The 144179-nt window shown below is 40.5% G+C and overlaps 1 protein-coding gene across 2 annotated transcripts; it reads right to left on the bottom strand.

The window, feature by feature from the left end:
• Positions 1–42326: 42326 nt before the first annotated feature.
• On the bottom strand, positions 42327–131289 carry AHR (aryl hydrocarbon receptor). 2 transcript variants are annotated; one of them, XM_034760564.1, is made up of 11 exons: positions 130846–131289; positions 120369–120556; positions 75265–75380; positions 65440–65529; positions 63317–63440; positions 57941–58071; positions 57316–57518; positions 54975–55084; positions 52041–52182; positions 49968–51234; positions 42327–44219 (listed from the first exon to the last, which is right to left on the bottom strand). In XM_034760564.1, exons 1-11 carry the CDS (start codon positions 130899–130901, stop codon positions 44064–44066), a joined length of 2583 nt encoding a protein of 860 aa, XP_034616455.1. In that variant the 5' UTR covers positions 130902–131289; the 3' UTR covers positions 42327–44063. The 2 variants fall into 2 exon arrangements, with proteins under 2 accessions (XP_034616455.1, XP_034616456.1); XM_034760565.1 differs by lacking the exon at positions 65440–65529.
• Positions 131290–144179: the final 12890 nt, after the last annotated feature.

Below are 144179 nucleotides of genomic sequence, written 5' to 3'. Positions count from 1 at the left end.
CAAGCTGTTTAAAAGACCATAAATTTTATTAGAACCATGTTTATTTTTGTTTTTAAAACCAACATTTTGGCCTGTAAACTCTGTCTTTATGGGAAATAAATGAGTACTGCTCATAGTTGGATTCAATTTCTAAGAAGCTACAGTAGTTGGAAACTATCTTCTGATGAACAACTAAAGATCAGTTGTGAATTTATCATGCAGCATTGGTTCAAGTTTGTGCAGGCTCAGTAATGCCTTCCACTACGTTACTGAAAGATCATTCAAGAATTATGTGCATAATTAGTTGCAATGAGTATTTGTATTTTTTAGTTCTTCTTCGAGTGCTTGTTCACGTCCATTCCACATTAGGTGTGCGCGCGCCGCATGCACGAGCGTCGGAAACTTTTCCCTTAGCAGCACCCCTCGGGTCGGCGGGGCCCCCGCCTGAGTGGTGCCACTGCGCTGTGCATATATATCCCTGCTGGCCCGACCCCCTCCAGTTCTTTCTTACCATCCGTGGCGGCGTTGGAACAACCTCTTGCTCTCCTATGAGAAGCAATCCCTTAGCTTTAGAGTACTTAGCTGCTATCAGTTCATTAGCATTCCCTTGTTGTGGACACTTAATAGATTAGGTGCTTAGAGGCTTCCAGCACCCGCCCCGGGCCACAGGGCATGCCGCAGGCCCACGGGTTTAAAGCTTGCGCCACGTGCCGCAAGCCTATGCCGGTTAGTGACCCCCACGACTCCTGCCTACGTTGCCTGGGGGAAGCACACCAAATAGAGAGGTGTAAGATTTGCAAGGCGTTTAAGCCTAGAACAAAGAAAGAGAGAGACTTTTGTTTGAAGCAGCTGTTGATGGAGGCCGTGCTGCAGCCATCGGGGCCGGAGCGCCCGACGCCGGCTCCAGCCTCCTCAGTGCGGAGTGCCCCGGAGTCGGCAAGAGACCCGGTGCCGGATAAGCACCGCAAGCCGTTGGCCTCGGAGCGAAGTAGGTCCCAGCACCGCTCATCCTCCCCGGTGCGGCCCAAGACTAAACCAAAGGAAGGATGTGGATGTTCCCCACAAAGGAAACCGGCGCCATCTAAGGACCCGGGCACCGGGAAGAGTGTGATGGAGGCTGTACCAGCACTGGCACTGGTGGCACCGGCGCCACAAGTCCCACTGAGTCCAGCCCTAAGTGAACTCAGTGAGGACGACGGGCTTGAGGGAGTAATAGATCAGCCCTCCACGCCTGACACCTTTGAGGCGGCGAAGGACCTCATTGGGTTGTCAGTGGTGAGCCCCCTCCCAACCAGGGAGAAGCCTGGGGTGCCATTGAGGGGAAAGCCGGCAGTGGTGCGCTGTTCGAGGACACCGTTCCGGCATCGCTCCTGGCATTGGTCCCGGTCAAGCTTCGAGTCTGTGGACTCTCAGTTACCCCTGACGCAGAGGGAAGTCTTGGTACCAGAGGTGAGTCAGCACACAGGTTTAATGCAAGGAACCCAATGCTCTTCATCACCCCCCAGAGACCGGCACCAGGAGAAGGTGAACGGGTCATCGCCGAAGGCTTCCAGAAGTCACCAGTCCTGGTCCAGGTCTCGGGAGCACCGATACTGGTCCTGGTCCTGTGAGCAGTGGTACCATTCCCGTTCCCAATCAGTAAGAAGCCGCTCATCGACCTCCCGCCAGTGCAGATCGACAGCACTGCCACGGCCTTCGCACTCGGTGTTGCCGGAGTCCGGCGCTGACTCAGGCCAATACAGTTACCCGCACCGGGCACCAGACAACAGAGAACACCAGGCTGGGTGGCAACCCCAGTGAGGACCGCCAGGACACTCGCCTTTCTGGACCCCTTGGGCCTACCACCAGAGGCAAGGGACTCCCTCCAGGGCCAGCTGCTTGGTGCATCGGTCCCGGTCCCCGCACCGACGCTCCTCCGTGCGGGAAGCTACGGTGTCCAGACCACCTGTGCCTTCACTGAGCAAGAGAAACCGGCACCAAGTGGCCAAGTCCGGTGCCGCACCAAGGTCAGCTGTCCCGGCCCAAGCCGGAAGTGCCACCCTCGGGGCAGGGGGACCAAGGGGACCAGCAGGAGGAAGCTGAGCAGCTGCTGACCTCGTCATTTCCGGATGGAGCGGTTGCAGGCACAGCAGTATCAGGGCCTCTGCCAATAGACCACAGAGCCCACCAAGAGCTACTGCGTAAGGTTGCTCATAAGTTGAGGTTGCAGGCTGAGGAAATGGTTGAGCAGGAGAACCCTATGGTGGACATTCTGAGCCCAGAAGCTCCATCCAGAATAGTGCTTCCACTCATTAAGACCATACAGTCAAACTATAAGACTATATGGCAGATCCCGGCCTCCAGCGCTCCAACAGCCAAAGATGTGGAGCGCAAGTACTTCGCCCCATCAAAGGGGTATGACTTCTTGTTTTGCCACCCAAGCCCATGTTCCCTGGCAGTCTCGGCGGTAAACGAGAAAGAGCGCCATGGGCAGCAGGCCCCGGCCCCCAAGGCCAAGGAAGTGAAGCACCTGGACCTGTTTGGCAGGAAGATGTATTCCTCAGGGGGCCTCCAGTTGAGGATTGCTAACCAGCAGGCCATCCTCAACAGGCATAACTTCAACTCCTGGGCAGCAGTGGGGAAGTTTAAGGACAACCTCCCACAGGGTTCCCAGCAGGAGTTCACGGCACTGGTAGACTAAGGCAAAGCCGTAGCGAAGACCTCTCTCCAGGCGTCCTTGGATTCGGTGGATGTGGCGGCCAAGACAATCGCGTCTGGCGTGGTCATGCGACACTTGGCATGGCTTCAGGAGTCAGGTCTGCCGCCTGAGGTCCAGAACTCACTCCAGGACCTCCCCTTCGAAGGGTCCGGGCTCTTTTCGGACCAGACAGACGCAAAGCTACATAGCCTCAAGGATTCGAGGGCTACACTCAAGTCGCTGGGTATGCACACCCCGGTGACTCAAAGGAAGCCCTTCAAGCTGCAGCCTCCTCCTCAGCGTCATTACCAGCCTCGTCCTAGGCATGAGCCCTACCACAGGCGAAGCGGGGATAACAGGAGGCAACATAATAATAACAATAACAATGGCTCCAATAGCCTGGGCCAGAGCCAAGGCCAACATAAGTCCCAGCCGGGCCCTAAACCAGGCTTTTGAATGTGCGCTCGAGGACAGCGTACCAGACCAACGACCGGATCCACCCCTTGTTTCCTGAACCGCCTGTCCTCTCCCGTGCGTGGTCCAGCATTACGTCAGACCGTTGGGTGTTACGCACGGTGCAAAATAGATACATGCTGCAGTTCTCCTCCCTGCCTACACCCCAACCCTCTTCCCCATCCCTCTTCAAGGACGCCTCTCACAAGCACCTCCTGGAAAAGGAGGTTCACACGCTCTTAAAGGCGAGGGCGGTAGAGATGGTACCGAAAGATCTAGGGGGGAAAGGGTTCTACTCCTGATACTTCCTCATTCCCAAGGCCAAAGGAGGCCTTCGACCCATTCTAGACCTACATAGGCTCAACAAGTTCCTGGTCAAGGCCTGGTTCTGCATGGTCACTCTGGGCACCATCATCCTTTCCCTGGATCCGGGGGACTGGTATGCTGCCCTCGACATGAAGGACGCGTACTTTCATATTGCCATCCACCCAGCGCATCACCGATTCCTGCGTTTCACCATGAAACAGGAACATTACCAGTTCACGGTTCTCCCGTTTGGCCTATCTGCGGCCCCACTGTTCACAAAATGCATGGCGGTAGTGGTGGCCTTCTTACGGAGGCAGAGGATTTGAGTTTACCTGTACCTCGATGACTGGTTCCTGGTCGGCCAGTCCGAAGAGGAGGCTCATTCCCACGTACAGGTGGCCTGGAGACTATTCCGCAAACTGGGGCTCCTGGTCAATGTCCCGAAATCCACCCTCATTCCAATGCAGAGAGTGGAATTCATAGAGGCGGTCCTAGATAGGGTACAGGCAAAGGCGAGCCTTCCAGTATCACGATTCCTGGCCATCCAGCAAGCAGTGAACTCCCTGTGCCAGTTTCCTACTACAACGGCCAGATGCTGCCTGAGGCTGCTGGGCCACATAGCAGCATGCACGCATGTGGTCAAGCATGCCAGACTAAACCTCAGGACACTGCAGGCTTGGCTCGCCCCTGTATACCGCCCAGGCAGGGAGCCCCTGGACTTGGTAGTGACAGCCCCAGGGGACATGCTAGACTCCTTGCAGTGGTGGCAGTCCCAGACCATGGTTTGCAAAGGCATCCCCTTTGCCGCGCAACAGCCGGACCTGATGCTTGTGACGGACACGTCAGACCTTGGATGGGGTGCTCACCTAGGGGACCTCAGGACTCAGGGCTTGTGGTTGGGAGCAGAGCGGTCGCTCCATATCAGTGTGAAGGAGCTCAGGGCAGTTCATTTAGCCTGCCAGACCTTTCACGCCACTTTGAGTGGTCACAGCATGACAGTTCTGATGGACAACACGATTGCCATGTTTTATATAAACAAGAGCCCGTTCCTCGCTGCTCTGCCATGAGGCTCTCCTTCTCTGGAACTTTTGCATAGCCCACGCCATTCACCTCAAGGCGTCATATCTCCCGAGGGTGCAGAACGAACTGGCGGACCACTTCAGCGGGTCGTACCACATGCACGAGTGGACACTCAGAGCGGATGTCGTGTTTTTGCTCTTCCGCAAGTGGGGGTTTCTCCGGGTAGACCTGTTTGCCACCAGGGGCAACGCCCAATGCCCACAGTTCTGCTCGTTCCAGGGCCGCAGCCCAGGCTCAATAGCAGACACGTTCGCGATCCTGTGGGGGAGGGGAATTGAAATACGCCTTTCCTCCGCTTCCTCTGGTGCACAAAGTCCTGCTCAAGGTGCGCGGGGACAGGGCGGCGGTCATCCTCATTGCCCCGGCCTGGCCCCGCCAGCACTGGTTCACCACGCTCCTGGAGCTGTCAGTGGAAGCCCCAATAACCCTGCCCCTACTTATGACCTATCCTCCATGAATTTATCTAGTTCTTTTTTGAACCCTGTTATAGTCTTGGCTTTCACAACATCCTCTGGCAGGGAGTTCCATAGGTTGTGTGAAGAAATACTGCGCGCTGTGTGAAGAAATACCTCCTTTTATTTGTTTTAAACCTGCTGCCTATTAATTTCATTTGGTGACCCCTCGTTCTTGTATTATGAGAAGTAGTAAACAACACTTCCTTATCTACTTTCTCTACACCAGTCATGATTTTATAGAACTCAATCATATCTCCCCTTAGCCGTCTCTTTTCCAAGCTGAAAAGTCCCAGTCTTACTAATCTCTCCTCATACGGAAGCCATTCCATACCCCTAATCATTTTTGTTGCCCTTTTCTGAGCCTTTCCAATTCCAATATATCTTCTTTGAGATGGGGCAACCACAACTGCACACAGTATTCAAGATGTGGGCGTACTATGGATTTATAGAGAGGCAACATGATATTTTCTGTCCTATTATCTCTCCCTTTCTTAATTATTCCCAGCATTCTGTTCACTTTTTTGACTGCCGCTGCACACTGAGTGGATGTTTTCAGGTATGATTGCTGTCTATAGACACATCAGAAGGATAAACACCAGAGAAGCAGAGGAATTATTTAAGATAGGTCACAAGAACAAATTGATAAAAACTGGCCATCAACAAGTTCAGACTTGAAATTTCTACAAATTTGTAGCCATCAGAGGAGTGAAGTTCTGGAACAGCTTTCCAAGGGGAGAAGTGGGGGCAAATAACCTAACTGGTTTCAAGGTGGAGCTTAATAAGTTTATGGAGGGGATTGTATGATGGGACTGCCTACAATGGCATGTGGCCCATCTGTGACCGCTAGTAGCAAATATCTCCAAGTACTCATGATGGGACACTAGATGGGGAGGGCTTTGAGTTACAACAGTGAATTCTTTCCTAGGTGCCTGGCTAGAGGGGCTTGCAGGCATGCTCAGGGTCTAACTGATCATTACATTAGAGGTAGGGAAAGAACCCTCCCCCCCCCATCAGATTGGCAGAGACTATGGTGGTTTCCCACCTTCCTCTGCAGCATACAGAACAGGCCACTTGCCGGCTTTAATTAGAGTAAAAGGTGGACTCTCTGTGACTTGTCTTTAAATCATGATTTGAGGACTTCAGTAACTCAGCCAGAGGTGAGGAGTCTATTACAGGAGTGTGTGGGTGAGGTTCTGTAGTCTGTGATATGCAGGAAGTCAGACTAGATGATCATGATGGTCCTTTATTCACTCTGATGTGGATCTGAGTACCCACAAAGAGAAAATTTTGTAACAGACCTGGATGCAGACCAGTAATTCCAATTGGGAATGTAAACAAAAACTTTCCAAATTCTCTGCAAATCAGAAATTCAAATTCTAATCCAAAAATTGGTGATCCTGGGAGCCCCAAGGGAGCCAGGAGCACCCCAGGGCTTCCAGGATCCCAGCTACTTTTCAGCCTATCTGGCGGGCTGCCCCAGAGCCACGACCCCTGACTGTGAGGTAATCCACTTGGCAGGCTGCCCTGGAGCCATAGACCATGGAAGCCCTGGTAGCTCAGGCTGCTGAATAGCTGAGTTTAGGAGTCAGGACTCCCAGGTGTCCAGGCTCCCAGCTCCTTGTCAGCCCACCCAGTGGGCTGCTTAGGAACCGAGCGGGTGAGCTGGCAGGAAACCAGGCAGGTTTCCAAAGGACCACTTCTAATATGTTCATCCCATTTTTGAGTAGTGCCACACTTTAATCCACCATAGAGAGACAAAGACAACCACGATCTCTTGGCCAGAAACTCACACGCATATTTGAATGGCCCAAGGTGCAGAGTAGTATTGGGCATTAACACAGGACTTTTCATTGTTCCTGGTATTAACTGTGAGCATGTTACAAAGTTCAGGCCAAGGCCTATATTGATACAATATATTCCATTTATGTAGAAATAACATCACGTGACCTATCCTGTTCTGAATTACTGACCTGAAAAATCAGGTAGCACTGGTATATTGTCCTTTCAAAACCAAAAATGGCTAATAGAGAGCACACGCTCTCATTTCAGATGACTTTCCATGTACATTTTTTCACCGCTCCCATTACGTTCCCTTTAACAATAAAAAATAAAACATTGACGTGTCTTGACTAGGCAGCTGTGAATATTATTGCCCCTGAGTTTAAAAAACAACAACCCTACCTCAGTTGTGAAATAATAGATTTGTTTTTTGGCTTTAGTCCTTACTTTATTTATTGTATTACAATTAAGTAACTTTTCGACCTGAAGGGTAACAGAAAAATTAGTTTTGTTGTTCTAAGGTATTCACATTTTGTAAAAGATGATTATTCAGTTTGGCTGTTTTTGTGCTTATCTAACAAAAATGACTGGTTAAAAATATTTTGGCACATTAGTGCATAATATAATTGATTGCTTTTGGAGTTTTGGAAAATAAACACTGTTAAGATATTGTGGTTTGAAAATTGGCTATAGTAAGTTTTGCATATACGTATACTTTCATAAGAATTTTGTTATAATGGACCACAGCCAGCCTGCACTTGTAATGATGTGATAGTTTGCCTTTTAGCTATATAATATGTCTTAAAAATTATGGGGCAGCTTTTCAGCGGGTGTAAATTGAGTAGGTCCATTTATACATCCTCAGGATCTGGCCCCATATTGCTATTAACACTACAAAACTTCTGAAATCAAAATGATGAATCAGCTATTTAGGCAAGAGACCAAAATAGTATTTGCAGTTTATAAACTTTCTGTAAAGAATATGCTGTCTCCCAAAAGTTATGTTTCTCTGAAAATATTAAGTATAAGAAAAAGAGAAATTTCACATGGGGCCATCTTTTTGTAAAGTGTCTAGCAAAACTGAGTCCTGGTCCATAGCTGGGGTTCCAAGGTGCTATCATTAGTCAAATAGTAAAGGATGGTGCCCTATTTTATAACCTCCTGTGACAGATTAAAATATCCTTAACAAATCTAATGGGATTAAGATAAAGTTTATTGAATTAAGGTAAATCTTATTGAATTAGGGTTCAATCCTTTGTGGTACATGAATGAAAAATGCAATTGTGTATGCATTGTTGTGGCTTTGTATGTGCCGTCTCTAGTTGGGAAGAGGGAATGCTAATGAACTTCCTCCATTCTCAGGCTATGAAGCCCTCCCTGAGGAGATACGTATACACTAGTTCAAAACTGGGGTCTCCAGAGATCAACAGACAAAGAGAAGGCTTTTGGATAAAAAGCCTGGGTATTAAACTGACTCAGGGCCTTCTTCCTGATCCAACCAATAGAGAGGACCCCTTGTCCATGGAGGGCTCCAGTCCTTATGGGAGGATTGGAAGGACTTGGCCTACTGAGGCTTCATAAGACTGTGTTTGTTCTGAGTTGAAGCTGTGATGAACTTGTAACCTCAAAAAAAAAAAAAAACCACCTTAGCGTGGGGTGGTAGCTGGTAGGTTTATTAGCATAACAGTGACCAGATGTTCTGTTTTTAAAGGGAAAGTCCTATATTTAAATCCTCCTTCTGGTGTCCCAACTTCTTCTTAAAAACGGGCCAGGTCATCCCTTCCCTCACCTCCTGCTCCCCTGCGGCTGACATCTGCTCCCATTCCTTCCCTCTCCCACAGTGCCGAAAGGTTGCTGCTGGCCACATACTTGTGTGAACGCTGGCAGAAATCTGAGGGGGCAGGGGAGCTGCATGTGACCCTGTGTGCCCCCCACACATGTGTTGTCTTGGGAAGACGTGGCACCAGGTACCATGTGAGGCGGGTCTGTCCCAGGGGCCCAGCCAGGCATGGACAGAGAGCACTGGGCAGGGAGGGGAGTGTTGGTCAGTCACCCCCACCCGACCCATGTCAGAGAGGTGTACGGGACTGTGTGTGTGTCTGTCTATCTGTCTGTCAATCACCTCTCCCCATGTGTGTGTATGTGGAGGTTGTTAGGGGTGTGTGTCACCTCTCCCCATGTCAATGCTAAAGCCTTAAAGATAAGAAGGTAAATAAAAAGAATCCAACTACACAGTATTTCTTTTTAACAGTGACTCAGTCAACTTGATGTTAATTGGAATGTTTGCCACTGAACTGGCTTGAATACAAGTAATTTTACCAGGTGTCCTGTATTCAGTATAGGGAAATATGGTCACCCTAATTAGCATGCACATAGGTTCTTTTATTGTTTATCATGTGCTTTCTCTGTAATGCTTTTTACCTTAAGAATAAAGAAGATTTGCTTAGACAAAACTGTCTAACAACTTATATCTGTAGCAATCACTGTTGTCAGTCTCTAAAAAGAAAGCAAGTGGGTCTGTTTAGGCAGACTGTCTGCTTGGAAATACATAGTGAAGGCAGGGAACTAGACAGCCTGGTAATACTCTGGTCAGAAGGGAGAAAGACATGGGTCTCCACTCAGAAAGACAACAACGGAGGAGTTGGAGGCGGTTCAGCCAGGGCACCTGGCTCAACCCCGGAGGGGAAATACAGATGCAGTTGTCCTTTAGGCCGATTATCCTGATTCCCCGCCTTAGGCACCTTTTTAATTCACCCAGCGGCGGTCTGCTCCGGGTCTTCGGCGGCACTTTGGTGGTGGGGGGTCCGCTCCAGGTCTTCGGCGGCATTTCGGCGGCAGGGGGTCCTTCAGTGCCGCGGAAGACGCGGAGCGGAACCCCCGCTGCCGAAGTGCTACCGAAGACCCGGACCGCCGCCAGGTATTCGAATTGGCCCTGCAGGTCCTAAAGCCGGCCCTGATACTATGTGCCTTCTTCCCTCTGTGATCCTGCAGTGACCTGAACTGATGGGCCGAGCATAGCCCCAGTGTATTTGCAGAGTTCCCTTTGTCATTAGTGGGAATTTCTTGCACCCATCACAGAAAAATAGCTTAACAAAGATAGAGGATGCCTGTTAGCAGTGTACAGAGAAGATAGAAGTTATGTTCCAGAGTGAGTGATTCTAATCGCATTATAGAAACACCACCACATTCTGGATTTCTAGTGGTGACTGACTGAAAATTTATTTGACTCTGGTGATCTTTGCAAGTCATGGAGTGCCTGATAAAGTGTTTTGAAATACTGGTCCAAAATATATTTGTGCATAATTGAAAGCACTGGGATTTTAACTGGTTATATATGGTCCTAGTCCCAGGTGCTAAGTAAGTTAGCAGAACAAACTTTTCACATTGTCAAAAACACACTCAAGAAAAAAGAAAATAAAGACAACCTGGAGCCTTTGTTTTTGTATCTCAAGTATATTGAGATAGGCAGAAATACATCCCAATACATCTAAAATCAAAGATTGCTAATTCCAATTAATATGCTTCTCAAAAGGAACAGTATATCTATTAAGCACTAGTTGGCAGCTCATAAAACAGATAGAGGTAAATTATGGAAGGACAGCAATGCTCCTCTTCTCTTTGAATACTGGTGACCAAGTAAGAATACCGCAAGGAAACATGAAGAACTTGTTAAAGTGCTGGTCAAAGACAATGCTCCCAGATCCTATGTAGTTCAACTGCCTAATGGATGCAAGTTCAGAAGAAAGCAGAAAACCTGTACAGTATTAATTATTATTTTATAATTTATTTTATGTATGTGTATTACCATAGGGTCTAAAAGCCCCAGTCATGGATCAGGATCCCATTGTGCTACACACTGTACAAATACAGAACAAGCAGATGGTCCCAGCCCCAAGGAACATGCAGTATAAGATGAAGGTTCCAGTAGACTCTAAGATATATAGCAGAAAAATCACCATCTGCAACTACAATGGAATCTCCACCATCTACAGTGGAATGTAGTGCTATAGATACGGTAACACACAGAGAAACGAGACAGCTGATGTTAAAAGTCACACGGTAAATCAGGGACTTAGTTATACATGGAAAAAGCTATTGCAGCTACTGTACCCAGAGCAACTGAATAATTAGACCTTCTAAAATTCAATTATTAGTATTAGTGGGTGTAAGTGGATGGCTGCCAGAATATAATTGTTTGTTACTGCTTTGTCACACTGTATGTAGAGCTGAGGTGTGATATAGATATAGTGGGTGTAACTGGAAACTACTGTAATGATTCTTATAAGTGGAATGTCGCATTGGGGGAATACAATCGAGAAAGAAGAGGTGAGGAGAATGAACCTGTATATCAAACGTATGTACAGTGCCAGTCAGGTATAATTTGACAATCATATTAGAATAATTATGCTATCCTTTGACACTGGGTCTCTTTTTGTGTTGCCACAGCCCCAGCATCTGGAGTCTTGCTCTTTCCCTCCAGCTCTGACCAAGTTGTGTCTGCCCTGATTCACCTGTTAACTCACAGCACAATTAACTGAATGGCCTATTAGGCTGTTGGTTACTCTGTTGTTTGATGAACTGCACTGTTGGTTTACTGCTAGTTGATATTTCCTGCCATTATTTTTCCACCAGGGATACCTCATTCACTGCCTCATTGTCCCCTCTCCTCTCCTTCTGGTCAGGTCCCTTCCCTTGTTCCCTATCAACTCCATCTCCCTATCCCTTTTACTATCTCCCTTTCCTACTCACACCACCTCTACACCCTCCCATCCATATTCTCAAACCCCTTCTCATCCTAACAAATTCTAATCTCACTTCTGCATTTTCTGGCAGCACCTGCTCCTAACCCAGCTCTTCTTGTCTCCCCTTTCTTTCCATTTCCCCTACCTTTCTCTGACACCAGCTGTGCCCTGCTGGACCCTCCCTTGACACATATCTCCATCATTGCAGGCCTGATAAAAATATACTAAAGCCATCTTTTGCTTTAGGGTTTCAGTTACAATTCCACAAGGATTTGCAGGCTGCAGAACCAATTCAGGCTCTGTTCCCCAGACTTTTGGCAGGGCCACTGGCCCCCAGCAGAAATGAGGGATGTCACACGGCAACTGCAGATTCAAAACTCCTGTGCAGCTTTTCTATGACGTGTTTCCCTCCTGAAAGTGTTTAGGTTTGAGGGGATCACAGGCACCTGTGTCACTGTACACTATGTCAAGTAATTTCATAGCATTATGTATTTTTTTCCAATATTTACAATAAACAAATTTAGATTAGATCTTAACCAATTCCCAATTGTAAAATACTTTCACTACAGAGCATTCACTTTTAACATGATATGTTTTTGCAATAGTTCAAAGTGCTCATAATCAGGAGCGGCTCTATTTTTTGCTGCCCCAAGCACGGCAGTCAGGCGGCCTTCGGCAGCGCGCCTGCGGGCGATCAGCTGGTTACGCGGATTTGGCGGCGTTTCTGCGGGTGATCTGCCACACCTGGACCTCCCACAGGCATGCCGCCTGACTGCTGCCCTCACAGCGACCGGCAGGCTGCCCCCCACAGCTTGCCGCCCCAGGCTGCACTGGTGCCTGGAGCCGCCCCTGCTCATAATTGACATCTGTTGTTTTTTTTAGATTTACCCTTTTTTCATGAATATTGAAGCCACCATGACTAAGCTGTGTTGTAATTCTGAAACATAGTTGCCGACAGTATAAAACACTAAAAAGAACATTTATACAAAAGGTAAATTAACTTACCACTAAACCACAGCATATTTTCTAATGAAACATGACTGTCCCTCAAGCCACTCATTTACCACCCTGCGAAATAAAATAAAAATGAACTTAATTAAAACAGGGCTCAAAACAATCTACAAAATAATATGCTGATAAATTCAGAAGAATTGACCTGATTTTCTTGGGGTTTCGCTCATATAATTCTATTTACTTCAGTGGAGTTACTCCTCCTTTATACCAGTGTGGCCTAGAGGCTGTACATAAAACACTGGCCTGGGACTCTGGAAACCTGGATTCTGTTCCCAGCTCTGCTACTGCCCTGCAAGGTGACTTTGAGGAAGTCACTGCCTCTTTGTGTGCCTCAGTTTCTTCATCTGTAAAATAGCGATGATGACACTGAAGTGCTTTGAGATCTATGGATGGACTTCACTAGAGAAGAGCTGGTTATTACTATTATATTTCTGTAGTTGGTGTGGAATCATCTCAAAGATTAGCTTCTGTAAACCATATACAGATGCCTTCCCACCATATACAAAACAGTGTATTTCTAAAAAAAAAAAAAGTATATTAGGGATATGTGGAGAAAGGAGGGAAGACAAATCAATGTATTAGGCTGTTAAGGATTTCCAGAAGAACTGAAAGGGCTGTGTCATTCTCAGACTAATAGAAAAAAATGTATTTAGACTATATGCTAATGAAAAAGACCAATAATATCTTTAACTATTTTCACTGCTGACTTGTTTGAAAAGAATGTGTATACATGCCAGTAAAGGTGTAGCATATCCAAGAGCATAACATAAAACCCTTAATTAAATCTGAGATCCTTTCAAGACAAACTTTGGAAAACAAATGGAATTTTCCTTACTCTTAGTATAATAAAATGAACCTCCACACTAGGAGCCTGACACTTTCCTAACTAAAATTGTGATGGTTTTTGTAACCTGACTTGGTATGAATTACTACAGACAGACGTCAGGCATTTGGTCTGTTTATTCACCACCTCACTAAAGCAAAAAATCAGAGGATTCAACTTCTTGCCAGTAACCGAATGTTGCGCCAGTACAAGGAATAATCACTTTCAAAATAGATTGATATGGCAATATTGAATAGTGGGTTATACAAAACACGGAGTCTCCTGCAATGCACTAATTTAATATACACTAGTTAAAATGAAGTAAAAAGTTAAAAAGTTAGGTCAAACAGTTTGCTGACCTGATGACACGTCTTACACCTACCACAGTTAATGCAGTATGATCTGTAACAATATTGTGATTAAATAGTGTATTTTAAATCCACAGTTGAGCAAGATTGGGAGGGTCAGAGGGCAGGTAATGGGAGATGGAATCTTTCATCTCTATGTAGCTGATCTGAATCAGGCCAGGTCAGTAATAACCAAAGGTTTTTATGATCTTTGATAAAGATCTTCTGGAGTCTGTTTTCTGAGTAAGTGAAATGAGCTAGTGGTTTCAAGACAGATCCACATAACAAAATAAATCTCTCACTAACCATAGAGCCCTTCATTGGCTGTCTCAGCAAAGGGGCTGAGGGTTCACCTTTCATGCATATATACTTACCTCTCACTCCTAGAAATAACCCCTTGAGGACTAATTTTGCACTGGCAGTGTAGGGAAGCGTACTGTGGCAGAGTTCAGCAGTGAGAAATTTTACGTTTCCAGCACTATCAAGCTGGGCACGTTTCACACTCAATAAATCCACTTTGAAACGAACAAATTACTTCAGATGAAATATTCCTTATTTTACCTAATCTGTGCTGACCCTGGATGAAATTTAGTAGAGCTAATGGGCTGAATTCAGAGGTGATAGAAAGGTTGTAAATTAGATGTTGATAAGTGAATGTACCATGCAGAAGAGGAAGCAAACAGTAGGGTGTAGGAAGACTCTCCCCTGCATGTTGGTTATTTTTCTGCCAGTCCCTCTATACCCTAGCTTGTAAATTACACGCACTAATTGATCCATATATGTCACTTACCTCTGATTTTGGTCTAGTCAGAGCAAAGGCCAGCATGATAATTTTGAATGAAAGATACATTTTCTTCCCTCACGGAGAGACAAGTTTTTTATGCTCTGATCTTCCTGTAAGAAGGTTTATGGGGAAAGCTCTCTGAGAAAGAGTTACAAATAGCTCTGGCAGGCTTAATTTACATGAATTGTAATATTGCCCCAATGCATTGTTGTACAGTGTTTTATGTTGTATTGTTGGGCGTTTTTGTTCTGTTTTTGGAAATGCTATTATATGGTGCATGTATATAGAGTTATGAAAGTGGGGAGAAATTCATAGATTCACATATTCTAAACCCAGAAGGGACCATTATGATTGTCTAGCCTGACCTCCTGTGTAACACAGGCCATAGAACTTCCCAAAAAATAATTCCTAGGAGCAGATCTCTTCGGAATCTCAATTTACAAATTGTCAGTGGTGAAGAATTCACTGTTGTCCCAAAGGTAATTACTCGTATCACTAAAAATGTATACCTTATTTTCAATCTGAATTTGTCTAGCCTCAACTTCCAGCCATTGGATCATTTGATATCTTTTTCTGCTAGATTGAAGAGCCCATTATTAAATATTTGTTCTCCGTGTAGATACTTATAGACTGTCATGCAGTCACCCCTTTACCTTGTCTTTGTTAAGCTAAATAAGAAATTAAGAATCATATATCCTAGGAGAAGTGAGTGACACCCTAAGCTTAGAGCTAGTGGATTCTGGTTGGTTAAGAAACCCAGCTTAAACAAGGGAAGTTGAGACACTCTTTTTAAGAGATCAGGGGTTTTTCCGGAGTTCTTGCTTTGCTCTAGGTTTCCCTCTCTAAATCATGCATAAAGTTTGCTGCTGCCATCACCACAGGACTACAATGGTGGTAGCTGGCTCAGTGGGTCTGACTGTGTGAAACTGGACTGCATATTTGAAAGTCATGATTCTGAACCAGTGGGTCTCCTTTGGTGGACTGTAGCAACCAGTTGAAAGAGAGCTGCCTCCTGATGCTCACTTGTCCATGACTGAATCGACTTGGATAGGTAAGTCAGGTTATAGATGGGTGGGGATTGCCTTGTGAATAAGAGTTCTTGAGACTCAACTAGCCAGGCAAATAATTGTAGGAACTGTGGGATTGGCCATACCCCAATACACTGTGTTTAAGCTTTCAAGTTTTATTTTTATGTAGCTATATAAAGTAGTATTTGTGGTTTCTTAAACCCAAAGATTCCAGAGTGCTTGTGAGTAGAGAAGAAAAATGTCTGAAAAGATTACTTGGGGGCAGCGGGGGGCACACAACAAAGGAGGGAGGTTGTTGGGAGCTGGTTACAGATTCCTTTTTTCTCTACCCCAGACCAAGCTCAGCTTGAGTATGATCCTCTAGGAATTTTTTACACCAGTTGAGGATAGTCAGCACATAACATACTATGGCTGCTTTCCCTCCCTTTCCATGCCATGTTCCCTGAACTGGGGACTGAGGAGAGGAAAGCATATGAACCAGCTCTATGCCTGTTGGGGATGACTTCATGCTGGAAGCAGTCCTTAGCAGACGACATAGGGGAGGTTTCTGCTTCTCTGAACCACCTGCGCAGTGGAAAGGGCGAGCACTGGAGCACACAATCTGTTCACCTGCTTTCATAAGGTGCATAGGATGATCTCAATTTAGGATTCAGGCACCTTAGGTTTTCAGAATATGAGCAAAGCCAGCAAGGCCTTGAAAAATAAAGTAGTTTAAGAAATTAAGCCAAGTACATAAACAAGTATTTCTGGAAAGCTACGGCTGAAGAAGAAGAGGAGGAGGAGATTAAAGGGTCATTCTTAAATAGAGAACAACATCAAATCACATTTTAAAAATGCTATTATATGAAGCTATACTCTTTTTAAAATGAAGGCTAGAGTCTGCAGCTATGCCCTTTGGTGTTTGTGGCTAAACTCTAAGTTTGTAAAAGAATAAATCTGATTACAACAAAGCTGACTCCAAGCCAAGCAGGGAAATGAAAAGAACACACATTAAAAGTATTATTTAGATCACCCTGAACATGAACCCCATTGTGAACTGTAATGGACTCTGCTTTGGCTATGGTGTTGTGCAAGAACTCATTTGATGTTATATGTTGTATGTATCTGTAATGGTTGGTTAAAGTTACATGTTTATTAAAAGAAGAGCTACAGGACTTAGCCAGTATATGATCATTCTAGATAAAAGCTGATTCATTTTGGCCCCAGGGCAGAATCGCTGAAATAAATCTTGCTAAGTGCTAAAATCAGAGAGAATCAAAGCTTCAAATCTGGCATGCAAGAGCTTTAATCTAGAAGCACTATATACAATGTATTATAGTTTGGATTTTAATGTACTCATTGCTTGGAAAAACATCTGCTTTACATTATGACTGCAGTGAAGATTACATTGATTTCATTGCATTTCTATGCAGAATAAAAATTACTGGACTCTATGCCATTTTTAAAATAACTTTCGATAAGAGTAGAACAACTGCTCTAATGTTGGCATGGTATAAGATCCTAAAACCATATTTTGAAACCATAGTTCAGAACTGTTCTAGTCAGTTTAAATTTAAGTTAGCCTGTAGTCTGACCGCTGGTTATCTGCAATGCCCACTGAGTGATTTGACTGGAACATTGCTCTCCATTGTATTGACAATTCCCTAAAGTAAGAGGAAGAGAGACTGACCTTGAATAGACAGGTTTTTCAAGCTGTGGGCTATGAACCTATTCTTCCCCTTCCTGGATGTAAATTATAGAAGAATTCAGCACTGTTTTTGGATTTCCAAGAACTTTAAACAGTGAGTATTTGTGGGTTTTAGACTTACGTAAAATTAGATGTCAGACTGCTGATTGTAACAGGGCTTCTGAAACCAACTTTAATAAGAAGCAGCTTCTGCCATAGAGACAACCATAACTTGCTGGAATTTTCAGCAAGAGTGAGAAAGACTCAATGATGGTGATACTTTGATTATACATGTTACTGTACATGTAGTGAATGACTATAGCACTGTAGCAAAGTGATGACTCACTGGTGCAGCATCTCCTGCTGGTGATCCTTGGAATTAGCTCAACTTCAGCTCAGAGAGCCCTCTGCAGGCCAGTAGCTCACCTGCCTCAGGCACCGTGTCCCACCCAGACCCCGGTGCCCTTTACCTCAGGGTTCTACCTCTGCAATACACCTGCTCTGCTCCAGGTCTCCCTCCCAGGGGAACCCCCAACCCTCTAAACTCACCTTGCCTCAGTTGCTACTGCCAGTCATCATCTAGCCCCTGCTCACTGGGGCAGACCGCAGTCTGTAAACCATTCATCACTGGCAAGAGAGGTTTGGACCTGCTGCCTTTACCTAACCCCAGGCTGCCCCTCTGCAACCCCAGAACCTACTTTGGGCCTTTAACAAGGCCTGCAGCCTAGGGAGTTGCCAGGCTGGAGCTCCCCAGCTCTTTTCCCAGAACTGCTCTGCCTTAGGTACCCTGCTCAACTCCTAGGCAGCCAGGTCCTTCTCTCTCCACAGCTAGAGAGAGAAAGATTTAGCTCCTGGATGAGCCCTTATAACAGGGCCAGGTGTGGCCTGATTGGGGCATGGCCCAACTGTGGCTGCCTTCCCAATCAGCCTTTTCTTCTCAGCTTTCAGCCCCAGCCCTCTCAAGGGCTGTCTTTTACCCTTTCACAGGAGGAGGGTTACTGCCCCGCTACAAGCACACAGTCCTATAACAGGTGAAGAATATTTTTATTATGTCACTGGCCAGCATAGAGGGGGAAAGTAGCATAGAACAATGGTGCCAGTAAATTCTCCACTGCTCTGATGGAGAACAGACAAGTTGCTCTGTGGAGTTAAAGTTAATGCACCATACAGAATAATTTGGAGGATTGAAGCCTTGAAGTGTGGTTAGAGTCAAAACTCAAATCTTGAACTATTTCTCCTGTCAGGGGTCAATACAGAGCAGAGGGTAGGATCCCGTCTACCAACACTTGATAATCATTAGGCCAACAACTATCAGCACCCGATCCACCTGTTAGAAAGTCTAATATAGACATAAGCCAATTTCATGACATAAAAGCATTCATTAGCATTATCAAGTCATGGTGTCAGACAAACATGCCATAAAGATGGCAAAAATGGCCCAGAACAAGGCTGAAACCTTGGGCAAAGGTCACACCCAGACACCACATCACAATAGCTGTACAGGTAAAAAATTGGATCTTATGTATGTTAAGTTGTTTACTGAAGAAGCCCTAGTTTTGATGGACCTTTTGGCTAATACATTTGATTGTTTTAACCAGTATCTGGTATTATACCAGCTTCTGGTGGATCATGTTTAAAACAGCTGTTCAGTGTTAGGTGAACATTTTATAGTACATAAAATGCATAAGTGAGTTTCTTTAAGAAAAGAAGTAATTGGAAAACACTTTGAAAAATGAAGAGTTCCTACCTGGAATGTAAGGAGGAGACATGAAAGCATTTGTTGTGAGTTTACTTAAAGAGGTTTTGGATCTAAGTCCAGAGAGGAATGTACAACTAAATTAATCTTAGTAACATGACAAGAAATGTTTTTACAACTAAAATCTCTGAAGATGGGAGATGTAATTATATTAAATATTATCTTATGTCTTATTGATAGAATGGGTCATGAGACAACACTAAAATTGAACATTTATATTAGATTGGTTGGCACAGACAAGGCTGATTCATCCACTAATCTGTAAATCATAAGGAGCCTTCAGGCATTCAAAAATATTAGTCCTAGATTCTAGGATCTGAAGACATCCCATAAAAGGAATATAAAAATGATTCTTCTCCTCATTCCAGATAAAATAAACGGTTTCTGCGTCACTTTAAATTGGGAATGCCAGTTGCTACATTCTGGTGTTGGAGACTGGCTCAGTTGGGTGTCTGTGTGTAGTATTCAGAGTAGCAGCCGTGTTAGTCTGTATCCGCAAAAAGAACAGGAGTACTTGTGGCACCTTAGAGACTAACAAATTTATTAGAGCATAAGCTTTCGTGGACTACAGCCCACTTCTTCGGATGCATAGAGTGGAACATATATTGAGGAGATATATATACACACATATAGAGAGCATGAACAGGTGGGAGTTGTCTTACCAACTCAAACTGTCTGTACTGGGCTATCTTGATTATCACTTCAAAAGTTTTTTCTCTTACTTAATTGGCCTTTCAGAGTTGGTAAGACAACTCCCACCTGTTCATGCTCTCTGTATGTGTGTATATATATCTCCTCAATATATGTTCCACTCTATATGCATCCGAAGAAGTGGGCTGTAGTCCACGAAAGCTTATGCTCTAATAAATTGGTTAGTCTCTAAGGTGCCACAAGTACTCCTGTACTTTTTGTGTGTAGTATGTTTAAGTGCTTCAACTATGAGTAACAAATATATTCAAAAAATTAGTCCATGTCCACATTTTTTATTTATTTGCTTTTTATTTAGTTTTTACAAAATTTTATGTGAATTTAGTGCTGTTCATTGGTAGTGAATTGACAGCATGGGAATTATGTCTTCTAGCCACTGATCAGATTCAGTAGAAGTACAAGTTTCCCGCTTCACTACCCAGCCATTGTACTGAAACTTGATCTGAAGAATCCATCTCTAGCAGAGGAAGAGAGCAGTTCAATCTCCATTCCATTTTAGGCCTTTGAGCCTTTTCCCATCTGCAAGTTCTGGTGGCTGTGTTCATGATGTGGTATTAGATGGAGACTCAATCCATTTTACATAGCTCACTGAACAGCTATCTGATGATAATTACTTTACATCATGACTGACCTGGGTTCCATAATATTATTATTAAAAATAGTAGAATTATTACCATAGCCCATTACAGTGATCCAGCCCATACTTTCAAACATTCATGAAACATTTTTTCTTTCTCCTCAGAGTTGAAGGCCTGTAATCTGGTGAGTTCTAACTCAGCACATATATGCAGTAGCTGGCCCAACTCTAATAGATCTTATTTTTATGCTGGGATTGGAGATGAGGTCGACGGATGGATAGTACATCCCTCTCACTATTTCCTCCATTTTGCAAACAAGGCACAACTCTTGCATTGCACAGGCGGTAAGCCCTACTTTACTAGTCCACCTATGGACCCTAGTGGAATATAGCAACAAAGAGTCCTGTGGCACCTTACAGACTAACAGATGTATTGGAGCATAAGCTTTCGTGGGTGAATACCCACTTCGTCAGACGCATGTGTCTGACGAAGTGGGTATTCATCCACCATGCGTCTGACGAAGTGGGTATTCACCCACAAAAGCTTATGCTCCAATACATCTGATAGTCTATAAGGTGCCACAGGACTCTTTGTCGCTTTTTACAGAACCAGACTAACAGGGCTACCCCTCTGATAGTAGAATATAGTGTTTGGTGGCCCTAAGGAAGACTTACATGCAACCAATGGACCATTCCAGTGTTGGCATGATGTGACATTATGCCCATCTTTATTTGCTACAGAGGCTCCAAATGCCCACTTTTTTTGCACTGTCTTCACAGGCCACTGTGTTATATAGGTGACCTGCGACATATGAATCAGGATGGATGTAGGCCTGCGCACTGGTGACAGAGTGCAAACTCTGACTTTCACTAAATGTGACGAATAGCAGTAAAATGCGAAACAGGAAAGGGGAGCTCTCACAGCATCAGTTGAGGAGGATGGGGCATGGTGGGGAGGGACACACTGCTTACCTAAGCCAGGGAGAGGAAGGGGAAATGTTATGTCATGTCTATGTTAATCACGAAGGATGAGTCTCCTGCTACACACACCAATAGCTTCTGTCATGCCCCAGTCAGCATAACAGATCTGCTATGTGACCAGCTTGGGGACTATGATGTCACTTATGAGCAAATCATTAAGTGTAGAACTTGCAGGTAACTGCAGCATACAGACTTAAAATAAATGAGCTTTCTGGCACGTAGCACATCAGAGTTTAAAGCAAACCTTGTTTTAAATTTAAAAAACAATGCACTAGAACCTTTAATGAATTGTGCCTTTGTGTCAGGCTTCAAGCCAGAGAAAATGCTGAACCACTGGCTTTTCAGGGAAAGAACAAAGTTATTATTCATGGGTGTGGGGCAGCTATTATATTCTGCTTTGAAGTAAAACCTTTCAAAGTCAGTTTAAAGCTTCAGGTAAGCCACATTTATGTTTTAATATAAAATGTTCTCAGCCAGTAAAACTATGTGTAGTGGGTGAGTAGGAAACCTTTAAAAGGAACAGTTTTACCAGAGGCAGGGAGAGGTGGCTTTCCTGGGAGATTAGTGCTGAATGAAAGAGAACACTTCTTCCCATGATCATTAGTATGGGACTATTCTTGTTAGGTGCTCAGTACTTCCGTGACGGGTTCACTTATGTGGGAGCTGAGGGTAGCCTCAACACCTTGCAGAATCAGGCTCTGTGTCTAACTTTTCCATATGTATTTGTGTTTATCTAGAGTGAAATGCACCCCTGAGCAAAGGGCCAGCCCAAAGTCTATGCCCATGGGCCATGGTGGAAATATGTATGGAGCTCAACATTCCATTCCAGGGATAGTGTCTTTGGCCACAGAAACACGCTCCAGGAACCTGCTGAAATAAGTCTCTGTGATGATCAGATCTGCTTGGGGGGTTCCCCTGCTCAGTCATAGTACCTTGAACTTCCTCAGATCAAGATCCTGTTGTCCTGGACATCACTGCTCCAACACTGTGGTGTCATTTTGGTCCCCTGCTGGGTGAGTAGTTGACACATTAATAGGACTTTTTCTACCCAGCAGCAAGTGTGACCAAGGTTGCATTGTCTAACTATACCAGGATTGGGTTGAGTCAGTTAGTTGGCTTGAGTTATACCTGGATTGTTGAGTTCTGTCAGATGCCCTCATTTTGAGGTAGATGAACAACTATTTCTCTCTTGTTGACCATTTGCTGTGGGCCATTACCTTTCCCAGGTGGGGTTCTCATTCATTTCCAGTGAGAGTGCATCCACTTTTCCTCTCAGCAGACTCAATTAAACAAAATCCAGTACACAAAGACAGAATCACCATATTTGTACTTGTGAATTTTCCCTAGAAGGCATGTTAATTATACGCATAACAGTACATTTATGGTAGTTACTCATCACAATTGCTTGACTCGCTGTTTCTTTCATTTTGAAAAAAGAAAATCTATAATTGCCTTAATATATTTAACAGCGCTAGTGAGTGGGTGATATATATTCGGGGGTTGGCCTAAAATAAAGATTTGTCACAAGTAGAGATGGATGAATAATTCACAATGCATGGCTTTTGCTAACAGAATATTCATGAGCAAAATCCAAATTACTTGAATTTATTAGATGAGTATCTTAATGATTTTATACTTTGTGGACTGGGTACCAAAATTCAGGATTCATGCTGTCTTGCTTAGTTATGATTGGCCAGATGTGTCACATGGTATTTCTATTCTCTGACTGGGCAAGCTCACTAGCCATTCTGGTGTGAACACTTACACGTATAAGCATAAAAATCTGGTTTCTGTGAATACTCATACAATTGACTTTGATATTCCCTCTCAAGCAAACATTTTTCCTAGTGAAACACTATTAATTACTCAGAGGTTTGCAGGAGATGACCACAGAAGGAGTGTTAACATAGAGGAAGTAAATTCATTAAGAAATTAAAATTCCACTCAAAATTCACTGGATGATTTGAGTGGTAGCATCACAAATGAGTTATACCAATTTTCCCATAAAAGGCACTAGCATGGTTAACTTTTTGCTTCAGCCACAACATGGTGGGGTTTTGTCCTTTTTCAGTTTCCATCTGCTTTTTCCCTTTGAAATATATTAAATATTAAGGAAGCTGCTATGTCATTCATATGGGTGCTGAAGTTACATCTACAAGTCCAGAATAAAAAGTTTATTTATGTAACTATTTGACACTTTTACCATAGTTAGTGAAATGCAGTCTTTTATCTGATACATCTATCACAATCTATAATCTTGCTCATTTGTAAGATGCAAAATAGGCTTACATCTAGTGTTGGATCTGGTAACAGATCTTCTCTCTCTCTCTTTCTAATAGTCTCTCTTCAGCCTCTGAAATGGTTAGATTGTGACCTTATATCTCTGCAAAAGGAGTAAATAAAACATATACCAATAAAGCTTCATAAGTGGGTCACTCTGCCGCAGCAGAGGTTTGAAATCTCCGTTGTAGTCACTGAGTACCAACACTGATAGTTCATTTCTGCTGCCATTTTAATGGTGGAGAGAAAGCAATTGCAGGTGGCTGCTTTATTTGAAAAACAAATTGATCAGACCTCTGCCATCTTTTACAAGAAAGAATCTTCCAAATGTTGTCAGAACACAAAATGCAAAAATACTCCCCACTTTCCTAGACAAATCAAGCAACATGGTGTAACTTGTGAAGATATGTGTGTCCTCTATTGAGGGGGAGGGGAGACTATGTCCTGGCAAGTGTAAGGGGACTGTTGCCCCCTTACTAACGTTCAGTGGGGGTGTTTTGGTTGGCTAGCTCCCAGCACTAAAAGATTGGGGAGAGGCCAATGCTCCAGGTCAGCCTCAGCCTCTGAGCCTGATTGACAAGGCGGGCAAGCTAATCAGGGAGTCAGGAGGCCTGGGGGGTCCTGTCCTCCGTGTGAGCTGGAATTGCCTGGGTCAGGCAGAGTGGGGCTGAGCTAAGGAGAAAGCAGGGGCCCAAGCTGAGCTGGGAGCAGAGCCGTGCTGGATCCAGAGGGACCAGAAAAGCAGCCCAGGAAGCAGGTCAGAGTAGGGAGTAGAGTCACAGAGCCAGAGACACAGCCCAGGGAGAGCAGACCCTGTGCTGGGAGCAGAGTTGCAGCCACAGAGCCAGGTGTGGACAGCAACTGGGGCCAGCCAAGGGGAGACCTTGGGCGAAGGGCTCAGTGCAGAAAGACACCCCCAGCCAAGGGTCCTTGCAGGCCAGACTGGGAGGGGGATTTTAACCCCACAGGGGGCTGACGCTGGGAAGAAGGGTCCCACTACCCAAAGCCCGGAGGTGTGTGGCCACCACCATTGCAAGTGTCCATCCTGCAGCATCCCTGCAGCACAGCCAGGGCCTGAGAAGGAGTCCTGGTACCTACAAGGAACAGACTGTGAACTGCCCTGACATTCCAGAGACTCTGTTTGTGATGTTCCCTGCCACAGAGCAGGGTGATGTGGTTTCTTTAGCCTTTCCCATTTTTCCTTATTCTTTTTTAAAATTAATTAAACAACTTGTATTTGCTTTAAATTATATGAAATGATCAGTGGCCCAGTGCAGAGAGAGTACCCTGGAGTGGGGACACCCTAGCTCCTGTCCCAGGTGACCACAGCAGAGTTGGGGGGTTGAGCCCCCCAGGAATCTTGGGCCCAGCCTTGTTGGGGTTATGAGGACTCTGCCAGGCAGAAGAGTGGAAGGGGAGTCCTCAAGGGCAGGGAGGCCTCTGGGTAAAGAAAATGGGAGCGAGGACTCAGATCCTTTCGCTAGCCCACTTTACCGGGGTAGTGTAGAAGCCAGGAAAGTTCCCCACAATAGCGGGACCATTCCCCCGCTTACATAATGGTGGAATAAGGCAAGGAGATCTATAGGTGATCTGTTATGTCCCCCACCCCCACCTTGCCATCTCAGCCACTTTGGCCTCAAAGAGGGCCCCAGCCTAAAGCAGAAAAGTAGTGTCATAAAATGATCAGTCAGTGTTTTCAGGGCTTAGACAACATTTAGCTTCAAAATGCACCTAAAAAACTGAGAACTTTTCTCACTTAATGGCTTTTTTTTTTTTTTTTAGATAAATGACAAATGCTTTCAGCCACTGCCCCTGGAATGGTAGTGAGTTAGGGAGGCTCAGAGGTGAAACAGAGTGCCATCGACTGACTAGTTTATTTAGGTACCAGTGAAGAGCTTTGGTAGTTATTTTTTTAAACTCTGCCTGCACTTTTTCTACATGGACGAGGAGAAATGATCTCTTTCCTTAGGCATGTACAGTCTCAAGGTAAGGTAGGCCCGTTTTAAACCCACCTGCTATCGGGTACATCTATACTTACCCTCTGGTTCGGCAGCAAGCAATCGATCTTCTGGGATCGATTTATCGCATCTTGTCTAGACGCGATAAATCAATCCCAGAAGTGCTCGCCGTCGACGCCGGTAATCCTGCTCCGCGAGAGGAGTAGGCGGAGTCAACGGGGGAGCCTGCCTGCCGCGTGTGGACCTGCGGTAAGTACCTTTAAGTTTGAACTAAGGTACTTCGACTTCAGCTACGTTATTCACATAGCTGAAGTTGCGTATCTTAGTTCGAACTGGGGGCTTAGTGTGGACCAGCCCTTTGACAAGCCAATTTTCTTCCTTTGTAGACTGAACTAAATGCATTGTGACTGGGTCGCTAGGGTAAGGAACAACAGTGAGGGTAAGAATACAAGTAAGGGTGGAGAGGAGGACAGCAAGCCAGTAAGTAAATAAATATACCCTATTATTTATAAATATATAATTATTTTTAACACACTAAAAGGATTCCACAAAGTATTGCCAGAAATGCTTGGAAGCACCAAACAATTTATGCTGTAGTGTGTTAAATTCTATAAAGTGAAATATAATTTGAAGCAAATGAAGATCTCTGATTGTCTGCCATGAGACCCTCTTCATGATAGCAGCAAACATGCTCTGCAGCCTGAAAGTACAAACGCTAGATCTCAGCTGGGGAATAAACACCCTCCCCTTCTTCCAACATTTCTGGGGAGATTTGGAAAGAGTATTTGGCTGGTGAACTTTTACATTTTTTTCTTTGACTTGAAAAATGTACAAAAAATGAAATGTGGCAGGCAGATCCAAATTCTTCAGTCTCTGTCTCACACAAACACACAACCCCAGCTCACTACATCTCAGGAGCTGCATGAACATGTGTTTCCCAATAGACAGAAAGATCCATTCATGGATTCTAAGCACATGTATCATAGGGTCATAAATTAAAGATGGGAGAAACCCATTAGGTCATCTAGTCCATCCCCAGAGTACAAGATTGTCAGTCTATTTTTAAATGTCCTAATCAACAGAGCCTCCTTTGCAGACTCTTTCACAACCTAACAGATTTTACTGTCAGGAAGCTTTTCCTACTACTTAGTCTACTCCTCTTTCTTAATTTCATCCAAATATTCCTAGTCAGATTATCTGGTACCAGGCTAATTCCTCCCTTATTTGGTATTTATACCCTTCAACGAATCACAGCCAGATGTCTCTTCTTTAACTAGCAGTTACTATGTCTGTTCCTACACAGAGGGGAATCATTGGAATAAGAAAGACCTGTAAAACAGCAATGGACAAAGAGAGGCTTTGGAGAGCAAATCAGATATGAGCTTGCAATGCATTATGCAGCAAACCCAGACCAATACAAAGCTGGCATGCATGAGGAATTGTTTCCTGGAACAGGGAGATAAGGAGTGGTTCTCTCCATCCAGAAACTATTATAATGTGATGAGTACTTAGGGCTTGTCTTTACTACTGTGCCACATCAGTGCAACTGTGCCTGGTGAAGACACGCTATGTCAACAGGAGAGCACTCTCCCATCGACGTAATTACTCCACCTCAATAAAAGGTAGAAACTATATCAGCGGGAGAATGTCTCCTGCTGACATAGCATGGTGTAGACACTGCTTGAAGTTGATGCAACTTAAGTCGCTCAAAGGGTTTTTTTCACACTTCGGAGCACCGTAAGTTACATCAACTTAAGCGTTAGTGTAGACCTGCCCTTAGACCCTCTGTCTGGAGTGACAGCACCTGAAATATCATTTTCAGTTTCAGAAAAACCTTGCCAAAATGGAGGAGTTTAGAGAAAAACAATAAACATGGGTGGGGCGAGGGGTGAAGGGATTTATTTATGAGGAAGGATTAAATACATTTTGATGGTCACTTCTGACCTTTTCGTGGGGAAAAGTGTTGCTGGATCTCTCTCCCAGGGGGCGGGTCTCCCTCGGGACCCTCTTTCCACCCATCAAGCACATCAAAGCCTCCGGCCGGCCTTGGCATGGGACCTGGGCATGGTGTCTGGGGACCCCCACAGGAACTTGGGGCACCAGGGGACACCATGGAAATTAGGCCTTTTTCTGCTGGCTTTGGGGGGATTTGTTTTTAAATCAAAACTAGAGGCAACTCTCCCCAGGGTCAGGTCTGGGATTTGGTATTTGGGATATTAACTTTTAACTTCGCTCTTCACACACAGATTATTTTGTTGAGACGTGATGAGAAAAAATCAAATCTACCGCTATGCTGCACTGCAGTGCAGACAATGGAGGTGTGAATTGCAGAGCACCCTAAATTGTTCTGCTCCAACTGCTCCATGTGGAGGTTCCAACGCATGAACTGAAAGGTAACTAGTCCTGTTTGAAAGAGGACTATGCTAGACCTAGAAAGAGGAACTAGGTACCTTTCATTGTGCAAAAGCAGCAGCTACATGGGGCAGTTAGAGCACAGCATGCTAGTAGTCAAGCCCTTAGAGTAAAATATGCCCAGCTTGGCTAAGCAACAGCGAAGTGGGAAGGGCATGTGAACAGTTAAATATTGTGTGGAGTAAATATCCAGGAGAAAGAGGAAACATTTGATATAATGAACAGTGTATAAGGAAAGGTAATGGGAAGAAATTAAGAAAGGGAAAACCTAGCCTGAACACAGGGAAATCTTCCTGCCAGTGAGAACTATTGGGGGTGGAATGCTCTCTCAAGTGAAGTAGTGGAACCCCCATTGCTTGGCACCGTTAAACTTATACTGAACAAAGCTTTAGAACAATTAAAGCAATTCTGCACTGGAAGCGAGATGACTTAGTAGGTTTTTACCATATCTAGATTTTATGGTAACATTTCAGTTTCTTTGATCTGTCTAACGGCAGTTTAAAAATCAGGTAGATGTGGTTAAGAAATCCAGTGAAATCATTGTCCTTTCTGCCATGTAATCATGATGTTGGGCAACCTTATTAAAACAGAGGTATACCCTCAACATGTTATAACATGGTTTGGTTTTGGCTTACATCCCTGATTTAGGTAACATGGCTGCCTTAATATGATTTGGACTGGTCTGCATAAATGAAAAAGAATCCATGTAATAACACAATTGGAGCACAACTATGTTGTTGTAACTGGGGTCCCCAGTTACACTGTCGTATAGATAGTCCTTTAATTATCAAAGTGAGGCAGCTGGCAAATGGAAACTTTGATTGACGTCTGCCCTAAAATACAAATTAAGCAATGCCTTGATATTTGGCTGAAGCTGAAGTACAACCACCAAGAGCCTATAAAATGGTATGACAGTCACAGATACAGCTAACTAGGGCTGGGTCTACACTACCTGCCTAAATCGGCGGGTAGAAATCGACCTCTCGGGGATCCCCGAATCGATGCTCTTACTCCACCAGCGGAGGTGGGAGTAAGCGCCGTCGACGGGAAGCCGCAGAGGTCGATTTTGCCGCCGTCCTCACAGCGGGGTAAATCAGCTGCGATACGTCGAATTCGGCTACGCTATTCACGTAGCTGAATTTGCGTATCTTAAATCGACTCCCCCCTGTAGTGTAGATGTAGCCTAAAATTAATCCGATAAAGCAGTTCTACTCAAGACTTCACTGTGAAACCAAAAATTTAGATTGTCATGATTGTTAAGGAGAGATTTAACAGATTTTGTTGATTAAAGTCTTGAAACACTGTTGGATTGTTGGAATTTGCTCTGCAAATGTAGCTCACCTGCAGATCCTCACCTGAAATAATATGACAAAAAGAATTTAAGCAGTGCTAGTCCTACTAATCACAATGTATTTTCAATATGACAGTACTTGTGTATTTTTAGCTTCCAGTATGCCTAAAAGACAAGGCTCTGAGCCATTAAGAGAATCACAAAAATCAGAACAGGATGTAATCTATCCCACAAGGTAAAAAAAGTTATTTTTAATGTAACCTTAATAGAAATATACTAACATTCATCTGGTATGAATGATTCTATTTAGGCAGATTAAAAAAAATCTAAAAAGCCACTAACTGATACGTGGTTACAAATGAGCATGCCCCAAAAGTCTAAAGTAAATGATCTGTTCCAAAATGCACAGGCTAGCAACATTCTCAGTCTTCAAACTAATTTCCCCTTCTGCTACTAGGCAAAATGTGCACTTGAACACCAACAAGATTAACTTATGCTGAGTTGTATAAAGAGCAGTTGTGGGACCTTTCAACTATTCTATAGTAGTCTACACCAGAACCACAGTCATTTTATTTGTAAATGAAGGAGCATATCTGGTTTCTAATATCAACTAGCCAGGAATTTGCTTGCTAACATGGGCATAAAAGAGCATTTTATGCATGAATTAGTATGTTGAGTGCCAAGTAATTTTATCCTAAAATATACTATTAAAATACAGTATGGAGAAGCAAAGGTTTTGTTAGATCAAATTATTAATTGACTCATGATTTCAATTCCAGTGGGTTATTTTATTCTTTGCCACACAATTTTTATATATTAAGGAATACCATGACTCAGAGAAGGAAAAATTCAAAGTTATAAAGTTTTCTTTATAAAAGAAAATAGATAGCAAGTACTGGAAGTGTTAATGTGAAAATCTGTTTTCTTACAACTTCATACAACTGAAATGAATACCTTTTATATGTATGAAACCCATTTACCATGGATTCTTCTCTGGTTAGTGGAAGTTATTTATATCCCAAATCAATAGGTGGATTCTGTTTTCTTATCATAGATAAGCCAAGCAATTTATAGAAATATTGTCCCTCAAGAGTAAGTCCAAGGATCATATAGGTGCCAGCTTGCCTTGAGAAATTCAGTATCTGCAGGAGATTTGTAAGCAAGTTACTTCAAGAAGCTACTGGAAGACTATTAAAGACTATTAAAAAGAGAGGTTCCTTACTTTATACAGTAACTGGAGTTCTTTGAGATGTGGAGTCCTATGCGTATTCTATTTGAGGTGCACCTGGAACTGGAAGATTTTTCACCAGCAGTGTCCATTAATCCACACCTGAGACTTCTTCCTCCTGGTGTCCAAATTAAGGGTATAAAGAGCAGTGTGGACTGACTGCTTCTCCAGTTTCTTCTCCACCACGAATAACCTTCAGGGTGAGGATCTGAAGCAGAGGGGAAGGAGGGCGGGTAATGGACTACACACTGGAACCACACATCTCAAATACCAGTTACTGTACCTGGTAAGTAACCTCTTTCTTCTTTGAGTGATGTGTATGCAGTTGAGGTGACTCTCAAGCAGTGTTCGTTGAGCAGGAGGGTGCAAGGAGCCCTCCTGAGCTACAGATTGGAGAACCGCTGACCCGAAGGATGCGTATGCTGTAGAAGTTGGTACCAGGCTGTCATGTCTTGCTAAGGAACCCACAGAGCCCCATTTTGCTACTCTACACTCCTCCAGAAGGGGAACATCACAGAGTGAAGCTACCAACATAGCCTGGGCTCTGGTCAAGTAGGATCTCACACCTTGTGGGGGGAGAGGTCGCAGCAGGATGCAGCCTGAGTTCCATTTAGAGAGTCTCTGTGAAGAGATTGTGATTCCTCTTATGCATTCAGAAGAGACAAATAATTTGGGAGAGTTCCTGAAGGGTTTTGTCCTTTGCAGGTAGAATGCTGAAGTTCAATGGTCCTCCAAAGAGTGGAGTTTCCTGTCGGTCCTGGTGGCATGGGTTTTTGGATAGAAGACGGGCAGGTGGATGACCTGGTTCAGATGCCATTCTTAGATTACCTTCGGAACAAATTTAGGGTGTAACCTCAAGGAAACTTTATCCTTGTGGGAGACTGCACAGCAAGGGTCCACCATAAGACCTACTCTTCTAGCTAAGGTGATTACAACCAGAAAGACAACTTTCACAGATAGAGGAGCAAAGGAGCATGAGATTAACAGCCTGAATGGAGGGTTTTTAATACAGAAAGAACTAGATTGAGATCCCATGATGGCATAGATTTCAGCACCGGAGGTAAGGTTCTGCCAGATCCCGTCCGAAAACTCTCAGTAGTAGGATGGGTGAAGACCAGAGGGTGAAAGGCACTAATAGCTGCCAAGAAGCTAAAAGATAGTCCTGACATTTTTTAGAGATAGGAGGTAGTCCAGAATAGTAGGGATTTCAGAACCATTCAGTGATTCTGACACCAGATAGAAAATCTTTTCCATTTTGCTGTATCACATTTTCTTGTGAAGTCTTTTCTCTTATTGCTAATGATGGATTGCATAGCTTCTGCGCAAGACCTCTTAGTTTCATCATCCATCCAAACTCTAAGCTGTTAGGTGGAGAGATGCTGGGCTGGAATGGAGGATCTTGCCCCTTTCCTGGGTCTGGGAAGAACTGGATGGGGATGTGTGGGCACAAGGACTACTGAGCATGCTGATGAACCAGAACTGCCTTGGCCACCGTGGACCCACTAGGATCACCATCGCTTTGTCTTATTTGATCTTCATCAGGACTCAAGGTAAGAGGGGGATGGGTGGAAATGCACATGTCAGCAGTTATGATCATATCCACTCTGGATTTGTGGCCTTTGATTCCTGGTTGCTTGGGAGCAGTAGACTAGGCATTTCTTGTTCTCTTGAGATGCAAAGATATCCCATGGCAGAAATCCCCATTGTTGAAAGATGATCTGGACTTGTGAGTTGTGCAGTTTCCACTTCTGGTTTATGCAAGAGGTCTGTTGAGGCTGTCTGCCAGAGTACTGTGCACTCCAGAAGGGGCTCTGCTAAGATGGTGACCTGGCAAAGGACGCACCAATTCTAGAGATTGATGTCTTCTGTACAGAGACAAGTGAATTTTGTCCCTTCCTGTTTGCTTTGTTGATATAATAAACTGCTCTCATGTTGTCCTCCATGACTTGAATGTGCAGGGTCAGGATAAATGGCAAGAACCATTTGCAGGCTTCATCTACTGCCCACAGTTTCAGAAGGTTTGTGTGCAACTTGGATATTCTTGGGTTCCATGCTCATCTAGATATTCTCCCGATATGCAGGGAGGCAATGCAATCAATTTTTTCATGAGCAGGAGGTGCGGAGGTGGGAGGGAGGAGGAAAGGCTCACTTCACCCTGCCCCCAATACACATTCTCCCACCAGATGAATGAAATCAGAATGCTGTGGTGGAGAGAGACTGTTTGTCCAGACTGTGCTTGCTTGGCACATATACTATCTGCAGTCATGCCTGTAGACAATGCAGACAAAATCTCACAAAGGGCATCACATAAGTACACAAAGCACTTGGGGGGAGGGATAGCTCAGTGGTTTGAGCATTGGCCTGCTAAACCCAGGGTTGAGGGGGCCATTTAGGGATCTGGGGCAAAAATTTGTCTGGGGCTTTGAGCAGGGGGTTGGACTAGATGACCTCCTGAGATCCCTTCCAACCCTGATATTCTATGATTCTATGAAAGCCATGTGTCCTGGAAGGACAAGGCAGGATCCCACTGTCAGCTGAGGGCTCAGTCAAAAATGAGTGATGAGATCCTTCATAGCTTGGAACATGTCTTGAAGTAAAAACAACAAGGAGTCTGGTGGCACCTTAAAGACTAACAGATTTATTTGGGCATAAGCTTTCGTGGGTAAAAACCTCACTTCTTCAGATGCATAGAGTGAAAGTTACAGATGCAGGCATTATATACCGACACATAGAAAGCAGGGAGTTACTTCGTAAGTGGAGAACCAGTGTTGACAGGGTCAATTCAATCAGGGTGGATGTAGTCCACTCCCAGTAACAGATGAGGAGGTGTCAATTCCAGGAGAGGAAAAGCTGCTTGTGTAATGAGCCAGCCACTCCCAGTCCCTATTCAAGCCCAGATTAATGGTGTTAAATTTGCAAATGAATTTTAGTTCTGCTGTTTCTCTTTGAAGTCTGTTTCTGAAGTTTTTTTGTTCAATGATAGTGACTTTTAAATCTGTAATAGAATGACCAGGGAGATTGAAGTGTTCACTTACTGGCTTTTGTATGTTACCATTCCTGATGTCCGATTTGTGTCCATTTATTCTTTTGCGGAGGGACTGTCCGATTTGGCCAAAGTACATGGCAGAGGGGCATTGCTGGCACATGATGGCATATATAATATTAGTAGATGTGCAGGTGAATGAGCCCTTGATGGTGTGGCTGATGTGGTTGGTGTCGCCGGAGTAGATATGGGGACAGAGTAGGCAACGAGGTTTGCTAAAGGGATTGGTTCCTGGGTTGGTGTTTCTGTGGTGTGGTGTGTAGTTGCTGGTGAGTATTTGCTTCAGGTTGGGGGGTTGTCTGTAAGCGAGGACTGGCCTGCCTCCCAAGCTACCCCCGAGTCTTGAAGTAAGTATGCTTTGGCTCTGATAGCATCCAGAGTCACTCCAGTAAAGTCTATAGCAGGGGTGGCCAAACTTACTGACCCACTGAGCTGCATACAACAGTTTTCAGAAGTTTGAGAGCTGGGGTGCACCTGCGAGAGCTCAGGGCTTCAGCCCTACTCCTGCTGAAACCCCAAGCCCTGGCAGGTGCAACCCGCTGGGCAGAAGCCCCCACCCCGCTGCAAGGCAGAGGTCCTGAATTCCCCCTTCAGTCTGGTAGGTGGAGAATGGGGGGGAGGGTCCCTAGGGGGAGTTCCACGAGCCACACTTTAATGGGAAAAAAGCCGCATGTGGCTTGCGAACCACAGTTTGGCCACCTCTGGTCTGTAGCATAGGCGCCAACTTCCCCTCTGCCCAGTAGGTGCTTGAAGCCCCACGCCCTGCCCCTGTCCCACCCCTGCACCGCCTTTGCCCCACCCCATTCCACCTCTTCCCCAAAGTCCCTGCCCCACCCCCCCTTTTCCTACCCCAGCTCTGCCCCCATTCCCTCCTTCCCTCAAGTCCCCGCCCCTGCCCTGCCTCTTCTCTGCCTCCTCCCCTGACTGCGCCGCATCCCCACTCCTCCCGCTCCCTCCCGGAAAGTCCTAAGCACTGCCCAGGAAGTGTTGGGAGGGAGGGGGAGGCGGTGCGCTGCGGGGGGAGAAGGCAGCGAAGAGGGTGAAGCTTGGCTGCCGGTGGGTGCGGAGTATCTGCTAATTTTTCCCCGTGGGTGCTCCAGCCCTGGAACACCCACAGAGTTGGCACCTATGGGCTATAGTCTGTCTAAGTGGACTTTTCTGTGTTTACTGGGATTCCTAATCATTATGGCAGGGATCCGGGTGCTATCTGCAGTTCTTGAGGACTTCCCTGTGAGCAGCCAGTCATGAAGGCATGGTAATACTGACATATCTTGATGACGCAGGTGTGCTGCCATGAATGATGATACCTTTGTAAACACTCTTGGCACCGTCAAAAGGCTGAAAGGGAGCATTCTGTACTGGTAGTGGTCTAGGCCAATGGGGAAATCATAGGAACCTCCTACGTGCGGGTGGATATCTATGTAGAAAAAAAGCGATCTTCAAATCAAGAGCTGTAAACCTTTGTATAATCCCCTGAATAAACAGGCCAGAGTGATCATTCTGAACCTCAGGCAGTGGATGAAGATGTTCAGTTGCCTGAGATCCAGCCCCTTTCTTGGGGATGAGGAAATATCTTGAATAAAAGCCTTTGCCCCTGTGTTGAGGAAGCTCCCAGATGGAGCAAGGCTTCTAATTCCTGTCTGAGCATCCTCTCATTAGAGGGGTCCCTGAAGAGGGACAGGTATGGACAGGAATTCTTGTGTGTTACTGGTTGTGATTATCTCCAGCACCCATCTGTCTGAGCCTATATGGCTGAGGAAAAGTGAGCTAAGTGGCCAACAAATGGGCATGAAGGAATCTAGTCTGAGTGGATTTGGCAGGAGCACTGATTTTTATGCTCTCAAAGGCCCCATCGAAAGGACATCTTGCAGGGAGACTGGGGATGACAAGAGAATGAAGGGAGAACATTTTGCTTACTAAACTGCATTCTTTGGTGTGTCCTAAGAGGTTTGTAAGCCCTCTGGTAGTTAAATGGCTGGGGAGCTACTCATTGTAAGGCTGAGACTTAGTGTATTTTCTCCATAGTGCTGAGATAAAGATACCCAAAGAGCAAAGAACTGTTTTTGTGTCCTTGAGAGTGTGTAATGATTCATCTGTTTGCTCATTAAGGTTATTTCCCTCAGAAGTCAAATCCTCCATGATGGATTGGAGTTTGGGAAATCCAGAGAATTGGAGCCATGAGGTCTGCTTCATAACCATAGATGTTTCCATTAAGCAGGAATCTGTATTTGTTGCATCTACTGATGGAAGGCAGATCTGGCTATCAATTTACCTTCTTTGAAGATTGATTGGAATTGACATTTGTGTTCTTGCGGCCCTTTGTTGGTGAATTCCAAAAAACGAATTTTAATTAATACCATCATCCGTTACCATCAAAGCTTGGTTGTTTGCTAAGCAGAACTGTAAACTTGCCAAAGCTAAGCTCTTCCTCCCAAAGAGGTCTAGACATTGGCCTCTTTGTCACTGAAAGAAACAAGCAGCACTAACATAGCTCTACACCCCCAGACAATGTGCATGTAAGAGGTTGGAGCAGGGTGGGAGAATATGTATTCCACCCCTTTTAGCTGGTACAAAGTATTTTTTCTCTGTTCTTTTCAGAGTGAGCACATAGGTGGCTGGAGTGTGTCAGACCATGAAGGTCTACTCTAAGATGGCCTCACTGATTTGCAAGTGCCACTGTACTAAAGACCCACACTCTGCAAAATATTCAGTAGCTTATGAGGGGAGGGGTGGGCTGTGCTTCCTTGAGGGGGATCTAGAGCAGGGGTCTCAAACACGCGGCAGAGCTCTTCCCTGCGTCCCACCAAGCTGCCCGCGGGCCCCCCCCCCCCAGTTACTTCCTGTCACCGCCAAACTCCCCTCACCCCCGCCCCTCCCCAAGTTATTTTATGTGGCAGCTAAGCTCCCCGCACACTGCTCCCCAATGTTTGGGGCTGGGTCTCTCCCCTTGCCCTGCCGGCTCCCCCCCCCCCACGGACCTCCTCCGAGTGTCCCCTGCACTCACTTGCTGCCCCCTCAGTGCCCTGGAGCCTGCAGCTCATGCTGACTCCTGGCATCACCTGCTGCCGCAGGGTCCTAGTGCCCCCCCCCAATTAGGGCCAGGGCAGGCTGCCCTTCCCCTGTCCTAGTCCTGAGCCTCGCCAATGCCCCGAGCCTCTCCAATGTCACAAACCCCTCATCCCCAGACCCACAGCTCTCACCCCTGCACCCCCTCCTATCCCCAAACTCCATCCCAGAGCCTGCACCCCTACCCTCTACCACAGCCTGTACCCAGTACCCAAACTCCATCCCAGAGCCTGCACCCCTACCCTCTACCACAGCCTGTACCCAGTACCCAAACTCCATTCCAGAGCCTGCACCCCAGACCCCCTTCCCCATCCAAACTCCCTCCCAGAGCCTTAAGCAGGTGGAGGCGGAGTTTGGGGGGAGCAGGTTCTGGGCACCACCAAAATTTCTACAAACCTGCCACCCCTGGCAGAGGCAGAGCAGGGGTGGAGTGGTGGTGCAGCCCAGTGCAGTGTGTGTGGGGGGCTTTACTGAGTGTATATATTTTATTAAAACCACTTGGAGGAGGAGGTGGAGAAGAGACGGGGCCTCATGGAAGGGGTGGAGTGGGGGCGGGGGCAGGGGCAGCGTCAGTGATGCAGCACTTGGGCCAATGCTGAGTCCTCATGGGCCCTCATGGTCATTTGAGTTTGAGACCCCTGATCTATAGCATCTATATGCTTCTCCTCAGGAAGTTCTGGAATTGTCTATAGTAGTCAGGTGGTGATGATGCCTCATCTGGGGAGGAGGATGATAACCCTGCAGGGGCAAGTGGGTTCCTGTTCAACAGCATTTGAAGTTCCTCCCCCTGACTAAATGTCATCAGGATTTGGGAATGTCTCATATCTGGGTCCCAAGGCCCCTAGTAATGCCCCTGGGAAGGTGAGAGATACTGTACCTCAGAATGGCACCCTGTAACCCCCATATTCATTATTCATATATGATTTAATATTTCATACAAAGCCTCCCATGTAAGCCATCATTTGAAAGGTCATGATCTGCTGAAGCCCATTCTTCTGTCCAAATATGTATATCATTAGTGTGTATAGAGCTATGAAATTATACTTTATGGTTGTTACTAAAACATGCTGTAAGTTTGCTAGTGGCATGCCAAGGATTGCTGCCCAGATGGATGTTTACTGGCCATTAATCAACTGTGAGACTCAACTAGGCAAGCCCCACATAATGGGAACTGATCCATCACTGAGACTCAGGGGCTGCTTGTTCACTGTCACTCAGCAAAGCCCACCAGGACATACGTGGGCTAGTGTCTGCCAGGCACTAAAATAAGAAACAGTTCAGCATAAGGGGGAACTTTCTTCTCTACCACCGATGCTGGAAACAATCAGGACACCAAGAAGATGATCAGCTGAGGAGACTGGTCCAGACTTTAGGAGGGAAGTCTGTGCATTAAGGACTGTAACATCTAGTGGGTGAGACTATTGCTTGATTCAAATCTTGATTAGTTTATAGAATATAGATTAGGCACTTATTTTTATTTTCTTTGGTGACCATCTTGATCCTTTTATACCTACCACTTAAAATAAAATTTTCTGTAGTTAATAAACCTGTTTTATATTTTGCCTAAAACAGTGTGCTTTGCTTGAAGTGCTTGGGAAACCAGGCATTCCACTGCCTGTGGGTCGCAATCCCATAGGTGTGCTCCAAGCTTGCAAACAGACTCAGGCTCCCCACAAAAAACACCGGGTAAAGAGCAGGTTGGGAATTTCTGTACATGTGTCCTAACAGTCCAGTGGCTAGCACACTCACCTTGGACAGGGGGAGTCATGTTGAAATTCCTGCCCAGCCTTATTTTGGAGCAGGGACTTGAACTCATATCCACCACATAGTGCCCTAACTACTGAACTACCTCAGATGGGTGGGGCTGGATCTTTTGCAAATCTCCCCTGCTGAAGCTGTTCTACTTTGTAGAATACTTAAATATTAATTGGGTGGCAAGAAAGAGCAACTTCATAGTTGAGTGGCTAGTGCACTCTCTTGGGGGAGACAGCTTCCAGCTACACTTGAGTGAACACAAGTATTTTATACAAAGCAGGAGAGATGATAGAGTAAGGTTGGAAAGCGGGACCAACTAAATCATCCCAGCCAGGGCTTTGTCAAGCCAGGCCTTAAAAAACTCTAAGGATGGAGATTCCACCACCTCCCTAGGCAACCCATTCCAGTGCTTCACCACCCTCCTAGTGAAATAGTTTTTCCTAATATCCAACCTAGACCTCCCCTACTGCAACCTGAGACCGTTGCTCCTTGTTCTGTCATCTGCTACCCCTGAGAACAGCCTAGTTCCATCTAGATTGAGAGAGTCCCATCACTCAGGGGACTAGATGACAAGAGGGAAAGTGACCAGTACTGGACAAGTTATTGCCAAACAATTCCCAGTAGTTACATAATAAAGTACAGCCTAGCACCTTGTGTGTCTTCCTGCAGTGTCTGGAACAAAGCGTAAATGGGATGACTCAGGTAACCACAGGCTGATTAACTTGACATTGATATCAGATAAAACCATGGCAAGGGTAACACGGACACAATCAGTAAAGAATTAAAGGATGGTAGCACCCTTGATACCACTCATCATTTAATGGAAAATAGGTCTTCTGAAACTCATGTGGGTTTTTTTTGTTTATGAGACTACAAGTTTGGTTGACAAAGTGTATTAACATAATAGACTTCTGTAAGACATTTGACTTATTACATATTGACTTTGTATAGTGCTAAGTGGTTTGGCTCATAGCTTGCAAATCATCAAATGGGAATCTTCATCTCATGAGGGTGCTTTTAGTGGGGTCTCCACAGTGATCTGTTCTTGGCCCAATGGTATTCAAGATCCCTATCAGTGATCTGGAAGAAAATATCAAAGCATTGCTGATAAAATTGGGGGAGTGGAAAATAATCATAAGGTCAGGGCAGTTCTGCAGAGTGATCTGGATCACATGGTAAGCTAGGGCTTACTTGAAGAACATGCGATTGTAATACAATTAAATGTAAGGTCATACTTATAGGAAGGGAGGCTCTATTTTGGATGTCAGGAACTCAGAGAAGGACTTAACGAGGACAGTTGATAAACAGCTGAACATTAACGCAGTGTGATGTGATGGCTAAGAAAGGAAATGCAAACCTTGCATGTATAAATAGAGAAATATCAAGTAGAAGTAGGAGGGTGTTATCACTGATGCCATTACTGCAATACTGTATCCAGTTATGTCCACACTTTAAAAATGATTTAAACAAATTGGAGAGTATTCAGAAAAGAGATACAAGAATGACTGGAGCTTTGTATACCTACCTTACAGGAAGAGAGTAAAAAAGCACAATCTATTTGGTTTAATAAAAAAAGGTTCAGAACTGACTTGGTGTTAGTCTATAAAGTAGTTACATAGTGTCAAGATTTCTGATACCGGACACTGAAGATAGACAAATTCAGGCTAGCAATGAGACGCATTTTTAAAATCCAGGTTGGATGTCTTTTTAAAAGAAATGATTTAGCTCACCCTGAAGTTATGGGCTTGATGCAGAAACCACTTATTGAAATTCTCTGGCCTGTGTTAGGCAGAAGGTCAAACTGGATGGCCATAATGCTCTCTTTTGGTCTTAAAATCTCGTAACCTGATGGATGGCCTTTGAGTGTATTCTTCATTTTAAATTATTAGCCAAAAATTGTGTTAAAATACTCAAGACTGTGGATTATGTACAAATTGTTCACTCCAACTAGACACCATTAATCTGTGTTTTTGATCAGCTAAGTAACACGGTACTGGTTTTATTTATCCCCTAATTGAAAGGAGAGCAATGTTTGGAACATGTTTGGATGAATAATCATTTGTGCTAAACTTAATGAAACATTTGAGATTCATTAACATTTTAAAATGCCCAGCAGCTATCCAAATAAATAGTAGGACATCCTTACTCCAGGAATATTTGAGATCATTTTCACCATTCAATTAGTTGCACTACTATAGAGCATGGACAGAATATTCTCCTTTTGATAACTCCCTTTAATGCTAAGGGCCATATTCCTTTATGTACTGAGGAGCAGAAGAGGGAAAGTACAAGGCTTAGCTATCACCCAAGCCCTCCTCTGTGTGTGGAGGGAAGTGCCTTTTTCTAAAAGGAGTTAGGGATGACTACATGACTCTCAAATGGAAAATTCATGAGTTAGTCATGCCATCTCTAACTCACCTACAGAAAGGCATATTCAAGGAGCATAAATGTATTTTTCCTTTTATAGCAGACTTTGCTCAGTATTTTTTATTAAAAGAGCACAAGATCAAGGTTTTTTTGTTTTATATTTACTAAAAGGTTCTCACTGATTTATAATCATCTCTTTGAAAGCAACTGTTTTCCTTTTAAACTCTTTCCTCATATGCGCATATTTCTTTAAAATGACTGCTGGTCAGTTTGTATATACTGAACAAAATGGATTTTTTTTCTTCTCAGAGGAAATGTTAGGACATTTTTCATTCAGAATATGGAACCCTATAAAATTAAATAAATACAAAAATGTTAAGTCAAATGTTGGGCCTATCACACTCAGGTTTCCTGGTATCAGATTATTTGGTTAGCAAGTGGTGTCTAATCCAACTCAACTGTTGAGTTAATTGTTGCTGATATTTAAAATGTTGATAAGCTGCCAGTTACCATTCTCTGTCATTTTGATATACAACTACTGTTCAAATGTATGTTTTTATATACAGCACCAAATTGTCTACATGTGCTTGTGTCTAATACTTTGGAAATTCCAAAGTCCACAGTGGTGTAATCACAAAGCTTCTGCGATAGACAAAGAATTGTTTGTAGTGAAAGAACATACATATCAGCTACATTCAAATGATTATTTTATTACCATATATTATGTTTTACAAACATTACTGAAGGTCAGTAAGAACACTACAAAAACATACCTTAACCCAAGAAATGTATTGCATGGCATGTGCAGACATAGCAAATCAGAAATAAGAACTTAAAGCAAAACAAGCCAAGAAAACTGGTACAAAAAATGGATAGTAATACTGATTAACAATGGGCTATATCTTACTCATAACAGAACTGGAGGGCTAATGAAAAAATTCCTGTGCACTTTTGAAGTAGTTTGGTGTAGATTCAAAATACACAGTCATAATCATGGGTTTGTTGTAGGCATAGCTACAGAAAATAAACTGATATGTATATAACAAAACTAAATGTTTATAATAAAGCAGTACACTAGTACTGCTGCTTCCTTGGCACTTAGTGGTAGAACAACAAATTTTTGGTTTAGCTAGACTGATCAGATGCATTTTTATTTATACTGATGTAAAAATGTACATTACCCCTTTGAATGTTTCAGTTTTACAGAATTTAAAACAGACTGTCAAATTCACACTCTTAAAAGTGATACACTAACTAGAAATGCAAGCCATTCTAGAAATTGATTAAAACTTACCTTAAATTAAAAATTTAAATGTTAAAATGTGAATCCAGATGCTATTAAATCAAAACTTTTTGTTTTCAGTGTGAGATATCACTAAGTTTGAAACATTAAAAAAAATGAATTTCATGTCCCAAGCTAATTTGTTTTTAGGGCTTTCCTGAATAATGTAGAGTATTAATACAAGATATTTCCCTGACATCCATTTCTCCCTTGGTAACGTCATGCATCTGAAATTCTACAACTGAATTTGATATTCTGTCTAGCAGATCATATTACACTATAGAAGGAAATTAGTTTTACTCATGGAGAGTGTGTTTCAAAGAAGAAATCAAAGAAATGGGATGAAAATCTAATGCACAATATTTAGCTTTGTAGTTATTTCAGTGCAGATTGCACAAATAGTGGAATGAAACCTTCCCCATCGCATTTTCAACAATTTTGCAAAATAGTCTCTCCTCAAGTTAAAAAACTCCAGTTGTCCTTGTATTAAACAATATGAACACCAACCAGGAGAACGTTGGTTTATTTTTGTTTCCTTTTTAACAAAACTGTCTACACTGTAATTTATATTATACATAACAAATGTAAACATTTCATCTTTATATATATGATGTAACACTTTAAAATTAACTGGTTTAAAATATTTTACAAAGACGTTTTATTACATATGAACTATACAGCACACAAGCGTATGCAACAATTTGAACATATACGTTTCTGTATTTTTCCATTATGCTACTATTTTGCACCAAACATTGGTGTCTACAATTCTAACTGTTCTCTCAAATAAAAAAAAACCCAAAGCAATATTTTTAGCTTTTCTGAAAACAAAAAATATAAAAATCCTTTTCATTACAAGGATAATCTCTCTGAACTTTAATTTTTTTTTTCATTTTTATATTTTGCACATAGATCTTTTTAAGTGGGTTCACAAACAAAAAAAAGATCACTTCTGTTCCTTTAGAGTGCAATTTATCAGGGATAACATTTAATAATAGCAGACCCTCTCTTCCCCCCTGCAACATTAAAAACTGCAGCCAATCGAACTTTGACTATCAGTGAAGAAATTTTTACAAAAGTAAACCTCAATACCATTTACCATTGAGACAGCTCTTCCCCCATAATTTAAAAGTTAACCCTTTTCAATATCCATTTTAGTGAAAGTATTTGCATAGAGCAGCCTTGTACTTTTATTTCTGAAGAACATTACAAGTGTTTTAACACAAGATAAGGCACATGTTTTTCAGCACTGAAATCTGAAACTAATCTTGAGGAATCCTCCCTCTGCAAAATCTCTGTTGTTTTTACCCTGTTTTACCTGAAGCAAGCAGACATGAAGTACAGAATAACAAAAAGCCTTTACTTGAACTATGTGTAAAACATTTACATCTCCAGATAAGTGTTACAACTCTGCAGACTCAGAATTGAGTCTAATTCGAAACAGCCATTGCTAAAAACTTTATAGAAAAAAGAAAGCCAATATCACTGTATATATTAGTTAAAAGTTCACACAATGTCGATGACTAATTTATAGTGAATGTTTTCTAAAACAAGCTTCCTTTCAGAAATAAGATAGCTAAATTGTGAGGCACTTAAGATTGACAGTAAAGGAGGAATGCAATGGATTTGTTTATATAAAACCTAAAATTGTATCAAATCCTTGTTTTAATCCATCGATTAAAGTGCTAGAACTAGAAATTAAAACAAAAGGAGCTAAAATAACAAGTAATTAATTGAAGGAAAGACCTTAGTATACAGTAAAAAATAAGTGCTTTTGATGCTCTTAATTTTAGATCATTCTTTTTAAAAATTTTAATTAAAAAAAATAAAATCTGGCAATAATCCAAGAGTGAAAACATCTTCCCGTTTGTGCCATTACAAGTAAGGTTGTCAAAGTGCCCATTTATTTTCTAAATAAAACCATTTGCCTTATCTTATGTTCTACAACGTGATGTATATAGTACATAATCCATATTGCAGCAACAACACATTTTCAATCTGACTGACAACAGCGCATGCACACTTTCAGTCAAAGTATAGTTCCTATTCCCACCCAAAAAAGTCAGGTTTTGGATTACATATCCTATTGGTATATAGTGCAACTAGCCTCAACTTATCAAAATGTACTCGGGGCTTTAAAGCCCAGTGTCCATAGCCTTATCAAGCGCTCCTTCACAGGCCAAAGTGATATCCATCAAAAACCAGAGATGGGATATTGGCTCTGAATTACATAAATCCACTGGATGCCAAATCTGAGAAAGGTCTGGATTCTGTCGGATGATGAAGAGGCTGAAGGTGCATGGCAGACTGTGTGTTACTGATGACATCTAACTGAGAGGGATATGCTTCATTTAAGCTTATTCCACCGAAACCATTTTGGAACTGGAAAAGAAAATTACAGGGGTTACTGGCTGTTTTCTTTAAAAACTTCAAAAGCATTTAGTGAAATGCACAGGTAAGATTAGAGATTCCTAATCCTAAAATAGACAGGGACTCTTTCTGCATTCTCTAGCTAAGCTCCTGGTGGTGTTTACGCCCCCCCCACTCCAATTGTGAAATAAATGCTTTTTCGTAGGGAGCAGAAACTAGTCACGATCAGCTAACATAGCGCCCCAGGTCCACAAAGTGACTCCAGTGCCTAAACCCAAGATTTACACACCACTGCAATCCACAAAACCCATGCTAAGTGGCTATCTAACCATGTAGGTGTCTAAACTTACTTGGTGACTATATTTTTGCTGTAAAAGTCCCCTAGGTGCCTAAGTTTCTGTAGGTGCCTGGATGCCCATCTCAGACCTGAGACGGGACTAGACCTTAGTTCTTTAAGATAGGACTTGACCAAATTGGCACATTAATGAAACGTTAATGTGCATCAGTATGGTACCCACAACAGCTGGAGCACAATAGGCTAGTGTAGGGTAGATTCATACCCTACCTTACCGCAAACTAAATACTCCTGGAGACCAGCCCTTTATATTATGTCTGGGGCCAATAGAGATACACAACATATTAGGATGGGTGAAAAGAGAAGTACAAAGGCACAGTAAAACAGTCATGTTTAACATAATAAGCAGAAGTCAAAGCACAGAAGGCAAACTCAAGGTCCTGTCAACAAGCCTTAAGTCTATAAGCTACGGGCAGGGGTTGTCTTTACTACAGGTGTGTACAACATCAAGCACAGATGGATCTTGACCCTTGATTGAGGCCTCTAGGCACTACTGCAATACAAATAGTAAATCAAACCATCACCACACTGGGTATGTCTGATATCTAAAGGGAATGGCCTAGCTATTTCTTTATTGTTGAACTCACTAAAATATTTCAATCATGCCTTTCAATAAAAGTTTTTATGTGATACTCAATAAAGGATTAAAAGCTTAATACTGTATATAGAAAAATCCTATACTGTGTCTGATATCGACTATGCGTCACCTTATGAATTGAGCATGTAAATCCATGAGAGCTATCTATGGGAAAGAAAAGAACTCACCCCCCCCCCAACCAATAATACATTTTTCATATTTCCATACATCTCAAAGATGACCTTAGTCAGGGGCAAGAACTGCTTTTGCTTAGGACACAGTTTGTGGACTTCTGTTTTTCCCCAACCTCTATTCTTCCCCCCAAATTAAGATTACACAAAGATCACAGGCAATATTTTAGGATTATGAAAACTTTTCTGGCATCTAAAATTAAAAAGGAGTTGGCCATTCCATGAATTCTGAAACTGGTTCTGAAGAATTAATTATCAAACTTCTGAAGTAGTAAAATAAGCTTAGTTGTTGAATGTAAAGTATTCTTAATGGCACAAGACTCAAGTGTTTCATTTGATATATAATAGATACTTAAGATGTTAAAAGTTTATTTTTCCCTATTTACTCAAGACGGTTTGGGGGACTTTTTTAGCAAAATATTAATAAGAGTTGCTATATATAAAAATATATTTTGGTTCTGCACTGCAAATCTGAAGTATGCCTTGAAACGTGTTCAGTTCTAACTTTTTAGTAATAGTAAATACTCTATTTACTAATACTGCACCTGTTGCATAATAAATCACATGGGTAAATCCTGATTTCTGTGGTCAGTTGCAAATAGAACACACTGGACTAGTGAGAGAAATGGAAAGTTAAGTAAACAAAGATCATGGGCACAATCCTACTTTTGTTGAAGTTAATGGGAGTTTTGTCACTGCCTACAATGCCAGAAGGAGTAGACAGGTAGGTCTTGAAAGTTTCTCAAAGTCAGATTTTTAGTGTGATTTTTTCCCCCCACTTGTGGAAAGCATAACCCACCTCAACACTACCAATTTCCTCGTCAAGAATGTTACAATTTCAAAATCCACCTAAGGTGGTATTTTTGAGTGTGTGGTGGTGGTCAGCTTTTATGGTTCTTCCATGAGTGCGTATTCAGTTCATTTATAAATTGGAATGTACACCACTTAATGCAGTTGGATTTTTTGAATGAATGATCATCGTCATCACCACATCTAACAAAATCAAGTGAGAGTGCTGAAAAGTTTTTATCAGTCTTGATATTCTGCATTTCAACAATTCTCTTCAAAACCATCTCCCCCCAACCCCCAAAGATCCCCAGGATTATTTTAATCAACTGATGTAATGCTTCCTGTCATTTTACAAAAATCATATGCACAAATATTCCATATATTCGTGGAAAATAAAGCAAAATAAAATCCTTTTAAGATAGAGGCATCAATTCTCATTAGAAATATTCACAGAATCGTAAGTCAGAGATAGAAAATATCTACTAAGTCACTAGCTGTCCCCCGCCAGGACAGAATTATTTTAATGTTCTTCATTAAATCCATTTTGTGGTGAGATCACTTATTAATATGTGCATTGTCTGGCGGACTTTGCTGAGCATATAGTAGTAATTAGTAAGGGGGAGTAGTCCCTGTTTATTAAAAGGACACTGGTCTTACAACAATTGGAAGAACTTTCCAAAAGTTGTGATAGATTCTTAATCACTGGAAACTTTAAAATCAAGTTTGAAGAAGTCCTATGGCCTGTGTTATGCAGGAGGTCAGACTAGATATGCTCAGGGTATGTCTACACTGCGATAAAAAACCCATGGCACTGAGTCTCAGACCCCAGGTTAGCTGACTCGTGCTCACGAGGCTCAGGGGACGGGGGCTACAAAATTGCAATGTAAACATTTGGGCTCAGGCTGGGACCCCAGCTCCGAGACACTCCCCACTGCAATTTTATAGCCCTGCAAGCTTGAGTCAGCTGACCTGGGCTAAACACAGCTATGCCACGCATCTGCATGTCTTTTATTGCAGTGTAGAAATACCCACAGCCATCCCATCTGGACCTTCACTGTAAATTTTGTCATACAGAAACTAACTAGGGATGGAAGGATCATAAAAAGGGTAACTGACAACATGCTTGTCCACACTTTTTTCCATCTGTTATTACTCTAACCATTAATAACTTCTTCCTATCTACAGTAAACATGTCTCCAATTCATTTATATTATTTACAGTCATGGCTTTGATTTGGAACTTATTTCATGTGATTACTACTACAAGAATACACCCATTTGTTTGGAATCATTCACTCTTCTGACAACAACAGTAAATATAGCCATGATATAAATATATTTTAACATAGGATTGTCCTGGTTGCTCGTCTCCCTTTGATGCATTAACATTACTACAAAAAGGTGAAAAATCAGAACACTAGAAAAATCTAGTGGTTTAACCATTTTCATGGACTACAACTAGATTTAATTTTAACTATTTATAATATCCTATTAAGTATGACAGTACGTTTTGTTAGTACTGTGACAATCTACTAAAGTACTCTGGTATGATATTTTTGCTGAGGAATGGGAAGAGAAAAATTCTCAAAATGAAGTAACAAAAATGAGGAATAATTAGAGTGGCTATGAGTATTATAGTGAGAAATTAACAACTTACATGTTAAAAAAGAAAATTTAAATTGGTTATTTAAAAATAGGCATCAACATAACAATGCTGAAGTGTATTTGTGTAAATGACAATCCTGTACTATTAGAAGGGCATGAAGTTGGAGGACGCAGGAGATGCTTTCCAACACTATTATCTAGGACTATGAAGGATTAATAGCACAGACTAGAGTGAGACATAGTGCAGCCAAGTGTTGTGTAAGCTTCCTTACTGAACTTTGCCAAAATATCTTCATGCTATTCCAGTCTTGGGTCTCTCAAGCAGAAGCTATTAATCTTGCAGAACTGTGCTCAATTTTAAAGGAAGTTTTATAATTCTATAATTATATTGTATTTAATTAATGAAAGAATTAAGAAATGTAACAAGTCTTCATTTTACTTCTGAGATGATGTAATATAGACTGTACATTTTCTGTATTCTTCTTCCTTGCTTTGTGTATGTTAAATGCCAGTTAATGCCTTAATTCTGAAAATACCTATGCACGTGCACAAGCATTTGTAGGATCATGGCCTCAGAATATACACTCTTTGGAAAAAGAATCATGTCTTCATATTACATGTCTAGCACAATAGGGCCCCAGTCTTGATTAGAGTGCCTGGGCATTATTACAATAGAAATAAAGAATACAATTTAAATGCACTGCAATGCAGATAGCTGCTATCACATTCAAAGAATTGTCTTGAAATTGGAAGTTTTTCTTCCAAAGCTGCTAATGTACTCAATTCTACCCAGGAAGAATTTTGCTGACAACGTTGTCTGAAGAATGGCTACGCTATTTTAATGGTGTTATATTATTTTGTTTTGCACTCTCCTTGGCAAAACATGGCTATGCCTACCATTTTCAATGTTCGGATAATTCTTCCTTTCTTCTGCATATAAACTAAACCAATAGGTAGAGAAGACCTGATTTTTTTTAAATCAGGAACTTGAGGAACAGGAAATAATTGTTTTTATCTTTTTCTGTTGCCATATTATTCTCCTTTGACTGAGGTGCAATATAGCTAGCGACTCTGCACATTCAAAACAATTAGCACATAACTCCTAGTTTAAAATCAGAATTCATTTCTGGTTTTGCTTGCATGTGCCCTAAAGATGTAACTGGATTTTCTGCAGAATTAAGGTATGCTTCTGAATAATCTTTTCACCGTTTTAACAGTTTTCTCTTTTGGAAGTTTTTTAAACTAAAAATTGTATGCAGTACTGCTAAAGAAAATAAAATTGTGTTTTTATAGATAGATGTATCTTAAAATAATTTATGTCCATGCTCTGCTTTGAGCTTCCTGCGCTAGGGTAATTAGTCCCACCAATCAAGACCTAACTAATATTAAATTTTTATTTTTGTGTGCACATCCTATTTATGTAACTTGTGTTAATTTTTGTCATATTCTTAACATTGCAGCATTTAGAGCAAAAGAAATACTTTAAATTTTTACAAAAGTACATGTATAACATATTTATAAGTCTTAGTTCTTAAAAATGTTGTGGTATTTCATGCGTAAAATATGTATAGGCCAGTTTCGGCCAGTTTCTCATCTTAACGGTGCACCACCTGTTGACACACAGTTTGAAACCTCTCTCACAATACCTGCACATATATAGGACAAGGATTCATACGATTCCATGCAAGTTATGTAAAATTAGAATTTGTATGTTAATGTGATCTTTAAAATATATTAAATTAAGCAGTGAGATTATGTTGATTTAACAGAAGCTTTGTATTTTAAGAATCCAAACAATGAAAGTTTACCTTTCTTAAAGTATGATAGATCTAAGTATGGTTAAAATGAATTGACAATGAAATGTGCCAGACAATTGTACTGTCAGCAATCTATTTACCTACAAAATAGATACAAGCATACTCCAAACTTCTGTCACTCTGCTCAACCTTGGCCTCGAAGAACTAATTCTAGGTTAAAGAGGGAGGATATTTACAATTGGTATCTGTCACTTATACTTGCAGAGGTTCCTATGATATGGACACATTCCCTGGGACCTGGACTGAGCATGGCTCATTTCAGGTTAATGAACAGACGCTACAGTACCTCTCATTCATTACTACAACTGCATCAGTTTCAAATCCAATGACTTAGTTGATAATAGGTTCTGTATCCCATAAACCATCTAGTTTCCTGCTAACAACTATTATAACATGCAAGAAAATTTAACAATGACCTTTATCATACCTTATTTAACAATAGTTGTTGATCCTCCATCACAGAATTATATTGCATTTGATCCACAGAGTTGGGTTGAGTTTCTGGAACACACTGGTACATAGACACAGCACCCGCATAGCATGTTTGAGAAGTTACCATAACTGGCTGAGAGTTTATTCCACGCTCTTGATTCTCAGGGACTTCTTGTGAACAACTGAGAAAATCCTCCAAGCTTGAAGAACCAGGATAGTTCAATCTGTCAAAACATCCTATTGGGAAATCTACTTGGGTAAAATTAGAGAGCTGTGGCACCAGGGTTGTGGGCTGTTTATAAGGCATAAACTCCTGCCTACATGCATGAGGTGCAGGGTTGACTTCGGATTTGTAAGCGAACTCTTGAGTAGTGCCAGGCATGTCCGAAAAAACATACTGCACTGGCTGTTGCTGTGAACAGCTAAAAGGCACTCTACTACCAGAGTTCCAATTTGTGAACATCCCATCAACTTGCATATGCTTCATCTTCTGACATAACTGCTGCTGATGCTGCTCAGCCACTTGGTTTTGGTGCTGATTAAGTTGCTGCTTATCCAAATGTTGCTGTACCAAACAGCTAGAATTCTGAAACGTCGTCTGTTGCTGGTGGCAACCTGAATACAAGAAGTCAGGCTTATTATTTAGGGAATCCTGAACATAGGTCAGGATTTCATCAGTTATGTCGATGTCTCCAATATCATCCGCACACGAAAATTCAGTTTTAAAAAACTCCTCATCCTGCTGAATACATTTTATATCTTCAAAGTCAATACCCAGACTTCTCATGATGTTGTACAAGTCACTATTTTTATTATCTTGAAAGAGCCCTGTGCTGTCTTCAGTAATCATTAAGTTACTTTCCTGGGGACAGTTGGTTTGCTCCTGTTTCAAGATGTTGTTATTTCCGGTTGGTAAAAGATTATCCTGCCAGTCACTGCTAAGAACATTGCCCAATTCATCGCTGGTGTCCGTAAAGAAGTTTCTCTCGAAAGAAAGTTTATCTGAAGCGGGAGGACAGAGATATACAGACTCATCTTGCCTTAACATGGCACCCAGAATTGAGTTTGGATCAACATATTCTTTATGTAGTGTAGCTTTGGCAGTAGGTCCTTTCCCAGGGGTGCTTTTAACCTTTGTCTGCAAGGGATCCATTAGGCTAGGCAAAGGAAAGTTTAACTCATACAACACAGCCTCACCAGTTGCAAACATAAAAGGAACCGTCATGTTTCGCTTCCGTAAATGCTCTGACCCTTCTTCTTCTCTGAAATTGACAAAAAATTACAGTACTTTATTACAGTATTATAGTCATTACAATAAAATAGTATAGTTCTGTTTCCTAGAATTGAAGCATTAACAAAGTGAACTATTCTATTTGTAGGCACTTAAAAAGGGCCAGTCACTGAGGAATCTGGCTATTAAAACTTAACTCTAGTGGGTAAAATGAGCAACAGATCATGATATAAGGAGTTTATTTACTGTAATACTTTCACATGTTCCATATGTTAATCAATATTATGTGTGCAATTCAATAAACCTAAATTACATACTTCCTATTCTACTATTCTTGACTTGCTGGGAGCATGGATCTTTCAGCTCTGAATTCTCTTGGTATTTTTCATTTCTCAGTGTCAAGTGAGCGTTGGGTTTGTATGGATAATGCTAAATAATAAGTGGAATGGAATTCAGTATGTACTCTACTGAAGTTAATTCCTATGAGTAATATATGATGTCTCTGCAGCTGCAGTTGGATTTCTTCCAAGAGAAAAGGGGAGAAGAATAGAAGTAGGGTGGATGGAACCATCTTGTGCCTTTGTTTCATTAAATTTACTTCCTAAGAGGAACACAGTGGCATCTGCCATAATCAGTGTTGCATACAATTTGAGATGTCAAGGAATTATTGCAACACGGACAATTTTTAACTCTTAAAACAAAACAAAAAGCTCTTTGCAGCAGGTAGAGAACATTCGAAAACAAAAAAAAAACATAACCCCCAAATCCCTGTATCTTAATAAGATCTATGTCAGATGGTAGGTTGGGAGTTTTCAAGTACTATGCAGTAACACTTACGTAAGAGGTCTCTGTGTTGCAATGACATAATCAGGTCTTCCGTTTTTGTAGATCAGGCGTGCATTTGCTTGAACCCAGGCCCATCGCTTTTCTTTGGTAAGAAGTCTAAACACAGTCATGCCACTTTCTCCAGTTTTTATCACTAGAATTAAAAAAGGTCAAATATACTGCTTAATATTTTTTCCAATTAAAAAATAAACAAGAAAACTTGGCATGTTATATAAATAATTCTACTTGAAAAGCAATTTAATTATACTTGTATAAAGGTAAGTACTTAATAGTATGCTTCCATATTACAGAATTATGTTCTCAATAAACCCATTGATATGCAATAACCAAGCCCATTTGGACCCAGAAAGTAAAATAAAAACAAAATGAATATATGGTCTGCCTGCCAAGAAGCTTTAATTAGGCCAAGAGTAAATACAGGAACAAAAATCACAATGAATTTTAAGATAGTCATGTGACACTGACAAATCAGCACAGTTTAAAATGAACTAGCCAGTCCACCTGCATGTAACCTTTTAAGGCATGTCAAGAAGCACTGCGATGTAATCAGGCCAATTCAATTGTGTGCTAGTATCAAATCGATGCTAAATGGGCTAGCAGACATCAGCCCATTCAATTATGTTGATAAGAGATCAAGGAAAATGTTGATCGAATTGTTTTTCGTCTGTCTGTATTCTGTACTCCGTCAACCTTAAGATCAAAGATATGTATATACTGTATGTAACTAATGATATTACCTGCATTGTCTTCAATTATCTATCTCTGTTAAAATGAATGGCCGGCAATTACCTTATGTAAATCAATGTAACTGGATTATTTGTGTATGGATGGGAAGTAAAAGGTTAACTTCAAAGCAAAGGTCCTTCGTTTAACAATGGAGATTCACAAGCTGTCTGTATTACTTATTCTTCCTCAGCTGGTGAAAACTCATGCTGCGTCAGTGATAATTCGATCCTGCCTTCTCTGATCAGCTGAACCTAAACAGAGGGAGTTTTGAGCCTCTGGACTGAGATCCCCAAAAAGCTAACTTTGGGAAAGCCCTGAGAGACGTATGGATATTAGCAGACATTATATCTCTGCTATCAACTGGGCTTATATATTCTGATTCAATTGTCATGTATTTTATCTGATTTTAACCTTTTTAATGACATTTATTTTATTAATAAATCTGTAATTAGTTTACTAAAGATTGGCTTCCAGCGCTGTTTTTTGCTTAGATCCTGAAGTATCCAGTAACCTGGGGTGAGTGATCAAAACCTAACATGTGTTAGTTTTGGTTTTAATAACCTTACATCATAAAGTCCAGTTTGCCTGGGTGGTAAGTAGGTGCTGGAATGCCAAAGGGACGTTCTGCTGAGAGTCACTCCAGGCACTGAGACAATTCAATACAAAAAATCCCAGTATTTAATGGCACCATGGTCCATTATTTCGCCAATAGCAGGGACTGCTAAATACAACAGCACAACAAAATCCTAAACTCTGTGTTCTGGCAGAAAGGCAAATGCAATTACAAAAACACAAAATAAAATGAAAAACAAGACCACCACACACACAGCATTTGCTTTGACTCTAGGCTGGGTCATGTTTAGTTGTTTTAAATCTTTAAGATGATGAAAATAGTATAACAGTGAGTATTTCAAATACATAGTTTTCAGCTGCTAGCTCAAAAAATCTATTTGCCACTGCTTCATCTTGTGATCCAACTGTCACTTTTATAGTACATACAGTGGTGAAATAATTGCAGTCCTAGACAAAATAAAAGAAGTAAAAGTTTGTAAGAGTCCCTAATAGAAAAAAAAAATCTATTTTATAAGGAGGCATTTAATATACTTAGCACTAGAATGGGAAAACCAGTAGGGAAAAATTATTCCACGTCTTCCCTGAACCTTCTCACATTTTAAAAAAACAAATCTTTTGAGATTCTGAAATGTTTGAAATAATTTTCCCTTCAGCGCCACCATTTCCAATCCTGGTCTCAGCCAGAAATTGGAAGTAATGAAGCTACCTCTGTAATATTTACATTCATTGCATGATTGGATTTGGGTGAGGGCGATTGAGTGTGCCACCAACTTTTTCTTTAAGGCTCCCAAGCCTGCAAGCTGATCTGAGTGGGCAGATCTGACAGATTATTAATGGGGCTCTGAACAGACACAGGGGTCCACTTACACATGTGAGATTGCACAAGTCAGGGAGGACTGTGTGCCTACTGGTCACCCCTTTGGGATAACTAACCAGTTTGCTTTACAAATGATCAATGAAGAGCAGGGTGTAGGTGATTTACTACAGATGTCTAAGGGGATAGCGGGAAATTATTAAACATTACCTCCAACGAAGAATAAAAGCCTGTAGGTCATAGGACGTTCTCCATTTAGCATCTTAAAGGAAAACTATCTTAAAATCCATCTCCCTAAGAGAAGTTGCTGAAATAGCAGCAGTTGGGCTGTGGGGAACAGGAACTGTGAACAGCAGGATATGACAGGAACTGGGATATTTAACCAAAATGGGTCTAGATAAGAATATTAAATATTTCTTCTTCTAGTATAAACTTATATGCAGCAGCAGAACATGTACAAAGAAAAGTGTTTATTCTGTAAATAACTAGATCAGTGGTTCTCAAACTTTTGGGTACTGGTGACCCCTTTCACATAGCAAGCCTCTGAGTGTGACCCCCTAATAAATTAAAAACACTTGTTTATATATTTAACACCATTATAAATGCTGGAGGCAAAGCAAGGTTTGGGGTGGAGGCTGACAGCTTGCGACCCCCACATGTAATAACCTCACGACCCCCTGAGGGGTCCCGACCCCCAGTTTGAGAACCCCTGGACTAGATTAATTTTGGTTATGTTTCATAACATTCTTTATTATAAATGTAATCTTTGCTTGTTTTAGCAGCCTGCCTCACAGATGGCAAATTACACTTACTTCGGATATGATTCTCAGCACAATAAAGCATATCAGCTGCATGAACAAATTGATATCCTGTTCCTCTCATACACAGCTCTTCTTCAGTGTATCCCAGCACAATTTTTCCTCTGTAAAACAAAAAGGAAAACAAACTGTAGCACTACTGGTGTATCAATGTACAGTATGAACACAGGAATTAATCAGGGCTAAACATTTCTGCTACAGCAGAGTATGTCATCAGTATTTACAATAAAGATTTTATGCAAGATTTTATGTGATTTTTCTTACAAAATTTAGCAAATACATCATGAGCCATACGGCCTTTATTATTTACCTAAACTGACTTCAGAATACAGAAATGCTTCCACAAAATGAAACTGGATATTAAGGCTAGAATTTCCAAAAATAGATATTTAAAGTTATGCTCCTAATTCTGTATTTTGTTATGTATCAGCAAATAAGTGCAGTAATTTTCAGAATTACAGTGCAAGCAGTAGCTCCCGTTTACTGCAAGGGGACCCCCTAGTCTGCTTGGCATTTTGTTTTGTGTGCGTGCAAATCAAGCCACGTTTTACTGGTAGGTGTTAAATATGGCATTAAATTCCCCCCCTAACATTTCCTTGCTAGTTAGATAAGTATTCTGGGCAATTTTCTACATCTATTCTAGCCAAAGGTGTATTCAAGAATATGCCACTTATGTTACTGAAGAGTCTGGGGATGCTCATAGTGTAATTAGGTGGTCTGTGAAGACATGAGTCCCATTGAATCAGAGTCAGCAAAGGGAGGCTGGCACTGTGTGCTCTAGTTCTGCGGCACAGAAGCCCATGATGTCTCTTAACCCCCCTTCTCTTAAAAAAAAATTTAAGCACCTCCATCCTCAAGTTATTAAACACCTTTTCCATCGTCTGCATTTCATGCCAGCTGACACTCACTTGAGCTGCTCAGTTTGGGAGTGGACGCGAACGCCACAGTACTAAAGGGAACACAAGAGTTGTGCTGGCAGGAGCACCATGCTCCATAGAAGTCAACAGGAGTTGACTTTGAGAGCCCTTTGTGGCCACAGCAGGATCAACAGGATATTATCAGGAATGGGGATGAAGAATGGAAGAGGCAATAATTTTGAAGGCGCTGGGGGTATCTCCCAGAGGGTTTGACAGTGGAATGCTCAGTGGAAGGAAAGACTGAGGAGGAAGACATCTGGGGCGTCCAAAGAAAGGAAGATGCAGTAGAAAGAAAAAGGAAAGATGTGGGTAACAAAAGGAAAGAGAAAATAAAAAGGAAAGGAAACAAGAGACAAAATAAAGAATAAGTGGTTTGTGAATAAAAAAGAAAAATGGGAGATGGAAGGTAAGACAATATAATAAATACAAAAACAAAAATGGAAAGAGGAAGAGATGAAGATAGCAACCTCAGGGCTAGCAAATTTTACTTCTCTTTTATATATTCACATCTACTTTTCTTTATTGGGATTAGTAGTAGTTGGGGGAATATAGAAAAAGCATACTCATATACTGATGGAAAGGGTGGAGGATAATCTGGCTGTACATTGTGCACCACGGGTCCACGGAAATCTGACCAGGGTTACCCAATCATAAATGGGAGAGAAGATTTAAAGCATTGAGAACACTGAAAATCTGATCTCAGAAAGGGAGGGAGAAGGGAAAAACTCAGGACAGGCCAGAGGATTTTATCTTTAATCAATTTAGTGCGCTTTTTGCCATGCTTGGGGCATGGTTGTGCTATGCTGATCTAGAAATGTAGTAGGGTTTATTTTCTTAAAATGAAGACAAAATAACGGTTTGGAAGGAAACTGGTCCAAAGCACTGTGCAAAACAGTTATTTCATGTGATTAATTTCTGTATAATTTTGTTTCACTTACAGCTAATTTGCAACAAATCACATTTCCATAGTAGTTTACATCTATTTGAATTGAAAGGGTGGCTGGGTGAGGAGGAGGAGGAGACGATGAGAAAGATGCTTTGATTTGTGTGAACTTCATTCTCATCAGTGGAGAGTATTCTAAATCAGCCCTCCCAGGGGCTACTTTTATCCCTAATTCATAAAGATACTTCTGAAGAGGAATTTTTTGTTTTGATAATGCTCAGGAGATAGGCATTATCAAACAGTTTATAAAGAGGATATCTGTAGACAGTACCCTTTCTATCTACAAGTGCTTTATATCTTCCAGCAGTGGAGGAGAAAAACCTAATGACAAATTACTACTTACCACCCCAATACACAATCACCTCCAATGCTCACCTAAAGGTACCCATTTAAGCACTTTAAAGATGCAGAGATCTATTTCAGCTGCAAGTGTACAGGGAAATGTAACATGCTATGTAGATGACCATGTACCTACTTTGCATCACAGCCTATAGGCGTGAAGTCCAGTTTGTGTTTAGTTCTGAAAATGAAGTTTTTGGTTCGTATCTCAAGGATGGATGGAGGCTGCAGTGGGGTAGCCACTGCAAATAAAGCCAGCTGAGGAGAGACAGGAGAGCCATCCTTCCCTTTCTTGTTCTGTCCATGAAGAAACTTTAATCGCCCTTGAAAATTCATGGCCTTCAGATGAGGAAAATATATAGTGATCACAGATTAGAGAGATATTCATGCATCAAACTTTTTTTTTTTTGATAACATATTTCTCTGAAAAGTGGCACTTATTTTAACTTCCATCACATTCATGCTTTGGACCTTAATTAATATTAAAAAATTAATAAAAAAATAGAGTTATGCTGCTATACTTAGATGCCTGTCATTTAGAAATCTATTACCCCATAAACCCATCTCAAAAAGCAAACACAGAAAACCTGGTGTAAAACAGAACATCACCAGTAAACAAAAGCTGAATAGTTCTGAACTCTATGTAAGCGGAGATGGATTCAGAGAATCTTTTATTTTATTCCTAGGCACTATTTACCACCATTCTCTAGTTTTATACACTTTAGGCAACAGTGGAAGCCTTTATATAATTGTATACTCACCAAGAACCCAGATGAATTATCCAGGAGGCACCGTAATCTGCAGACAAAATTTCTTTCCATAAAGGAAGAATTCTCTGGAGGAAGCTGTTCTGGCTTATAATAGGCTGCTGGCTGTGAAAAAGCATTATCGCCTGCAGGAAAAGATTATTTATAAGGGTTATTTTTAGAGAAACACCTAGTGAAGGCTATCTATAACAAATGATCTTCCGCCCCATAAACAAAATCTCAGGTCATGACCTGAACGTGAACAATGTAAATTGGAAACATCCTCAAGACCTACATTGACTGCACCACTAGAAATGGTTTAAATATCAATTCTCCTGATAGGATTGTGTTTAACTGTTTATCATACTGTAGAATTATGTCGAACACACCTCCTAGTTGTTCTTTAGTAGTCCTTTTTTTAGTTTATGATTCAGATTTTGAAGCAGTCTTGGAAAATTAGATTTCTCCATGGACAATGTCCACACTGCCTTACAGGTGGGATTTTCAAAGGGAGTTTGGCAGTCAACTCCCATTTATTTTCCTTGGGCACCTAACTCCACTGAGTCCTTTTGAAAATCCTACAGCATTTCCTGTTGATGCCTAATATTGCATTAAGAAATCACAACTCTCCAAGCATCTAACAAAATCCAACAGGAAAAGTGCCACAGATCAGCTGCTCTGTTCAGTTGTGCACACTGCCACTTGTTAAATGTTCGTTTATTTTTATAGAAACATTCTCCAATTCATAGATTGTGATGTTTCTATAGCAGGTGCAGAATACAGAAACAACAAAAGCAGCAAGATTTGTTGTGTACAGTGCTGATCATGAAATCAGTGTGTAGTTCTATCCATCAGACGCATGTGCAACTTAAGGATGTGTAACTGAGGTGGTAAAATGATACTGTGTTGGCAATTTAGGATAACTATTTGCTGGTGAAGTGACATTCAGGCATTAATTTATACTTCAACTGTTAAGGTCCAAGAAACACAATGCAAAAAATATTGCATCAGTAACCTGTAAACTGACCATATGATCTGCATGATGTTACATATTACAATTACTGTACTATGTCTGTTCAATGTCAGTTAATGAAGTACTCTTTACATATACATACACATACACCCCCCACCACCACCAAAAAGTGACCTACCAGAATAATTCATATGCACATACAGATGCAATTGAGAAAACTGCCACACAGTTTTCCCTGGAGGGAGGGATAGCTCAGTGGTTTGAGCATTGGCCTGCTAACCCCAGGGATGTAAATTCAATCCTTGAGGGGGGCATTTAGGGATCTGGGGCAAAATCAGTACTTGGTCCTGCTAGTGAAGGCAGGGGGCTGGACTCGACTCAATGACCTTTCAAGATCCCTTCCAGTTCTATGAGATAGGTATATCTCCACATATTATTATTATTATTATTTAGTAAGAACTAAGTAAGATCTCTTATGCAATATATACAGCGTGTCTTTGGAGTTGTGCAAAGAGCTTGATTAAAATAAACTAATCAGGTGCGTAAAACCTACACAAAATTTGCTCTGGCATTTACTCTAATAGAAATTCAATAACTAAGAGCATCAATGAAAAACCACACGAAGTCAATTGAGGAAACTGATTTTGATGGTATAAAAAACTCAAACATTAAATTCCAGATCTCAAGCAAGATCTAATCTGTTGTTTCTCACATATCATAACATAATAAAGTAAATGAGTTGCACATTAGCTACGGTACCATTCTCTCTCACACTATTTTGGGAGTAATTTTATACATTCTTGAATCACTCTTCAGCAATACACATTTAACTATCCATGGTACAGCTGCACTCAAGAATGTCTGAAAGTTTCTTCTAACTTCCTTAGAAACAGGAAAGACCCAAACATACACACTGGCACTGCTTTTTTGGATCCAGGGATCTAAAAGGTCATGAAACCTGGACTCTAATTTCAAGGTGTTAAAAGCCACCTATAATTAACTATGAATGCCAAAAATGGCAATATGAACATTAACACTAGCAACTCAGGTAATTCATAGAAACATTCTGTAACAGAAATCAACATAGCGCAACCTGAATAGTATGGTCTGGGGTACTCAATTGCTGTCTTGTTCTTTCTTGGACTTAATCTTACTCTTAATACTAACACAGCAGGCTCCCTCCACAGCAGAGCTACATCTGAAATTTTGAACCATGTTTCATTATGGAAAACTCATTTTTATACTGTCTTCCTTACTGTCATACCTACTATTTCCCCCTATGAAAACAAACCAAAAAAGGAAAGTAAAAACAGCAAAATGACATACATGGAATGTTTTCAGTTTTCCATATAAGAAGAAAAGGTTATCAGCCATGAAAACATGTTAATCCAGATTACCACACTATACACACAATTTACTATTTAAATATGAAATGTTTGTACTACACTGAAAACTAATGGTTTCTAACCTCAGAAACTAATTTTTCTGATTTACAGGTCCAGTAAATGGATGGCTAGTTGAATGAACTATTCCTTTCCATTCTGCCCTTAACTCCAACCATGCCTCACAATGGGTAAAATGTTTGTTCAGTGTCCATAGCACTTTTATCCTGTGGGTCACTAAAAGTACAAATCAAGACAAATATATGTATATGAGATGAGGGTATTAAAAATCAGAAGTGAATTAAAGTAGATAATGCTTTCACTAATATATCAGGGTCCTTGTGATAATAAATGTGACATTTGTTATGTATCTGAATTAAATAATAAAAAAAAGACCTGAGAACCAAAAGCTGTATTTTCCCAATTTACAAGTAATCTGGTGTGAAAACAGTTTAACAGTTTTAAATAAACTAGAAACATACTGCATAGCACTAATATTCCTACTCTGTTCTTACATTACTTCCATCATTCAAGTGAAAACTGATGCTGAGTTAAGCTATTGTCTTACCTTTTCACACAACATTATTTATAAGTTGCTCTGCGCTATTAAAAGGAATTTTTAATCTTGGAATGCTTTTTCACTCTAGAGTAAACCACTCTATACAAATATGTCTTCTGACAACAGCTGTTTGCTAAATTAAGTCCCAACGCTAAATCAAAAGACATGTTCACTGTAGTATGTTTTCAGCTAGATCTGGATCAATTTACACATCTGGTATAAACACTATAAAAACTAGTTGAGTCACAAACACAAACGAACTGTTTTGTACTAGGAACACCAACAACTGTGAAGCACACTGAGCTTTAAATGAGCCAAGACCCAGGGCCGGCTCTGGCTTTCTGGCCGCCCCAAGCAAAAAAAAACTGCGGCGGCCAGAACAGCAAAGCAAAGCAAAGCAAAAAAAAAAAAAAAAAAAAAAGAACGACCGGTGGCGCGGCTGGAGCCAGGGTGCCCCGGCTAGTGGGGGGAGAAAGAGAAGGGGGGCGGCCAGGGCTTCAGCAGGGCGCTGCCACGCGGCCCCTCCCACCGTGCCCCCTGCCGGGAGGGCTCCACACCACTCCGGGTGGCTGGGAGGGAAGGACGTGGGCTTGCTGCAGGGCGCTCCCGTCCTCCAAGCCGCTGCCCCCTAAAGGGCGACCAGAGCGGAACAACAACAAAAACAAAAAAACAAAAAGCGGCTGTGCTGCCCTAGGATTGGGCGGAATGCCGCCTCCTACAAGCTGCCGCCCCAAGCACCAGCTTGCTCGGCTGGTGCCTGCCCTGCCAAGACCACAGGTCAAGGATATTTGGTCTTTTCCTACCTAGCTTAGTGAACATTTACCTTATTAAATACTGAAGTATGCCATCGGTCTGCAATTTAAGAAGGTTAAAGGGAAACTGTAAAATTTTAAATCAAATTTCCTTATGTAGGTAGATTGACCATAATATGGATTATTCCTTGTTTGGGGGATTCAAAGTGGAAATAATCCAATAATAAGTAGGAAGATGGGGCCTGGCCCACATATTTATAAAACTACAGTGCCAAAATGCACTTATCCAAAATGTTTTCAACCTAATAAAGGTCTTCTGTCCTCTATGGATATAAAATGCCTTCACCACTAAAACTGCATGACAAAGAGGGCAAGGCCCAAATACCATTTGCATTGCTATAAAAAGAGCAGTACAAAAGCCTTATTAAAGCTCAATCTAAGAGTATCAATGAAGCTAGTATATATGATAATTCAAATACACCTCTACCTCGATATAACGCGACCCAACAACACGAATTCGGATACAACGCGGTAAAGCAGCACTCCGGGGGGGGGCGGGGCTGCACACTCTGGTAGATCAAAGCAAGTTCAATATAACGCGGTTTCACCTATAACGCGGTAAGATTTTTTGGCTCCCGAGGACAGCGTTATATTGAGGCAGAGGTGTACAACTTTTGGATGGTTTTCCAAATAATGTAAATTGTAAAAATGTCGTACCAAAAAAAAGTATTTCCAAATATGGCTTAGTTGGGGGTGGTCCTGCTTTAAGCAGGGGGTTGAACTAGATGACCTCCTGAAGTCTCTTCCAACCCTAATCTTCTATGATTCTATGAAACCACATGGTTACCTGGATACTGACTAGTTTGGTGGCTTTACTAGGTAGTATTCAGTTCCTTTGTTATTACAGAAAGCCAGCCATAAAGGCAGCTCTCCCAGTACCTATAGGTAAGAGATCTATTACTAATCGCTTCTCAATCCAAAAGATCAAATTGGCACCTACCTCATAAGGCCAATTAGGATAGTCTCTGGTTTTAAGGGCCATCTTTCTTGTGTATGCAGCTACCTTTTGTTCTTTTTCCTGCTCCTACCCAGGAGGGGGTGTACGTGAGAGAGACTTCATATGTGAACAGGGAATAAAAAGCCACTCTTCCACAGCCACCAATGCACTTTTCCAGTGCAAAGATGTGACAAATGCACCCCTTCAGCCATCACAGAAGATGGGCAAAAAGTGCTGAAAAGGTATGTCACACAATTTAAATGACGTCCTGACTGAGCTAACAAATTTAATGTCAAGCTCAGTATCAGGAGAGAATGTGTAACAAATGCATAATTTCATGGAAGGGACACCCACACTTCATTCAAAGAGACATGATCAAGACCTTTCTTCCCTCTGGACAGAGATGTTTAGATAAATTGATTGGTTGTTGTGTGTGTTTGTATCTTCAGTTTATGAAATAAAAATCACATTTGGGCACTTTTAGAAACATAATATCCATCCTAGGCATCACATTATTTCACCCTAATTAATGAGTAGTGATGCGACGTGCAAGGCTTGGGATTTGCGTTTCAAAACAGTATTTTCCACCTGTAATTTTCCATTTAAAGTGAAACTAAAATCTTGTTTATGCAAGAGTCATGTGTTAAATGCTTATCTGAAATAAGAATTTATGATTTAGAATACAAATACATAAAAGGCAACTGTAAGCTAGTTGATTGCATTCTCACCTTGTGTTCTCTGTGCAGAATCTGTCGTTTGTGCAGGGTTTAATGCCCAATGAAGCTGACGCTGAAACTCAGGTCTGTCTTCTGTATGAATCAATTCAAATACACTCTGGTGTATAATATCAGACTATATGCAAAAAGGAAAAAGTTGAGAGAGTAAGACATCTCTGATGACAGTACCAAAGTCATCTTATTGACTTCAATTACATGACTGGTTGCTGAACTGGATACTACAATCCATCTCACTAGAGATACAAACATATTATTGCATTTAAGAAGAACAAGTTTCATGAAATCATTTGTAAATGCTCATAAAAGAATCCAGTCGTGCCCATTAGAATTGAATTCCTTCCTGTTATATTTTGGTTTTCTTCTGACACAAGCTCAGCCTATCTTAATTTATCAAGATTTTATTTTTCACTCTTCATTGTCCACGACAGCCTAACAGAAATGTAAAAATAAGAAAACAGCTTTGCCATATACAGAAATGACAATGACAATGTCTCTCTCTCTCTCTCTTTTTTTTTTTTTAAATAGAGGAGATAAAGATGAAATGGATTTTTTTAAAGCACACTCCACTTTATATAGAAGCAAAGTAAGTACAGTGCCAATCAGGACTTGAGCATAGTTGTGATAGGAGACAAGGTCCCAAAGAAACTCACAAATATAAGACAAGTATAAACTCTGAACGTTGGTTTTGTTTGCCTGAAATCTTTCCCTATCTAAGGTCCATTTATATCTTTAATTATTAAACTGCCTTATCATTTGCAGTAATGGTGCTTAAGAACGGGACGTGAGCCAAACATTAAGAACTTCCTGCATCGGGGTTGAAAGAATTGAAGGAAAACTTTTTAAAGCTAAGAAAAGAATTTCAAAAGCAGGATCAGATAATTGAGATAAATTTCTGTACTGTAGGTTCTCTTAGAAAATATTTGCTTTCTGTGGTATCAACCATTATATAAACTCACAGTATCTAAATAACAAGGACATAAGGAATATAAGATGGTTTTGGCAGAAGCAACAGTTTAGCTCAAACAAATTAGTTCTTTGCTTTATCCATGTTTTATTAAAAAAGTCAACCATTACTAGAAAAACTGCCAGAAATAATAATTTTTAAATCTTAATGTAAGTTTTAAGCTTTACTTTTCATTCCATAAGAAATGCAAACTTGACATTTTGCAGTTACAATGTGCATTTCATACCTACTCTGTTTTTCCAACTTTTCTTATTTTTCAACAAAGGTGTGTAACTTGAAAAATATATATATTTTGTTTGGAGCATTTGCTTTTAAACTAAAATTCCCAATGCCCTTATCCATTGGCTAAGATGATAAAAGTAAGAAGAGATTCTATTGGGTCTAACAGCAACTACATATATCACCATCTAGCATATATATCCAGCACCCAGCAAGACAGATCTGTATCAATCCCAGGTGGTGAAGAAGTTAAGTACAACTGTACCTTCTGGATATCAGTATGATCATTTTCCATTAAACAGGATTTTTTTTTTTATATTCTGCAGCACAACATAATTTGTTTGGCTTATATATTAAGTGATATTATCATTAAACAAAAACTCAGATCCTTCATTTACACAGTGAGTCATTTACAAAAAAGGTATTATACTTGAAGAAAAACAAACGCAAAAGAAACTAAAAAAAATTAGTAAACTAACCCAATACATAATTAAACTAACCTTAAAGCATATGTAGGTCATTTATTAAGAAAAGTTCCTATTAAAATTACCTTTCTAGTGAATGATGTACCATTCAGCACCGTAAATTGTGCAGCATTTCATACGATTTCAAACATTTGTTCCAGTACAGACAATTTAACTGTGAAAGTTCCCTGACTTGCTTAACACAATGTTGGAAAAATATTCATATTTTGCTTGGCACAAGACCCCCTCTCTACTATATCAGCTAATACTAAAGAAGTATAGTACCAAAGTAATCCAGCTCAAAATATTTAAACAGATTATTTTCCATGTAAATTATCAAAGACTAAATATGAGCTTTGAAGCCTTAGGAAATCATTAATTAAAATCTTCTAGAAATCCATAAAAACTTGTTGGGGGGGGGCGAGGAAGAGGGGAGTGAGATTAAAAAAAAAAAAAAAAGGACATACTTGCTGGAACCCCAGATAGTCCTGGATGGTTGAAGAGGCATAAAAGACTAGAGCACCTGCTGTAACAACCAGCACAAAGCCATTTAATGCCTGAAAAGAAAAAACACCAAAATCCATTAGCTTGAAAGACAGAATTCCAGATTAAATAGCGTTTCTATAAATTTCAGTGTTTCTATAAACTACTGGCTGGTTTTGCACCTCCAGCTTTAGTTTGAACTGCAATGCATTAAAACAAAGTATCACTTTAAAAGAAATCAAAAATTTCCCTACTTACACTGTTAGACAATTAAGTCCTGATTTTACCAGTACCTAACAAAGGTATGCAATTCTGTATAATGCAATCTGAACCTGAAAGAAAAGATTTTATATAAAATCCTAAGTACACATTTCTGCATACTGACTTTTAAGCTATCCTTCTCCAAGCGCATAACACTGCCACCTTGTTCTTATGTAGCACTTTTTATTATTGTGGAAAAAACATAATGCAGAGATGTGCTTTTATAAATTGAGAGGAGTTGGTACTATAACAATGAACTGTAGTTAAGGATGCAAATATTTATCAAATAACTTCAGAGTGGAAAACTAATAGGCCACTCTAATTTCAAAAGAAAATAAATACCTGAAAGCCGGGAAATTAACTTACAGTAAGTTACATCTTAAAACCTCAGATATTCAAAAGTCCATAAATGCAGGATTAAGATAATCAGGTCACCTCTAACTGTCCATAGATCCCTCCTACTTTACACCACAAATCACAAGACAGTCATACCTCTACAAATCATGAACTGATAATGAGTCATGCACCCCAAATAGGTATGTGGTAAGTGTAAATTAATTTCTAAAAGGTTAGTTGAAATACGATACTTATTTATATTCTACATATCGAGTTTAATTAATTCCTGATGAAACACTACTGAGGGAAAACACTACAGTAAGTCCTATTAAGTCATTTACACCGAGGATGAATTTTTTCCTTGAAGTAAAATGTCCCAATAATAGAAGAAATAAGGCAATAATGCAGGGTTAGCTCAGATTGCATAATAGATTCTCAATTTTAAGTGCATAACAGATAAACATCTTTAAAATTACCGTTTACTTATTTATAGGCTTGTCCACACCACACTACAAGTACCACAATGAATGGGGACTTAAACACATAAAAACAAAACACACATTATCTCAGAGCTTTAACCCCAAAAGGGAAAGGCACAATGAAGTTCACTAGTAACTTCTCTATTGCTACCTATTTATTGTTGAAGATGTTGAGTTACTATGGTAATGAGCAGTACTATAAAACCAATATAGATCTAGTTACAACACAATTCTCCCAACCAACGTGTGGTGCAAATGGAACTTTAGCAAGGCTTAGATAACCCAAACCTTTTGCACAATTAACAGATAAAATACCATGTGCAGTAAAAAAATGGAACCAAATCTATTTTACTTATAGAGCACACAGGTCTTACATGGAGAGGCAAGTAAGTCATCAAGCTCTCTATATGATTAAAAAAGCATTTTGCAGATCATTTAAAATATAAAGCTGAAAACATCTGTACTAGCAGACGCTGCAAGCAAACAATGTTTTTAAAGAGAGTTTTCCCTTTATGAAGAACTAGACAAAGTAGCTCCTTATTTAAAGTCACGCAAAGGGTATTTATCTGAGCTCACAATCAATATGGTTCACAGCGATTGTTGTGATAGCAAACAGAATATTTGTGACTTGGCAGCTCATCTAAAAGGTGCTGATTTACTTTCATGGATTCCAGTCAAGATTTTAACAAAAGGCTGTCTCAAGGGACTGAACTAAGTATGTTTTGCCATTTAATTACCATAGTTGCATTTAAAGTTAGACTTTGACAATGTGTTCAAATTTTTAGTGTGAAAAATTATTATTTACAACTTCTAGATCACAAAGTAAATGAATGATAAAATATTGTCATGTTTACAAACTAAAGTAAGAAAATGAATCTCATTACAAAGAATTACCCACCACACCTACACGTTCGTGATCCTCGGCACAACTGTTATTTCATAAATTCTCCCTCTTAGGGTGCAGTTACTACTTCAATTTGTTCTTCCCATTACCAGGGTTTAATAAGGTCAGGTTAAATAGTCCATTAAATTACCTTTTTGAAGACTCTCTGAGCATCTTACATTTTTAAAAAATAAAATAAATAAAAAACAGAAATGTCACATTTATGGAGCTGTTTAAAAACTTTTCAAAAATGAAGCGTCCTCCACCTATAAACAGGATATTAGGGTTCTAATCCTGGAAGAATAAGTAACAGTATGAGTTAAAAAGAATACAGAGTTAAATTAATAGTATAACCAATACAAGTCTTCAGTTCTCGTAGCTGACTACATAACTACTGCATGTCATTTAATGTGCCTGGTTTTGTTAAAAGATAATATAAATTAAAAGTGAATACAGTGCAAAAATGTCAAGGCCTTTGTTTGGGTGCTCTTTTGATTTGATTTATACAGTACTAATACACCTAAAATTAAAAAATGCTGTAAACTGTAGTGCGATTACATTCTGGCCCAGCAGCTAAAATTAGTTTCTGTATCTTTTCATCCAAAAGTCAAAGATTCTTTGCTCATTGTAATATGAAGAGGCCATCTCTCCAGTCTGGAGCAACATATTTTATAGTGGTTCTGATGCTTAGTTTAGAGAGAAATGGCTGTCCATGCCAAAAATGGTTTGTTAGGTAAGTGGCAACTTCAGTTTCTATAAAATACAAAATAAATCACTTTCCCAAAGTTTTTATTAGAAAAACAATGCTTAATGTTCTGTAAGCATATAGGTGCCCTACATAAGTTTGAACTCATCAATTTCTTGTTTGGTTACAACAGTTTAATCATGTCATTTATCTGTTTTTAAAAACTGGATAAAGTAAAACTAATTTCATTTTAAACCTAACCAATGGATGTCTCTAGTATAAGTAAGTGTTTTATGTATGTGTGTGTTTTGCTCCATTTAAAAGGTAAACTGGTCACCTTAATACTTCCATGGTATTTGTTCATTGTATCTGCTTAGAATTAAAACAATAATATACTGAAGTATTTCTAATTCTGATTAGCTTTTCTAGTCATTGAGGAAATTAGTTTTCATCAATATTAATTTACAGTCAGTGTTTAGGATTCTTTCCCTTTCATGTTTTTTTAGGGATTATTTTCAAGACGACAATATCAAAGAAAGTATAGACAAAAACTAAAAATGTTGGGGTCATCATTCTTGTTGTTCCTTTTGAAAAAGTTGGTGAAGATAATTCCTTATTTTTTCCTTATTATTACAGCAACCAGGAGCCCTGGTCATGTATAAGGACCTCATTGTGCTAGGTGCTATACAAAACACAGTACCCTTGCTAAGTAGTTTATTTTCAACTATCACATTATATGGGTATATTTACTGTACCTGGTAGTCATGTCAGTCACTACACTGATGCTGTATAAGACATGGTCTAATCAGTAGAAAAAAAATTACACCAGCAAATGAAGTGAGCCTTAATTGAGCACCAATCATTAGATGAGCTCTCTAATTCTTTCAAAATTCTTTCTAGCATGTCTCTCAGAAAGTGAGGTTTTTGTAACTAGAGGATGCTGCAGGAAGGTAGGCTGCAGTCACTCCCTGAGAGGAGGGAGTCGGGATGCTGGCAAACCCAGGGAGGAAGGAAGCCAGGAAAGGATCAGGGGGAAAGCAGCTAGGTAGGACATTGCTGGCCTTGGCTACTCACTGGAGAGCCTCTGAGCTGGAACCCAGAGTAGACAGTGGGCCCAGGTTCCCCTACCAGCTACTAGGGATTTGGCACCAACCAGGCAGATGGCAGTGGACTGCCTGATTTATTACATACCCTGGAAGGGGGAACTATGTGGCTGGAAGGCCGAGTCACAAAGAGGCTGTGGTTCCTGGAGTGAGTGGTACACAGGGCGAGAGGATTATGGGAGAACCACCACCAGGGGAGGGCACAAAACCTGGCCAGAGCTAATCTCCAGAGCACCCAGGAGGAGATGCCACCAGCAGCAAGTGCACCCTCTGACAGGTGGAGACCATGCAGTTGAATTTGATTTTGGTTTTGACTAAGGACTATGGATGATATGAATAAATGAATTTCATACTTAAACTAAATATTTTACTTTTGCATTCAAGTATTTATTTTAGGAATTTATCATCACACATCAGTGATAATTTATTGCTACCTGAATAGTGATTGGAATACATTTATTTTCTTTTATCCAAGTAACTGAACTATTATTGTCTTTGAAGGACAACTACAAACTAAATAGTGACTAGGGTTATTAGGAAACAAATTGTGTAAAAGTTCAAAAGTGCTAGAGGGAGTGTTCATAATTTATCTGTAGGACATATATTAAAACCCTCCTACTTTGTGAACAGATATTTAATTAGAACGTTGGGATAGTTTTATAAATATTAACTGACTTCGATTTTGACTTTATTATATCATTATGATTCTTAGTCTTTGAAATCAAGGTGCTAAAGGAGCACTGAAAGAAGACAATGCTGTTGCAGAGAAGCTAAGTGAATTCTTTGCCTCAGTCTTCACTGCAGAGGATGTGAGGGAGATTCCCACACTTGAACCATTCTTTTTAGATGACAAATTTGAGAAACTGTCCCAGATTGAGGGGTCAATAGAAGAAATGGAATAAATTGATAAATTAAACAGTAATAAACCAACAGGATGAGATGGTAGTCACCCAAGAGTTCTGAAGGAACACAAATATAAAACTGCAGAACTACTAACTGTAGTATGTAATTTATTGCTGAAATCAGCCGCTGTACCAGATGACTGGAGGATATCTAATGTAACACCTTTTAAAAAGGCTCCAGAGGCAGTCCTTTCAATTACTGGCTAGTAAGCCTAACTTCTGTACCAGGCAAATTGGTTGAAACTATAGCAAAGAACAGAATTATAGATTAACACGATATGTTGGCAGAAGAGTCAACACAGCTTTTGTAAAGGGAAATCATGCCTCACCAATCTATTAAAATTTGTTGAGTGTCAAACATGTAAACAAGGGTGATCAGTGGATATAGTGTACTTGGACTTTCAGAAAGCCATTGTCAAGGTCCCTCACCAAAGGCTCTTAAAAAGGTAGGCAGTCATGGGATAAGAGGGAAGACCTTCTCATGAATCAGTAACTAGTTAAAAAGATAGGAAACAAAGGGTGGAAAACTGATCATTTATTCCTACAATGGAGAGAGGTACAAAGGGATCCCAGAAAACTGGGTGACTGGGCCAAAAAATGGCAGATGAAATTCAATGGCGATAAGTGCAAAGTAACGCACATTAGAAAATATAGCTCCAATTATACATACAAAATGATGGGGGGGTCTAAATTAGCTGTTACTATTCAAGAAAGATCTTGGAGAAATTTTGGATAGTTCTCTGAAAACATCTGCTCAACATGCAACAGCAGCAACAAGCAAACAAGCAAACAAGCAAACAAGCAAACAAGCAAACAAGCAAACAAGCAAACAAGCAAACAAGCAAACAAGCAAACCTAACAGCATGTTGGGAACCATTAGGAAAGTATATGGTCACTATATAAATCCATGGTACGCTCACATCTTGAATACTGCATAAAGTTTTGTTCACTCAATCTGAAAAAAAGATACATTAGAACTGGAAAAGGTACCGAAAAGGGCGATAAAAAGATTAGGTGTACAGAACAGTTTCCATAAGAAGATAGATTAAAAAGACTGACCAGCTTAGAAAAGACACAACTAAGGGTGGATAAGATAGAGGTCTACAAAATGATGAATGGTGTGGAGAAAGTGAGTAAGGAAGAACTCTTTACCCCTTAACATAATCACTCAATAAAATTCATTGATGGCAGGTTTAAAACAAACATAAGGAAGTACTTCTTCAAACAACGCACAGTCAGCCTGTGGCACTCCCTGCCAGTGTATGTTGTGAAGGCCAAAGTATGGGTTCAAAAAATAATAGATACATTCATGGAGATTGCAGGGTCATTGATGGCTATAAGCCAAGAAGGTCACGAACACAATCCCATGCTCTGTGTGTCCCTAAACCTTTGACTGGATGATCGGGGGATCGGGGATGAATCACTAGATAATTGCCCTGTTTGGTTCATTCTCACTGATGCATCTTGCATTGGCCACTGCTGGAAGACAGAATACTGGGCTATATGGGCCATTGATCTGACCCAGTATGGACATCTTATGTTCGTATAAATAAAATAAAAATACCAAAATACAAAATAGTATATAAAAACCCTGTCTCGTTCAGACCACTTCCCCCTCCCTCTACCTACTCCCTGATAGTAGAAGTGAATCAAAAGTTTAGGTTTTACAACGTGACCTGAACTAGTATTGCCAAATTTAGGCTCTTTCAAACAACCAGAGAAGACAGGAGCTTCCAGTGAGCACATCATCACCTATAAACATTTTAGTCACATGAAGTACTGCCTAGAGCAGCTCAGCAGATGGTATCTTTCATTACATGACTCGAGAAGGTAAGTTTTAGATATCTAGGACCAAGATCACAAATTGTTATAGGTTTTAACCAATACTTTGAACTACACCTGGAACCACATAGGAAGACAGTTCAGAATCCAGAAGACTGGTGCTCTATGGTAACAGGCTGAACCAGCTGAGACAAGATATTGCTTTCTATGCTAACAAGCTTTTCAGTCATTGCAAGAGTAAGACCAAGTAGCATGCATCACCAGGGCCGGATTTATACCTTGTGGTCCCCACACCATCTCTGGTGGCTGCCCCAGATCCGAGCTCCCCCACCCATCTGCATGGGCTTGGAGCTCCAGCCCATCCCCCACTGCCCGGCAGCAGCTGAGAGCTGCGGGGGTGCCCCTGTGGGGCTGTGGGGCTCGTAGCTCCTAAAAGCTGCGGGCAGTGGGAGTACCGCCACATGTGACTTTTAGGCACCTCGCCGTCCACAGCCCTCCCACACAGCCCAGCACCCCAACACACATAGACCTCCCATCCCCCCATAAATCCCATCAGAGACCCACTCTCCCATGCCCTGCCCCCCAGCCGCACTCACCGGTCCCGCTGGGAACTGACTGTCTGCCAGGCTGAGCGAGGAGCGCTCCAGCAGGGCTGCGTGGAGCTGTCTCCCCCTCAACAGGCCCTGTCCCCTGCCAGGACACAGGAGCAACAAAATTTGAATTTTGCGCCCCTAGGCATGCCTACAATACCGAATGGGAAATGTGGCCCTGTGTATCGCAGTAATTTGTCTTTGAAGATGCACCCATGGATCATCTACATCAGACAAACAATCCAAGTCCCACAGCCAAATATATATTGATAAAAATAATTCTAAACTGTATTGTTAAAAAAAAGCAAAAAATATTGTTCCTAGACTCTTGGAATACAGTTGTTCCAAAACTGATGAAATTGTAGCGCTAAAAGTTTCATATGCATTTCCAAAGAAAGACATTCTTCCAGCCCTTTCCCCATTCCTTCTAGTATTAATCCAGTTGTTCAAAGAATTTGGGAAGAAGTCCCAGGTAAAACAAACAGTTCTTTCTATAAGAGCTATGTTTGATCTTTTGGTTCTTTTTTAACAGAGAATTGTAGCAGTTCTTTTTCTAACCTTTATTCAGCAGTATTCTCTTGAATTAAATGTATCGCATTCCCTTCAAGAAATAATTTTGCATTTCTCCTTAACAAAAGCAAATGCTATTTCTGGTCAGATCCGTTCTTTATATAGCTATGCTGCTTTCTGTTCATGGTTCCATAATGTTCTATATAGAAGGACAACGTTTGTCCCATTATTTTACTGGGGACATTTTCATTTACCAGTTTCATGATGGCGTCTTCTGCAATCCTCTGGTAACATCAGTCATACGTGAATTTTCAGTAAGTGTCAATGGTTCACTACCTTTGTTATCTAATTCCGTAATATCCAACGGTGTGTATCATATGGGCCTGCTGATTTCTATATTAGTAAAATCCTTGGAAAACTAACATTTCCCAACTGGCCAATTTCTGCCTTTAGAATTAACAAATAAGGGAAGATTTTGCATTACAGCATCTTTAATGTATTATTTGCCCTCTCCCCTCATTTCTTATGTTTGTTCCTTACTTTCTCACTCACATTTTTAGCCTGGGAACAAGATCCCCTTGCAATAGAACTGAGGAAGAGAGCTGAAGGCGGTCTTCTGAGGTCTACTTTGCAAATTGTAGTGTAGGAGGCATTCTGCAGGTGAAACTTCAACTTGGTGGAGTGTGCTGGGGATGGGAGAGGTGGACCCACAGTGCATAATGTTTCATAGATCCTTGGCAGCACAGCTGCCCATAGAAAGCCAGGGACAGGCTACCATAGTTAAACAAACCCACCAGGGTTATAAGTTACACTGTCTGCCAGTTCAGCCCCTAGATCAGCCCAGAATTTGGGAGGCCTAAAGGTAGCTTTTAGCTGTGAGCTGACTGGGGCTCAGGCTGAAGCCTGAGCTCTGGGACCCCATGAGCCTAAGTTAGCTGATCCGGGCCAGCCATGGGGTTTTATTGCACTGCAGACGTACCCGCAGAGGCACAGCATGGAATCTCACCCACGGTGTCTTTTCTGAATTCTCCATTAACTCTTTTTCGTGTCTAGAACTTAGTCTCATTACACCAAATTACTTAGAGTCCCTCATTCCTCTAAATTTGAGGGACAGTCTCCTAGGGAGGTTGTGGAATCTCCAGCATTGGATTTTTTTAAGAGCAGGTTAGAAAAACACCTGTCAGGAATGGTCTAGATAATACTTAGTCCAGCCATGAGTACAGAGGACTAGACTAGATGACCTTTCAAGGACCCTTTCAGTCCTATGATTCTATGATTATTCCCTATGTGGGCCAGTTCCTTAAAGGTACAATTAAAGCCCTGCCGTATATTGTATTCAATAACTAGCAGTGGTATCTTAAGCTATTATTCACATATTCTCAACCATGCATCTTTAAATAGGTCCACATCAACCTTTAAATAGGTCCTTGATCAGTTAGAACTTTTCTGTTTTGTTTTTTACACTGATCAGTTTAGTTGCATTAGTTACCCAACAAAAATGTGAGCAGAGTTTTGGATCACTGTGATATTCTGTGGTTCTGAATATCTTAAGAATTGATATAGAAAGTTTCCATTCTTAACTTTCTGCAGTCCAGATAGTTTTTCAAAGACACCTACTATATTTTCTCCCTGTTCATTTTATTATAAGCCAAATAATTTCAGTAACAATTGAATTTACAATAGAAATACAAATAAAAAAAATTAAAATGGCACTTAGAACACAATAGCTTTTCTTATTCATAAAACATGGCATGCAAAATAGTTTGAACCCAAAATAAATTCAAACATCTTGAGTATGAAGGTATCAAAAATAGAAAAAAGTGCTCTACAATGTGCTTTTTAAAAAGTAATGTAATGTTTAAATAAATTCCCAAGTTAATAGCCTCCAAGCTGGGTTACAGACGGCTAGCATTTTAACCCTCATCAATACAAGGCATGGTTTTGTGTACTTGTTGGTGGGGGGTATTTTTGTTTGTTTTAAATTAGAGATTAGAGATTAAGGAGTAAGAAAGAATTGGAAGACTATTGCCCGATAGCTGGAAAATAGCAACTGCTATGCTGGAACAGATTTGTGGTTCATCCAGTCCACTAGCCTGTCTCTTAAATTAGCTAGTACCAGATAACTCAGAGGGAAGGTTCAAGAAACCCCATAATGGACAATTACATAGTAATTTGACTATAAGAAGTTTCTTCCTAAACCCCATCAGTTAACTGCTGGCTTATTAAAGGTAACAAAAGACCTTTCTTCAGCAATTATTATATCTACTGTAAACCATACCTGTAATAAAAGTTCTCCTTCTAGTAGATGTATGCCTTCTCCAGGCTTCGTTATTCTGCAGCTGTCCTGAATGCCATTTATCTCAGGTCTGGTACAGTTGGAAGATTTTAATGCAACTATGGAAACAAAAAAAATAAAAATCAGTTTTTCTTTGAAGGTCTTACTAGTAAGCCATGAAAGTGCTAAACTGTAGTTCAAAGAAAACAAACAAACAAAAAACACAATGAAAGGTTCTTACATTTTAATATTCTTGGTGTTCGTTTCTATCCTCTCAAAGGCACAAAGTGTAATAATATGAAAAGCTACATAGATTTGGGGTTTTTTGTAAATGGTATTTATGGAGCAGAAACACTGTGCTGCATGTCAATGGGACTTTTTTAAATAACTCAAAATCTAGTTATCACAATGGCAGCTTCCCATTGTCGTGTTATTTATTCATTATTATATTTAAGAGATTTATTTTTCACTTCCTATACAATATGTATCTTTGCAATATGTGGCCGTTTTCATTTAACATACTATTATAGGAGAAATCAAACATTTTGCTATGCGTAAGGTAAGAAGGCACTTTCATTTTAAATTGGTATAATCATTGATTTTAATTCCCGCCCAAAGTCACCTATCTGGCTTAAAGTTTCCATCGTTATTCTTTCAAAGTATAAATGAATTTAAGAAAATTCATTTAGCTAGTTAGGAACTGTTTTTGCTGTAAAATCAACAACACTTTCCTAAGCGGAGTCCAGGAGATTTCAGCAATACTACTACATTTATGTTAAACGCAAAGAACATTATTACATGGTTTCATCAATGTAAAGCAACAAACACTTTTGTAAAATGAGAAGCCCTTGTTCCACAAAATTCATTTTTAATCATTTGACCTACTAGGCGAACACTTGACCGCAAGTTAATGGATGAATCCTGCAGTTATCACTCATGTCATAAGTCCAACTGATTTCAGTGGAACTACTGCTGCAAAAATATTAGTGTTCACTATTCTCATCCACTTCAGTATCATACCCTGAAGGCAATCTCATGTTGGCTGTGTCAAATTTCCATCATGTCACCCCTCTTGTCCAACATGCATATGGGGGTCGTTAGTGTGGGAGAGGGAAAAAAAATCAATTATTGAGGATGCACTGATTACATTTTCACTTAAGCATGTGTTTATAGGTAAGCACATGCTTAAGTGTTTTGCTGAACTAGGACCTCAGTCCTGGGGGACATCATGGCATAAATGAGAGCCAGCTGCCTGAGTCTCTATTCGGATAAGACAGAAGAGAGATTGGTAGGCTGGGAATAACAGATGGATGATCATGTGGAAATTATATCTGCTGGTATTATTGAGGTTATACATCTGCAATTTATTCCCTGAGTTCATAATAGTAGGTGTCATTCACCCTGCGGAGAGAGTGGAATTCCATGTTTAATTAAGATCTGTGGGCCAGGGTATACATTTCTAGCTTTCGCATTCATGAAGCTAACCTTCCAAATGCACTGTTGACTTCCCAAGTCTGCAGGAAGAGGGTTCAAGAGAAATGATACAAGGACTGGAAAAACTGCTTTATAGTGATAGACTCAAGGAGCTCACTATACTAATCTTATCAAAAGAATATCAAGGGGTGACTTGATCAGTCTATAAATACCTGATCAGTATTTATAGACGTGATCAGTCTATAAATATAAATAGTAATGAGGAGAATAGCATACTGAGGTATAATAAGATCTAGATTCATTGATTCCAAGGCCAAAGGAATCACTGTGAACATCAATTCTGACTAGCTGGAAGTTACAGCTAGACAAATTCAGACTTGAAATAAGGTGCAAATTTGTAACTGATAGTAACCAACTACTGCAGCAATCTATGAAGGGTAATGGTGGATTCTCCATCATTGGAAATTTTTAAATCAAGACTGGATGTTTTGCTATAAGACATAGTCTAGTTCAAACAGGAATTAATTCAGGGAAGGCCTATGGCCTGTATTACACAGGAGATCAGAGTAGGTGACCACAATCATCCCTTCTGGCCCTATAACCTCCAAATCATTAAATGACAGACTGTAGTTTGTGTTTCATCTTATTGTGATTTGACCATCCAACTCCAATCTTCCAGCAAAAAGAAATAAACCTGATAATTCTTACGTGGATTTAAAAGAAAAAACAGAAAAAAAATAAATTATGCACTAATGTTTATATATTAAAAAATGGAACAAACAAGGGGACAATTAATGTGCTTCTCTGTAATTTATTTTTAATGAAAATCTTCAACAACTTTACGAATAGCACAAAATAAATAATCCAAGTTTTCTTTTTAACAATTGGGCTTCAGGCTAAGCACTTTTCTACTTTCATATAAAGCTAAAAATTGTAAACATAAGCTATGCAAGTGGATAAATACAATTTATAATATTTGCATGCAGGATTCTTTTTATATAAGAAAATATAGAAATATAGAAAATATGTCCTATTTATAATCTCAAACTTCACTGGTTGTCACTTAATCCTGGATTTATCATCCAGTAATAATCACCCTACCATTGCCAGGAATTTTCCAATGCAGTAAACACTAAACCCTAGATGTAGCAGAATGAGGTAGTGCCCTTTTATGGCTTTTCTAAAACACAACAGCTTTATGGTTTTGTGTGCATTTGTCTTAAGTGTGAAACATGATCTGTTCACACTCATATCAGCAAATGTAAAAGATATTAACTTGATTCCGTTTTGTACTACGTCTACAGAAGACAGCAAGTTAAATACAGACACTTTATCGGAGAAGCAATTAAAATGCCAACGTTTAGCAACCATAACCTCATATCTTTAATTCTAAGTATATGCGGGAAATTGAGTTTAAGTTAGATAAAACTGTGTTGTAGGTAGATGCTGACTTAAATGGCAAATTAGTTTTAAAATCAGATGTTTGCATAGCTAGAAGTACTGATGGAAAAATGAACTGACAAGTATTTAAATATACATGGAGACTAGGTAGCTCTTTATTTTCATAATGGAATTTCCACTTTGAGAAGCCTTGCTTCCTGGTATATTCTTGTACCGCTTGAGATACAAGAATCTTACAAAATCAAAAGTCAGACACCACGGAGAAAAACATTGCATAAGCTGTAGCCTCAGCTATCAGAACTGTAACCCACTGGTTATGATGCAGAATAGAGAGGCATGTATGGGGGCTATCACAATTAAAGAGCAGTTGCACTTTTGACTCCTCTCTGATTTCTGAGTACCTGTCCTCAAGTTTTAGGCCCTGTGAGCTGACTTATCTCAGCGTGGAACCCACGAGTCTCCCATTTATAGACTGGGTCCCCAGACTACAGAGCTCTGTGTTCCAATCCTGATAACTCACCAGGCCCAAATGGATTCAATACCTGCAAGTCTTCCCTTTGGGAGGTGTGGCCAACGGTTAATACAGTGACCTGAAAGCTTTCATAAAGCAAGTTATTATTTAATCTTAACAGTAGGAACACAGCAAAGCACAAGAGAAAAAGTATTTAAAAAACAATAAAAGCCCTATTTTCCCAGTGGCTTCCCATCCCTTGCAGACCCTAGGGCATCCCTCTTTCCTTCAGCTCCCTGGCTCCTAGAGCAACCCCCAACAACCATTCTCTTCCTCCCTTGACAACGTCTTGTGTCCCCACCAGAAGCCCTTTATCTTGCTTCTCAGGCTTTTGATGCTCCTATGATTACAAACGGTGATTCTCCCCCTTAACAAATTGGCCCAGTGAGCTCAACAAGAGGTTAGAAGTCAGATATCAAATCAAATGAGTATATTATTGTCCTTCAAGTGCATAAATAAATGGGTGGCACTCTGAAGATATTGCCCTTGTTCATGCTGACATGCAGCCAATCCCTGCTTGAATAAACTCCTTGTAGTCCTACCATAAACCCCTTACCACTGTCAGACAAGCAGAGCCCTATTCCTAAGTGATTACAAAGCAACTCTACATCTGTCACAGAAGGTTTGAAAACTAGCAAGATTTAAAGGCAGTCCAAGCTTCTGTGATGGTGAAGACCTCCCCCATTCTGTGTGTGGAGTCAGATCCCTCACACCAATTTGGACGAGAGTCTAGCAATGCTGAGATGTGTCTCCTTCTGATCAGACCTCTGATTTTGCTTTCACCTTTTGCTTTGAAAATGTTGCAGCTAGATTAGTCAAAGTCTATGCAATGGGAAAAAAGACAATCGAGGAACATGTTACAAGCACATTCAAGGCAACATTTGAAGCTGCTAGGTTTCTTCAGTCCTTCAGATAACTTCCTCAAAGGCTTACACACACACACACACACACACTTTTTCTTTAAACAATGCTTGTGCCACAAATCACCAGAATGAAGGCTTTACAATACACCTAGAATATTAACTTACATCACAGAGGGCGTGAGAAAATTTATTAATATTTGCAAAGCATTTTGAAGGCCTTGGATGGAAAATACTATGGATACACACAGTACTATTACACTGTAATGTTCACTGAATACGTGCTGTATCGTGTTGTACTACGGCAAAATTCAACGATGGACATACCACCTTAAACATTTTCTGCCCTGTACTTTTAATCGGAAGTAACAATATGAAGACATACTCCTCCTTGGAAGAATGACCACAAGGCTTTTTTGTTAGTAAAACAGGATATTGCTTATTTTGCCCACACTTATGGGGAGAAGATCCATGAAACCAGAGAAGCAGCTTGGTTTGATGGACTGGATGAAAATGAATCTTAAGTTATAAGCCCAGCACCTCAGCCCCTGACTCTCATGCATCTGATATGTTTCTGGATCTGTCTCAATTTCCCCTTCTGAAAAAAAAAATTGAGAATAAATACCTCTTGGACAGATCTCATCACCTTTGCAGTAGCTCAGACAAGCCATTTTTTGTTTCAGGCTAGTCCTAAATTTGAGGCTAAATACTCAATTTGAAGATAGATATGTTCTTGCAAGACACCAGAAATAACCTCTAGGAATAAGAGAATTGTATGTGTTGAGTGGCTGAAGAAAACAGAGGCCTTCAGTCTACTGAAGTCAGGATTAAACAGACCTCTGATCTCAAACTCTTCCAAAGCCAGAAAAGCTTTGTGAATGCAGATTGATCCTGCAACCACTGGCTGAAAAGCTGAATGACAATCATATGAAACCCCTTCTGTGAGTTGAGCTTTTTCTTCTTACAGATGAAGATGCAACTAGGAGGGAGTGTTTGCAGAGGCAGGCTGACTACTTGCATTGAGGTGGGAAGAAGAGTCTTAAGTTGCTAACTCCTAATTGAGCATTTTAAAAAGTCATTTAGAAGTTTCCGCTTAAGTCAGGGTCTATGCAGTTTTACTATTAGATAAATAATCTATTCAAGCCTAAAAATGTATTAGGAAAGTATTACATCAATCACAAGTAGATCTTTAGTGCATCACTCATGCAGCCCTGGAATTCAATATTAAAGAACTTCCCAGAACTGCTTATTATCAAATGTTGGCACAACTCCCACAATTTGGTCAAAAAGGTCAAAGTTATAGTTAGAGCCAGTTTAGTCTGTTTCATAACCCTTTCAATAGCGTCACCAGTTCAACTAACGATTATTTTTTAAAATGCTCTGAAGAGGGGGAGGTTCATAGTTGCTTGAGTAACTACCACCAAACTCCCAAAATAAAGTTAATCAATCAAAACCAGACTTATTTCAAAAGACCTAAAGGAAGACACTATTTGGAACACAGAGTTAATATTAAACAACTGCCTAAATCATTAACATACTTTAAACAGTTTATGCCAACTGAAGATTTTTTTAATTTAAACTGATCTTTTCAAGGTGTTCCAGTAAAGAATTACTAAAAATTGATTTAACATTAAGTACAAGGCTGACTTGATTTAAATCAAAGTGATTTAAATCATTATTAAATCAGCAAGCGGAAAATATTGATTTAAATCCATGATTTGAATCTTGTTTTACATTTGTACTTTTTAGTTATTTTTCCTAAAGAAAGGTTGATCATCATTGGTTGGTACCCGTTAAAAACACATTGATCTGCAACTACATATACACTAAATGTGGTACATTTTGCTAACCAGAAAGATATACTGTATCAATACACATTTACTTAAGCAAAAATATATATTCAGATTAATTTTTTACTTTTTGTATTAGTCTAGAAAATTAGTCTTAAATTTTCTTTTGTAATTTGTGACAAACTATTTGTACGGAAATTACAATCCAATTAAAAATCCACAATGAACATTTTAAAATTGTTTTCATTAGTTAATACAGAAGAGGTAGGTATTTATTGTTATTAATATTAAATGTGCAGATGATAGAAAAAAGTTTATCTATGGTTACTTTATACAGTGTTCAGTTCTTTGTTTTCTAGCTCTCTTTAACCAGGTCAAACTAGTATATGCAATTTTCCCTTCCCTCAGGCATGAGCTTCTCCAGACTTGTTACTTGCCTAGGGATTTGCATTAATTACTCCCCCATCCACCCAAAAATGTGCTTTTAGTTTCTGCAGGAAACCACTGTAACTTCCCCATGGAGCCAGAATACAATATCAAGGGTGGGCAAACGACAGCCCACATCTGGCCCGTCAGACCATTTAATCTGGCCCTTAGCTCCCGCCGGGGAGAGGGGGCGGGGGCTTGCCCCGCTCCACGCAGCGCCCAAGAAGCAGCCAGCATGACCCCACTCTGGCTCCTATGTAGCACGTGGAGGCATGGCCACCCCGCAGCTCCTATTGGCCGTGGTTCCCGGCCAATGGGAGCTGCAGGGCTGGCACCTGCGGATGGGTCAGCGCGCAGAGCCGCCTGGCCACGCCTCAGAGCCGGAGGGGGGACATGCTTCCAGGAGCTGCTTGCGGTAAGCGCTGCCCAGAGCCTGCACCCCTGCACCCCTGCCACAGCCCTGATTCCCCCTTGATCCCAGCCCGAGCCCCCGTTGTACGCCAAGCCGCTCATCCCCAGCCCCACCCCAGAGCCTGCAAGCAGCCCCACCCCGCACCTCAACCCGGAGCCCCCTCCCGTACCCTGAAAATTCCTCTTTTCTGGCCCCACCCCAGCGCCCACACCCCCAGCCAGAGTCCTCACACCTCCCCTCCCCCGCACTCCTACCCCCAATTTTGTGAGCATTCATGACCCGCCATACGATTTCCATACCCTGATGTGGCCCTCAAGCCAAAAAGTTTGGCCACTCCTGTTCTACATGCATCTTTTCCTTTTTTGCATTTTGTACCTTTTGAATGATTAACTTTGTAAGCTTAATGTTATACCAAACTATAACTAAGTAGGCTTTTACATGCAACATCCTAGCATGCATGAGCTTTTATTTTTTTAAAACTAACAGAAAAAAGAAGCGGCATGAATAAATTGATCAGTACTTTCTAAAGATGACCAAGGAAAGAAACTGGCAACTAAAAGGCAACAAATATGATTGCCATCCTTCTCCATAAGCTGCGTGTGTGTTCCTGCACTAGTTGCTACTAAAGAAAGGCAAAGCTACACACGCAGTGTGGTATGTTTAGGTAGCAATCAACTGTAGTTTACAAATCTCAACTACATGCATTCCTTGTTAAGTTTGGGAGAAGTAGGAAAGAAAGTTTTCCCATGACTATCATTTGAACTTGTATGTGAATGCTTCATCCAAGTATCTGACCTTCAGGTTACTAGCAGAAATGTTACCAAAAGTTGTACTTCTGTCTACCTTGAAGAACTGTAAAAATTGAAGATAAAAGGAAGATTTTCCCACCTTACGTTCACTTGGCCTTCTATTGCAACAAATGACATTTTGTTCACAGAAACGATGAGTGGCTAGATTTATAATTTTTCTTCTAATTTCTGTAGCTATATCATCCATTTTGTCAATATGACCGCTGCCAATATGCACTCTGTTCTTTGTTTCAGCAATACCAATGCCCTTCGCTGGGTGACAATCCTAATTTTAGTATAGATTGGAAAAATCAGAATATGAAACCTAAACAGGTGATTACCCTGATTTCTATGCCTCCACTTCTTCCAGTCCATTACCACTAGAGATGCCCACACCTTCTAGTGCACACCACCCATTTTGTTTTCTTCTTTTATTTATTTGTAATTTTGTATTAATTTTTACAAACCATTTTGTTAGGCATTTGAGGAAGTTAAGGAAGCTGGGCTAATAAGATGTGGGGATATTATGCTTTATACTGAAGCACAGAAAAATATAGTAAATTGTGAACAGTCCATTATATTTTTACAGTTTAATTATATATTGTATTTATTATTGTGAAAACACCTAAAATAATGGATAGATTCTTTTAAATGCAAATCAAAAGAATAACTGATAAATAATTACTCTGATATGGTGAAGGGAGCTGAGGGAATACAATTTTATAGAACTTTGGAAGAGGCATGAATAAATGGATCAGTACTTTCTAAAGATGACCAAGGAAAGAAATGGGAGAGGGAGTTAACTGTATCCCCTCTTCATGCAAACAACAGGGCCAAACCCATTGGCACCTGAATCCACAGCAGCTATATTATTTGCAGGGTGGATAAAAATCAGATTTTGTTTATTTAAATTGGATGTTTTTGATTTAAATCGGATTTTTTTGATAAAATGCTTTTTGAGGAAAAAAACTTATCTAAAGATAGTTTTAATTAAGATCCATGATGAGAGATCTTTGAGCTACAATGTAATAGGGATTATAAATTCTAATTCTATAGTATGAGACAATATATTCATGTAATTTTTAAGAAAAGTTTTGTAAATGAGTTCCAATAGTTCATGGATTAAGGACCCAATCTTATGGGGCTTCAGGGGCTTTTGTATAGATTATTTAGGATAATCTTTCTATCTACTCTATGGGACTCAGTGCTCAGCCTAGATGATACCATCAGAGATGCTTAGTTTTGCAGTTCTCAAACTATGGATTTGTGTCTCCAGAGATAATATGCTTGTTAACAGCAAAAATGTTTTTAAATAAAATAAATAAATAAATATGTAGAGGTGAGAAATTACAGACCTCAACCCTATTGTCTCTGCAAATCTGTGTACAGAGTCAATCTCTTGCCTCTCTCTAAAAGTGCAAAGTTTCAAAAAGTTCAATGAACAGAAGATTGTTGGGGGCGGAATAGAACTGGACAAGGAGAAGAAGTGTGGTGATAAATGCGAGAAGGGAGGGACAGGAAGTAGAAACAAAAGTGAAACTGTTTGGGCAGCATATTCCAGAAGTCTTGAGGTCTTTCCTTCATTGATTTGATATCTACCATACCATTATCTCACTAGAAGGGAAAACCTATAATAGCAGCAGGTCGTAAGAGAGACCCAGTTTGGGAATAAGACCCATTCAAGAAATACTTGTTTGCTGATGATGTTTTAAAGAAAGTCAGATCAGTGAACTGGTTTGAAGTCACTTAAGCACTTGGATTCAGAGACTGTTGAAGTGATCATCTCACTTTTAACAGCAGTAGCTTCTTCTGCCGACGTAGAAAGAATTTTATCTTCCTTTGGACTAATTCATTCCAAATTGAGAAATGGTTTGGGACCTGAAAAAGCAGGAAGGCTTGGCTTTCTTTTCCAGATTATGAACCAACAGGAAAATGAAGGTGAAGATGACTGAGTTAGCTGCAGAAGCCAATATTTTAAGTTTCTCATGTTGACTTGGCTGACAGTCGATTTAAATTTGTTGGGTTTTTTTAATATTTCATTTAACTATTTTAAACAGTTTTAACAAAAACAAACCTGATTTTAAAAAACTTGAATGTTTAACTAAATTAAAAAATTCATATGCTTGTTTTGTTAAAATATTATATGTTTGCTGTTGAAGAAAAAAAATCCGGAATACATAGCATTGTTGTAGTTAAATAAAACAATTTAAATGTCTGTCTGGTGATGTTCTCCAAATACAGCATGGCTAAAAAATCCTCCAAATATTAATGATTAACCTGTTGAATTGGAGATCGTTCACCTCCCAATGACTTCATAAATATCTGCTTCAATTATCTTTGGTAAATGAAATAACCATTCATTTTCTGATATAGCCGTAAAAGTAATCAGAAAAGTTTTCAAAATAAATCACTTAAAATGTATAGAGTGTACCTTCTAAAAATGAAACCTACATCTATCTGAGTTGTGAAGAATATGTATTAAGGTTAGAACAACCAACAAAAATGCACTTCTATGTAGAAATCCATGACTAAATCGAGTCTTCCTGACTAGTGATTTAAATAATGATATAAATCAAATCCACCCTGATTATTGACTCAACCTTAAAGTGGAGTACAACACACTATTTTCCATTTGTTTGTTTAAAACTTACACTCATTGAATATTGCAATGAAAACTTCTCAGTAGGAGCAGCCATGTTTTAATATTGTCATAATGGTTTCCAATTAAAGGTAAAGGAATCAGTAATGAAAGCAATCAGTGAGCCATCTAGGGCATAACTTTTTGATTCTGTACCTGCTCCTGCCTGGTCTGGGAATGGACTATATAAGGAGGCATCGTTTTAAAAATAAGGATTGGTGGGAGATGGATAGTAGAGATCTTCCTCTTGAAATTGTGTCATTGGCCAGTAAGTGGTCAGTCAAAGCTACACAGGCTGTGATCTGATGGGAGGGAAATAGAATCGGAGCCCAACAGTGTTAGTGGGCTGGAAAAACAAACACTGTGTCCTGCAAGAGTCTTGTGGCATGGCATAGAGGCTCGTGGACTTGCTTTCAGCTAGTCTAAATCAAAGAAAGACCATGACGGTCCGAGTCTCTTATTGGGTGTCATAGCTGGGCAAAGCAGGACATCATTATTTATTTATTTCTGGAATCATCCACAATGTGCTAGACACTTTCAGAAAGTTATCTGGCTTTTTACTGATCCAAATGGAGAAAGCTCTAGAAATGCACTTTGGGGGAAAAAAGGGTGTATCACTGAGCATGCACTTACAGAATTCAAGAAAAATTCTAGTGTACATAGGTATACAGTTCCAACTAATTCCCCTCTCAATCAGCAGCATAGCTTCTCAGCTGCTGCAATTAAACTGAAATCTCTGCTATACATGTGCAGTCCTGCATTTTCATTCACCCATAACATTTTTTCAAAAGCCTCTTCTAAAACTGAGTAAAGCACATACTCCTCAGTGCCCATGCCTTATTATTTTTATTATAATAAAGTATAGCCCGTTATGAGCACATACTCTGAGAAAAACAAAACAAAATTTTCTCTTTGAAAATGGGAAAAATGTATTTTGTCACCCTTCCATAGTAAAAATTGCTAAAGAGAATTTGTTCAAACTTTGCCAAAAAAAAAAAAAAAAAAAAAATCAAACTCAAAGAACAAATAAGGAAAATTTCAGCTCTAAAAGCGAATGATTCAGATATTTTAAAAGTGTATGAACACAGAGGGTTTCAATGGAAACTATTTTGCAATCTTGACAATAGGGGTTGTCACCAAAACAAACACTAAAATAAAGCAATATTTGGTTGATAAAATAAAGAGTGCTTTGCATATTTTCAGTTTAGTCAGGATAAAGAACTGCCAATATTAAGGTTTCATTAGTAATTGTTGAATGTTTTAGAGAATGCAGATGGAAACAGACTTACAAAACAAAATAGTTAATATTTTGTCAGTATTGTCTTGAAAATTACTCAGCGTACAGCTACAGAAAATCCCCAAGGGCCCTAGTGCTTAAACTTTAAAAACATGTCTTTGTACATATTTTAAATTAATAAGGAAAAGGAGTAGGCAGTCTTTAAATTACTTCAAAGTCAGCAAAAATTACTCCTTGACTTAATTCATTATATGCACACTGTCCATAATGACAACAAAATAGAACAGACTTATGACCTAGGCATAAAAATATATTTTAAAACTGCTTACATTTTAATCAAAGTTGACTGCTAATGGTTAGCTTTTGTGTGGTGCTTTAGATTCATATACCACTAATGGTTTAATTTTAAGATAACCTTGGGTCAAAAGAAGTGTAAAATTAATGTTTGATTGCAGCTAAAGAAAAAAATATTAGACTTAATTTAGCACAAAACAAACTATTTTTGTCATAAGGAAGTCTGTTTCTTGCCCTTTCAAAATTTACATTTGTGAGCTCAAACCACTGGTACTTGGTTTCCAAGTCTATGCGAGGGATATGTATGTTTATAAATCAGAAGACAAGAGACAAGAACTTGGCAGAAGGAACCTCCCACCCCCCGCCCCGTTGAATTGCACAAGCCAAGACTGACAGGCAGCCCACAATTTCCCAGAAATTACATTTCAAGATCACAAGAATCCCAGTAATAACATGCATTTACTAAACAGAACTCAAAGAACTCTTGTGTTTCATTCTATGTACAGTTATTAAGTATTCTACTTGATATGGCTTAGTAAAATAAATGAAGAAACCTTAATAGAAGTAGAAAAGCCTTTTTAAAAGGTTTTGATGAACTCTTAGAGAGCTAATAAGCAACTTTATCTTACAATGGTCACTGGTACTTTTATTTCCCAGTCTTCCCTTCTATACTCTGTTTTTCAAATTCTCATTCTATATTTCATCTTAGTATTGAAAGCTTACTCGAAGATGTATTTCCATAGCAATAAGATGCTGTAATATATGCAACCTTAAGAACAGGTACAATGTTGGAAAATTTTCGCACAATTGCCTCTGACCAAGATTATAAACACTTCTTTTCTCATATTAAGACATTTACATAGGTAAACCAAAAGCATTCAAATATACACTGTACCTTCATTAAAAAGCTGAGATGTCAGTCAAAAGAACACACTTAGCATTAGACGAGTAGAGAAGTGACAGGCAGGCAATATATGTTAATGGTTTTCCTGTAATGACAGGAATACATACATCTGCTAGTGCATAACTACATGAGGGTATGTTTTGAAAGAGAGGGAAAACCAGAAGCATAAGCTCCTCCTTTCCAACAACCTAAGCCAGTGATTCTCAACCAGGGGTATGTGTGCCACTGGGGGGTATACAGAGGTCTTCTGGGGGTACATCAATTTATCTAGATGATATTTGCCTAGTTTTACAACAGGCTAAATAAAAAGCACTAGTTAAGTCAGTACAAATGAAAATTTCATACAATGAAATGTTTATACTATTTTATAGCCACTGTACACTAGAATGTAAGTACGATATTTATATTCCAATTGATTTATTTGATAATGATATGGTAAAAATGAGAAATAAGCAATTTTTCAGTAATCGTGTGTGTGCTGTGACACTTTTGTATTTTTATGTTTGATTTTGTAAGCAAGTAGTTTTAAAGTGAAGTAAAACTTGGGGGGCATCAAGACAAATCAGATTCCTGAAAGGGGTACAGTAGTCTGGATAGCTTAGGTCAGTGGCTGTCAACCTATCTGCAGACTTCTCATATTAATATGCTTCAGCTGCCTCGGTACCCTTTCCCACAGCGGAAAATTTCTTAACACAACTCAAAGACAAAAATAATCTTCCCTCACAAATGCAGCACAACTACTTCTTGGATTAAATGTTGCAAATGTTACAACACACAAGGTAGGACAGAAAGTGTACTTTATTCAAATAAAAGAACGGGTTAAATTATTCAGGCAGATTATAAAGTAAATTTCTGAATCAGAACTTCAAGACACCAGGGTTATAACACCTTTATTTTCATGAAAATGGCCACAGACATAATAGCTACGGATGGTCAAAACATAGGTTTTAGCCTACATGTAAAATACTGAGGCTGACCTTTATCACCACAAATGACCGAGCAGTGGTTTAATATTGACTCTGAAAAGAATGCTACTCAGAGGCCTTCTACATGCTTCCCAAAATACACAAACAAGGCAAACCAGGCAGACCCATCATATTTGGCCATGGTACTCTTACCGATATTCAGATTCCTAGAAACCCATTCACCACACAAAGGGCCAGCTTTCTACAGGACATAACCAACTTCTTCCACAAACTCCACAACATTAACAAGCTCCCTCAGAATACCATCCTTGCCCCCATGGAGGTCACCTCCCTGTACACCAACATCTTTCACAATGACAGCATAGCTGCCTGTCTCAAATATGTACAAGACAATGGATAACCCTCAAATATCCACCCTAAATACATCCATTTCATCCTCACCCATAACAATTTCACATTTAACACACGCTTTGTCCTAACCATGGGAACATGGGTACTAGGATGGCTCCCCAATATGCCAACCTCTTCATGGGCCACACTGAAGAATTTCTGGACAAATGCTCCATGAAACCAATGAAATACCTGAGATATATCAATATTTTCATTCTCTGGACAAACAACTTGAACACCCTCAGACTTCCAACACAACTTCAAAAACCACCACCCATCCATTAAAGAGTCTCTGGAACATTCCCACAGCAGCATCTTCTTCCTAGATACGACCATCAGCTCCAACAACCGAACCCTACTGACAAGCAACCCATGGATCACCACACCTACCTTCATAGATCCAGTAACCACTCCAAACACACCCAGAAATCTGTTTTCTGCAGCTGGGCCCTCTGATACCACATAATATGTTCCGAGGAGAAAATCTGTGATATACACCTCAACACACACAAAACTGCCTGCACCAAACAAGGACACTCCACTAGAGTAGTAGATTGCAGCATGGAACAGGCCAACCAAATACCCTGAGAGAACCTACTTCAATACAGAAATAAAAGCCCCTCTGACTGCACACCCCTTCCTAGTTGTCACCTGCCACACCACAATGGAATCCATATGGGGTATCAAACAAGTACAAACCACTCTCGATGGGGACCGCATCCTGAAAATTTTTTCTGAGCTCCCTCTTCTGGCTTTCAAACATTTCCCCTCCCCTCCCCCCAGTCTCTCCAAGCTCATCGTCAGAAGCAAGTTCCCCACAAACCAGGACACACCAACTCAAAGCGGTGCCAGACCTGCCAGAACAACAGATGCAAAACCTGCAGATATATCTCCATCACTACAGTGATCAACACACCTTTCAAGATCCATGGATCCAAAATACTATCACATGTGATAGTATCTCATCCAGTGCACTAAATGCCCTAATAAACACTAGATTTATTACAGCAATCTATAACCCACTAAGCCACCCACCCAGATACAATAAAAGCTCTGTTATCTGGCATGTTGGGGGATTGAGGGGTGCCGGTTAGTCAAGAATTCTGGTTAACTAAAAGCTATACTTACCAATGGAGGGAGGTAGCTTGGGTTTGGGAGGGGGCTGGGGGTGTGGGCTCTGGGAGGGACTTTGGGTTTAGGAGAGAGCTCAGGGCAGGAGGTGAGGCGTGGTAGGGGTTTCAGGGTGCTAAATATGGGCAGCGCTCACCTTGGGCGGCTCCCTGAAAGTGGCAACGTGTCCCTGCTCCTCCTAGGTGGAGGCACAGCCAGGCGGCTCTGCGCACTGCCTCCACCCGCAGGTGCCGCACCTGAAGCTCCCATTTGCTGTGGTCCCCAGCCAATGGGAGCTGCGGAACCAGCACTCGGGGTGGGACGGGGGCAGCACAGGGAGCTGCCCAAGGTGAGCGCCACCCGGGTCCACCACCCCAAAATGCTGGTTTCTAGAGTTTTCTGGGTGGTAAAGTGCTGGATAACACACCACCTTCTCTATGACTGGAAGGGTGTTATCAGGCCACTTCATCTTGAAATGGGTTAACTACTTATGCTAAACAATATATTCCATTTAGTATTTAGCTGTGACACTGAGGACTAGTCTACACTAAAAGCACTACAGTGATGCAGCTCCATCAGTGCATCTGGAGAAGACACTAAACCAACAGGGAGCTCTTTCGATTAATTACTCCACCTCCATGAGAGCTTTCCCGCTAACATAGCGCTGTCTACACCAGCACTTAGGTCGGTGTAACTTATGTCACTTGGGTGTGGATTATTCATACCCCAAACAACGTAAATTATACTGAAGTGGTAGTGAACACAAACCCTAAGTTTCCCAGACCTGAAGAAGAGTTCTGTGTAAGCTCAAAAGTTCGTCAATAAAAGATATTACTTCACCTACCTTGTCTCTCTAATATCCTGGGACAGACACAGCTACAACAACACTGCATGCATGTACATATACATATACATGCCTGAGTCACTTGCTGGTCTCCTATTCAAAAATCAGACTTCTCCTGACATTGTTAGTTTCAGAGATTGACAACATTAAAACAGAAAATAGCATGACTGCAGGCCAAATATATAAGCGCTTGAAAAAAGGAAACAGGTAATAGAAATACTGTTGTTCAACCCACAAATTTCCACGTTAGTATAACTGATGTTTTATACAATGGAATAGAAGAATCAGACGTTGCCTAGATATTTAAGTAATCAATTTTAAGCAATTAAAAAAAATGTTGCCAGAGCAAGTGTCATTATAGCAGGTAAATGAAATACTTGTATATGAATCCAGTTATGAAATGGTCAATAATATTTATCAGAATAGAGAGGAAGCATGGTCCAGTAGTTAGGGGAGTAGCTTAGGACTTGGAATTCCTTCTTTAGCACAGACTTCCTGTGTAACCCTGGGCAAATCATTTAAGCCGCTTTGTGACTCAGTTTACCACTTGTAAAATAAAGATAAAAACAGTCTCTCTCATAGAGTTGTGAGATCAATGCATTAAAAATTGCGAGGTGCTCAGATACAAGGGCCATCTAAGTTCCTAAGATAGATATTTGAAAATACTTTAAATTATACCAAAAGTATATGTATAGCGAACAATACGACGTTTTAAGTACTCTTGGTTTATTTGGTTAGCAGCACTGAACAGTGAATTATGAATGGTTACCATTCCCCTCCCCCCCAAGATCCTGTTTTGTATAGCTGATTTAAAAACAAAACAAGAGACATATGAACATCAGTATCTTTATTCATTCAGAGTATAAGATAAAGAAAAGCATGTGGTGTATCACAGCTTAAGGCAGCAACTTTGCTGAAGGCTGGGCTTGGAGAGCCTGATAGGTACTTTCTTGACTGAACTACAGACAGCAAAGGCAGGGCTAACAATTTACTGCTCAGCCTGCAACATGCAGAAGTTGGGTGCTGTATGCAACTACCCTAAAAAACCCAATACACTGGGGAGAGAGAACAAGAGAGTTAAGGCTGAACTTACAGGAGGAAGCCTAGAGAGAGGAAGGAAGGAAACTGGAACTTCTGACTACTTAATCCAGTCTTCCCAAAGGGAGAGCCTCTCGTGGAAGTCCTGCACTCTAAGCTATCTGCTTACATGCTGAATCTGCAAATGCCTCCATGTTCAGTCAATTATGTTTTAAAGAAAAAAGGAAGGGGCAAGCCAAGGTGAGAAGCTTTGCAAAGCTTGTCCTATAAATTCTAATATGCTGGGCTGAGGGTTTTTTTTGTTTACTTTTAACAATACAGCTTATATGTACTATAAATTAAATGAGTACATCCATGATTAATAATTCAGAACTAGCATTCATCAACTTCGACTGTAAAAAGTTGGAAGAAATTTATTTACTAAGAATTTATTGCTTAAACAAATGTTAGTAGATAGCACTGTTAGCCTTTTAGGCAGGCAGCCGACAGCTTCAGTATACCAAACAGAAACAATTTCGGGGGCTAATCAGCAGGTGATTGTTTTCTTTACAAATCTTAAAATTAGAGATTAAACTTTAAAATCTAAGTTTTTTACTCATGATTTAAATTGCCAATTTCAGTTGCCTTGACTTAAATAAATCTACCCTAAAGAACCCAGAAGGCTTTATTCCTCAGGTCTAAAAGGGAAAATTATATGTTATTTCTCCACTAGAAGTTCACCATATAAATAAAAACTACATACAAATTCCCAACTATTTATATTACTTTTCATTCTAAATCTAAGCAATATTATATTTGGTTAAATAGCACCTGAATCAGCTAGCTGCAAGACCCACCAACCAAATGTTCTTTCTTGTTTAATAAGTGCCAGGAACTTGATTAGCATAACACTATACACAAAAATAAATAAAGCATCTGCCTGAGACGTCCTCAGCCTGGAGGACAAACACATAAAATAAAGCAAGATACTCTGGAAGATTAAGCATTGTCGTTAATTTGGATTTTGTTTTAGTCTCACTTCTCATCACAAAGAAAATATTTGACTTGCATGGGCTTGCAGATCTTTTTGAAATAGGGGTGTTTTTATAGGGATTTGAAAAAGTTCTATAAATTAGTGAGATTATAGCATTACACAGTACCCTCGAGCCTCTTGAAGCCACCCACACCTTCACATCACCAGATTGTACAGAAACCCACTAAGTTATGACTAAAGGACTATGCATTCTATACCACTCTACAAAAAGATTCCCATATAGTCTCACAAATCTGTCACAGCGTTTTCTATGAAAATTTTCATCTGCTTGTGCATGGTGCCTAGAAATGATTGCCATTTGTACCTCTGAGGAAGTTGTTAGACATTGGAAAGCCTGAACACAAGTCGTTTTCGTTTGAAAGAATTACCATTTTAGAAGTGAGCTGGGCCTCAAGTGGTTGGTAGAAAGCTAAGCTAGGGGGGCCAAAGAATGCTAAGGCAAAATTTTCAACAATACATTTAATTTATACGTGGTAAGAGCCACTGTAGATTTTGTAAGTTAATCGTCTTTATCTCTGATGAATTTGCTGGTCTGTTATACACTGAATATTATTCAGTATTTGTCTTCAGCTGTGTGTTAATCTGTACATTTGATTTATACACATGGACTATTCTGAGAATACTGAAGAGTATTTCTTAAAGGATGGACTGTAAATGGCCTTTTCTGATCCTCTCTTTTTTTTGCAGAGCAGATGCACTTCAAATTGACCTAGCTGTAATTATGCTGTGCCTTGTTTTTTGTTTTGTTTTTTAGGGTTTTTTTTTTGGGGGGGGGGGGGGGAGAGAATTGAAAATTGATCTTTGAGTTCTTTTAATATAGTACAGCAATTTGTTGACAACATGCATGTTTTCATTTAAATAAGGGGTGGATGAGGTTGGGAAACTAAGTTCAGTGTTTTCCAACTTTACACTATAAACTGATAATTGTAGGACAAAGTTAAAAAATAAGAGGTGATATATAGCTATATAGTAAAAATAAATAAATAATATCAACAGAAAGCCAAATGGGATAGATTCTTAAAGTTTTGAAAAAATAGATTAAGATTTTGATGAAAGAAAAAAATATCAATCCCTTTTTCAACACCGGAGTTCAGAAAGAAATTGGCCCTCCATCAGCAAGTCTCAAAGTCTGGGTCAACTGACTCGGGCTCATGGCATGGGCTAAATATAGCAGTGCAGACATTCCCACCTGGACTGGAGCAAGGGCTCTGAAGCCCAGCAAGGTGGGGGTGGTTTTCAGAGCCCAGGCTCCAGCCCAGGCTGAGAGACTTCCTATCATGGGGGTTTCTTTCTTTTTTGCAGTGTAGATGTACCCTTTAAAGATCTCTAAGGTGCCACAAGTACTCCTGTTCTTTTTGAGGATATAGACAAACACGGCTGCTACCCTGAAACCTTTAAAGATAATAGCTCCTAATACTACTTCCTCTATAGAATTATGAATTCCTCTCTGACTTACTCATGGGTACAAAATAACACTTGTTTCCCAGTCCCAAGCCTTACTGAACATTGTGCATCACATACTTAACACTTCAGGCTGGTCTCAAGCACCAGTAGACACAATTAAGTCAACATTTCCCAACTTTTAGCACAGTTGGCATCTACAGTTTTTCCCTAAGCTTAAAACAGGAAACAATCGCAGTGTCTCACAACAGTACTGGCAAATGAAGATTTTCTAATGGTGACTTATGTTCTGTAAAAATCTAAGTGTGGCTTGAGGGAGAGCTGAACTAGAGGTCAACAGCAATGGTGATATAGCAGAGCAAATCAGAACATGGAAGGGACGAGCCCTTTCTACAAAATCCTGTGTTTATTCTCCAGAAATAAATCTAGTTTTGTTTGCAGAGAAAAGTGGACCCTTAACGGAGAGCCTGAGCACTACAATGTTTACCGTGTTTGTACTTTTCATGCACTTAAACAATGTTAAGGAGCAGAAACTTTTAACTGCATTCCTGGCTCTCAAACTGCTGTTTCTGTAAGAAAGTTTTTGATAGGAATTTAAAGACTGGATGTTCCCATTACGGTTAGTGTGTCAGCTAAAGTTAGACCAGTTAATGACAGGAATTCCCTAGTTAGTCCAGTAAGAGTAAGAGCTTTTGTTGTGGACAAACACATGCATAGAATTAAGCAGCAGGCCATAACTTCTGTTAAAACTTTTAGCACGAGAAGCAGTACCAGCCCATCACCCACACTCTCCTATATCAGGTATTTAATTGGTTCCAGTGTGGGGATTTCAAGGCTCCTTACCATATAACCTGTAATTGGCACCAGGGTAACAGGGCTCCTTGCCATATAACCCATAAAGCAAGGTAGGCTCTCCCTAGCCTACCCGCTAGGACTCAACTCTCTCTGCATCCTAGGATGTCCCCTCCCCGCTCCCTGTTCCCCCCGCATAAAACTGTTCATTTTATGCTCTCAACCACACTGGAATCCAGCTACAAAGGGTGCCAGCAACTAGCTTGGTCCCCCTCCCTCCCTGCTTGGTATCACAACTTGACTAGAACAGATTTAATGGAAAAGAAAATTGATCAGGTATTTCCGTGTGTGGGGGAGGGGGGTTCTGGATTTCATTAGCTTGCAAATAAGAAAAGAGTCGTAATTTTAATAAGTTATACTGATATACCCTCTTGACCTGCAGGAGACATACTGCATTTGATAAAATAATTAAGTACTACACTAGCAGCCGAAAATTCTTCTAATTTGCCTCTCTCTCTCTCTCTCTCTCTATATATATATAAAATGGTGAAACAAAACTACAGTAAGGATCCTAAAACACTGTAAAGAACTTTGCATAAAAATCTGTTCTCACTATTATATTTTAGTACTTTTAGCAAACATACTATGACTTTTTATATTAGCCCTTTTCATACACTTTAGTCAATTCATTTGTCCCTCTTACTTGACATCAACAAAGAAAAACTTGCATCATTTCAAAAGAATGGGATATTTTAAAATTTTATATTCCTTATGTTAGTGTAAAAATAAAACTATTTCTTGCTTAGAATGGACGTATGACTAGACGTTATATGGACAGCCTACTAAAATTCTGAAAGACTATCGCAACTGAGCTGCATACATGGATTTTTAATGCAGGAATCAATTATCTACCACTAATTCTTGTGACAAAATATGGCTACCAAAACCACATAATGGGGGGGGGGGGGGGGAAGTATGCGCAATCACTTAAGAGACTATTAAGTCTTGCAGAACTATATTTAGTAGCTTCAGCCATAGGCTAATATCCCTTTACTCCTTCCCAATTGCTATGTCTACACTGCTAACCCCCTGTGGCAGTGCATAGAATTCATGTAGCTACATGCCACAGTGAAAAGCAGACTATGTCCACATTGTGGTGCGTAGTTACATGCGTCAGCAAAAGGCTCTGGCAGAGGTGGAGGCAGTGAGAAAATGCCAGAGCCTTTCCTCACAACGGGGGAAAAGACTCCAGCAGGTCTCTGTAGCGGTGAAAGGCTCCCACAGCAGGTCACTTCACAGCTAAAAACAGCAGTTTAGATGGGGGAGGCACTGCTTGGGGAATTAAAGAGCTGTGTAGGGTACATAGCCACAGGATTCAGGCATGGCTGTACTTGCTTCAGTCAACACTGCTATTTACGTCTGTGCTAGGGCATGCAGTGTATGCACTCTACAAACCACCAAAAGGAGTGTGCAATATTGATGTAGCTAACTTTACCAAGTCCCCAAATTAACCCATATGTTGTAATTGATCTCTAGTAAGCACAACATTCTAATAAAACTATTCTGAACATAACAGCAAGTCTATCATCTAAGAGAGTGGGAGCTAAATAAAGAAATTCTGTAATGTTGTCACTGTAATGTTATAGACAAAGCAATAAAAAAGCAAAAAGCTGCATTAAATTCCCGCATTAAAAGGCAAAAAGTTCTGTTTTTCTATGGCTAAAACAGACAGAAGTCCCAGATATCTTTAACAGAAAACTAGGCTGTGGGAGCTGTCTCCCAGAAAAAGTACTTCAATATGTTGCCACCTTGGGTTACTAAGGCTTAACAGGGGGAGGTCCCTGCACGGCCTCTAGTTTTTCCACAAATGTAACCTTTCCCTAGTCAGCTGAAAGAGTTGTTAACTCATCCTGTTGAAAACATTAGCTATCAAACGATCACTGTGTCTATTTTGTGGCTGAAGAAAAATACCATTTTTGTAACTGTTAGAGAGACTAATGGTGTTGGTTGTACTGTATATTGCTGTAGTGTCCCAGCCATGTCAGAAGACAGACAGGAGGCAATGGATGTGATTTAATTAGGCCACAACTTTATTCACTTAAAATATCTGGAAAATGCCCAGCAATAAATTGTATGGTGTAGATAATCATTTCCTTAACTGTTTCCCCCTACCTGGGAAGACTGTTTCCCGCTACCCGGAAGGGCTGTCGTTAGCCCTGTCCCTTCCCGTTGCTGGGACTCCACTGCCCTCCCCTTGTATCAGGATTAAGGAGACTGGAAAAAGGAGATGAGCACATGCAGGTATCTGAAGCTGTGGCTGCCTAGAAGTGGACACTGCCACCACCATCGCCGCTGTGAGCTACAGAGCCGCTGCTGCCAGCCTAAATGCAGTGAGAGGGGGCTTCTGTGGAGCTGCCTTGTATAAAAATATCCCCTTCCCCTACTACCTGGTCCAGCCACTTCTTATTCCTCCCTGCTCCATCCAGGTAAACTTTCCCCTTCCTCCCCACTTCCACCATCAATTAGAAAGGCAACCCCCATATGGAGCAACAACCCCCTTCTCTTCTGCCAGCTGGGCAAAGACACACCAAACATCTTTGCAGTGAGCACATTTCTTACAAAGCATGTCCAGACCTCAGACCCTGAAATGGATCTTGTTCAGACAACTGCTCAGGTTAGCCACTTAAACATTCCCTTTAAGAAAAACTTGGCCTGCTATAGAAGATTTTAAAAATATTATTTTGCTACTGATTTCTCCAGCTTATCTCTATCTTTGGCTGTATTTATAGTATCAGATTTGTTTTTCTCCTCCTATAAGTAGGAACAGGTAATCTACTGGGGCAGGGGAGGTTGTAGAAAACAGGTGCCAATTTCTTTTCTAAAACATACATGGTTAAGGTAATGTAATGATTAAATACACAAATTAGAGCTAAACAATGCTTTCCATTAGAATCACAAAAAATATACTTGGATGTTTAGTCTGGAAAAGTCAGTAAAAATTTGCTCTCTCACATTTACGTACCCGATTGCATTTCCTCCCTCAGAACCTGGTGACAGAGCACCATTTATTTCACTCCAAACCTTTATATAAAAAGGTATAAAAACCATAGATGGTACTTTTCTGGAACTAGTGCAACTGACCAAATACAAATACCATATACATTGTGCTGACGTTCAACCTATTTTCTTAGCAGGCTTTCAAACAAAACTGACCCGGTGGACAACATGTAACAATTTTCATTAAACCACTTCAGCAATAACAAGGAAAAACAGTCAGCCAAACAAAATCTACCTTTCACAATCACATTCAATTACTTTATGAATTTTCTATAAGAATAATTTGTCATCCATCAAAATACAAAGGCAGATTTATTGGCTGGTTTTCATTTGTAAATCTAATTAGTTACATGGTTCATCTTGCCTGTTCCATTCAACATTTATTGATACAACTTTATACATTTGAGTAACTTCACTGAGTTGAATGTCTCTCTATTTCATCTTTTAGACTTACCAGCCACTGAACTGATTACTTTTAATCATATATTGACTTTAGGTAAGGTGGCAATGGTTACTTTTAGAGAAAGTGCACTGAAAGAGGTGATAGTTGTAGATTAGATAGTTTCAAACATGTTTTTCTTGATAAAAGTGAATTATTTTTCTTGAATTGCTGGAAATTATGCAAATTTATAATTTAGATATGGATTTCCACAAGAGGAGGAATTTAATTTACGTCGATGGTTACTGGTAAAAGAGTGGCACTTATCAAAGTTTTATTATGGCTGTACCATAATAGGCTTATGACTGCATTTTCATCACAAATTATGGTACAAATTGGGCTCGCCATGTCGCCTTTGCTCCCCAGCTAACTGGTACATTCTTATATATTAAGGCTGTCAAATGAGCCACACGATTTGCCAAGCATTAACTTGCTAAGTAAAGGAGCAATAATCCTCCTGTATTACAAGGTACTTTTAGCACCGTAAGTGATAATCTTTGCTGTTTATCTTCCCAGAGGAATATCTATATATCATCTATTGCTATAAAGTGTACTTTTGAAGGCAAAGGAAGCATTGCCACAACTTGAGATACTACTATTAGTGTTATAATTTGCATTCTGCCCAATAGAGAGACTTCTTGTTTGATCCATATAATGCAATCGTAGTTAGCTTTGTTTCTGTCATGAATTGTTAATAGCACCTAATACTATGCATGTCCCAGTTGACCCTTTAGACCCAGGAACTATAGTTGAAAGCCACACGTTCTTAGTCATGTGTACTACAAGATATTGTATATAAGACTTTCTGCCTCATAAGTAGGGAAGCAGAAAGGCAAGGAACTGGAAGGGGAGCCCTCCACAACTGTCAGAGCAGTTGACCTTGAGAGATACCTTCAAGGAGGAGGAACTGACTAGAAGGAAGTCAAAACTGAGAAAGGCTGGGAAGCCCTGGAAAAAGGACTGTAAGAATGAAGCAGCTCTGGAGACAAGGATTGAGACAAGACCCTAAAGAGCAGTGAGCCTGGGTTGCTTTGTGCTGTTTTTAAACTTTGTTGCTACATTAATAAAGAAAGTCCTTTTGGTGGATCACACCATCATTTTAAAACTACATTTTTGTATTTTTTGTTTAGGAAAACTTCAGAAGTAGCTCAGACATTCTGGTAACCATTAGATCTGCCATCAAATTACAACTGTCCTGAGACAAAGCTGAGAGAGCAGAATCGCTTCACTCTTATTCCCACTGGAATAATTGGTCAAATGCCTCTTTTGAAATTAACAGTCTCTATTCTGAGTTATTCATCAGAAATGTATTTCAGAGCCTCACCCTCTAAATGAATTTTAACATGTAGATCTGCCTATTTGGCTATAGCTAGCAGCCCAAAGGAAACTGTAAAACAGCAGACAAACCTTTAGAGAAGCAGGGGAATGAAGATTGGGAATTTCTCCAAGAATCTGAATTTTAGTTTTATATGGTTCTATACAATACATGGTTGTGGATTTTTGGTTGGTTGGTTTTGGTTATTAGCTAGAAACCAGGGAATCTTTAAACTAATTGAAAGTCAATCTGAGAGTGTGAAAAGTGTGAAAGTTAGTTTATAAATGTTGTGAATTCCCATGATCTATATGAATTCTAAAAGGAATACTGACAGTCATTTCACCCACTTTGCTACAGAGTAGGGCCATTTCATTATGTAAGTAACACTAGTGTCCTAGCACCACACACACAAAACAAAAACAGACATTGATCCTGTTCAAGGAGCTTAATTAGCTTAGAGCACTGGTGGGCAACCTGCTGCCCGCGGGCGGCACGTGGCCCATCAGGGTAATTGGCTGGCGGGCCACGAGACAGTATTTACATTGGGCACCACTTCCCACAGCTCCCATTGCCTGGGAACAGCGAACTGCGGCCACTGGGAGCTGCGAGCGGCCGTGGCTGCGGACGGTCAATGTAAATACTATCTCGCAGCCCGCCAGCGGATTACTCTGATAGGCTGCAGGTTGCCCATCACTGCCTTAGAGGAACAGATCAGAGGAAAGGTTAAGTTGTTTGTGAATAAATGTGGGTCAACTAAGTAACCTACAATTCTTGAAAAAAATGTGCTAATTTATTACCTATAAAGTTCCACTCCTCCCCCTTACACACTTTCTTTCCTCCCCATGCTCATTTACAATCCCTGAACAAACGATGAGGCCCCTTTCCCAGTAATGAATTATCTTCTTTGTAGTGGTGTGGGGCAAGATTAGCAGAGTTGGATTCCTTTTTAAGATGTCATATGCTCAAGAGGAAAATTAAAGGCAAGAAACGTTTTCATTTTCAGCCTGAGACATGAAGGCTAGGGCAATGCACCAAGATCACGCAGAGGTCCATCTAGTTCAGTCCTCCCTCCAACAATGGCAAGCACCAGAAGTTTCAGAAAAAGGGGCAAAAACCCTTTAAAAAGGGGCTTATGATGGGAATTGTCAGAAAATAGGCATAGCTACCAGTCTCACCTCCTCCTCACCCCGCCCAAATACCTCCAGCTAATCAAAAATGATTGGGAATTTTCCAAGTAAATGATTTTTCTTTGATATAACTTTTTCACTAGACTGTACCAGTTTTGTTTTGATAAACCTTTAGTCAGGAAATGTTTTTTCATGTCCAGCCTAGAATATCTGGTCAAAATAAGAGAGGCAACACCTGTCCTGAGAATAGCTAACAGACTGCTATCTAAGCATGTACCTGGAGTTGGGAGACCCAGATTCAAGTTTCTGCTCTGCCTGATTCAGATCTGGGACTTGAATCTGGGTTTCCCGCAACTCAGGTGAATGCCTTAGCCACCAAGCTGTTAACTGTGATAGGGAGTGGATCTGTATCTATCATTTTGATCAGAAAATTCATCCTGTACTTACTTGAGAAACCCTTCCCAACAGAAGGTTTTTTTTGTTTTTGTTGGTTTGTTTGGGGTTTTTTGGTCAAAACTGGTACATTCCTGAAGAGTTTATTTTGATGAATTAGGATTTTCTGACAAACCATTTCAATGAAAAACTCCCAGTCAGCTCTAAGTCTATTGTCAGTAATAAAACTAACTTGTGTACTTCTCAGCTTCTATGGCTGTCTCCCCAGCTCTTAGTTTAAACACTCCCCCAAAACATATTTGTTTTTTGTGCCAGCAGTCTGATTCTATTTTGATGGAGGCTGAGTAGGCTCCTTCTTCCCCAATCTTTCCCCACTGCCTAATAAACGTAACCCCCCCTTTTTTCTTTATACCATCTTATCAACCACACTTAGGCTTTGTCTACACTAACACTTTTGTCGTTCAGTTGCTAAAGTGTAAGAGGTGTTAAAAAGAACACACACACACACACACACACACACACACACACACACACACACACCACAAAAGACAAAAGTTTTGTAGATGAAAAGCGCCAGGGTGAACAGCACTTTGCCGGCAAAGCTACTGCCGCTTGTTGGGGGTGGAAGGTTTTTGTCAGCAGAAGAGCCGACAAGCAGCGGTGACACTGTTCACCTTTTTGTGGCACTGCTGTAACAGCACAGCCACGTCGCTAAAAACTGCAAATTTTAGACAAAGCATTAGACTTGAAGTCCTTGTTTTGCTCCTCAAGCCAATTCAATGTCTAAAAAAAAAAACCACCACAACACCCCTCCTATGAGATTTTTCTGTTATCTACACTTTCATTTAACAAAGCAAAAGGTGAGTGTCTGAGAAGGAAACCACTTGTCTAGCACAGTGCTCAGAAGTCCAATCAGCCACAATCTTTTCCTAAATGAGTGTTTCTTTCTATGTCACTGATATAGAAACTTCAACAGTAATGCAACATAATAGCTTAATATGAACTGAAACTCCACTTAAATCTTATTACAAGAAAAAGATGATAGGCACCTGCAAAGCAGACATCCGATCTTTCCTGGATGAAAGAGTAAGTTAAAGGCACTTCAAAGTTTTGCTTTTAGTTAAACCACAAAAATACATGTTAGATTAAATACATTTGTAAGATATATTTCAGTAAAAAGCTACACAAAAACAAGTGTACAACTACCTACAGAGTCAGATTTTTAGCTTAAGAAATAGACATTTCAATCAGGCACTGGATTTATTGTGAGTTTGATGGAAGGTTCCTAGACTGTCTGGATCTGCTAAGATGGAGAAGAATCACCAAGAATACCAGACTTGGGTATCCACATGGTTACAGACCTGAGAATCTGTTTGACACCAGAACTGAAAAGAATTGTTATGACCATATCTCCAGTTCTGAGATTATTTGAGTCATGCCACAATTATAATTGAATTTTGCACCACTAGGTTGTAGATGAGTATTCATCAACTAGTTTGTCATTTTGTGCCATAGTTTCACTCTTAAGAGGAAACGTTTCCTACTATATGTTTGTATAACACAAATTTATGGTGATAAGTGATTTATAATAATTATAGTGCACTATATGAGATACTATTTCTTTTCCTCTATTCTAAAAAACACTGAGTAAGATCTGTAAGGAAAAGGGCAGTTCTATCCAATTAGAATCTCATAGTTCCCCTCCTGATTTATAATTTATACCACAAATAACTGCAACAGTCATTGATGGTTTATAGCAGGGGTCGGCAACCTTTCGGAAGTGGTGTGCCGAGTCTTCATTTATTCACTCTAATTTAAGGTTTTGCGTGCCAGTAATACATTTTAACGTTTTTAGAAGGTCTCTTTCTATAAGTTTATAATATATAATTAAACTATTGTTGTATGTAAAGTAAATAAGGTTTTTAAAATGTTTTAGAAGCTTCATTTAAAATTAAATTAAAATCCAGAGTCCCCCGGACTGGTGGCCATGACCTGGGCAGTGTGAGTGCCACTGAAAATCAGCTCGTGTGCTCCTTGGGCACGCGTGCCATAGGTTACGTACCCCTGGTTTATAGAGTAATGCATACAGGAGTTTTAATAACATGCTGCACCAATATTATAATAAATGGTAGAGGAACTGAATCACTTTCCTTATACCACCACCAGTAACTAGAACCTTATTTTTAGAGAGAGAAAAAATGCAGCAGCTATGAAATTCCTCAGTCATGTAAAACCAGTGACAAGACATGACTGAAAAGTTAACTTTTGACTCCCCCCATTGAGTGTATTTTGGGATTTTGCAAGCTTTATTTATGCAAATATTCTGAAGATTCCAAGGGCTTGATACAAACCTGAAGCTACAGCAGGTGTTGTAAATATGTTCATCGTCTGCAGAATACTCTCTCTTTTGACTCACTCCTAGAAGGATGCAAATCTTGAGTCAAAAATTGTCATAGCAGATAAGTATTTTAAATATTGTTTTTAAATGTATAACGGATGAAATTCACTTATGTGCGGTGGACGACAAGGACCATATACAACTGAAGTCCTTGCAATATGGCTTACACTGAACTTGACCGGTGCATAACTCTTGCACACAGAGGAGAACACTATAGACACTTATCTGTGGGTTTTTTTATTTAGGTAGTATTAACTATTGAACTCTACAATTAATGCTTATTTAAAGAACAGTCTCCATTAAAAGGAGAACATTTATCACAACATGGTATTTAAAATACTGCAGTGTTTTTGTAATTAAAATAGAACACTAATATTTTGGATACCATTTGGTAACATAGTAGTGTTCATTTTTTAATCATTGAGAGTATGTAGAACTGCTAAATGTAATATTAGTTTATTATTAGATCTGGTATCTGATCAAGTTTGTAGTCACTAGATTTTTTTCTAATCTATTATAAAACTTCAATAAAATGTACAAATAAGAGTAGACCTGTAATTATTACTGGCCTGATTTTCAGAAGTGCTGAACACCTACCTCCACAGTGGAGTCACCACAGCCTACAAAATGCCCACCTTTGAAATGAAGGTCATTTATAGTATTTGTGTTTTAGAAACATGTACTACAGAAGAACCTCAAAGATACGAACACCAGTGTTCCAGACTTACTGGTCAACCAGAAATCCTCTGGAACCAGAAGTAATCAGGCAGCAGTGGAGATACACACATAAAAGCAGCAAATACTTTACTACCTTGGGGCTTTAGCCAAGGGGGTGGAGGGCTAGGGCTGCAGCTACAGGGTGTGGGAAGTCAGGGCTTCTGACACTTGGGAGCACCAGGGCTCAGGGCTTCAGATCTGGAGGGAACGCTGGGGCTCAGGGCTTCAGTCCCACGGCTCTGCTCCTTGTTTCAGTCTCATGGGGGGCCCTGCGGCTCTGTTCCCGGCTTCAGCCCCACAGGGGTGCTGAGACTTGGGGCTTTAGCTATGAGGGGAGCACTGGTTTTAGCCCCAGCGAACTAACGCCCTGAGTCTCGGCACCCTCCTCCCCCCACCACTGAAACTGGGAGTGGAGCTGAGGGGAACCCAAGCTGAAGCCCTGAGCCACAGCGCCCCCTGCGAGGCAGAAGCCAGGAACAGAGCCATGGTGCAGAAGCCCCTAAGCCCCAGCTCTCCCCCCAGATTTAAAGCCCTGAGCCGCTGGTGCTCTTGAGTGTCAGAAGCCCTGACATCCCCCTCCTCCTAGTGACTGCAGCCCCAAATCCCCCCAACCCTCCAGTGGCCGAAGTCCGTAATATCTTCTTTGGAGTTACGGACATTTCAGAGTTACAGACAACCTCCATTCCCAAGGTGTAACTCTGAGGTTCTACTATATATGAACAAAAAATATTTAGAAGCATGACCATAGACAAAATTGGTATCAATTAAATTAAGTAATTTTATCTTTAGTCTATTTTTATACACAAGGCTGAGCAATTTGATGATGGAATCACAGATTAAGAAATTCTTTATTTTTATGCATGTAACACTGAAATAATACAGGTTTGCATTTCATCTTTTTAAAAACAGAAAGGTGCTTCTGAAAAACATGCAGTTGCACAGCAAATTCAATTTTGTGGACTCTTCTTTGGGCTTTAAATTTAGAACCATTGCATATTATTTTAAAACTGGAGACACTGAGGTCTGTCCCACTAATACCTCCAAAAGAAAGGTCACCAGCTGATTCACTCAAACTGTTTTCTGAAGCACCATAGATTTTCCTGAGGTGCCTCCCTTTCAAGTAATGATCTATCTTGACCTTGATTAGCTTGCGGGACGACAATATCCGCCTGAGTTAATAGGTCTAAGATTTTAACTTAACATCAGACTATATTACATATGTTAAGATTATATTACATAATTTAATAAGTGTTTCAGACACTAAAAAGAATTTGCAGGGGAGGGGGTGTTAAACCACATCCTCCAATGGTTTTAAGTACCTTGCCAGACATGAAGTCTACTTTAGCATGTCACTAAGAGTATCCTCCACTCTAGGTCTCTAGTTTTCCATCAGCAGAAAAGTTCTCCCCCAAATCACTTGGTAATTGTTATTTTCAACATCTTTTTAAAAAACTTCAGATAGTTTCAATACACCGCCCTTAAATATAAAGGTCTGCCATACAATGTCTTGATAGAAAAAAAAATGATGGATTTGATCTATTAAATATGCCTAACAACTATAGAAACAATATCTTAAATTTGGGCTTCTCTTTCCATTGAGTAATAATTGAGAAACGTTACAGAATTTTTGGCAGGTGAATTTCCACATGCTTCCACTTGTAGAAAGGAAAATGTAAATTGCTGCTAGTGTTCGACAACGAAGCAGGACAGTTTAATTCTGCTACTGAAATTACGTGTTGTCGTCTTTTACCCATAACCATGATAAACAGAATCCTTTGGGTTGGAGTGAATTTTTACAAGGTCATGTAAATTCATCCCTCAGGCCTAATTCAATTATTGCTAAACAATCTCTATTACATGCATATCCTGCCTAGACTGAGCAAAAACACCCCAGCCCAACTAAAGGAAGTTAAAAGTTGTAATTTCACATATAGCTTCAGATGAACTAGTAACATAGCCCATAGTACGAGGAGGCAGCACTGCAGTTTATACCTTAACCGTACTCCTTTCCTTTGTCGTCAAGTTATTAGCCAATTCAAATGCTGAAATTACATACATACATTTCAAAAAAGGCAGTAATAGGATGGCTGGCCCTTCAAGGGAAACTGGGCCCAGCCTCACCTATGACTGTTCATTACTCCCCAGCTGAGACAGATCTAGTGATAAGGAGGACAGCTGCAGGAGGGAGATGGCTCTGCTGATCAGTCCTGGACCATGGGGGAGAGAGGCCCAGGAAAGGCCTCTGGGACCCTGCAGAAGACCACAGGTCAAGAGAAAAAAAGATAGGGTTTATACATGGAACTGCTATTGAACTCTTCTATTGTGTTTGGGGAAAAAACTGTGCCCTGACAGAAAGGCCTGAACAGACGTTGGGCCTGGCATTAGTCCTTCCTGGGATGGAGAAAGAGAGCAGCCCTGGGTTGCACGTTCCCATTGCTGGAAAGTATGCAGCTACAAGTGTTTTAGAAGAGGGCCAGCAGTTGGCTGGTGCTGCCCAGAGGTTGGGAGGGACTAGCTAAGGAGAGGGTGTGAGCAGGGATCTCCTGAGATATAACACTATTCAGTGGATATCTGTTGCAACCTCCATTTGCCAGACTCCAAAAGAGTCTCTACCACAAATCAGAACCTAAACACTCATTGTTTATGAATCCCCAGGGAAACAGAAATGCCTCCAACTCCCTCTGCTGGAACACCACGATGCAACTTACATTCTCCCTTCCTTCCGTATCAGCAGATAAATCCAGCCCAATGTTTATACATTAGGATTACCATCAGTCATAGCGGGAGTTAGCATCCCTAAGTGCAAGAATTAAGTTAAAAATATTATGTTCCTCAGCTATGGCCTCACTATGGCTAAAAAGGGACTTCAGCATGAAACGGTTTTTCCTTTTCAGATTGCATAAAATACCACCAGCTAACCCAGTTTCAACTGAATCAGAATTCCTTATGCATATTAACATCTTGTTTTCTGTGATCAAATCAATGGTTCAACCTCATCTGTGTGCAGTACTGGCAGCCCCATGTCAAAAAAGAATACTGCAGAATTAGATGTGGTTCAGAGGAGGAGGATGAAAATGATTACGGGCATGATTAGAAACATCAAAAGGTTAATTTGAAAAGACAGAATAGACTGAAATTAAATTAAATTAAATTAAATGGTGGCAAATTCAAACTGACAAGGACAAATTTTCACTATGTAAGTACTGTGGAACTCTCTGCCACATGATGTCATTGAATACAAGAATTTAGCACAGTTCAAAGAGATTGAGCATTTATAGAGATAAAAAGTATAGCCATAATTATAACAGTACTAACAATTTTTTGAAGGAATATTAAATCTTATGCTTCAGGGTGTAAACCAATCTCTATTACACACCAGAATGAGTCCTTCATGGGGCCAGATTACCCCAACCTATCTACTGTGGTGTTTGTTGTACCTTCTCCCCAAATATCTGGTGCTGGCCACTGTCGGAAACAGAATACTGGACTAGAAGCCCCAAAGCCCTGATTCCTCATGTTCCTAATGAAATAACCACCTCAAGTTGAATCATGGGGTAAGGATGCTTTTTGGTGGGCGTTATGTAGTAAGATTATTTAGAAGTCTTTCATTATGTAAAATATCAACTTTATAGCATGGTATCAAATAGTAAACTGACATTCTCCTCTTCTTCCCGCACTGCATAATAAGATTGAATATTAAGACAATTTTTCAGGGACTACACCTATTAGCCCAATCAGAGGTGGTATCCAGCAGATATTACTGAAAATGATTAAATTGTTAATTTACAAAGAAAGTAAGCTGCAATTTCCTAGAGCAGTTTCAGATAACCCTTCTTTTTGTCTAAATTTAAAATATTACAGTAACTCCTCGTTTAACATTGTAGTTATGTTCCTGAAAAATGCGACTAAGCGAAATGATGTTAAGCGAATCCAATTTCCCCATAAGAATTTATGTAAATGGGGGAAGAGGGGGGTGTTAGGTTCCAGAGAAATTTTTTTCCACCAGACAAAACTATTTTATATATTTTTATACATACATACATACACACATACACACACTCAAAGTTTTAAAACAATTTAATACTGTACACAGCAATGATGATTTTGAAGCTTGGTTGAGGTGGTGAAGTCAGAGGGTGGAATATTTCCCAGGGAATGCCTTACTGCTAAATAATGAACTAGCTTTAGCTGAGCCCTCAATGGTTAACACATTGTTGTTAATGTAGCTTCACACTCTACAAGACAGCATGAATGGAGGGAGGGGAGATAGCATGGCAGACAGAGAGAGAGATGCACATTGCCCCTTAAAGTACATTGACACCACTCTATGTACATTGCCTTTAAAAAGATCAGGAAGTTGAGACAGCAGCAAGCTCTCTCCATCCTGAGCCCTATCCTGTCCCCACCCTGCTCTATATGGAGAAGAGGTAAGCGGGGGGCAGGAGTAGGGGGGAGGGGGACACCCTGACATTAGCTCCCCAACTCCCCTGCACAGCAAGCAGGAGGCTCCCAGGAGCAGCTCCAAGGCAGAGGGCCGGAACAGCACATGGCAGTGAGGAGAGAGACAGCTGAACTGCCAGCAATTGGTAGCCTGCTGGTGGCTGCTGCACAGGGAATTTAGGAGAGTGGGGAGCTGATGGGGGGCTGCTGGTCCACCCTGGTTCCAAGCCCCCTCCAGCTAGCTGCAACGGGCTGCTCTTCCTGCAAGCAGTGGACAAAGCAGGCGGCTGCCAAACAACATTACAAGGGAGCACAGCATAACTTTAAATGAGCATGTTTCCTAATTGATCAGCAACAAAACGACATTAACCAGGATGACTAAGTGAGGAGTTACTGTACTTCATCTCACTTCAGGCTTAATGGTAAATTTTGTTTTGAACAGAATGTCTTGTGAAAAAAGTTGTAGCTATTCTGACATCCAATCCATTATCTCACAAGGATAGAAGACTTCCTTTTATAATCTCTGCAGAAGGAAACAAATGAATCAAGGCTAATCAACACAAAATTTAGTCTAGAAATACTGGAAAAGCACTTTTTAATATTTTTTTTCTACTATTTTAGATGTCCTGGATAGCTGGAATCTTTTCCCTTGAGGTTTGCGGATAAGATACATGTTATGAACTAACCCATTAGCTAAACCAATACTGCTAAAATCTAGACTATAAATTGATTTAAAAGTGTTTATTAATGTCTTTGATCATCTTAATTAACTCCATTTTAATGAAGTACTTGTCTGGGATTGCTCTAAACTTTTAAAATTATTCACAAAGCAACCACTTTTTAACCAGTAACAGCTTCATTAAAATATTTACTCAGTAGTTTTAATGGTTGAAGTTCTTTTTCCCTATGAAACAAATGTTATAAATGGCCAGAATTATAAACATCTACAGAGCTTAACCATACAAGCAAATCTTATTTCCTTATCAGAGACTAGATAACAATCAAACAGGAAAACGCCGATATTTCTGTTAACAAGTATATGTAACAGGAAAATGCTGAGTCATAACAGAAACACAAAGCATGAAAAGGTGTTTCAGCCTTAACTGCTTATTATATCTTTAAAATTACGTAAGATACTTGCATTTTTAACACCATTAAGTGTTTTTCCTGCCTTCTCTCCCCACCCCCTGCAAAGAGTGATCTTTAGAATTACAAGGAATTCTTTTTAAAACAGTATTCAAAGAAAAAGTTCAAGGGGTGATATCCTGTCCCAAAGTCAATGAGGAGTTTTGGCATGGACTTCAATAGGACCAGGATTTCAACAAAGATCTTTATGTACCATGACATTTTAGATTATACGCCTCTTTGGAGCAGGGGCTGTCAATTATGGTTTGACCAACAAGCACAAGGGGGGGCTAACCTAGTTGTGTTTTTTAGGTGCTACTATAATCATCAATGCCATGGAATTCGGAATACTGGATTGAGGCAAGATGAGAAGTGAGGTGCAAGAAAGGGGACTGCAGTAGTTGATGCAGAAGATGACTTAGAAACAGACAAGGCTGTTTGTCTGAAGAGGCGATACTTTGGAAGAAGCAATGGAGCTGGAGACAGGCTGGATGTTTGAGGGAGGAAAGAGTAGGAAAGAAAACAGGTCGTAAGCTTGGGTGAAAGGGAGAATATTGAATTTGGCACCAATAATGAAAGGAGTGTTGTGGAAAGAATGGAAAGGTCTAGTTTTTACAATGTTGGATTTAAGAGAGCAGCAGCATATGCTAGTGCTGATGATGTCAGAGGCAGTAAAATGTCAGACTCATAATAAGAAACAAATCAACTTGGATTTAGGATGTAACTTTAAATTGAATCAATGGACCCAGGAAATTAACTTTCAAGAAGAGGAACATGGTCATGGGAATTTAGGCCTAAAAACCTGAATAGTGTCTGTAAACTAAGTGTTTATTTTTAAAACATTTCCAGAATTACAAATAAAATCCAAAGCTGTGGCTAAGAGAGGAAGATGAACAGATGCTAATGTAAGCCCCAGGACTAGGTGCTTGCTAGGAACAGATCTTGGGGCTTCCTCTATGGTGAGAAGGAAAAAACCCACTACCAGCTTAGTTTGCTCATTAGGCTCTCTGGCTCCCCTCTAGGTTAAAAAAAAAAAAAAAAAAAAAAGAGGAAATCAAGGAGCTACTTACCTACTTCCAGGTCTAATTTACATAAAAGAGTTTATGAAGCACTTTAAGTTTTTTTATTTTGGAATTTGTGTTTCATTCTTTTAACTTGTATTAAAAGTGTTATGTAACTGCATATATGTGGCATGATATAATGAATGTAGGAATTCATGAACATTATTCAATGAGGAAAATGACTACCCTGATCTGGAAGTCAGGCACAATCCGGTTAGAGGAGAGACTTCTTCTGGAGACTTTTGCTCTGGTGAGAGAGGCTCTATCCCACTCCAGCACCATATTAAAGCTGTCTGGATTGGAGCCAACCTGGTGAAATGGCAGCCACAGACTGGACAGGAGCTGGCAGTAGAGGATGGCAGCTGATTGCTGTAGGCTAGAGAAAATCTGACCAGTAGGCTAGGCTGTACTTGGTAGAGGTGGACCAGAGGGGGAGACTGTCCATATTGCACCCCTTTGACTACTATCAAGTTAAACTATATTTGAGAATGTGGTTTAGGTCTGTGAGGGCTGTGCTTTGAATAAGTGCCTTAACAAATAGCTAATACATAAACGCTAAGATTTTGTCAGGGATATTTTTAGTAAAAGTCACGGACATGTCATGGCAATAAAGAAAAATTCATGCAAGTCCGGGACCTGTCCGTGACTTTTACTAAAAATATCCCTGACAAAATGAGGAGGGAGAAGGCTCCAGCACCCATGGCTGCTGCTGGGGATCTGGGGTCGCCCCACAGCCCCAGGGGCTGGGCAGCTGCGGACCCTGGTTGGAAGCTTCGGGGAACCTTGCAGCTCTGCACTGCCATGGGCTGAAGTCATGGAGGTCTCTGGAAGTCATGGATTCCGTGACTTCCGCAATCTCCATGATAAAAATGTAGCCTTAATACTGAACAACAAATGGAATTGGAGGAACTCCTCTCGCTCAGAAGTGTTGTAGTGTTGCTTAATTTCATTTTAAAATTCAAATATTTTAGCCCAAATACAAGTAGTTGTATTTCAGGTTCCCAAAGACTTTTCTGTGTGCTTGTAAGAGCATAAATGATACACTATTAAAGGTGGCCAAAGTTTTAGCATTTGATTTCCTGAACCTGAAGTGCAAAGTGTGGGAAATCATCAAATGGGGGCATATCTAGTGGGGTTCTGCAGAGATTGGTACCAAGCCTGATACTATTCAACATTTTCATCAATGATCTGGAAGTAAATATAAAAACATTGTTGATCAAATTTGCCAACGACACAAAGATTGGTGGAGAGGTAAATAATGATGAGGGCAGGGCAGTCATACTGAGCAATAAGATCATTTCATAACCTGGGCCCATTCATACAAAATGTGTTTTAGTACAGAAAAATGCCAAGTTATCCAGCTAGGAACAAGGAATGCAAGCCAAGCCTCCAGACTTCAGGATTGTATCCTGGAATGCAGCGACTCTGAAGAGGACCTAGAGGTTATAGTAAACAAGCAACTTAATATGAGCTCCTAATGCCATGCTGTGGCAAAAAGGACTACTGAAATCCTTGATGTATAAACACTGGAGTAATCAGCAAGATGACTTTACCTCTGTATATGGCATTGGTGAAACCAATACTGGAACACTGCACCCAGTTCTAGTGTCCACATTGTAAAAAGGATGTTGAAAAATTGGAGAGGGTACAGAAAAGATCCACAAAAATTATTTGAGGGCTAGAGAAAACGGTTTAGAGACAGATTTAACAAGCTCAATCTGTTTGTCAAAAAGACGATTGAGTGGTGGCTTGATTACAGTCTGCAAGTACCTTTACATGAGATAATACTGGTTACTAAAGGCTTCTTTAATTGAGGATAGAAAGGACTAACAAGAACCAATGGCTAGAAGCTGAAACCAAATATATTCAAATTAGAAATCAGGCACACGTTTTTAAAACAGTAAAAGTTATCAGCCACTATAACAAACTACCAAGGGAAGTGGTGGATTCTCTAATCTCTTGATGTCTCCAAATCGAGACTGGATGTCCTTCTGGAAGATATGATTTAGCCAAGTACAAGTTATGCTTTAATCAAACATAAGTTATTAAGCTCAATACAGGGATAACTGTAAAATGTAATGGTCTGTGATATACAGGAGGTCAGACAATATCTAATGGATCTTTCTGGCCTTAAACCCTATGAATGTGTGGGAAAGGAGACCTGAAACCAATTGTTTTATATATTTTCAAAAGGACCCCAGCAGTAATCCTGGACATCATATTGAAATCAGCCCTTTATGCAGTCTAACACCTGACAAAAGAGTTACATCTACCAGTTAAGCAGTTAATGTGCTGAGATCACTGCTCATCACAATGCTCTGAATAGTTTCATTGTTACCTTGTGCTTCCCATCTGTTGTACACATCTATTGGCTCATCTTAGACTGCAAGCCCTTCACAGCAGGTACTGTTTTTATATTTGTATGGTGCCTACCACAGTACAAACGGTAAACTACAACACCACAAAATTATTTATGTGCTGACAAGAGGCGCAATGAAGTCATACTACACCAAAGAATGTGTGCTACATTTCAGAGTAAAGTAGGAAGTGCAACTTTAATGAAAAAACCCTTAAAGTAATTACTTTACGTTGTGCTGGGCTTGCCAAAGTCACTTGCATCTGACATAAGACACTAATTTTGAATAGAAACTTTCTTCAATGACAGCAGAATACTGTCCAAATAGCAACAAAAAGAAGAGTGCCTATTAAAAACCACAGGAATTTATAGGAAAATGAAATAATAGACACCAGTCATATAAGCAACATGCTAAATGTTTCTAAGATCTCTTGACATACATATCTAAAATTACAATTCAACCAATAGCACAGTTCTTTTATATTATGCTGGCAACATAGGCAGCTTGTTCCACGTTATGCAACTGTCTCACCCTTATAATTAATTTAATTATAGATAATGCAGTCAACAATTGCCTTTGGATATTTTTGGTTATGATTAGTGGGTTACTTGTACTCCATTCAGATTGATGGCAGCTCATTACGTGAGTATGACCAACTGCTGAATATCATCAGACTTAATTGTATTATTTACAAACCTGCAGTGTCACTTGTTTAGATGAAATATAATCATCATCACTGAGGCAGGCACAGGAGACTACCCTCTAATCATAATACTGTAGAAATTAAGTGCATCTTCTCAATTAGTTCTGTAATAGAGTACCTTTTTATGTAAATCTGCTGAGTTCAATGGTTTCTTAATTTCAGGACTATTGAAATGACTCCTATAACTTTAATTATGGAAGCACTACTGCATCTCCTTAATATCTGAGAAGCAAACAAGTACATTAAAAGCTTCTTGCGCTCACTCTTTCTTCAAGCATGGCTTTGAGAGTCTAAAAGTTAAATAAGAAGATCTATTAAAATACACTTTATTTCAACTTAAGATGACTTTTTTAAAAGTATAAAAATAGTTCTGTCTTCCAGACTTCCGCCTTCAGAAAACAGACATCCATTCTGGATTATTTAAACTTGGAAAAATGCAAGTGTTTTCTTTAAAAAAATATCTATTGTTACAGCAAAAACTTGGGTTTCCTTTCAAGCAAGATCATATGATTACACGTTTATATTTTACTTTCCGCAGGAATTCACATACACCCCCATTTGCATCCTGTTATTCATTTAACGTTTCCCTTCCCTTCAGCATGCTGTGTTAATAACATGACAATCACAATGCTAACTTTTGCATTTAACAGGTTTCTTTTATACACAGAGCATTTCAGCTCACTGTACAAAGTATGGTTCTTCTTCATATTCTATATGAGGCACTATAAAGGGCACCATTGTTTTAAATTGCACTTTATGTCAGAAAAACTCACGTGGTACAGAAATCCAGACCTTTTCCTTTGGTGGATCAATCTCTCTTGCAACTTCTATAATTAATACACAATGTCTTTTAAACAGTGAAAAGATTAGGGTTATGCCCTACTCCTAATATTGCATCTGTCTGAATCTTAGACATTTAGATTTATTTGTACTCTTCACTTTTATTAGTAACACTATAGATGTAAATCTTTAAATACTTTGAGACAGATTCTGAGTTACCAACCACACAATGCTCTTAGAATGTCTTAAAGATACATTCAGTCAGTAGGGTAGCGAGTTAACAAAAATGGTACAAAAAGCCCTATGCTCACAATTCCATCCGAAGCAATAAATGAAGACACTAGTCACAATGTAAGATGAACCATCAAAAAGATGAGCAATATTTTTAACACAGGTCATGCTTCTCTTTTCACATCTAACAGAGTTTAAACTATAGCATAAATGGGTGCTACATATTTACAAACAACTGTGTTGAAGACTAGAACGTCAGAATTTCTTTGCTCTTCACTTAGTTGCTGAAATTACAGACTGCCAAGCACAACAGGATGAAAATTTAAATGATGTTTTTTCAATCCTGTAATTTAAGGAACTGTTAAATAAATAAACATATATATACACATACACAATTTTAAATGTATGTATAATTAATCTTCTGTCAAAACGTACAAGACACCCTACACTCCATTTCACATATCACAAAGCCCTTCAGTTATAAAAGTAACACTAATTGCCCTGTTGTAGGACTCTCAAAAAAAAAAAAAATGTTATTACTCAGATTGATTAAAGACAATGCTTTATTAGCCATGTACATATTTATATAGTCTTCTCTAACAAAGAGAAATTTAAATAAAATTTCAACTTATTTTCGTCACCTGAGATAGTCATGAACATTCCAAATGAGCAGAGATTTACACACTTCAGTAGAAATTAGATCAGACACTGTTCAGGTGACACTCCCCCCCCCACCGCCACTCCATTCTCCTCAGATAGGACAATGAGTTAAATACCCAACTAGTTGAGCCAGAGGAGTTTACCTAAAGTCTAACAATACATGAAAGGAGTTTGAAAACTTTTTAAAAAACATATAAAATACACCAAATAGCAGCCACACTATCCTTTTAAAGTTTTAAAATCCTGATAGTATGAACTCTATTCCTTTATTGGGAAGCCGCAAGATATTCAATGATAAACCATACATTAAGCTAAGGTGAGCAGAAAGAGGGGGTAAGATAAAAATAAATGTTTGCAACAGTAAGTCACCAGCATAAGAAATAATAGGAGTTACCTGCATTTCATGAAAAATACCATTTTTCAATGTTACCTTCCTTATAGTACAGTCAGATATCCTTAAATTTGTTCTTAATAAAACCAATTTATATCCAGAAATGACTCCTCTTTTCAAACTCATCTTCCATTATCATTTTTTTCAAGACTTCTTTCAAGACACCTTAATGTTGTACAACGTGCACAAATTTTTCAAGTCTCAGATAATTCTAGTTCCGAATATGAACACACTAATTCAAAGTTACTGCTGTAACTTGCAGTACATGCACATATTTCTTGTAGCTTGAAAATAAACAATTCATATTCACTACAGACAGGCAAATTAATCGGAACTCTGCTAAAGAACTCACTACTATGCAACAAGTTTAAATGCAAAGCATATAGCTGCAACTGTTCCTCTCTTAGTACAATGTGCTGAATATATATTGTTGTGCGAAATGGCTTTCAACCAAAAAGATGGGATTTTCTGTTCAGTGCTATACAACCTTGCTACAAATCTGGATCTACTTATAGATATGTTACATCCAAAAGTGCATGCAGGCTTTTTTTGGTGCCAAGAAAACTATTTCCAGTTAATCACTTTAAATGGATGGAAACTACCTCTACATCCAAGCTAGTCAGACACAAACAACATATATGAGACAAAAGTAGGGGGCTGAATATGAGGCTTTTGGCATATTACTATACAGTGTGAACTTGGATTAAGATCCAAAAGTCTGTGCAGGATTCAAAAAAACCCTGGGCAATTTCTGGACCTTGAAAGACCACATAATGTTCTTGAGCAGGCTGAAAACTGCAAAAACTGTAATGGGAAATTCTGAAATCTGGTTTTGGCCTAAGTCAGAACAAAGTTAAAATCCTGGAATTTTGGGTGAAACAAAATATTCAGAAACATTTCGTTGTTTTGATGAGGCTGAAGTGTTTTGTTTCAACTTTTATATTATAAATTATAACAAAAGTCAAACAAAGCATTTCTACCTTATCAAAATGAAGTATTTTAAAAAAAACTGCTGTAAAATTTCAATGAAAATTGGTATGTTCTATGAGATCTTGATTTCATCTAAACAGCATTTTCTGATATGTCACAGGCCGGCTGCCCCCAATCACACACTCATGGCCAAGGATGACAATGCCTCAAGTATCATAGAGGTAGCCATGTTGTTTTTGTGGATACAAACTAACAAGGAGTCTGGTGGCACCTTAAAGACTATCAAATTTATTTGGGCATAAGCTTTTGTGGGTAAAAAACCCACTTCTTCAGATGCATGGTCTGAAGAAGTGGGTTTTTTACCCACAAAAGCTTAAGCTCAAATAAATTTGTTAGTCTTTAAGATGCCACCAGACTCCTCGCTGTTATAATGTCTCAGTTTCCCTTCTCTCACAGGGCTCCTCAATAACTCACGATCACAGTCCAAAGGTAATAAACACACTCTCCTTCTGGGGGGGTTCTAATTTATTTAGTCCTAAAACAGTGGCCCTCTAGGCCCCCACCCCAGTTCAGTGTCCCTCTCCTTGAATCAGGTGTCCCCAGCCCTTTTTCACAGTGCTGGGTTCAATTCAGTCTGTCTCTCAGTTCCGTGTGTCTTCTTCTGAGTCAGGAGTTTGGTCTTCCAGGACCCAATCCAACTTCCTTTACTCTCCACTAGAGTCAGTCTCATTCCCTGCAGCACGCACCTGCAGCTGCTTCCTCAAGCCAGCTACAGCTTTCCAGGCTTCTGTTGTGCTTGGGCCTCCTAGCTGGAGTGCTACCAGCTTCCACTTGAGCTCCCTTCCACAAAGACTCCTTCTGGAGTCAGTCTGTTCCTCCTCTATCTCCCCAGCCCTCACCTGAGTTAACTGCATGACCTCATTCGTGCCTACCTGGAAAGCTGAACTAATCTTAACACAGATGGGTTGAGGTACTATTTCCCCTTAAAGGGGCCAGCCACCCTGTAATATGATGAGAAATTGTTCCACCAAACTTTTCGACAAGCTGTAGTGTTGAACAAATGTCACATGCTGTACTATCCTGATTTACCACAAAAAGCACTGCATCGACTGTTTACTCAGAGAAAGACAAAAAAGCTCGACTTTTTTAAAAAGACAAAATTTACCAGGATTAGTTATCAATAATAAAATACACACACTATATGTGGGACTGCTGACTGCTAACAACCAGTCAACGCAACCTAGAGCAGTGGTTCTCAAACTGTGTGTCACGACCCCAAGTGAGGTTGCTCCCTTAGCAGATAGGGTGGCAACAATTCCAAGTGTGTGGAGAATAGCATTTTACAAAATACGTGAAAGGTCATGCCACATGGAGGATTCTATTTTGCTCAACAAAATGGAACCCTCCATGCGCTGTGATCTTGCACACACTGTGTGTACAAGGTAATGCTGTGAGGAAGACACCATTTTGTAAAGCAAAATGGCACCCTTTATGCAATGTGATATTAGGTGTACAGTGCGTGCAAGGTCTTGCTGCATGGAAGATGCCATTTGAAAATGGTGTCAATGCTGTCTGGGGTTACAGAAAATATGAGGTTATACAGAGAAAGTGTTTGGGAACCACTGACCTAGAGGAAGTACTTTGGAGAAAAGAAAAAGGCAAAACTATCTGAAAGATAGACTTCAGTAGCATGATTATCAAAGGTAGTGAGCAATCATATCAGACCACATTACACTTGTAGTGTGGTGTTAAAGACAGAGGAGGTTAAAATTATGTCACACAATTTTGCTGAAAAGGCTTTCAACTAAAAGATTAGCGTAATTTTAAGCTCAATTCCTACACTAATATGGATGATAAACTTTAATTATACATGCAATTAGAACTTCAATACTATCACAGCAAATGATACAATAATCAACTATTTTTTTTGTGGGCATGGTTCTTTTGCACTGTCACAAGACAGCCAGATTCTGGCCACAACTGGTCAGATAAGAATTTCCACGATAGGGGAAGCTCTCAGCTGGCGTTAAGCCAACCACTCCATTTCAGCCAAGGGGGCAGGCCAAGGAATGAAAGGGCGGCACAGAGCTTCGTTCCACCAATTCTCAGCTGGTGTGGGGGTTATCGTATGTTGTTGGCCTAACATAGAATAGCTCCAAGAATGCTATAACTCAAACCAGAACCAGGGTCAATGCAGACCAGCCCACAGAACTAGGGAACCTTAACTGGTTCCTTATGTTTCCCTCTCCCCTCCATTTTCCTTTGCCAAGCACAGCTTGAGCACAGGAGAGAATTTGCCTCCATTAGTTTCAGAAATTAGCTTCCTCAAGCACGTTAGATGATAAACCAATTATGTGATGGGGTTGCAGGTGTTCATTCATTTTATTCATAACAAAATTATCTTTGCAGCATCAAGAAAAACATCCAACTGATGGAAAATCCATCTGAAAAAGTTCAACAATTTTATCTCATCTCCTCAAAACCTTTGCAAGTTTGAGGAAAAGGTCTGGAAGACTCATTAAAGGCAATATTGCTTCCAAATGCAAGATGACAAGTTAAGTGAAATGTAAATAGATACATTTGGTTTTCAAGAAACTGGACAACTGATTTTGTACAGTTACCTCACTACATAACTTGACATGTCATTAAAGTATAGATACATTCAACAATTTTAAATACTAAAACAGGTGAAAGTAACAGCACCAAACAGTATTTTAAAAGCAGTCCAAGAAAAATTTAATCCTAATCTCTTACCATCAAAGAAGCTTTTGGCTCTCAGGTAACTCACGCTAAGCCTAAGCACAGACAGTTTATCCAGTTTGGCGATAACATCTTGTGGGAAAGGCAAGAGGCTAGCCAAGTGATCTAACTCTGCATTCAATCTGTCTCTGTGTCTCTTGGATGGATTGGACTTGGCTCCTTCAGATGGGGACGGCTTTACTCTGTGGCAAAGACAAAATACAGTATAAATGCATATTTTTTCTCAAAATGATATTGTCTTAATTTTTTTTTTTTTAAAAACAGAAAGGTAGTAAAGCTCTGCCATTAAGCTGATGCCCACCACCACAAATCTTTTACATTTTAACATGTAATATGCTTTCCCAACATGACTTGCACATTCCTCAGCAAAAATTAACTTAGATTGAAGCTAGGAAAAACAAAAGTCAGGTGGGCATCTAAGAGTCCTGTTCGCGCATCAGAGTGTTTAGTTAAAAGTGTTTGAAAATTGAGAGATACTTAATAATAAACTGTTCTATTGTTCAGAAAAAAATAACTCAAATGTCCCTCAATATGCCAAAGATACCTCTACCCCAATATGACGCTGTCCTCGGGAGCCAAAAAAAAAAAATCTTACCATGTTATATTGAACTTGCTTTGATCCGCCGGAGCGCGCAGCCCCGCCCACCCAGAGCGCTGCTTTAACACGTTATATCTGAATTCGTGTTATATTGGTCACGTTATATCGGGGTAGAGGTGTACTTTATATTATACATCAACACTGGTATTTCAGTATATTATTAATATTCTGTGTAAAATTGTACTCTTGCATCTACACTTTTTGTTCACTTGTGCACCATATCTCACTGTATGCTTAATTTTTATACAATGTTTTATTTTCTGCTTAACACTGCAAGAGTTCTAACAACTTGTTGTACAGTGCTGAATACTTTGCTAGTGTCCAAGACACAAAACATCAAGATGGCCCCTGCCCCAGATATCTTCCAATCTGGGAGAGAGACAGGTGAAGATATGTTGGGGAGTTCCTGAGGAAGGAGTCACTATGAATGCTTGTAATGAGATTTTTGGGAGTGGGAATACGTAAATCAACTCATTAAATCCACTCACAGTTGACAACATACTGAGCACTAACATACTTTTCAACATTTACAGTAAGCATGACAAATTGGTGAAGTATACCATCCAAAACAAAGCAATAGTGTTCTTTTATGAATTATATTATGGTGTTTATGTAATCTTGCTTCTAGTTTCCATTAACACCCACCTTAAATTCCCAGTGCTCTCTCCAAAATTTCCTACATGCAAGGTTGTGATTAGGGGACATTTATATTATATGAAATTATATTTTATTATTAGAAAAATAAATTCTGAGTCTTTCAACAGATTAGCTTTGCTCACATGCCATGTATGCTTAAATAAAGTTTTCTAATTACAGAGGGATCAATCGATTCATTTTTGTGTAATAAGTTTGTAAAGTCAGTTTGCTACTACTTAGATTACCTTTACATGAATGTTGGTTGTGTGTGACATGCTGTCTGCAAACTCTGTTCATGCCTACGTGCTTCATTTAGTTTAAGTAGTCTTGGCAGTATTTATTTCCAAGTATTGCATTCAATCAAATTAATATTCTGCACTGGCTAGAAATTTTAAAAACCTCCCATAATGAAATTTAGATACCACTGTGAAAACATGTTTTGTACTGTAAAACAATTTCATCACTTCCAGTTAAATACATGACAGACAGAACTGACATCAAATAGTGAAATATATCATGTGTTTTTAGATGTCTCTTTCTTCCAGTTCCAACTATTAAGTATCCGCTGGGGGGGAGGTTACTGGGGGGGGGGAAATCATAAAATTGTCAATATTTATTAATTTAAATATAAGCCTTCCAAATCTACTTTTAAGGACCATGTCTTCTTATACCAGTATCACTTGTCCACTACCTCTTGATTGGGGAAAACTTAAATTTGTCTGAACTGTTCACTCTAGCTATAAAAATGATGTTGTGTTGCTGTTATACACTGAAGGAGTGTATACAAACACACACCCCTACCTTTTCCTTACGCAGAGTTTGTAATCTGATAGGGGCTACGGTACTGAATGTTGACAACACACACGAAAGCCCCAGGAATAACAACCACCATCACACTTATAAATTCACTACCATTAAAGCTAAGTTTGTTGCAGAAATAAAGGGTCTGCTTCCCCACTGCTCTGATGGAGGTTAATGGTACAGAAATGGGCAAGAGGGAAGTGATGGAGAAATAAAAAGGGTTATGAAAATTATGTCTATTAAACAGAGACTTATCCAAAGCAAAAACAGCACACCACGTATGGGTGTGTCATCAATTAAAATACACAGTGAAATAAATATCTGGTTACAGGCAGTATTAGAACTACCTCAATTAGGAGTCCTGACTTTCTGAGGGCCACTCTGAGCCCAATATCTCTCTAATGCCATTTGATGTCAGACTACCTGCAGCTCACCACAACCCCAGATAATATTAGTTTAAAAATAATTCTGTAAAGCTTTTGTTCACATAAAATGAACCAAATAATGTTTACTTATTTTAGGGAAGCATTCGTGTACCCAAATCATGACAACTGGCATAATTTTTGGTGGGGGGGGGGGGGGGGAGAGGAACAAACTTTTTGTTGTGTAGTCTGGATTTCAATATTGGCCAAACAACAGACTAAAAGTCACCCAACATTTCCTTAACAATCCCTATTAGTAACACTATGCCTCACTGAGTGAGTTGTTAACGTGCATTACTGCCAGTTAATACAGAGCCAGATTAAAAAAACCTATTGCTTGAAGTACAATCATTGCAAGTACAGCAGGACTAAGCTACCCCACTCATACACTTGTACACTTTTAAGTCAGTCAACCAGGTCTGCTATTCCTGTGGAATAGTTTGTAGCCTCCGATTCCTGGTAGTCAGGCTTTGTCTACACTGGACTTTTGTCGGTAAAACTTCTGTCGTTCAGGGGTGTGAAAAAACATCGGTGTGAACAGGGCTTTGTCAGCTTTGGCCCCCTTGCCTGGGGCAACACCACAGAATGGCTCAGGTGGTGTCAGGCTTCAGTCCCCCCTCCTGAGGTCATGTAGTATTTTTTGTTGTCAGAAGGTGGTCATGGTGCAATGAAGTCCGCGAACCCCTCGTTTAGATAGAGTGCTGCACCCTCTATGCATTACAGCAAGTTATCCCTGAAGGAAATTGAATGCTATGTCAAGATTAATCCTTGTATATGTGCTTTTTACAAAAACAGTCCAGAAAGCAGGGGCAGATTTTAAGATTGTTAAAATTACTTTAACTGTAGACTGCCCTTCCAGTCCTGCTTCTCTACTGTTTAGGTACAGCTGTGAGAGATCTCAATAAACCAAACGGCCAGAGTTCCTTGTTTTGTTAATATCTATTACAGCGGAACGGAAATCTTTCAATACTTGAGAGACAAACAAGTGCGGTCATAGAATGTCAAAATAAAAACAGAGTTGTCAAAGTATTATTTTAACTGTATTTTCACTGTTCTTCTATGCAGCATAGTCTTTAATCACATACCTTACTATGGTGTGAGTTTAGATTGTGTATACACACCCACCCACACACACTAAAACCAAAGGGCTGTAGCCTTAATTTATACCATGAGACCAAAGCAGGTTCTGATATACATATTCCTGACTTAAAAATAAAAGTAAAATTAAAATACAGTTTTGAATAAGATCAATTGCTGAGCACCTAAAGATAAGTGAATATTAGCAGGGATCCTAAAACTCCATTTGACACAGAAAAACACAGAAATTGCGGTTTTACAGAGAATCTTTACTTTTTCATTTGTGAAAAAATAAAAAACACAACTATTAACTACATTTTACTAAAAGTACCAGTATCACTTATTCAGTGCTCACAAACTCCCCCTCTTGTGGTCTATTTTTGAGTGCACTTTAACTTTACAGTGGAACCCAGTTTATTCGTTCTAATTAGGACAGAGGCCAGATCAAATAATCAAAAATTGGGATAATCAGGAGAATTGGCAAAGAGCTTTCTATCCCTTATTTTATAAGGGGCGGGGGGACTTGGTGCCGCAACTGCTCAGGGCTGACCCCAGAGTCCCAGCTGCTGTTAGCCCGGAGCCGGAGAGCTGGATAATGGAGGCTCGAATAACTGGGCTTCTACTGTATATCAGTAAAACATTATGTTCAAGGGATACCTATGTATGTTGTTGCTACGGAACCTAAAGTTCAGTGTTTCATTTTAAATAGCAAAAAAAAAACCCTGGATTTTTATCGGAGAATTTTGTTTTGTTATCATGGAAAATGGGATCCCCGAATATAATACACAACTGTTTTACTCCTCTAAAAAACAGAGGGCCTTTGAGGAGATTGGCGGCACAGGCATCTGTCACATAGCTGACAGTCTTAATCCTTGAGGTAATATGTGCTGCAGATGTTTTTCAACCCATCCTTAATGTTACAAAAATTGGGGTGTTATTTTTGTGCATTATTATTTAGTTCAGATAATTCAGGATGTGTGAGAAATGTGTCATGTACATACACACCATTTTATTTTAGAAATGAACAAAGCAACGCAACATTTTAAGCACCATAAATAAATGGCATTGAAATGGACTTAAAATGCATGGTCATCGAAAAAATTCACATTTAAACAAAAAAGCCCTTCTAAATTAAAATAGGATGATGTCTCCCTATAGTCTCAACCACATATGCAAAGACATGTTTTTTTCCCCTAAAATTGTTATTTACACCACATCTGTCTATTACCAAAAGTGATGCATGTTCACCATTCTCAAACAATACCACTCCACTCAGAGGAACTAAAAGCTCTAAGCATGATTTACTTCTTTTATTCTCCCTGCCACCATATTCAACATTAACATTACACTCTGGTTCTGATGTGCGGGGTAGGAGTAAAGGATGATGGGATGGGTATTATCTCTGTAGACTGTTGATCCCTTTGATTTGAAGTTGGGGTACATCTTTCTCAATGGTGCAGCAAACCTGTTTTGTGGTTTGCCCTCAGGTGTGACAGAACCAATGAGCTTCCAAGTAGCTTTAAAGGACCAGGCTGTTCTAACTCTTCTGTCAATGGTGTGGTAGGACTATGTAACCCAGGGGTTCTCAAACTGATAGTCATGACCCCTCAGCGGGTCACAAGGTTATGTGGGGGGTCATGAGCTGTGAGCATCCATCCCCAAACCCCACTTCACCTCCAGCATTTATAATAATGTTAAATATATTTTAAAGTGTTTTTAATGTATAAGGGAGGAGGGTTGCACTCAAAGGCTTGCTGTGTGAAAGGGGTTACCAATACAAAAGTTTGAGAACTACTGCTGTAACCTTTTGTTCTCCACTAGGGAGTATGTATCAATACCCACCCACTCTGTTGGCTTCCTCTTAACAGTTCATTTTGATTTAAAGACTGCCTGCAACAGCCAGAGCAAGAGGAGAGACTACTAGAGTATTGACAATGGAAGTTTTGTGCCAAATCCAACAGATTGCAATATATAGCTTTTAAAATCATATACCATGGTTGTGCACGAAGGAAAGAATTTTCTTTGCTTCCCAAGATTGTTTTCTAAATATAGCGAAAGACACTTTCTTAATATGCTATGTAAATTTTCTTTTTAATGTCTCTCTGAAAGAAGCAGAGTACATAATAAAACTGAAATTAAAAATATGAAGCATCTTAAAATGCTATCGGCTACAAACCATCCAAAGTACCAAAACTATAAATGAATGTGCATTGTTTCTAAAAAGAAAGACTATATACATGGGATGGCCAAACTGTGGTTCGCGAGCCACATGTGGCCCTTTTACCATTTAAGTGCTGCTCGCAAGCCCCGTCCGCCCCCAATTATCCACCTACCAGACTGGGGAGTTTGCGGGTGGGGGGGGAAAGCTCGGGACCTCTGCCTTGCAGTAGGGTGATGGGGGTGGAGACTTCTGCCCAGCGGGGAGGAGGGTTTTGGGGCTTCAGCCCCACGAGGGCACACCTGCTGCGGGTCGGGGCTTCAGCAGGAGTGGGACTGAAACCCCAGGCTCCCAGCAGGCATGCTCTGGCTCTCGAACTTCTAAAGACTGTCGCACGTAGAGGGCCAGTAAGTTTGGCCACCCCTACTGTATACTAACTCTTTGTATTAAGTGCAATTAGAGATAATGAATGGTACCAGAATGAGCCTGGAAAGTGAACACCTATCTATAGATGAAGAAAAAGCAATGACAGGGAAATTATCTCTATGCTGCCTCTTGAACCACTGTTTATTAATCCTAGCCTGAAGGGTCACCCAGACAGCCAAATAAAGCAAACATTTTTCAGGTACATTGTATATGGAGAATCCATATAAGTAAGCATTGGACAAAACCAATCACTTATATTTTTTGTTCATTTTTCATTATCTAGGAAACATGCAATTAGCTTTTAACTGGCATTCTAGTTTGCATACAAATGGCAATTAAACTTCTTAACGCCCCCCACCACCATTTTCCCATTTAGTGTTTATTGTGTATTTTATTTCAACAACAACAAAATGTTAAAGTATATTAAATACAAAATATTTTTATCTAAAGACATCATAAGGATTAAATACATATAAATTCATAACACCAGGGGAAGGGGATTAAATGCACATAATCTATTTACAACAAATCTAACTTTTGTGGATCTTGCATTCCATCCTGTTTTGCATTAAATGAACTCTATGGCTTGTTATATATTAATGATATTCCAGTGATTAATAAAAATCCAGAAAAATTGAGAATTTGAATTTAACATATATGAACAATTTTAAAAAAAGATACAAGCCTCAATAAATATTTGTTAACACCCATAGGAAAATGACCACAGGGGGGAGTCCACATCATTCAATCAATAAAATAAAAAGAATTACATGGAGAAAAAACAAACATAAAAGTAGAAAAGGTTCCAAGAAAGTGCGTGTTCCCTAATACATAGCAAGATTTAATTGGGTGTAGGTGGTGAAATCACACTTTGTTTACCATGCATTTTTCTTCTTTAACAAAAGACGCGCATATTCCTACATTTAAACTAGGTATTGTATTTCTCCAAAAATGCAGTCAGTATATTTTCCTTTTATACATATTACAGTGATAGGGTAGCTCTCTACAGAAAGGATAATATTCCAATACTTTGTACTGTCAGGGTAATAGCCCAAGATTTCCTGTGGGGTTCTGTCCTCTACACTGTAGATAACAGGAGTGTTTTTTTTCTGAACTGGCTTCAAATTACTACCATGATTTTCAATTAGTTATTTTCCATACAAAAATCAGAGTTTTTCCCACTTAGACTTTCTTGTGAACATTACATCATTATATAGATGAGGAAAAAAAGTTGTTCACACAAATGGGTTGTCTGTATTACGGACAATACATCACTCATGCTCCACTCAGAATTTTGGATATGGCAAGTGAAGCACAAATACACAATTCAACAAAAATGTAATCTCTTCCTTATATGAAAGGAATGTAAAAACAAGCTACATTACCTCACTACATATAATAGTATGTCAGCTCTTCTATTTTAAACTATTTTTTCAAGAGGTTTTAAATTTGCCTGGAGAAAGCTAACTTCAAGGCAGTTATCCTACAAATGTCCTATATATTAATTTGGAAAATCAGAGGTAAGCTAGATCTTTTTACAATAACGAACAAGCTTCATAACCTCTTTAAAAATCAGATCTGATAATCTGCTGCTACTCTAGCATTTTCTCTCTTTCTGGCCAAGAGTATGAACTATGATCAGTTTTTAACTGGGCAAATCAGAACCCTCAGGCCTGCAGATAATGTGCCTCCCAAGACTGCTATCAGAGTATAAATACAAAATGAATGTAAAATTAAGCATAAAGAGAGGGAAACAAGTATGGTACACTGAGCAAATAGAAATTAATCTTGCACAAATTATTTGTCAGTCCAGCAGGTTAGCAAATAATATGATTACTAGGAGTTTTTTTTTTTAAAAAACCTGTTATAGGTGAAGCCCAAATTACGGCTAGATTAAAAACAAAAATATTTACCTTAAATTAAGAAAGGTTTATTTTTCCCTTTCAGTCCTAAAAAGAGAAGTTCTTTTATGACAAGGACACTTCAAGACCAATATTAAACTTAGTTTCCATCCATATGCCGATATACATAAAAAAAGAAAATATTCAGATTCAAATAAGTTAAGTGTGGCAAATGAAAATAAAGAATATGAAAGACTAAGCAGCTTGAGAGTCAGACATTTTTATATACAGGTACAAAAATAGAAACAGTTTTCAGATCTGACCAGAATTTATTAGGAAACAAAGCATTAAGACTACTCTAATTAGAAAGAGTGAATAGCTATACAACAGTTCCTTAAATTAAGATGTGTGTACTTTAAAGGATTAGTCTAAGAAAATATGTAAACAGAGCGGGGAAGTTATTTGCGCTTGCGCATAACTGTAGAAAAAAAGCATTTCCTATATGCTTATATATCTTGAAATAGGGCAACGATTTATATTGTTGAACTGTTTTAACATGGAAGAGGCTAGCCACATTTACATTAAGTTATATTCACATTTACTGCCGCTTCTGCAGAGTGTTGGTAGAAATCATCAAATATATTGCTTTTCACTGATTTATTCACTGCACAAACATAGTAAAATTTCATTTAAAGCAAAATGTCCATTTGTAAAAATATTTTAACAACAACAGCTGTGATTGAATATGCATTCAATTAACTGATCCAAAACAGGGAGCTGAATGATATAAAGGAACTTGCTTACACAGTGTCCCAAAATGTTTCTCTTTTACTAGTATGTTACAAGGAACAACTCTTTTAAACTTAGTGTATGATTTTACTTTTTAATACAGTTTTTTTCAGTAATGCTATTTGAAAACAAGTGCAATTAAAAAAAAAAGAGTAAAAAGTTTGTTTTGGTCATGAGTCAATAAGAAAAAAGCTGCCAGGGGGGGAAAAAAAGCAGCTAATCAGACTACTTATAAAAGTAGTTAATATATGCATCTTTATGTAATATATAAATGTAAAAGTTAACGATTTCCTCTAGGCTGAAAGTCATTTCAGATTAAAGTAATCTTTTAGTGAAGCAGGTACAACCTTGGGCCCAATCCTATCTATACTTGTGTGATATAATTAGCTTTACTCATGCAACTAAGGGTTTTCAGAATTAGGCCCTATATTAAGAGGTATTTCTTTTCTTTTTAAGATGTGGCAGTAATTTCTGACTTTTGTGTTTGTTTGGAGCTAAATGAATAAGTACCATAAAATATAATCAATCTTTTGGCAGAATAAAAATACTAAGGAAGATTGTTCTTTTAAATATTCCCAAACAGGATAACATAATTATACATAATCTACTGTCATGCCCTTTGTTGAAATGTCCCAGGCACCTTGCCAGAGACATCCACATTCAGGATTAATACATGGTGGGGGGGGGGTGTCCAGAATCTGATGTGTAAGATTTCATACAGAGTTGAAGTAATAAAATGTGCTTTATTAGTTAAAAATCACAGTACGGACTGTGAAATACTCTACCGCAGGGAGTGAATGGTAAGTTACAAACCCATCCAAATGGGGACGACCAGGGTCAGCCGTGCACCCAGCACAACGTGCCTTTCTGCACATACACATGCCAAGTCCTAAGCAGCACAGCTAAGCACTGCACTGCAAACTGCTCCATCTTTACACTGTGACCAATAAGACATTTAAAAAGCTACATCTGTCATTTAACTACTTTTCACAATTATTTTAGCTGGTGGGGGCTTTGTAGCCATCCCTAGGGAACTGCCACCTTAAATGCCGCCTCGTCTAGATTAGGTAACCCAGCCACACTAAAACCTAAAGTCATTTCTTCTTTCTTCCTTCCTTCCTCCCCTCCCCCAAGCCCTCATTCTGCCTTTTAATCACCATCCTTATACAACTGGGTCATCGGTGCCTGTTCACAACAGGACTCCGAACATAGCTAACTACAGACTTCCCGGGGGGGGGGGGGTTCGGAAAAGGGACCTCCTGGATCCCCAGAAGTCACGCGCACACCCAGCACTGCTGCCAGGGGTCCCAACCCAAAGCCGCCGACAGAAAAAGAAAAGCCCCCTGCCCCCCGCGAAAGGGCACCAGGCATTGCAGCGAACAGCCCCCGGGTGCCCCTGCCTCTGCGTCCCCGGGCAAAACCCAAACAGCGCCCCAGACAAACACGGCAAACCCGTAGCTGCCGAGGCCCACGAGGAGCGAAGCGCAGAGCCCCGGGGCTGTGGGGAGGCTGGGGGCTGCGGCGGGAAGCAGCGCCGGGGGCTGCAGACACCCACCCGGCGCCGGGGAAGCGGGGAGCCGCTACAGAGCGGACGCTCGGGCTAGAGGGAGAGGAGGCTGGGGGCGCAGAGCGCGGCCAGGGGCCGGTTTGGGTGAGCCGCTGACGGCCCCGCAATGACCAGTGGCGAAGCCAGCCCGGCAGCTCCCCCCCGCTCGTCTCTTACATTTTCTGCACGGGTTTCCGCCGCTTGCGACTGGCGTAGGTGATATTGGGGTTCATCCTGCTGCTATCGCCGCGGCTCCCCGTCCCGCAGCCGCCGCGAGTCCCCGGCGACCCCGCTCGGCGCCGCAGCCCGAAACTGCCCGGCCCTGCCCGCCCGCAGCGCGCCGAGCGCTGCTCCCCCGGCCGAGGGAGGGCGGGGAGCCCAGGTGATCAGCGCCGGCGTCACCCACCAACCCCGCTGCGCCCCCGAAGGCGGGGGCGGCTGGGGCTTTCCAGTTCCCGCAGCCCGGCTCCCGGCAGCGGCGGCTTCTCCTGCCCGGGAAGGTGGGGGCCGGGCCAGCGCACCCCGAGGCTGCTGCCGCTGCGGCCCGGTGCGAAGATCCCTCTGTCCCTGTGAGGCCGCCGCGGGCCGGGCAAACGTCTGTCACCGGCCACCGCTGCCGCCGTGGTCTCGGAGCCAACCTCCCCCTGCTCTCCCCGCCCTGCGGGGGAGGCTCCGGCGGCTGCCTACGTGAGGGGGCGGTGTGCGCCGCCATGTTGGGTAGGTCACGCCCGGCGAGAGGCCCCAGGACGGAGCCTGCTACGGCCCCCGGCAGCCCAGGTACCCAGCAGGAGCCCGGCCCGCCAAGACGGGGGAGGTGATAGACGCTCAACAAAATAGCTACCGCCGTCAGTGACAACTACAAGGAAACACACAGAAATCAGGGCATTTCCCGTCCGGACAGGCACCGGCCCTGCCTGTGTGTGTCAGGGGAGAGCTGGGCACCCCCATCGCCTCCCCTCCCCCCCGCCTACATTAACTCAAGGGCCGCCCACAGCTGGGACAGCAGGTGTGAGCCACCGCAGGGAGGAAGGAGCAGTGTGCTGGTGGGGCCGGGGCCTAGGCCTAGGCCTGCCCGGGGGGGGCGGGACCCATACCCCGCGACCCGTGATTGCACTTACGAAATTCTGAAAGATAAGTGTCCAGACTGTGCTTAAGGGGGGAAGCCATTATCAGCCTACGTTTTAAAGGGGGGTTTACAAGTGACACGGGCTGCTAAAGTGCTGCTAAGTCCAGCTGTCTAGGGTTACCATACGTCCTCTTTTTCCCGGACATGTCCGGCTTTTCGGCACTCAAACCCCCGTCCGGGGGGGAATTGCCAAAAAGCCAAACATGTCCAGGAAAATGGCGGCTCTGCTCCTCCCCTGACTCTTCGGCTCTGTTTAAGAGCCGAGCTGCCCGAGCGCTACCGGCTTCAGGCAGCCCCCGTGCCTCCAGACCCTGCGCCCCCAGCCGGGCACTTCCCCTCCTGGGCTCCGACGGCCCAGGGTCTGGAGACATGGGGGCTGCCCGAAGCCTGTAGCGTTGGGGCAGCTCGGCTCTTAAACAGAGCCGAAGAGTCAGGGGAGGAGCAGAGCCTTCGGCCACGGCTTCCCCTCCCAGGCTCCAACTGTGCTGGGGAAGCGCCGGCCAGGGGCGCAGGGTCTGGGGGCTGCCCGGCAAACCGTGAAGCTGGTAGCGCTCGGGCAGCCCTTTCCTCGTGGCTGGGAGTGGGAGGGAGGAGGTAGGGTGACCAGACGTCCCAATTTTATCGGGACTGTCCTGATATTTCCTTGTTTGTCCCGCGTCCCAACCGACGTGCGGTCGGGACACTGGACAAACAAGGAAATGCGCTGGAGCCGGAAGTGCTCGCACTCCCCCCCCCCCCGCCCCGACTCCACCCCCTCCTCCCCCAATTTGCTCCCTCCCCGAATCCCCGCCTCTTCCCCAGGCTCACCATTCCTCCTCCCTCCGCAAGCGCTGGAGGGAGGCCCAGGAGACTCAGAAGGAGCGCGGGGCCGCGGTGAGTAAGAGTCCGGCCTGGCCCAGTGCAGGCAGGACTCAGTTGGGTGGTAGGGAGAGGAGGGGGGCGGCCCGCGGGGCCAGGCGGCAGTTGTTGTTCTCCCCCCGGAAAGCTGGCTAGATCATCAGGCTCAATGGGTAGTGATCAATGGCTCCATGTCTAGTTGGCAGCTGGTATCAAGCGGAGTGCCCCAAGGGTTGGTCCTTGGGCCGATTTTGTTCAGTATCTTCATTAATGATTTGGAGGATAGCATGGACTGCACCCTCAGCAAGTTTGCAGATGACACTAAACTGGGAGGAGTGGTAGATACGCTGGAGGGTAGGGATAGGATACAGAGGGACCTAGACAAATTAGAGGATTGGGCCAAAAGAAATCTGATGAGGTTCAACAAGGACAAGTGCAGAGTCCTGCACTTAGGATGGAAGAATCCCATGCACTACTACAGGCTGGGGACCGACTGGCTAAGCGGCAGTTTTGCAGAAAAGGACCTGGGGATTACAGTGGACGAGAAGCTGGATATGAGTCGACAGTGTGCCCTTGTTGCCAAGATGGCTAACGGCATATTGGGCTGCATTAGTAGGAGTTTTGCCAGCAGATCGAGGACCATGATCATTCCCCTCTATTAGACATCGGTGAGGCCTCATCTGAAGTACTGCGTCCAGTTTTGGGCCCTATACTACAAGAAGGATGTGGAAAAATTGGAAAGAGTCCAGTGGAAGACAACAAAAATGATTAGGGGGCTGGAGCACATGACTTATGAGGAGAGGCTGAGGGAACTGGGATTGTTTAGATGAGAAGAATGAGGGGGGATTTGATAGCTGCTTTCAACTACCTGAAAGGGGGGTTCCAAAGCAGATGGATCTAAACTGTTCTCAGTGATACCAGGTGACAGAACAAAGAGTAATGGTCTCAAGTTACAGTGAGGGAGGTTTAGGTTGGATATTAGGAAAAAAAATTTCACTAGGAAGGTGGTGAAGCACTGGAATGGGTTACCTAGGGAGGTGGTGGAATCTCCTTCCTTACAGGTTTTTAAGGTCAGGCTTGACAAAGCCCTAGCTGGGATGATTTAGTTGGGGATTGGTCCTGCTTTGAACAGGGGGTTGGACTATATGACCTCCTGAGGTCCCTTCCAACCCTGAGATTCTATGATTCTAAATTGAACAACTATGCTGAGTTGTCATCCGAGACTGACATAGTACAAAATATATGGCAGAATGTGGGTAAAACCACAAAACCAGAGATATACAATTCTGCCCCAAGCAGTTCAGTCACAAATTTAATTATCACTTTTTTTTTTTAACGAATGTCATCAGCATGGAAGCATGTCCTCTGGAATGGTGGCTGATGCATGAAGAGATATACAAATGTTTAGCATATCTGGCATGTAAATATCGTGCAATGCTGGCTACAAAAGTGCCACGCAAATGCCTGTTCTCACTTTCAGGTGACATTGTAAATAAAAAGTGGGCAGCATTATCTCCCGTAAATTTGAACAAACTTCTTTATCTTAGCGATTGGCTGAACAAGAAGTAGGACTGAGTGGACTTGTAAGCTGTAAAGTTTTACATTGTTTTCTTTTTGATCGTAGTTATGTAACAAAAAATCCACATTTGTAAATTGCACTTTCATAATAAAGAGATTGCATTATAGTACTTGTATGACATGAATTGAAAAATACTATTTCTTTTGTTTATCTTTTTACTGTGCAAATATTTGTAATAAAAAATAATAATATAAAGTGAGCACTATGCACTTTGTATTCTATGTTGTAATTGAAATTAATGTTTGAAAATGTAGAAAAACATCCAAAATATTTATAAATTTCAATTGGTATTCTATTATTGTTTAACAGTGTGATTAAAACTGTGATTAATTGCAATAACTTTTTTATCAAGTTAATTTAAGTTAATTGCTTGAGTTAACTGTAATTAATTGATAGCCCTAACTTTGATAATTTTTTCTTCCCTCCTCCTCATTTTCATCTTTTCATTTGCTACAGATCAGCAAGGTTCTTCTCCTCCCAGGTAACAATACAGTTTGTGTCAGAACTCTGAGGCAGGGGCAGGAATCTCCCAATGTAAAACAAAATATATATAAGTGTTTGCTGAAACAAGAGCCCTGCTGACCTGTAGTGAGAGAGAGAAGGAGTCCAATCCTGCTTCCATTGAAATCACCTGCAAATGTCTCATTAGTTTCAGTGGAAGCATGACTGGCCCCAAGGAGGGAAATGAGTCAAAGAGAAACACATTTTTCCTTTCAGCAGTTTGGAGGGAAATTTTCTTTGCCTTTGGGTTTCCCCAGCAATGTTCATTTTGGAGTTCTCTACTTAAGCTGCAAGGAGTGAGAAGCTGAGGCAATGTCTTTGGTGCTGGCTAAATGGTTTAAATCTGACTACAAATGACAGCCAGAGTATAAGGGGCAAAAACAGCCAGTAACAACATCTGCATATTCACTCAATGGTTATTAAAAACAATATAAGATTATGCAAATCCTTCTCTTTGGATTTGCTGATAGATGTAATTAGCTAGTACAGGTATTAATATGCTGTGTACTTACTGAGAGATAATGATACAATGATTATGCTAATCAGATAGCCAGAACCAATCAACGCATGGAATTCCATAACTGCAAAACTGTACAGTTATGCTTCAGTAATCCTGCAGCTTCCCTGTAGCTGATTGTTGTTATCATATTTGTTCAGTATTGACAGTATGCTCAGTCCTGTACAAAACAGAGAAGATATAGTCCTTGTACGGAGGAAATTGCGATCTAAATAGCACAAAACACATCAGTCTTTTTTGGTGGCTCAGTTGCTTTACCTTTCAATCTGTCTGAGGCAAAATATAGTGAATCCACTGTATTGATTTGACCGCTAAAATAAAATAAAAAAGAGGCAGCAAATTCCAAAATAAGTTATAAAATTATATTTAGAAAAATATATATTTGGCAAATAAAGCTTGCAGAAACTTACTTTAAATGAAGTATAACAGAAGAAAAAGTGTTTCCTGAGCCTAAGTTTGTTCTCTTCTCTAGTAGTTTTGTCAAATTCCTGGCCAAACAGACCTATTTCTCCACTCAAATTGACTGCTATGTCCATGATAGCTGTTTCCTATTTACCACCTTCTACTCCCTCCTCAAACCCATTCACCCATGTCTCTCTCCGCATAAGATCTTCCCAAGATTTTTCAATGAAAAGATCGACACGATGCACTATAATCTCTTTCTTTCCTTGTCTCCCACCTCTTATACCCTTTCCTCTTTCATCCCTGTGACCAAAACTGAGGTTTCTTGCCCATTGTTGTCCTTTAAACCCTCCATCTATCATGAGCCCACCGTTCCTTTCAGTCTACTAAACTCCCATATCCCCCTTACAGCCTCCTCCATCCTTAACCTTTCATTATTATCTAACTCCTTCCCCTCTAAATACAAGCAAGCTGTGATCTCCCCCATCCACAACATAAATTCCTTGACCCAACCTACTTCTCAAACTACCACTTGGTCTTCATTCTCCTCTTCAATGCTAAGCCGTGGTTACAATCATTGCCTTGAACTCTCTTCCCTTGATCTCTTTCTGTCCATTTTCTACACCCACTCCATTTAAACTGCTCTCATCAAAGTCTCTAGCAACCTCTTCTCAGCTGGGTTCCAAGGTCTTACTCTATCCATGCCCTTCTTCACCTCTTTGCTACCTTTGACACCATCAATCACCCCGTCCATATCATCCTCCACCCTAGTCTTCTGCATTTCTGTTTTCTCCTGGTTCTTCTGCATCTGACTGTTCCTTCATCATCTCTTTGAGTGAATCCTCCTCACCCACTGTTTGTAACGGTATCACAGAGCTCTGCCCTGCACCCCTACTTTTATCAGTCTTCATTTTTTTTTCTTTTTGGATGATCTCATGTACTCATATGGTATCAGCTGCCATCTCCATGTAGACAACTCTCAAATCTACTTGTATACTCCTGGCTCTTTCATCCAATCTGGCATCTCACTCTGTCTCTGACATTGCCTGGATGTTTCACCATCAATTTAAGCTTAAAATGTCCAAAGTCAAACTCCTAACCATCCCTCCTAAACCCTGTCTACTGTGCTTTCTTTGTCACCATCAGTATCACCACCACTCTCCATGTTGCTCAAACCTGCAACTGACTATCTGTAACCCTTGCCCTACTTATTCAAGCCACATTCAAATCTCTGTTTCTGCCAGCTAGCATCATGCAACCTACAGAAATTAATCCATCTCAGCCATGGTGGGGAGAACTAAGCACATAGGAAAGGGGTAGGGGAGAGATGTCCAAGGTGAATTTAAGCCACCTTTGTGCTCCCTGTATGCTGGGGCTATCTTGGGACAGATCTGACTTATGTTCTATTCTCCATGGAACCTGAGAAACAGAGAGTTTCTGTAGTGCAGTGTGCTCTGGTCACTCCCCTGACACTCACCCAACTCAAGGAGCAGGGATATGGGCTGGGAGCAGGGCCAGGCCAGAACCTTTATGCCACTTCTGCACTAGCCAGGGAGGTCCTTTGTGCAAGGAGAATTCTCAAGGGCCAGTTACGAACACTTTTAGTTCCTTTTATGCTCCCCAAAACTGAAAAAGGCCCTTAATGTAACCGAGAGCCAGGCCCAGAAGCTCTAAGCTTATTGAGGCATCTGGGATGTGGAAAGAACCGTCTGCCCCCCTCTTTTTTAAAAATTAAAAAGGAAAAGATCTAAAGATAGAAAAATTTCTCTAAGTGAAGGAACAAACAAGCTTACTGATGTTGTGCCTACTACACTGTACTGTGTTGCTCGATGATTATTTCCCTTATAGAATCTCTTATAATAGTTATTAGTTAGATTGCAAAATACACAAAAGTTGGTTAAGTTATATAATCACCAATTTTTAAGACAATCACACTTCTGTGAGCACAGGAGAAAAGCAGCGTACTCTTTTTTTTCCCCCCACCCTTGTGGCTGTTCCCATATGCCAATATTTAAAATAATGTCTGTTGTCTTCAAAACTAAGGGCTTGTCTTCACTATCGCGGTAAATCGACCTAAATTACACTATTCCAGCTACATCAATAACGTTGCTGGAGTCGACGTAGCTTAGGTCAACTTACCCCGGTGTCTTCACTGCGCTGCGTTGACAGGAGACAGATAGCTGGAGTACGGGGGTCGACTGGAGAGCACTCTGCTGTCGATTTAGTGGGTCTTCACTAGACCCGCTAAATCAACTCCTGTTGCATGGAATGCAGCAGCGTAGATCTCCCCAGTAGTGAAGACAAGCCCTAAGTAGTATACTTATGGAGAGGAGAGGTATGGGATCAGAGGATGTGAGAGTGCGACGGGATTTATAAACCTTTCAGTAGTCCTGAAGGAATTAAATACTGAGCCCAGATAACCCCATCCCTGCAGATGTGCAGAGCATGCGCCAATTGGAGAAGAACCTTAAAAGTGAGCAATTCAGCTCAGAAGGGGAGGAAGACAGATCTGTCCTGAAGACTCCTGAACAAGGGGGCTGAAGAATCCTCACTGGGAGGAAGACAACTGCCTTAGTTGTGTGTGGAAACCAGAAGCATTTGATCACAACAGTAAAATCATTAGGCCTATCAACAAATAATGAGCAACATATGATTCAGGCACTGCTGTACCAAAAACCTGTAAAACAAGATACATCAGTATTGGCAATTATTTTTTCCATGTGCTTTAAAATTGAATTATTTTGACTAAAATGTCTTTCTTGCCGAGTAGGCTTCTAACTTTAACAAAATGTGTCTTAGAGAGCTTAACACAAGCTTACATTTATGATGTCCAACTAGTGGGCTGCAGTTTCCTTTCTGCTCTCATTAAGAGGCAAGGGTATAACACACAGCAAGATTAATTATATAAAAAGAATTATCTAAATTGGAAATGACAAGTCAGTTAATATGCTGGTGTTTCATTTCTGTAACAACAAACCTGAGCTAATTTAACTAATTATAGCTATAGGTTCATGAATTTTAACCTGCCTATGATTACCATGATAGTAAAATTTTGTTAATTGAAGTATCAGAAACTGCAGGTAATGTATGAATGACAAACACTGTCTGTTTTCCACTGGACTTCATATGAAGCCAAACAAGTAAATATCCAAAGTGAGAATATGGGAAAAATGACAATATAGACATAGAGACACAAGGCAGATGAGGTAATATCTCCGATTGGACCAACTTCTGTTGATGAGAGAAACAAGCTTTAGATAGTAAGCTTGAAAGCTTGTCTCTCTCACCAACAGAAGATGGTCCAGTAAAAGATATTACCTCACCTACCTTGTCTCTCTAACATCCTCGGGAAACCATGGCTAGAACACTGCATACTGTATAGATATAAAGATAGGTTTCAGAGTAGCAGCCGTGTTAGTCTGTATCTGCAAAAAGAACAGGAGTACTTGTGGCACCTTAGAGACTAACAAATTTATTAGAGCATAAGCTTTCGTGGACTACAGCCCACTTCTTCGGATGCATACAGAGTGGAGTAAATAAACAGGTGGGACCTGTTTATGCTCTCTGTATGTGTGTATATATATATCTCCTCAATATTTATTCCACTCTGTATGCATCCAAAGAAGTGGGCTGTAGTCCACGAAAGCTTATGCTATAATAAATTTGTTAGTCGCTAAGGTGCCACAAGTACTCCTGTTCTTTTTGCAGATATAAAGATGTAATTCATAAGGACCAGCCCTAAAACCTAACTAAACATTTACAAACATTGGTATTTTAGAATATGGTAAATGTACTCAGTGTGTTACCTACCTGAAAGGAGTGCCAAGAAAGAGTGACTTGAAGAAGATGAATTGAGGAAACAGCCTGCTTAGGAACAGAGAAAAACAATTCTTAGGTATCAGTCTCACCATGGAGTCAAGTCTGAACAACTATTTTGTTTTAAGGCAGGTGTGATTGGAACTTTTGAAGATGATAACTGGGAATCCAGAAGAGAAGATACCTTTTAGATAGTAAGCTTTTTGGGGTCGGGTATTTTGGGGTATGTGTAGTACCTTGTACAATAGGGATACTCTCCAGCTTGGATGGTGAGTACTGTGATCCAGGGTGCCTGGGATAGCCTTCACTGAAAATGCAAGGTCAGGGCAGGTTGAAAAAGGGAGAGCGGATTCTCCCAAATGTGGTGGTTAACAGTGAAGTTAGACTCACCAATCAATCACAAACTATGCTCCTGATTTCCCACACTGGTTATTAAAAAGCTAAAAAAGGAATCACACACTCCCTCTATTGCATTCCAGTTCTCCGGCTCCTAATCAGCCAATAGGTCTAATACAGTGAGAAGTTATTTAAAAATTCTGCTCACTATACAAAATATTCTTCTGGTCCCACAGGGCCAGCCACATTACCAGATCAACATGAGTTTGGATCTTATCCAAAATAGCACGCGGACAGCCAATCCTTTAGTATTTAAAAATAAAGGTTTATTAGAAAAGAAAAGAGTAAGGAGAGAGTTGTTCAATGGTAAAGCAATCAGATACATGCATAAGACTTCAAAGTCCATATATCAGGTTCTTAGCAATGTTGGTGAGTGTGCTGGCTTGACAGTCCCTCTGGAACAAATCCAAAGCATGGATGGGTCATTCAGTCCTGTGTTCAGAGTTTCAGTTTGCAGAGAAGTTATTTCAGAGTTGAGGAGCAGGATTGAAGACAAAATGAAGATGATGCAGCTTCCCTTTTGTGACTTCCCTTCTGGTGTTATCTGGACCAGTGATCTGCTAGGTCACTCCAATCCTTGACAAAGCCAGCCTTACCCTGCTCTGCTGTGAGAACCCCCACTCCTGGGCTGTTCACACACAGCCTCTGGCATGTGAGCTACTTGGATTATGCAATCGAATGACGCTAGCCAATATCTCCGGTCTCAGACACAACCCTAGGAACCTCCATCTTGCAGTGTCCAGTTGGATGCTGCAAGCTTATATGAGTTTGTCGATTTAACAAAGAAATGGATATGTACCAGGCTTGTTATGCCAAGGGGAGTCCTTGACATGCTTCAAACCAAACACACTGCTTCAGGTAGAATAAACAAACAGATTTATTAACTACAAAGATAGATTTTAAGTGATTATAAGTCAAAGCATAAGAAGTCAGATTTGGTCAAATAAAATAAAAGCAAAATGCATTCTAAGCTGATCTTAACATTTTCAATGCCATTATAAACTTAGATGCTTCTCACCACAGGTTGGCTGGTTGCCTTTCAACCAGGCCCTCCCCTTTGATCAGCGCTTCAGTTGCTTGGTGATGATGTCTGTAGATGGAGGTGGAAGAGAGAGCAAGAGCATGGCAAACGTCTCTTCCTTTTATCGTATTCTTTCTTCCCTCTTGGCTTTGTCCCCCCCTCCCTTCAGAGTCAGGTGAGCATTACCTCATCTCAGTCCAAAACTGACCAAAAGAAGGGGGGTGACTCACTCGAGAGGCCAATAGATCCTTCTGTTGTTGTTGTTGCCTAGGCCAGTGTCCTTTGTTCCTGTGAGGCAGCTGGGTTTGTCCCATACATGCCCTGATGAGGTGTGAACTGCCCCTCTGCTCTTGGGGAGTTTTTGCCTGGATTTTCTTTAAGCCATGAGGACACATTTTCAGTCTCATAATTATATACATGAAATTACAATCTATAACATTATCTTAACAACAATTACTATAACATTACCATAACAACAATGCTCAGTACATCATGAGCCTTCCGAAGAAACCCGACATGACAAACTTTGCATTAGATACCACACAATCGTATTATAAGGATGAACATGGGAATATAGGGTGTTCCCACGAGGGTTAGTCACTGACTAGCTCGAAGGCAGTTTGTGTTATAGTTCTCTTGGCATCCAGCCATTAAGGCCATGAAGCAGCGTGCCTCAGTTTCCCCATTCACACACAGTAAACCAGGTTTTTTATTGTTTCTCTGTTGTGATAATCTTTAAACCTGTTTACAGGTATTAATTGAAAAGTAGTATTATCATAAGGTTTAACATCCATGTCAACATTTTTATCCCCCCCAAAACTTTACATTAATACCAAAATTTTTATCAAAGATGGGTGTTACAAGTATCTTTATAATACCACATCCTCTGTTCAGTTAGTGTAGTTTGAGGTTCGTTTGTTCATTACGTATGGTGTCCTTTGACTCTCTCCCATGTAATCAGTCACTGGCTGCCTTCTAATCCACATATCTCTACAGCAGAAGAATTTTCAACTGCTCAGCTGTAGCTAAAATGATTTTCCTGATTCTTTGCACCACTGGACAATGAGCTGTATTGGTTTCAATGTGGACTCTCAATGTTTATTTGAGAAGTATTATTTCAAGAATTAGCTGTACAGTAGAAATTAGACACTAACATTTAAGAGAGGATTTAATATATAGTGAAGCAGATAGCCAGAGTATTTCGTTACTTGCTAATTCAAAATTATCTTTAATCTCAGAGTCAATGTCCAGACTAACGTGTACTAATCAATTAGTGAAGTTAGTGTCTTCTTTTCTATCATTTTCTGAAGGTTTCTGCAGTAGTCTGTGTATTCAAAATAGCATAAAGAGTCCAGTCTATCATTTATTAATCCACATAATTTCACTAGTAGTGAAATTTCCAAAGTATAGTAATTTATATAGTAAAGTAAACCATAAACTGCATAATGAGCTAATCACATTCCAGGCCTCTAAAGCTGATCCAAAAAAGGAAAAGAAATGTTTTGTCCTTTTAAAAATTTCTATATGATATATAAAGAAATACTGAAAACACACTGTGAGAACCATCTATTTGTTAAAGCTTTTGTTCCATAATCAAAGTGTTTATATACTGCGGGGTGTGGGGTCGAATAACTAAGAGAGACTTAAGATTGAAAATGTACTAGCATCCAGCTAATACACCAAAGCAATTGCTACACTTCTTTTTTAAAAAAATCCAAATATTAGAATGTCTGGAAATGAACAGTTAAGAGATTCAGTCTGTTCTGTAATTAATTATTATATTGCATCATTCAGTCTCACTCTACCTCGCTTACAGACTCCATACAGTGTTTTTTCTAACAATTAAATTACAGCATAGGAAGAAAGATGGAAAAAAATGGGGGGGAGGTTGTTTGTTTTCTTTTTTTTTCCCTGTCCCTGGGTATCTTTGAGAATGAGTCAAAAAAAAAAACACCTGAGGTTATGCTCCTCCTCCTTAGAAAACCAGAGGACAGGTACTCTGAACAGGGAGGTCACAGCTTCTGTTAGATTGTCATACTTCCTCTCTCTATTCAAGGTCAATGCTGTTTTCTGACAATTGAGTGTGAGCCTCCTATTTTTCATCCGGTCCCCTAATTCCCTCAGACTAGAAAATCAAGAAGACAATATTATCCATGCTAAATGAGAAGATGATGTAGATCTGGGAGTCATAGGTATATTGACAACACTGTAGCCCATAGTGCAGGGATTGGCACCCTTTGGCACGCGGTCCACCAGGGTAAGCACCCAGGCGGGCTGGGCTGGTTTGTTTACCTGCTGCGTCCACAGGTTTGGCTGATTGCAGCTCCCATTGGCTGCGGTTCGTCGCTCCAGGCCCATGGGCGCTGTGGGAAGCGGCGCGGGCTGAGGGATGTGCTGGCCGCCGCTTCCTGCTGCCCACATTGGCTTGGAGCAGTGAACCATGGCCAGTGGGAGCCGTGATTGGCCAAACCTGCAGACGCGGCAGGTAAACAAACCGGCCCAGCCCACCAGGGTGCTTACCCTGGCGAGCCGCATGCCAAAGGTTGACGATCTCTGCCATAGTGTTTCACCCAATGGCCATATAAATATGTGGAACTACAAATAATGAGTCTGTTCATCATATTTTGTTTTATGCTCCTGATAGAGCTCTATTAATTCAATATCTTCTGTCCTGAAATTTTATCCACAGACAATAGATTCAGCAAGATCTTTAGTTCAAAGATAAACTGAAGAAAACAGATTATTTTAACAGTTCAGGAGGATGCCACTGATTTCCTGCTATAAGTGACAATCTCCTTTCAGATAATTGGGCATAGATCTGTGATCACTTCTATCTACACATTATGACTTACAAAACAGTTAATATATGCAATAACCAAAGATCTCACGGGATAGGCCCACCTTCAATTTTCCCTTCTTAGGATGTATCAGTGTGATAAAGTGAATATGTTGCCCAAATGGTTGCCTTTATATGAGTCTACTACTTGTATACAATATATAGCATTATTTTCTATTGTGATCTATTGTGACAATTTGGCAACATAAGCAGACAAGGAAGTAGTGGGATACCTTCATGGCTGCTTTTGACCAGTAGACTGAGACCTCTCTCATCTTTTCTCAGAAATGCGCTGTCATTCAGTTACTGCAATATATTAATCCTGATTATTTTTCCCAAGGATGCTCATAAATTCCTGTAAAAACACAATCATGAGAAATTTCTCAAAAACACTTAATAGTAAGGAACTTTATCAGCACTTAAATCTATTATATCTGCTTATATGATGGATCCACTTTTAGGATTCTCCTATGAGGAAGA

The sequence above is a fragment of the Trachemys scripta genome, chromosome 2, assembly GCF_013100865.1.
Source record: "Trachemys scripta elegans isolate TJP31775 chromosome 2, CAS_Tse_1.0, whole genome shotgun sequence".
Classification (NCBI taxonomy): Eukaryota; Metazoa; Chordata; order Testudines; family Emydidae; genus Trachemys; species Trachemys scripta.
Note: the sequence above shows the minus strand (reverse complement) of the source record. Positions and strands in the feature narration are given on the sequence as shown.

What these genes read in the sequence shown, in the direction of transcription:
- AHR (XM_034760564.1), bottom strand. Translation starts at nt 130,901, where the DNA reads ATGAACCCCAATATCACCTACGCCAGTCGCAAGCGGCGGAAACCCGTG. An exon ending in CGGAAACCCGTGCAGAAAAT is followed by an intron (nt 120,557 to 130,845) that starts GTAAGAGACGAG and finishes TCTTTGCCACAG; the next exon opens with AGTAAAGCCGTCCCCATCTG. An exon ending in AAGGAGAACTTTTATTACAG is followed by an intron (nt 65,530 to 75,264) that starts GTATGGTTTACA and finishes TTTTCTTTTCAG; the next exon opens with GCATTAAATGGCTTTGTGCT.